Source organism: Megascapheus bottae, chromosome 9, assembly GCF_031878675.1.
Source record: "Megascapheus bottae isolate mThoBot1 chromosome 9, mThoBot2.hap1, whole genome shotgun sequence".
Taxonomy (NCBI): Eukaryota; Metazoa; Chordata; class Mammalia; order Rodentia; family Geomyidae; genus Megascapheus; species Megascapheus bottae.
This window is the reverse complement of record NC_143517.1, coordinates 37,758,926-37,903,104: the sequence shown is the minus strand read 5'-3', so window position 1 is coordinate 37,903,104 and position 144,179 is coordinate 37,758,926. Positions and strand designations below refer to the sequence as shown.

Below are 144,179 nucleotides of genomic sequence, written 5' to 3'. Positions count from 1 at the left end.
GATAACTCACACACAACTGGTATACCTTCTCTTCTTCACTTCTCAGAATCTTCTCACATTTGTTTTGCATGTAGAATAGTAATAGGTTTTTAGCTATTATCAGTAAGATTAAAAAAAAACCCGACCTATACTCTCACATATACTCTTATTATTTCAACAAACACCATGTGGGTAACACAAAATGTTCATAAAGCAGATCTAAGTGCCAATGCATCCTTCCTACCATGTTCTCCTAAAAGTTTATGTCTCTTGTGAATCCTTTCCTGAAGTTTCTAAATCAGAATAAATTACTACCTTCTCCATGTAGCCACAAGCATCTCTCTTACCTTCCTGTAACACTTTATAATTGTCCAGAGCTGTCATTGTTGCTAAGATAAGGACCACATCACATTCATGTTTAGATTTCCAGCATCTATTTTTTGCCAGTCCTAGGCTTGGGCTCAGGGCCTGGGCATCAAGGCTAGAGCTCTCCCACTTGAGCTATAACTCTACTTCTGGCTTTTTTCTGTGTATGTGGTACCAAGGAATCTTCGTGCATGCTAGGCAAGCACTCTACCGCTAGGCCAAACTCTTGGCCCCAATTTCTAACATCTAAATGACTAGTAGTAAATATTTCGTATGATACCTAGCACAGTACAGGGAAAACAACAGATAGTCTTTAATTATCTGTTGACTAAGTAAGTGAAAATAATGGATATTTATTCAGCATGTACCCATATGTTTTAGAACTTAATAAGGATTCACTTAATTGAACTAAGTTGTTTCAGCATCTGTCAGTGAAATCAATCCAAAATGATTTCTTCCCAGGGGAAAGAGAAGCTCACAAAGTATATGCAAAGTGCAATTATTGTGAATTAGCACTTCTAACAGCTAAGAATTAATCAATTAGCAACTATTTGTTTAAAACCGTGTCACCCTAAAACTGTCTACAAAAGAAGTGAAAGCAAAAATCCCTGTCTTCCAAAGACAGGGAAAAACTAAAAGGCATACAATAATTAAAGGGTAAGAAAATCCGAAGTGAAATTGAAGTAGAAGAGAAAAGAAGGAAATCTAAGTAATCTGGACAATTAGTAATACTTCATCAAAGGGATAAGACATCAAGCACGCTTTGAGGAGTTGAGATTTAGTTGGCAGAGAGAAGGGTAGAGACAAAGGGATGTCAGTTTAAAAAATACATAGAATTTAGCAGCCTACATGGGGGGACAGATAGGAAATCATCAAAAAAAGAAGGTAGGGTTAAATATTATTGTTTTTTAAAAGAACATAAGAGTCTTGCATTGGTAGTTCACATCTGTAATCCTAGCTCTTCAGGAGGCTGAGATCTGAGGGTCAAGGTCAAAGTCAGTGCTACAAAGTCAATTTGAGAGACTTATCTCTGACTCACCACCAACAACAAAATAAACCACAACCAGAAGTGGAGGTTTGGCTCAAATAGTAAAGTCCCAGCCTTGTGTAAAAATGCTTAGCAAGAGTTCAAGTTCAAACCCCAGTACTGGCATGAATGAATGACTATATGAGTGAATAGGACGTAGGATTCACAGAATGAGAAATCAACAAATCGCCACCATGTGAACTATTTTGTCTTTTATAAAACACCTTCAGGCATTCATTTTCTTGATTAAGCCACTTAAAATTGTAATAAAATTGAGAGGGTAAGTGATTTGAATACTTGAGATGCTTACCTTTATGCTATTATGTGTACAATTCTCTCTTGGTGTTGAAACGACTGGGGTGGATTTTTGTGGGGTTATTTTTCACCAGTGGGCTAAATCTGATCATATAAGAAAATTCAATACACAGGGAGAAACTAGAGACGCAGAGCTTAAGGTAAGGAAGAAGAAAATCTGGGATATGCTTCAGGGGAACATGATTTTATCCAGAAAGAGGTGTACAGTCAAAGAAAAAGAGCCAAGGTGTTTAAAAATCAGTGTTTAATTCAAGGAAACTGGAAAATTTGAAATGACGCCTAAAGCTCCAGTTCTGTTTTGAACACTGAGTTTCAAGAGCTTTTAGAGTTTCGGAAATGGGACACACTGAAGGCATCAGGCTGGAGAGCAAATGTGCAAAGAGAGTTCTTAAATCAAAACCAAATGAAAACCTTTACTCACCCTTGGGTCTAGGGGCTAATGGCCACATTTGAACTCTCCAGCCTGATCACCCCAATCCAGACGGTTCCAGGCACCTAGTTGGAGATTAGCATAGCTTCTGTTCATCAGCATACTTTTCCTTTGGCAAGCTTCTTTTGGTTTTGCTTTGTTTTTCTCCTTAGAAAAACACGGATTAGGTTCCCCACACTCTGATTCCCACACTGGGTTAGCTGTGTGAGAATCGCACACAATACATGCACTCCTCCCACACTTCACACCCAAACTGCAGCCATGGCATGACCCAATCACAGAGTGATCAGAACCCAATGGCATTGGCATTATAGTTCATATACCATCATATTTCTTTGTCTTTATTTTTAATGTGGTGGCATTTAGGACCTTCTGAGAAGACTGTCTCTTCCAGGATTAATACCGACAGTCAGCAAATAATACCCCTCTCCTGCAAACCTCCCAGCTTTCTTTCACAGACCAAGTTGGCCATACCTCCCATACCTTTTCATAGACCAAGGTAAAATTCTGCCTTTAAAGCATCTCAGGGCCAGGCACCATACCAACAAGAAAAGCCTCTCAGTACTAGACCCCATGAAGAATACTCAGACTCATCTATCCTAAAGCTTCCTGTCTTGACTCTCCATTCCTTCTGGGAAGAAACACAACAAAAGTTTTCTCCATCAATTTCCCTTCATTCTGCCCCCTGACTGGCCCTATATGGTATGTTGTGTCCCTACTCTTAAGTGTAACAAATCATCTTTACATTTACAGTTGTCTCACCATATCTGATCAACAGTGAAATCTACAGTTTAATATATGTGTGCTAAGAAAAATTATTTCTACTAAGAATTCTAAGGTTACTTTTGTCTAGTATGTGCAGAGAGTCTGTCTTCAGAATGAAAACAAGCTGAACACATTGAGTCAAGGGATTAAAAAAATGAATAGGACTGGAGATAGGTCCATATAATCTTATTTTGAACCCTGTTCCAGGCATGTCTAAAGCCTATGCCCCTATGAATTTTCTTATTAGGAACATTATAAATTCACTTATTTAGATGCCTTTCACTTGCAACCCATTTGTAACCCAAATGATCTCCAAACTCATCATGTTCTACAAAAATCTATGTCCAACATTTACTTGACTGATCACTTGGGTTCAAAAGTGTAAAATCACCCATTCATCTCCACAACTTCAGCCACGGTATCTCATCTTTCTGTTCTCCTGACATCTCTTTTCTTCTGTAACCTGCACTCTTCAAGTCTTGATTTCTCTCACAACAGTTTAAATACATGACTCATCTAACTATCACCTTCTCCAGGAAATCATTTATCTCCCTTAGCCAAATCAATACCCTTCCTTTTTTCCTTCTCACTTCCTGTCATCTTTTATCCCCACACTGTTACATCATCTTGGCTCATCTCAGGTAAGATATTTTCTAGAATGCTTTTCCTGGCCTGCCCCTCTCCACACAGGTTATGTTGAATGTCCTTATCTTTGGTGTTCTAGCTCCTTCCTTTTACTTCCTTCACAACCAGAATCTAAATTACTCTGGTTACATTATAAGACTAAAGCTTTCAAGGGAAAGACTATTATAGGGGTCACCTGCCCGGAGTTTTGGCTCTTAAAGTGACCTTCATCTCCTTCATTCTTATCAGCCACACAGATGTGGCACAGAGTAGCAGCCAGACAGACCTCTGCAGGCCACATCCATCCATGCAAATGCTACTTCAGATTCATGTTGGCTCACAATTTTACTGGTTATAGGTTATAGGTGTCGGCAATACTTTCATTAGCATTCATGGATGCCTTTTCCTTTCCTCTACACTGTATTCCCTGCTAGTCAAACTCTGTGCTTGCTCCGCGGGTTCAATACTATCACCAACATTCACACAACCAAGCCAAGTGTCCGCACTGTCAGCTGGAATTGTCTGGCCTCAGCTGCATCCTCTGCATTGCTGGGCAACCCGTATGTTTATCTTCAGTTGACACCTATCAAATTGCCCCAAGCAGCTGCCACAAAAATTGTTTCCACTCTCCTTAAGCCCCAAATTCCACTCCCACTCCCCCCAGGCTTCGTAAAAGCTCTCTTCCTTTCCATAACTGAGGTTAAAATTTCCTGACCATGAGAGGCTTTGTATTTCTTCCATCCTCATCTACAAATTTGGATACCCTTTTACATATACACAGCTACTCGGCCCCTACCCCAGTGACAAAACTGCCTAACATCCTCTCCAAAACTAACTTTTTACCCAGACTGCTCTAATGTGCTGAATATTTCTATCTTTTGCCCCTTCTCTTCACTCTATGGAAATGTTTAGTCCCCTCCCAAATATTAACATTTCATAACTCACTAACTGATGCTGAGCATTTTTTAATTATTTATATTTTATTTATTTATTTTGCCAGTCCTGGGCTTAAGCCCAGGACCTGAGCCCTTTCCTTGGACTTTCTCAAGGCTAGAGCTCTACCACTTGAGCTTCAGTTGCTGAGCATTTTTAAGACTGTCCAAATGGAGTCAGTGCTGTTATATGCAATTTATAGCCATTAAATTTTATTTAATTTTTGAATATTCTTTCACAGATTAGGAAACTGAGGCCAGTGAACTGGGAAATTTTCTCAAAGACAGTGTTTTCTTCAATTATACTACAACTTTTCCAAAGAAAAATAAAAACTTTGTAATTTTCCCTCTTTTATTCTCCTCTGCTGCTGTGTATTTCTATTTTATCTTTCCAAATCCTTCTTTGTTCTTCCAAATTGCAGACACCTGCAATTGAGCATTTGCACCAGCAAGAATAGAATAAGAATGACCATAAAGTCATAACCACTACTGTTTTTTCTATGTTCTAAAAATGAATTCTATTCTTTGACAAAGTACAGAACCAAACATCACTACAGCCGTTCTCTCTTTTTCTCAATATCAGCTAATTTCTTAAAAATTCCATACATATATGCACAAACACAATGACTAAGGAACGGTATACTCAGAGGAGGATTCCAATGACGTCACTTCTCTGAACTCATAACAGTTTAATGAAATGAAGCAGAAAGATAAAGCATATTTTGTCAGGGGAGGGGGCAGTAGGAGGGGGGAAAAGGAATAGAAGAGAGAAAAGTAGGCATATGTATCCATTATATTCAATGTATATTATATAAAAGATAAACTATAAACTTTAGGGAAATGGATGAAATTGGGAAATATGAGAATGGTAGAAGGGTTGACACTGATCAAAATGCATTTTACTCATAATCTCACTTGTTGAACTGAAGCTCTTTTGTATAACTTCTTAAAATAATAGTAATAGAAAATTAAAACTATCTCTTCCCACATGTTAACATACATATTTATATTTATGTACATATATATGTAAAAACAAGCGCAAGTATTTTATAATGGAATAAAAGAAATCAAAGCACTGAGATTTTCTGGGATTTGAAAAGCACACATAGCCTGGATGTTTTTCTTTGGTTACCTAATTCAGTGATCCCAGCTTGGCATTGTCTCCGCAGTTGTCAAGAGAAATTTTGTCTGAACAAGGACAGAATCAAACCAAGAAAGGAAGTGCATACAACAGTATCAGTTGAAACTGCCTCTCTATCAGAAAGGCCAAAGCTGATGCCAGTCCTCTTAAGGAGCAAACATTTCTTCCATTGACAAGTGTTTAATTGGATGTTTTGAGAATTCAATGTCATGTATGCAGTTGCAAATGTTTGAAGAGTTGTTTACATTGTAATTTGTGCCAGACAGGCTCCAATGCCAAGCCAGCACACAGTCTCCCATTATTCTGCTGTACTCGGCTTCTAAAGATGTTTCAGAGCTCTCTCACTTGTAAATGTCCACATCCAAAGACTCATACATGTTTATAAAGCAGACTCTTTCTTCCCCCTTGGTTAAATATCAGACCTTCTGCCCACCATTCAGAAATGGCTTGGGAAAAAAAAACAAGAGGTGACTACTCCACCTCTAGGAAGTTTTGGTAGTTTGTTGGTTTGAGGAACACCAGAGAAAAGGGAATATCAGGACTCTAGCTCCCTACTCAGAAACTAGGTCTTAGAGATAAATTATTCTGAGAACTCCTCTTATACACTGAACTAAGAAAATAAAGCTTAGTGGTTCAGCTACTAGACAAGTCTACGTTAACATGAGAGTTATAGAGAAGCAGAAGAAGTTCTTGATTGGCAGAATGAGTATATTATAAATAAGCATCTGAGGAGTCCATGTAAGAATTGAACCATTAAGAATCTAACTTGCAGGAAAAGGTGCAATTTTCACAAACTGTTATAATGACTTCATTTCGTCCTCCTATTGTGACACGTGCAAGAGAAAATTTTAAATGTTAAAAGTACCAAAGTAGAAATATACATTAAAGATACTGATTGTGTATTCTGTTAAAAATATAACTCAAGAAGACAATAATAAAGAAAAACATGCCTACTGTTTAAAACTGCTAAGGGGAAAACCAAGAAAACACATTTTTTCTGTTTTATTTTCAACTTAACACAAAGCTGGCTAAAAACATGAACTAAACTAGAACTAAGGAACAAAGCCAGTAAGAATAAGGACAAGACTCCAATCCAGTAAAGTCTTCATCTAACTTTTTTTTCTTTTACAACCTTTCATACATTTTCCATAAAGGCAGGGATTCTTTTCTTGCAAAATTATAAAGGTGACGTCAGCAAAACAGCAGAATAGAAGAGTGAGAAAGTTCATGCCCTTCCACAGAAAATTCTACTAGATACTAACCAGACAGAACATGGATTTTATGAAAAACTAAAATACTCCCAACCTTGAAATGAGCATGAGACATCACAGGAACCACAGAATCAAATAAACTCCACATTAAAATACAAAAGGAGAGGCGCCATTTTGACCACATCAACCTTCCCCCAAGTCATCACAGCAACACAGAGGAAGGATCTCTCCTGGCTCACAGTTCTTCTGTAAGAAAAGATAGCTGGAGGTGACCTCCAGCTTCCTTTGCATTCTGAGATGCCTGCCAGGAAGACACTCCTGCTCTCTAATGAGGAACACTGTGGGGCAGAAGCAAGGTTATAACCCCTTGGGGTCTGGTAGAAATAATGAAAGAGTTAATTCACAGAAACCAGCATGGAAATCTTGGTGGTAGCTTTGTGGTCCTGCCAGTGGTAGGATCCAGTCAGAGACATCAACCACGGCTGACTTTGCAACGCTGTGCTAATCCACACCTCCAGGAGCTCTCATAGTTTGTGTTCCTACCAAGCTAGGCTATGCCTAGCCTCAGAGTCCACACCCAAGACCCTGCACAAGCAAGGAGACATCATCGCTATAAACATAATCAGAGCCCGGAAGCTAAACCAGCCCAATCAATCCAGGGGTTCCAATCATTCAGCTGTATCTCTGATCCCACTCAAAGCCCCACTGAGCTTCTACTCAGGAGCATTTCTATGGAACATATGGATTGGAACTGCCTAGAAATCTAAACAACAGTTCATCCCAATTTCACAGCCTACTCCCAGGCCGCAGGAAAGGAGGCAGGTCCTAATTGCACATTTTTATAGCACAGTCTCTGTGTTCATTCATTCTGAGCCGTGTTTTGACCAAACCTCAAGTCCATTATGAAGCCCTGCCCAATTTCGGAACCCAAATAGGGACACTCCACAGCCAGGGAACACACATGGCATCCACACCCAGAGGTGATTTCCATGTTTAACCACTATCTCTAGTGGATTGCAGAGACCAATGTGTGGTTTCACTGGGTAGTGAAACCCAGACAGCAGTCTCTCACTCAATCTCGGAATAGAGACAGAAGAGAGAGCAACAAGCCCTGCCTTCTAGGGCTATTCCTACCTGGTCCAGCCAGAATCCTAAGCTAGGTTAAGTAGGAAAGGCCCATCCCTTCTGAAGAATGCAGTAGAAGTGGTGTCAGTCTCCTGAGACGTACAGATACATGGAAATACACAGGATTGTCGTGAGCCAAAGAATCATGGTAACATCAAAAGAAAATGCCAGGCACGGTGGCTCATGCCTGTAATCCTCGCTACTCAGGAGGCTGAGATATGAGGATCAAGATTCAAAACCAGCCTGGGCACAAAAGACCATGAGACTCTAATCTCCAATTAATCTCTAGAAAACAGGAATTGGGGATATAGCTCCAGGGTTAGGGCGGTAGCCTTGAGCTGAAGAGCTCAGGGACAACACCCAGGCCCTGAGTTCAAACCCCATGACAGACAAAATAAAAAATAAAAATTGTAAAAATGCCCAGGAAGTGTTCTTAAAGAAACAGTGGTGGCAATGTATGGTAGCCCATACCTATAACCCCAGCTATATGAGAGGTCTAGATAGGTAGAATGATTATGATCTGAAGCAAGCCCATGTGTGATTCTATCTGAAAAGCAAACTGAAAACAAGCAAAAAAGAAAGCTGGGTGCTAGTGTTTACTGCTTGCCATACTAGCTACCTGGGAAGCTGATATCAGGAAAATTCTCATTCTAGGCCAACCCATGCAATAAAAGTTCATAATTCCCCATGTAAACAGAAAAGGCTAGGCCTGGTGGTATAGACCTAACATCTCATTTTCAGCATGATTTGTAAATAGGAGGATCAATGATCCTCCTAAGGAAAAAGCATGACTCTGGCTCAAAATAATAATAATAATAATAATAATAATAATAATAATAATACAGGAAAAAAGCTAGAGGTATGGCTCAGGAACTGCAAAGCCCTGAGTTCGAAATTGTAGTCCTGAAAAATAATATAAAAGAGGAGTCATGTTCCCTCAAATGGGAAAGCGCCTGCCTAGTTAATACAAATAAGGACCTGAGATCCCCAGAACCAAAAATTAAATTAAAAAGAATAAAAGTTTTAAGAGCACCAAAAGGCAAGAAGCATCACCAAAAAAAAGTCTCAATATAGTCATCCGTAAGTACATTTCTCAGCAGAAACCCCTGGAGACCAAGAGAAATGCAATGATATATCTCAAGTATGAACAGAGAAACAGAACAAGCAATCACGGATTTTTTATTTGGCAAAACAATCTTTTAGCACTAAGAAATAAATTAAAATTTTCCCAGTAAAACCTGAAGATATCCATGGTCACTACCGAAATTGCTAAAAGGAGTTCTTTAAGTTGAATATTGAAACATTCTATATCCCTTTCACAAATTATAGTCTTTATTAAATTATTCAAATTTCCCATCTGGCTTTGTCTACTTAACTTTTGTAAAACAACAGATCTAATGTATCTTAGGAATTATTTTGCTAGTTATTCATATTTCCATTTGTTTATTTTTTTCTTTTTAAATTTCATTTTATTGTTGGGGTGACGTTTTCATCTATTTTGAAGCATACATTTTTAAATGTTTTACTCATAAAGAATCACAACTACCCCTGACTCACAGCTTGAGTATTTTATCAATAAAAAATAGTGCTGGATCCTGTTTAGTAATAGCCTATGCTTTGAAGTACAGTTGACTGCTTTAATACTGCTCTAGTCTCTGATGATAAAAGAGCTTTTGGTTTCCTTACCCTGACCTACTGTGTGAGTAGATTTACATTTATGACTACTTGTAGTGGGTCCTACAGTCACGTTACTGACTACTGTGGCACTCAAATATAAAAGTTTGTTGTTACTGTTATTCTGTGTGTGTGTGTGTGTGTGTGTGTGTGTGTCCCAGCATGCACACGCGCGCAAGCATGCCAGTCAGAGGGCTTAAACTCAGGGCTTCTCATTCTCCCTTGGGTTTCTTGCTCATGACTGCCATTCTGCCACTTCACCACTCTACCACTAAAGCCAAGTTTCAGTCTGGCATTTTTTGGCTATGGAGATGGCATCTCACAGATTTTTCTGCACAGGCTGGCTTCCATCTTTGATTGTCACACCTCTAAACCATCTCTTGTTGGTCTCTCTCTGACAAAAATGAATATATTTTTTTATGTAGAGTGTTATACTCATATCTGGGGATGTGACTTTTCCCATCTCCAGCACTAGAGTTGCTAGGATTATAAGTGTGCACTATCCCACCAGCCATTCCTGTCTACTCTGTTTTACTTTTTCTCAAAGGCTTATAGTAACGCCTCTCTGTTTGAGTATCTAACCTTTTTTACTTTTATAATTTGTTTCATTTTATTAGCAAGGTAATATACTGAGAGGTTACAATTATATTCACCAGATAGTAGGTACATTACTTCTCACACATTGACACCCCTTCTCATGTTTTTGTCCCCATTTCCCTCCCCCACCCCTTCCAATCATCTTGTTTTTCCCCCGTCCCTTTCCTGTTTCAAATAAACAAATAAACGATATACAACATACCTGGTAACAAAGTCAGATACAGTAACAATATGAGATTTTTTTTTTCACTAAAACTTACACATGGACTAGAGTCACAAGAACTTACCTCAAATATGCCAGCATGGTCATTAGCTGGGTCTAATGTGTTTTGTTTGTTTCCTTCTTTTTAAGTGACATAGCCAGTTTGCTTGTCTTTTTAGGCTTGGAACCTGTTGTAATGTTTTGGAGAAGTCTGCACCATGTGACATCATAGCACAGCTACAGACAAGGATGTAACCTGGGCACTTCTATCTGGATATTCCATTGTCTCTCCCCAATCTCTTCTTTATTTCTTATTTATGACCTTCATTAACGGCATCTCCATTTGACCAGTTAAGCAATTTTAAAGCCTTAGAAGATTTTCAGACCTTCATTTCTCATATCCAGCTTATTCAGTAAATCCTGGCCTGTTTTCTAAAAATATCTCACACTTCCACTTTTCCCGTTTCATGTAAACCAGAGCAACAACATCCTCATTTTCTTCTGGCCTCCCAGCTCTTACCTCTCTTATTCTCCTAAACATTATTACTAGAATTATTTAAAAAATAAAATCCAATCTTGTTGCTGCTTTGCTTAAAAGTCAGTTTTAAAATGCTATGAAATGTTAAGTAGGCTATGAGCAAGTCAAAGTATCATGGTAATTATGGGCCTTAGCTATCTGTGCCGCCACTGTCATACAGTCACTCTGGACCTCCATCCTGTGCTTTGCCTTGCTCTTGTCGCTGTCCCAGACTGCAATACACTTTCCCTCCATCTACGCATGTAAGTCTCAAAATACAGCTCAAAATTCACTGCTCTGTGATGTCTTCCTAAGTGTTTTGTGAATGCGAGTGGTCACTATTTCCACGTCTTATACATCTCCATGTGCTGAATTTAGTTGTGGTATGTCATTCTACAACTCGGCATCAAATCTTTATCTGGGGTATATACCATGCACTCAATAAATGGGTATGAAATTAATGTGTGCTGAATAAAATAAAGAGACCAAGAAACACACCAGGCCTACTACTTTGCTATATCCAAGAAAGAAGGCCAGGAACAAAGAGAAAGGACAAATAATCTGACAATAGGAAACATATGAATGGATTGTTTGCTTTTAAAAGCTAAGTGGTTGAGGGAGGGCAGGAAGAGAAGAAAGTACATTCTAAAGCTCTAGCTTCAGGGTAGGTAATACAAATTGTTGCTTTAATTTTTTTCATAATATTGTAAGTGATGGGAAGTTCTCTTCCATCATACCAGCCTTCAGGGCAGAACGGTTCAGCCTCTTGAGCTAAATCAAACCAGCATTCTCTTTGTTTTTCAGGCAGCTACAACTGTTCTCTGCCTTCTAACCAGCTAAAGTTGGTTGACCCAAAAGAGAGAGAGAGAGAGAGAGAGAGAGAGAGAGAGAGAGAGAGAGAGAGAGAGAGAGAGAGAGAGAGAGAGAGGAAGAGGAAGAAGGAAAGAAAAAAGAAAGAAAGGAAGGAAGGAAGGAAGGAAGGAAGGAAGGAAGGAAGGAAGGAAGGAAAGAAGGAAGGAAAATATTCCACTTACTTTATAAGCTTCTCTTCTACAGTTTTGCTCTCATCAATTAATTATAAGGTCCCTAGAAGGTCATTTTGCATTCTGTCCCTGGATTACAGAGAGGTGGCCATTCTACTCTGTCTGCACAAATTGTCCTTACTTATAAAATGAGGAGGCTGGCAGCCAGTTCTTTGCCCAGGACACAGAGCTAGCTCTAAAAACAACAATGCTTGGTACTCATGGTTCAAAGCCCTTAAGTGCCACTCACTGGCGACAGCTTTCCATGTCATCAATTTTATGTTCCCTCGACTGGTAAACTGAACCCATTTAGGGTAGGATGCTTGAGCACTTAAGCTCAAAGAGTCAGAGGTACTAGAATCACAAGAGAATTCAACAATTTTCCCCCAGAATGAACAACCAACTCACTTGTTATTCAGTCTTAATCATTCTACACTTCTAAATGCATGGATCCTCAGTGCCCCAGATTTTACATATATCTGGAACACAATCTCCCACAATACACAGGCCTTCCTGGCAGGGACTGTGTTTCTGGGGAAAATCCTATGTGCTTATGTTTTGAATCTAGACACCCATTACCCAAGTACTGTTTCCATTCAAAGAGGTCATGCAGAGATTGCTCTTAAGTTTATGATAAAATTTAAATACCTTGGGCAATGTAAGTAAAAAGGTTAAGGATAATAGTGCCTAGTGTGTGGTTAGTTCCCTGTAAATATCAGCTATTACATTTCATGTCTGAATGACACATGACCCCAGCTGGTTTCTTTCGGAAAAGAGCCCGAGAAAAGTTGGTCTTTTTTTCTAACCAAGTAACACATTTGCTCTGATTCTCCCAACAGACTTGAGATAACTCAAGTAGGTAACATTAATCTCATTTTTGGATTTTGTATTTATTAAATGTACCATGCAAAAAATATTTTAATATGTATATTAAATGCCTTTTTAAGTATCTTAAAAAATCTTGCAAGGTATTTTTGGCTGCAAAATGTTGTGATATATAATCTCAAATATAAACAGATTAATAATGGCACCAATCCCTAGATAGACCAAAAATATAAATTATTATCTGACTGGGCTGCACAGGAAACAAGTTCGACTTAGGGAATTGGGCAGTGTAGAAGAAAATCTTGCTCTCCTTTTAGGTCGCAGAGCATCTTAGAATATGGACAGGAAGGCAAATAAATGGTAATAAGATCTCCATGGCACCATTTCACCTCTCAACCCTCTTAAACAGAATGTTCCAAGCTGAATATCGGTGGCTCGTGCCTGTAATCGTAGCTACTCAGGATGCTGAGATCTGAGGATTGAAATTGGAAGCCATCCAGGGCAGAAAAGTTCATGAGATTCTTATCTTCAATTAGCCAGCAAAAAAAAGCCAGAAGTGGATCTGTGGCTCAAGTGGTAGAGCACCAGACTTGAATAAAAAAGCTATCAGATAGTACCTGTGCCCTTAATCTTTAAAGACCCAATATATTCTCTCTCTCTCTCTCCCTCTCGCTCTTTTCATATCTCTCTGTGTCTCCCTCTGTCTCTGTCTCTCTGTGTCTCTGTCTCTCTCTCTCTCTCTCTCTCTCTCTCTCTCTCTCTCTCTCTCTCTCTCTCTCACACACACACACACACACACACACACACAATGCTAGTGTTCTAGAAGATTAATTGAGGAAGAGGGTCTAGCTAAATTCTCTCTTTTAAAATTAAAACCTAAAGGGATCACATGATACAAACCAAAGTCATTCAGCCTTTTGGAACCTAGACCTAAAACTTTACAACTGTTGCAGCAACTTACTACAGGAAAATGTTCTTTATGTGGTAGGTATTCCCAGATAAATGTTTCTCTTTCCTCTCTGGGCCACAATTAGCCTTCTTCCATTCCTTCCCATGCAGATCAACACATCTGCTTCAGAAACACAGACAAGATTCTTCATAATTCTGCATTCAAGAAAAATACCTTCCTCATTATCTAATAAGTCAACCACATAGACCTACCTTGAAATTCACCTTCGCTTGCAGAAGTATATTTTAGTGTCAGCCATTCTTCAAAAGTCCACAAAAGCCAGGTGTCATGGCTCAAGCCTGTAATCCTTGCTACTCAGGTGACTGAGATCTGAGGATCACGGTTCAAAGCCAGCCCAGACACTAAAGTCCCTGAGACTCTCATCTCAAATTAACCACTAGAAAACCGGAAGTGGCGTGGTAGTTCAAGGGGTAGGGCAATAGCCTTGAGCTGAAGAGCTCAAGGACAGCGCCCAGGCCCTGAGTTCAAGCTCCATGACCGCCCCCCACCCTCACCCCCCACCCCCCACCCCCGCCAAAAAAAGTCCAAAGAAGAAGAAAACAGAACACAAGCAAAAAAAAAATTTGTTTTAAGTAAATCCATACACCCAAATATACCTAAGTTAGATATACAGGAGAGGTTTCTGTTGATTATTTGACAACTGCAGAGAACAACGTTTTTCCCTCTGTGTTTCCAAGACTGAGTAGAATATCACTATGTAACGCAGTCTGGTTTCTAACCCACAAGCATCCTACTTTAGACCCAGCAGTTGCTGGAAGTATAGGCATGAACCACCATACCTTGGAGGAGAAATCACTTTAAATATTCACCATCTTATTAACTACATTGTCTAAAAGTACAACACGTTGACTCTTGGGAAAACCATCATAAAGTAAGAGTTGTACACTGTCCTAAAGCACCCCTTCATGTTAATCCACACACATCTTCTTTCATTCAGGTGTTTCAGTCGAGTGAGGAGGAGAAGGAGAGGCCTGCCGGGGTAGAGGCTCAGGTGTAGGCCTCAGGTGAAGGCCTCCTGCCCCTCATCCATCCTCAGGCCTCACACACCTCTCTGGTTTCCAGGGCCTCGGGTAACCAGGATGTGGGAGGCCCAGGGCCTCTCTCAGGGATCATGGCCAGTGGGCCTGGCGCCCATGCACTCACCTCATCCGGAAGAGACTCCAGCGCTGGCTGGCAGCCTGACCGTGGTGAGGACCATGCTCTGGGGAGGCCTTGGTCCCTCTTGTCCTTGTCCATGCTCGCGACTCTGGCTGTGCCCTGGCCTCCCAGGAGGGGGAGGCAGGCCGGAAAGGGGCCCATGGAGCCGAGGTGGGAGTGGGCGTGCCGCAGGGGCTGAACCCCCTCTAGGACTCCGGATTCCTGCCACTGTTAGAAAGTTGTCGCCCCTCCCCGGTCCGGACCCGTAACCCTGGCAATCTGAACCCGGAACCCGCAGCCTAGGCCCCACCCAGGGGGTTCCTGGGAAGCTGCGGGCCTGCCAGGCCTGCTGTGGGGCCCAGCCCTGCAGGTGTCCCTCGCTGGTGGGGAGGACAAGAAGGGGAAGAGGTGCTGGTTGGTCTCTGTCTGAGCCTGGCTAATGGCAAACCTTCCTCCAGGGCAGGTCCCTGAAACTCCATGCTTTGTGAACTGCCAAGCACCTCCCAGGAGGAAGCCATTACTTTTGAAACCGTTATTGCCACCTCCTTCCCCAAACCCCACCTTTTGTAGGATGGATAGAGAGAGAGGCAGGTGATGGTGAGGGCAGGAGACCACCTACACTGAGAGGTCAGAAAGGGTTTACCTCCTTTAGGAAGTGATCGTGGACCCTGCCCAGGGAGAAAGGAGAACTATCTGCCCATCCTCTGGTGTATAGCTCATCTCCACGAGTCCCACTGAATTCGGTTCTCACCAAGTATCTGCTCACATATTTTCAAACTTTCCTTGTTTTGATAAGCCCCAATTCCTTTATTAAACGTTTATCAAATTCAGTGAGTTTTGTAAACACTGAGCATGCCCCTTCTCTTAACCAAAGACATGTCACACGCACAGCATATAATGTCCATTCATAATATTCTGTTAATCACCCTTCTAAAGTCTAAGTGATCCTTCTGTTAACCCTGTTGCTCACCACACAGTGGCAACCATATGAAGTATTCAAGGGTCCTTCGGAGCCTAGTGCACTTTCCAGCATCGTCCCTCCTGCACTACCTCCAGCAGGGTTGAATTACTTTTTCTCAAACTATCTAAAGAAAAAGTCTTATTATTTCCAGACTCGTTCTGTGGTTGTTTTTGAGACATGTAATTCAAAACCTACTAACAAAACTGAAAAAGAAATATACCAAAAAAAGAAAAATGTTGCAACCCTTTGTTTAAACAAACACACGTTTTACAATAAGAAATGACTTTTCTATTTTTAAAAATTTCTAAATGCATACTGTTAATCTCTATGCTTATCAGGGACTCATTTAAAAAAAATTAAGATTACGAATGTAGCCTAGTGGTAAAATGCTTGCCTAGCATACATAAAGCCCTGGGTTCGATTCCTCAGTACCACATAAACAGAAAAGGCTGGAAGTGGTGTTTGGCTCAAGTTGTAGAGTGCTGGCCTTAAGCAAAAGAACAGGTACAGTGCCCAGGCCCTGAGTTCAAGTTCCAGGACTGGCAATATAATAAATAAATAAATACATTTCAAGCCAAGATTCATCAGAAGGCTAAGATCTGCAGGATAGCTGTTCAAACCAAATCAACCAGGGCAGAAAATGTTATAAGACTTCATCTCCAATTTATCAACAAAAAGCCTGTTGGGAGGAATGGCTTAAGTAGGAAAATGCTAGCTGTGAGCAAACAAGCGAAGCAAGAATACAAACCCTTACGCCAGCAATAAATAAATACAAATCCTAAGACAGTGTCATTGACTTTCTGTGTTTAAAGTATCAGATTCTTTTTAACTTCTGTTTTTTGTTTCTTTTAACTTAAAAAAATCTTTTTGTTTATATTTTTATTGAAAAGGTGATGAGCAGGAGGTTTACAATTACACAGTTAAGGGAATGAGTACATTTGTTTTGTTGATCATTGCCCCATCCCTCGTTTTCTCCCACTTACCCCTCCCTATTCCCTTTCCTCAAGTTGTAAGGTTCATATCCAACATAGAGTCAAGTATTTCTTTGCTTTTGTTTCTGTTTTGCCTGATTTTGGTTAATTTGCTTATTATGGTTTAGGTTGGGATTTGGCAATACTGGGGTTTGAATTTAGGACCGGTGCTTTGTGGGTTAGGCATTCTGCCACTGAGCCTCATTTCTAGGCCTTTTTTCCACTGGTTATTTTTAAAATAAGGTCTTGCTTTCTGTAAAGGTGCATACCTGGACTGTGATCTGCCTATTACAGGCTTCTTTTCATAGATGGGATAACAGGCACATACAACCACACCCAGCTTCTTCCATTGAGATGGAAGGTCTACTTGACTCTTCCTTCTGCTCAAACCACAATCCCCCTGTTCTCAGCTTCCTATGGATCTAGAATTACAGGTATCAGCCATCAATAAGTAACTAAATTCTGAGCCTTTTTTCATTTATTTTTTCATTTATTAGTTCAGCATTGATCAAAGTTCTTTTCAAGATTCAACTTCTAATGTAACAATAGTAGCAGTAATTTAAGAGTAATTTGGTGATATTTGCTAAAACTTTACACTGATTAACTTTTGATGGTTAACAGCCCTATAAGCCAGGTGTTACTATTATTGTCATTATTCCCATTTAACAGATGAGGAGATTGAAGCTTAAAGAGGTCAACTAGCAGGGGACAAAACATTCGCCATCGAACTGGCCTGATTCTGGAGTCCATTTAATCAAGAATCACACTGAGCCCTTTGACATAAAGTCTACATATTTTTAAGTTGCAATTATTGACTGCTTCCCTGTACCTCTACTATAACATTTCCCCCATTACATTTCATTCATGAAAACCTATGGAGATCACAGACTATGACATTTGTGTATCCTCACAGCTTTGAATACTTCTCTCTCTAGCCAGAAAATACCCTTTACATCCTGGGCTTGGTCCTTACTACTCACAGGCAGTGGAGTTCATTCAGCCTGTCACTACTGCCTTGTGCCTATTTATGCTAGAATTATTTGTTCACAGCGCCATCTTCTACTAGATGTAACAAGTGTTACATTCAGGGTTATATTACCAAAGATTTGCTTAATTTATTTTGATTTGTTTAATTGAAAAAAGGTGTTTTGATTTGTTTAATTGAACAAACATTCCATAGCACTTAGGATGTGCCAGGTACTGCTCTAAGGGCTTTAGGACCACATAAACAGCACTGTAAGTATTTGTGATAGACAATGGGAATGGTCTTTTTTACACTGAAAGTTAGGTCATGTCATTATTCAGAACTCTCCCATGGCTTTCCATTTTACCAAAAGTGAGAGCCAAAGTATACACCTTGTCCAGCAACATGTGTAGTTGGGTTCTCTCTTACCACCCTTCCCCATGCCTACTCTGCTGATGCCATACTGATCCTTTACTTCTTCCTCCTTTCCCCCTCTTTATCCTCTCATTGCTCTGGCTCTTTCTTTATCTCAGGCCATCTACTTCATTAACCTTCCTTGCTCAATTCATTGTAATTTTTGTTTTTGGCTCACCAACCATATTTGCTGCCTGCCCAGAGTTCCTACTTAACACTGTAAGCAGCCCCTTTGCCTTATCCTAGAAAGTCAAGGGCTTATTCTCTGCACTACTGTTTTTTTTTCCCACTGTCCCCATAATTTTCCTACATAGTATGTGATAATACTTAGATAGAGTGTTGATCACAGTCTGCAAGTTCCCCAAGCATAGAGATTGTTGAGCTCTTACCATTTTATGTACTGCATTCTCAGTGCCTAGGACAGTGTCTGACACATGAAGTAGGCATCAGTGCATAACTGTAGGTCCAAATAATAATTGAGACTGATCACAATATCATAAGAGTTAGCAAAAGAAACAACTGGAAACACAAAAATAACAGAATCAGTGAATGGATTGTACTTCCAGAATCCTAGCATCCACCTGTCCTATAACATGAGCAGCACTAGGGTTAGGGTAGACATTAATTTGAAATTAAGCTTTAGGTGCATTTAAGAAACCCAAGATGGTAATATATGCCATGTAACTCAAAGCCAGTGTATGAGTTGTGCTAAACTCCATTATAGCATTTCCTCTGATTATAGTGAATGGCAGACAAATTATACTATTGAAAACCAAATAAATATAGAATATTCCAGGTGGCAGACCTATTTTTCCAACACCAGAATTTCAAAAGAATTGCTTGATGTTTATTTTGAATACACTATTCTATAATTATTAGATTAATAATTTAGTTTTCCCAGAATTACAGGACCAAATCCAGTCATTTATTTTTCTTGATCTCATCTGTCATAGAGAATTAAAATACCATTAAAAATATAGTGATAATTTGGAGTCCCCTAAAATTTTGGTTAAAGCTCTTAAATCTTTATGGAGTTCAGATATTAATTTCAGATTTACATACCCATATAAGTTAAAAATAAAATGCCAGATGAAGGAGTTAGATGATATATAATAACTATGTGGAAAACACAAGAACGAAATGCACCAAAAATGGTACCAGTATTGTATTTGTGTAAATGAATAAATGTACTTATTTCTACTTTCACCATTATGGAAATTTCAATTTTATACAAACAACTTTCATTAGTTTTACATTCTTAAACAGACCAGTACTGAAACAGATTTGTCCAGCATCACACAGTTCTTTGAACCATAGGCTTCTTAAGACTGACATTGCTGAAGGACTCCAGCTTTCTTCTATCCTCTGCTCACATTTCCTCAAGTAGCCCTTCCTAATAGAATTTTGAGAGAATTAAATTCTAATACTTTAAGAAATATATTTCAGAGCAGGGTTGACTTATCTCCTGTGCATTTAGCGTACTAGAACTATGCATTTCTGTCTTCCTTGGAATAGTGGATGATGATGATAGTTATATCATTTTCTGTCATACTTCATTCTCTTTTGGAAACTCATTGAGAAATGCTGCTAGAGTATAGATTTATGGTTGAAGCTGGACTCCAGCACTCTATGTTGTTTACGTTCCTCTCAAAGCACATGACTTGAAAGCATAGAATTCTACTGTGTGTGGGGGGGGGTGGTTGTGGGTGTATGGATGTGTGTCACATTTTTTGATTCATTCATCTACTGAGGGGAATCTGGGTTGATTCCATATCTTAACTATGGAAAGTAATGCTGTCATGAACCTGGTTGTGCTGGTAGCTTTAGTGTGGCCTTGTTTGTGCTCATTTGGGCAAGTGGCCAGGAATGGAACTGCTGGGTCATAGGGAAGCAAACCTACAAGCTGCTTTCCAGAGTAGTTGAACAAGTTTACATTCCTACCAACAGTATAGTAGCATGTCCTTTTGGCCACATCCCCACCAGCATTTGTTACGATTGTTTTCTTGATAATGGGTATTCTAACTGGAGTGAGGTAGGACTTCAAGGTTGATTCACATTTCCATTACAGCCAGAAATGATGAACATTTTTTCATATGTCTATTGGCCATTCTGGTTTCTTCTTCAGAGAAGTCTCTTTTAGCCCACTTATTAATGGGGTTGTTGTTTCTTTGTTCTTGGGAGTTGTTTTGGTTTTTTGTTTCAGCTCTAATACACTGGGATTCTATGCTTCCATCAGAGAGCATGGCATTGCCCCATTTGTAAGGAAATGGAAAGACTTGGAAAAATTATATTAAGCAAAGTAAACCAGGCACAAAGAAACAGACTCCATGGTTTCCCTCATTCATAATAACTAGAATATTTCTAGGATATCCTTAGCAGAGGATCACAGTGGCTCATTAGCTATGTGGATATGACCATATAAAGTGGTGCTTATTAAATTGAACTACAAGAAATGGAAACAAGAGGCTTTTTTTTAAATTGTACTGTTTGCAGTTATTTTTTTCTTTCTTTTTCTCCCCTTTGTTTCATTTCCTATTGTCACTGTTTTCAATTTCTGTATCATTTGTCTTCTATGTAAATTTATCTGATTTGAGGAAACGAAGGGGAGTTACAGGAAGGGTGAATTGTGTGACTCATGAGATACTATGTTGGAAATGAGCTTTACAACATTGGGAGGAAAGGGAGGGGGGAATGAGAGAAAATGAGGGATGGAGTAACACTGTTCAAAAAGAAATATACGGGCCAGGAGTTTGGCCTAGTGGTTAAAGTGCTTGCCTAGCATGCACGAAGACCCGGGTTCAATTCCTTGGTACCACATACATACAAAAAAGCCAGAAATGGTGTTGAGGCTCAAGTGGTAGAGCTCTAGCCTTGAGAAAGTCCAAGGACAGCGCTCAGGCCCTGAGCTCAAGCCCAGGACTGGCAAAAAAAAAGAAAGAAAGAAAAAAAAAAGAAATATACTCATTATCCTAGGTAACTGTAACCCCTCTATACATCACCTTTATAATAAATATATATTATATATGCATGTATACACACACACACACACACACACACGCACACATGTGTATTATGATCTGGAAGCTGCATGCACTACTTCTGGCCAAAACATACTGTGATAGCCAAATCTAGTTAATGATAAACATAATAGAAAAGTTGTTTCTGGTTTTTCAGCCTACAAGTACAGTAGAAATAAATAAATATAGTTATCAGTGTGTCATTATGACTATTAGTCACTAGACAGTGAGTTTCATGACACCAGGAACTCTGCCACATTCATTTAACACAAATAAGTTTAGCACATTCTGTATCCATCACATAGAAGACACTAAATAATTTTGATTGAATTCAACTTCTATCATATTAAACAAGTCATATGTGGTAAAAACATGACTAACTCAAAAGAGAAGCAGAATTGAGCACATCACAATTAGAAAGTACTAAGGCATCTGAATCTGAAGATCCTGCCCATGCCTAAAGCTCCTTTACAAGTGCCTATTCAAGTTAATTCCTCTTTTCTTTTAGGCTTACTTGAGTTAGAATTTCTGTATTGGTTTCCACAGAGTCTCGATTTACAAAGTGCCTGGGTTGGATTGGTTACCCTAATAACTCCTTCATCTCTCATGGCTGAAACAGCTGAGGCCCCACAAATAGCTCCTGCAACAGTTATGTCCCAGTGGTTCAGAAAATTGCTCCAGGTTTCTTACCATGCTAAACCTTCTTGCTTATTTCCTTATCTTGATTTCTACCCATGTGGCCTGGTATCTGGATCTCTTTTGATCAACACTTAATGGTACACTGAGACTGGCGGCCCCAGTGATGGTTCTGGTCCTTGAATGAGATAAAGAGGATCTAAGGCTGTGGAGAGCATTTATATAGATGGGCCTTTTCAAAGGACAGACAGAATAGAATCTGCCAGACCTCTATATGAAGGTGGCCAGGCCCGGAGTTTGGCCCAGTGGTAGAGTGCTTGCCTAGCATGCACGGAGACCTGGGTTTGATTCCTCAGTACCACATACATAGAAAAAACTGGAAGTGATGCTGTGGCTTAAGTGGTAGAGCTCTGGCCTTGAGAAAGCCTAAAGACAGTGCTCAGGCTGTGAGTTCAAGCCCCAGGATTGGAAAAAAAAAAGATAATGAAGGTGGCCAGCCTGAGGGCAGAGCTGAAAGCCAGAGCTGAATGAGGGGGCTATTCCTTTCCCATAAGGAATATCTCCATGTGGGAAATGGAATCTTGGGCAGAATGAAGGAAACATCCCCACAACAAGAGGCAGCTCAGTACGAGGTCTATAGTTAAGGAAGGTTAGGGAGGCATTCATGTTTGAGGAAAAGAATGGGGTAAAGAGCTGGCATGGAATGCTGGCTGATAAAGATATACATGTAGTATCCACTTCTTGGTGTAACGCTATGGAGGGTTAAGTGGAGTGAACAGGATATCCTCATAGTAGGTGTCCCATGGTAGGTGGGGTATTGGAGCTGTAGAAATGTAAGGAGGGAAGAAGGAAGGTTAATTTATAGGCAGGAGGATTGATTAAAGAAGTGAATATATTATGTCCAATGAGAGCTAGTTAATTTATTTTTCAAGGAGTTACAAAAACGATAAGAGGTAAATTAGAAGAAATCGTGTGATGTTGGATTATACTTGAAGATTTGATGTAAACACATAATTTCCAGGAACAGACAGATGATGATACATAAATAGATGATTGATAGATGATAAATATATTTAAATGTAAGATTATACTCACAGAGGCATATACATCATCCCTAGCTTATGCACTGGGAAAGTCTAGGAGAAGAACACCATAATAGCAATGAGTAAACTGGATGGGTAATTTCTCAACACTAAACTCCACTCCAAAACAGCAAGGGTCTTTAGGTAAATATCCAGTTCCAGAAATGGGTTAGGAAAAACATATCACGAACCAGAAGCTTCTTTTGTACCAGAAAGTAGAATATGCTGAAGGATTTAGAGATATGTCACATCAAAAAGACACAGAAGCTAGCTTGAAAGGACTGCTACTGGACAAATATGGGACAGTAAGCATGAAAATTAATACTGATAGTAACAAATTATGACCTGTTAAATGAAATAGGAATCCGTAAGTTCCTACCAAGAAAGATAAAGAGCAAATCGAAAATATGATAAGAAACAGATTATTGATATTGACTCAAAGTATTCCTTCATGAGGTATGTATTTGCTAATGATAGCAGGCAATATGCTTAGCAAATGCCACCTTACTCAGAGAGAAATGTCAACACCATCAAAAGAGTAAAGTTACAATTCTAAATCTTATGGAACGCAGAGAGATGTGATGACATGTATTACAGCATTGGCATTGAATTTTTGAACTGAGAGACACAGACTGAATCCAGTCAAAACGTATCTAAATTGAAACAATCTATATAAATAACTAGACTTTAATCTCAATGAGTGTCAAGGTCATAAAAATCAAGGACAGTCTGGGGAAGGTTCCAAATTGAAGGAGACTGCAAAGATATGGCAACAACATTCAACACAGCATTCTAGGCTGGACCTGTGTCTTAAAGCAAATGATTGGAACAATCGGAAAAAGTGAGGGTCAGAGGGTAGTGGTACAAGTATCCTAATTTTCTGATTTGTGGTTTATATTCTGGTTATGCAAGAGTACATCATTTCACTAAAAAAATATACTTAAATATCTGGAAATGGGAGGGTGTCAAATTAGAAACTTTCATTCACAAACTTCAGAAAGACAAACAATGGTTTACTCAGCCACTCTCTCACAAATATGGGATTATTTCCAAATTTTAAGAAAGAAAGAAGAAAGAAAGAAAGAAAGAAAGAAAGAAAGAAAGAAAGAAAGAAAGTAAGCCAAGTCAAGGGACGTATCCTTAACACACTTGTATCATATAAAAAAAGGAATAGATTTAAAAAAAAAAAGACTTGTAGGACATAACAAGAAGATGCAAATGTGAGCCTGGGTGAGATCCATGTCTACAGATTTAGACATAATAATTGAAAATACATCTGTGGTTTACTATCAGGTGAAATGAAATGAAAAAGTAGAACTTCTTGGCCAAAATTAAACAAAAATAACAAATACAAATGATATGTTGGAAGGGTAATCTTATTTCTGATGGTCTCATTTTCTTGTCTGTACTAGTAAAAGTATCTTTTTCTCAAAGCAAATTTTAAGTAATGGACTTGAAGAAAAAGGATCTATGTTCCAACCTTCAATAATGCAAGCATTTTTATCCACTGGGATGTGTTGGGGTTCCTGAAGATTTCTGATTAAAGCCTTTGAAGTGTCTGCTTGTCTCTGACATAGCTTACAGACTCATCTGTGTATGTCTAAGAGGTGCCCAAGATTTGTATGGCAGATTCAGTTACCTTAGTATGAAGTACATATGTATCACTGGTAGAATGAGGACTAACTAGTCCTCTCTGCCTTAGAAAACCATTGAGAAGATTAAATAAATTACAATGTTGATAAAGGTCAATAACGGACTGAGTAAATTATTAACAGGTAGTGGTAATGTCATACCCCTTTTATAAATGAGAGATTTATCATCTGTTTTACTTTCTTCCTCAAGAGATGAAGGAAATAATACAACCTCTCAGTTCTGGTTAAAACTTGCTATTCTTCTGATTAAGAGACACCGAGCACATAAAAGGAATGTGAAATTGTAACCCCTTTGTACAACCACTTGAAGTTTAGAAAATAAAACAAGCAAATAAAACTTGCTATTCTTTTTAGTCCATATGTATCCCTATTGTAAGGGCTTCCCAGTTAATTAACATTTAATCATAATAACATTATGGTCCTCCCCATTTTATAGAGGAAGGAAGCAGCAACCGAGAGGTTAATTAATTTATGTAGAGTCACACATCCAGTATGAGCTACATTTCCAACACCAACTTATATAAGCCAAACATGCAAATGCTAATGTATGTACTAGTTGCTTCTAACCCCCACCCCCTCGTTAGTTAATGTTTCACGTTCCAAAAGCATTTTCCCCTAGAAACAGCCTTGCAAATTAGGTGTGGTTCCTTAGGCTAACCTATTTAAACAAATCAGGCATGCCTGGTAGAGAATAACTGTGACTTCAAGATAAGTGTCCCCTCTAGGCCAATGTTAGTGAGTAGATTTCATCTTCCAACCCAGTTCTGATCAATTAATTGAGTTGAGAGAAAATACTGTCTAGAGAATTCTGAGGTTGGCTTTAGTGGGGGCACATGAGAGGATCAAGGAATAATGAAGAGAGATTCCTGAAAACCATGTGTTTGCCATGTCTGCCCAGATGTTTTTAAGGTCAGATACCCAATAGAAATAAGACGAGCTTTTCAAGTATCCATCTTGAGTCCTGAGATGTCTAGGAGTGAGCAAGGAGACAGGGCAGGGATTCCGAAAGCAGAGAGCTCAGGCTGGATGGAACAGATTGCTGGGGCAGCTCTGATAGGGTGACAACAGCTGTTCCAAAGTATGGCTAGTTTAGAAGGCAAGTGTTCCTCTATGTACAGACATTTTATCCAAATGATCCAATCAGCAGCAATGTCTTTGTAGATTTTCTGTGGCTATAACTGAAGAGCACAGACTAGATAATTGAAAAAGAACAGGGGTTTGTGTGGAGGGGAGCAGGGAGTGTTAAGGGGAGCAGGGACTGGCGCCATCCAGAATGCCTAAGAGTTCCCCCACCCCATTGTGGAAGGTCGACAATGGTACAGCCCAGCCACCTTGACCTCCCCAATCCCCCCATGAGGAGGGATATGTGGTACAGCCCAGCCACCTTTGCCCTTCTAGGGAGGGGCAACCTTGACCTTCTCCCCACCCCCATGAGGAGGGATATCTGCTTGAGTGGGAGGGGGCCTGCTTTGTGTGGAGACCTTTCCAATTTGCGTGCCAATTCCGACTAAGGTGATAGGTAAATTTGAACACTGGACTGTGACCCTATTGGCTACCTGCGTGTGGCCGGAGCTGGTAATGGTCCCTTTGTGTATGTGACTATCCCATTGGCCACCTGTGTGGCCAGGTTCGACTGCATGGGTTTTACCCTTAAAAACCCTGCGTGAGAGCTGCTCAGGGTCACAGTGTCAGCTCCCGAGTCTGCACTGTGTTCCTGGCCGGTCAGGTCACCATCTACTTCCCCTGGCTGGTCAGTTCACCATCTGCTTCCCCAATAAATTCACCTTTTTATATGAGACTGTCTCTGTGTGGTGGACTCTGGTGGGACGTGGAATCCCCACATGGAGGGATGAGGAATCCCCACCTCTTGACCCCATAACATTTGTTTAGCTTACATGCTGAACATAGCAGGTTAACAGCCTCTGGCCAGGGCCTTCTGGCTACATTAGAACAGGGCAGAGAGCGTCATCTAGCCAGACAGAGGACATGTGTTAGTTTGAGCCTTTCTTCCTAAAGCCAAAAAACAAGGCCCTGCTCTCAATGACCTCATCTAATCCTAATAACTACCCATGGACTCAACCTTCTAATAATATCAACATATGAAATGGGGATTAAGCTACTAATACATGAAACTTGGAGAGACAGTTTGAAACCATTAGCAGGGGAGCACAAGGAGAGTAAGTTATCAACATCTTCTATTCTGTTGGCATTTCAAGGAGTCAGGCTCAGCATGGCTTAAATGACTCAATTCAAGTCACATAGTGAGGCTCAGAGCACCAGTCATGAGTTATATATAAAAGTAATGTCAGAGCAGAATGAAAATGAGCACACGCAGCCCAGCAAGACTATACCACAAACCACCAGCTTACGTGCTGGACTGTGACACGAAGGTCTGGGGTGGGTGGATCCTCCCTCACACTTGCTGAGGTTTTCAGGGAAGACACTAAAATGACAACTCGACATCCCCTGTAGATTGTTGAGCACTTGTTTCTCAACAAAAACTAGAGGGGAGGGGGAAAGAACAAGTATTTGAAGCTCAAAGGGAGTCCCACACTAGGTCGCATTTCAGAGAGTAGCGTAGTTCAGCAGGCTCCTTAAATGTCATGTCAGCTTTCCAAGGCATTCACAGTTGCTCCAACAGCATGGCTGGAACAAAGCCAAGCAGCTTTAGAAGAAGCTCAGTCCCTTCGACATGGATGACACTGCCAAGCGCAAAATCAAAAAGGGCCATTGCCTAGTTTGGCATCTGGGGCCTGCAGCTGCCAAATCATATCCACTAACTATGCCAAAGTAAATCCATGGAGAAATTCCCAATGAGAGGCCTGGTGGCCCAGAAAGCTAGAAAATTGCTTGTGATGTAGGCAAGAAGTAGGTTCTAGTTCATTGGTGTCTGTGGGGAGTACCCGGCAAATATGAGCAAGTCAGCAGAACTATTTCACTTCTAATTTCTTGTTCATGAAATAGGAACTGAGGGGAGGGAGGTGGGAGAGAAGACACTGGGAGGAGTAGGAAGAAAAGGCTATTTCCTAATGTCTTTTCCTCACATGACTGAGACACCAGGGTTGAACACCTACTCAAAAAAAAAAAAAAAAGTCTTGTCTACTCTGCTAGGGAGGAAAAAGGAACCAAACCACCACCACCACCAAAACCAAAACCAAAGAGAACAAGTACAAACTTATGAAAGTGGCCCAACACAGGTAGGGACTTCTTGTCCCACATGCATCTGCCTTAGGCTTTTCTTCTCAGACTATTGTTGGGAGAAAACAGATGGTTGTAGAAATCTGAATGTTACATTTATGAATGGAAATTTGAACAGATGTTACCAATCAAGATGGCATATAAGAATTTTTTTTCAAACCATGTTTACAGCCCAGGCTCCTTCACATAAATGGGAGAAGTGGGTCATAAAAAGGGTAGTTTTTGATCTCGGGAACAGCCTGTATCTGCCGTGGTGATTATGTGACACAATAATAGAAATATTGAAAGAACAAAGGAAGAAAACACTAATCACCTCTCTTGTACTAAAGCTAAATATTTCTCTGCCAACTGCTGAAATGGATCTGCAAGGAAAGCACAAACCCCTTGGAACATTTTCTGTGTTTTAGGTTGGGTGACATTGAAGCCCAATGTTTTATCAGGTATCTGTGGATACATACTTGCTTGAGTTTTGTTTAGACTTCAAGTAATTTAGATGGTTTTCTTGGGCTTGACTGAAGGTCTGAGACAAGTAAGATCCTACTGGATTCCACTGAGGAATTGAACAGGCAGCTAGTACTGAGAGGTGGCATACCTGGAACGCTAAGAAGACGTAGGGCACTAACTGTGAGACACTGGGGGGAGTGGGAAGTGGCAAAATAAATTAAATCCAATCTATATCTTAAGTCCAAAAATCCCTTCTCTTCCATAGGAGCTGCATTCGAAGACTCACAGGAGGTGTCCGTGTTGAAGCACGTACCCGATCCTCCATACAATATTCTTTTCATTTACAAATATATCGATGGTAAAGTTGAAAGCCCACTAAGGGGGGAAACAACCAATGGTGGTAAAATGGACAATTATAACAATATATTGTAAAGGAATTAAAACTTAGCAGTTGGGGCTGGAGACATGGGGCTGGAGACATGGCCCAGTTAGTAGACTGCCTCCTTTTGAGTCAAAGTATCAGATTGTAAGTTCGTAGCCTGGTGCTCTGAGAGGAGAAAAACTCAGTAGTTATTTTCCATTTCGTATTTTCAGCCCAAGCTTGCCCATGGTAAGTGAAATCATGGGAAGTAAAAATAGAAGGTAAATAGGGAATACTAGACACGTGGGATAAAAGCAAAAAGCAGGTTATGTACTGTCTATCATACAAGGCCAGTGACAGGTACATGGCCAGGACTATAGGAATGAAGAGAAAGAGGATTGATTAAGGGGTAAAATTAGGGTCAATAGTATGGGAGAAGAGAAGATTCTGGAGCTTGTGGCCATTTGGACAAAAAGATTAGCAGGATTTGTTATGAACCCTGTAGACACTAGTTTTAAACACTTTGTTGTTCTATGAGGCACTGCCATGCAAGCGCATGAACCCTTTCTTCCAGGTCCCCAGATTTGGAGACTACCCCTGGCTCTGCAGAATCAGACCTCTTCCATCTACCATCATATCTCTCTCTCCTGGTGGACATCACTAGCAGTACTAGTCTCTGCTTTATTTTTGTCCACACCTACCATCTACCAGTCTGTTCTCAACACAGTCAAAGTAACTCCTGGACATACTGGTTCAGAGTGGCCTTTCTGGTTTCGTAGCTACTTGAGGAATTTGCTCACACGCAGATTCTCAGGTTCCAGCCATCTGCTGTATCAGAACATCTTAAGACAGGGCCCCCAAATCTATGCTTTACCAAGTCCCTCTGTCCCTGGTTAATATTATTCATGCTGAAGGTTGAGAAAGACATACAGCCTAAATCAGAATATGCCACTCCTTCGCTCAAAATCCTGCAGTGGCTTCAGAGCCATTGTCATTCATGACTTCCTGCAGGCGTTCGTTCATGATCTGGCTTGGGGATGCCCTGCTGACCACTTCACTCTCCAGCTCACTTGCTCCTCACTGTATGCAAGGCCTTGGCGCTTATTCCTTCTACTTGTAATGTACCCCAGTGGCCTCTATCCCAGGCTCCTCTCCCATTCCTGTCCATGGCACATTCCCTCATCACCACCCGTCAACTTTTATTCATTTGCCTGTTTGTTTAGCTAGGATTACAAGTATGAACCACTGGTGCCTGGCTGGGGTGCCAACTTCTGGCTGAACTCCATTATGAACTTGCTTATTGCCTGTCTCTTCCCAGGGGTGGCAGAGGGGGGCGGTAGGGGAGGGCATGCCTGACAGATAATTTCAAGTAGAGAAATGAACAAACCATCTTGATTTGAGGCTCTCCCAGGTGTCTAGATGGAGTGCCTACTTAGTCCAATCTTCCACTGACTAATCAAATTCTACAATCAGGTCCTTGCCTTCGTTTGACTTATAAAATAAAGGAGGAACCACCTTAAATAAAAGAGCAACTGACAATACAACAATGGAAGACTGGGAGTGGGGTTATCAGAAGAGCAAGTTTTCCAGGATTCCACAGTACTGGTCTGATATATAACATAGTGATCTACATTTAAAAAAAAACCAATTTTATCTTAACTCCTTTTCCCTGCTATTTACCTAAGTGGAAGGTAACTCCCTTAGGAGCAAAACTCTTGCTTTTAGTGACCATAGGACAATGTTACAAGTAGTGCTTTGTTTGCTGATTTGTTTCCATTGTAAATATAAATAATAGAGATAGCTCCTGACAATACAGTTCTTACTTTCCAATTACTTTGTTCTAGTTCAAAACCAGTTCCTATTTTCTCATGAATGACCAAGAAGTGGAAGCTTAAATGTGTATTAATTTTGCTCAAAAATGTGCTTTCATGAAATATAAAATAACCTGTTTTTTGGCTAAGCGCCTGCCAAAATGACAAACCAGGGCTAGCCAATGAATCTGGTAACTTCACTATCTAAAAAGATGCCACATTTTCCTACAAGGAAGGGCAGGTATCATCAAGCTTCTCTATCTACCTCTCCAAATAATCTCATCTAGTCCCACAGCTATTACTACTATCTATGGACTGTTCACTACTGTTCTATCTGTTGGGGGTCCAGGAAGGCAAACAGAATCCATGCCATCCAGTAAAGAATGGATGCTATGCTATTCCTAAATTAATCTCTATTTTGAGTGCTTCCCAGTTCCTTCTAACTTCACATGGCCACCCAGCCAACAACTACCTTTAAGATTTCTCCTGTGGTCCAGGAAAAGCCGAAGGGGGATTTTATTCTTCATTGCAGTTGTTTACTTTTTGGTCTTGTTTGTTCATTTATATGACTTTGGGAGGGTAAGGGGAGGCACAGAAATGGAAGAACAAAGACTGAATAAAAGCAGCAATGGCACTCACTAGACATTATGTTGAAAATGAACTATATAATTTGTGGATGTGGACAGAAGGGAAAACCTGGCAGAAAGTGACAGAAGGGGTAAGACTATCCCCCCAAATGTATTTTTCTTATCAGTTATGGGGCTTGAACTCAGGGCCTGGGTACTGTCCCTGAACCTCTTTTTGCTCAAGGTTAGCACTCTACCACTTGAGCTACATACATCACCACTTGCAGTTTTTGAGTGGTTAGTGGGAAATAAGAGTCTCACAAGGACTTTTTGGCCTGGGCTGGCTTTGAACTGTGATCTTCAGCTTTCTGAGTAGTTAGGATTACAGGTGTAAGCCACTGGTACCCAGCTTAGAAATATATTCTTTACCTGACTTATGTAACTGTAACCTCCCCCCGGCCTCAGTACATCAACTGCATAATAACAAAAATATTTTTTAAAAAGAGGGTTATTCCCCTTGGGTGAAAATAGCTCACTGCTATAAACGTAGATGTGACTACGTTCCTCCTGGAAGGGATGAAAATGACCTCCTAACCTGCCAAACACTCCCAGAGGGAGTTCTTGTTGAACTTGAGGGCAAGGATAAGTAAGAGGGCATTCTGAGTCTGCAGGACCCCTTACAGGCACTAATTCAATATTAATTTAGATCTTCCTTTTAATGAGGTTAATCTAGCTTGCTTATAGAAAATAAAATAGGAGGGAACAAAAATTCTACTATTCAGCAGTCTTCTCTTATCTCTTTTCTCAGAGCCTCCCACCCCATGTTTTACAGCTACTTCTCTTTTGCTGTTTCTCCAATATGCCAAACTTGTTCCCTCCCTATAATCTTTCCAGGATCTATGTGGAAAGCTTGTCTTGATTTGATCACATCTGGCTCTGCATGGCAGAGGCTGCACCTTCCCTGAAATCTTTTCTAATCAGGCCAGATGGTCAGGGTGGCTGTTTGTATCTGTCTCTCCTTTGGGGAACAAAGTTGAATTGTACTTCTCTGTGCCCTCAACCTTACAGGTGGCATGGCATGACTTGCTTCTGGCCAATAAAACTATGGTGGAAATGATATTTTATATATATATATATATATATATATATATATTGACCTTATGGCTCTGAGTAACTGACAATGTTTCAGATAATGGCTAGTGAGGGCTTGAGCCCTGGAGTGGGAATTACAAGCTTTCACAGCAAAACTCTCTGAGCCCACAGGTACTTAGTTTAAGAAAGAAAACAGTTTTTTTGTGTGTGTGGCTTGAAGTCAGGGCCTTGTGCTGTTCTTGGTTTTTTTTTTTCCTTCACTCAAGGCTAGGTTTAGTTTTTGTTTTCACTCAACCATTTGAGCCACAGCACCACTTCCAACTTTTGCTGGTTAATTCGAAATTAAGAGTGTCATAGACTGTTTTGCCCAAGCTGGCTTTGAGACTTGACCAACAGATATTAGCTTCCTGAATAGTTCAAAGCCACCAGTACTTGGCTAGTCCTGGCCTTTTTTTCTTTCCTAGTCCTGGGGTTTGAACTCTGGATCTGGGTGCTGTTCCTAACCTTCTCTTTAGTCAAAGCTAGTGCTCTACCACTTGAGCCACAGCTCCATTTCTAGCTGTTTTTGGCAACTTAGTCATGGATTTTCCTGCCTGAGTTGGTTCTGAACCATGATCCTTAAATTTCAGCCTCCTGAGTAACTAGGATTTCAGGTGTGAGCTATTAGTGCCTGGGGTCCTGGTCGTTTTTTTAAAACAAAAATCGTTTTTTGGTCTTCTTTTCCAGCATTGAACTCTTGAGCCTCAAAAATGTATGCTAGTCTTGGCAAGAACTCTACCACCAATCTACATTCCAACCCAAACCTACTATGTTCCCGTTGCCTTGGTCTCTGAGTAGGTGGAAATATAGGGATGTTCAAATTTGTTTTAAAATATATGTTCTACTATCCCATATAATAAAGCTATCAAAAAGATAAATCTAGTATATCAAAATAACTGAGATAAAATTTTTATTTTTGTTCCTCACTTAAATTTTTTTATTGAATTTTCATGTTGTTCAAGATACTGAAAAAATACGCTCCTAAGACATAGGAAATTATTTTTAGAAGACATATTAGTTTCCTTAGGTAAATATATTCTTAGGTAATTTCTTCTCCTAGACCCTAAATAGATTATCTCCTTAACAAACAAGGGCATGGCATCTCATTTATAAAAATAGCACATTACCAAACATCCACCAAACATCTGATATGATCAGCTTTGTGTGTGTGTGTGTGTGTGTGTGCCAGTCCTGGGGTTTGAACTCAGGGCCTAGGCACTGTCTTTTGGCTTTCTCAAGGCTAGCACTCTACCACTTGAGCCACATGGTCACTTCTTTTTTCCCCCCGCTGTGTATGTGGTACTGAGGAATCGAACCCAGGACTTCATGCATGCTAGGTAGGCACGCTACCACTATGCCATGCCCCTGGCCTGAAATGATCAACTTTTAACATTCACTGATGGCAATTTCTATAATCTTGTTCTATATGAATTCAGTCCTATTAGCCAAGCCCTAACCCTCAAGTTCAGGTACTATGCACCTATAGCTAAAAATGAGTCAAAAAAGAAAGAAAAGCATGGCTAGCCCTTTTCCCTTCCCCATGTGTTCACAGTGAAACCATGTGAATACTGCAAGTTTCTCCAACACAAAGTCATATTCACACAGGAGAAACCATTAACACATGGTTAAGGAAACAGGAAAATTTCCCACTGGATCGAATGTTTACATTTGACCAAAACTTTCCTGAACTCAGTCATGACTACTATCACGTTCTCCAAAAATTAGAATTAAACTGTGTCTTAAAAATTAAAAAAAAACACCACGACAGAAAACATACAGTTGAAGAAAACTGGATGTCAGTCTATACAATGATTTACTTTCGGCATAACAGACTTTATTTTGGCACTTTCACAAATATTTTGCTTTACAGCAGTGACAAAATATTTGCCAGAAAAATTTTTTCCTGGCACGGATATATGCGTGTGTGTATGTGTGTGTGTGTGAGTGTGTGTGTATTCCAAGCAAGTTATTCTATGAAGAGAATTTCACTTTGCCCTATACAATTACAGGTATCCCCACTACATCCTTAAGTCTCTGGAACTGAGAGACATTGTACAGTTTTATAAAGTCCTTAAAATGGGTGGTGTGGCAATTCCAGGGAAAAATTCTCTAAATAAAGTATTGGAAACTGTACGAAAAGCAAATGTTATGTTGGAAGAGTTGCTGTTTATACTGCCTGCTGCACGCCCACAGCTCACAGTTTAAAGCAAAATTAATGGCAAAATAGAAAAAGGGACTGTTCAGTACCATAAGTTCCTGGACAGGGTATTGCCATGCCTTTGGCTTCTCTTTTCTGGACACTTCTAGAAAGGTCTCACTCTTTCTAGAAACTTCAGCCCTAAGCAGCAAAGCTGTCCTCTAATACTTAGAACTTCCCAGGTCTTTCTTTCCTTTTTTTATGAAGTGGCCTGGGCTGTTCTACACATGAGGTCTATACCGTTTTCATTTTCAGGAAAGCTTTAGAGCATATTCAAAGATAAATCTACCTATTTCCAGAAAGGCCCCTTCAGATCTTTGGAATTTTATAACCTTTGTTTGCAAAAGCAAGCAAGCATTTCTTTCACTATCGCCATCAGCTATTCTACGAGTTTCAAACTTTGAAATCCTCTGGCCACCTTGTAATACTGATACCCAGGCACACATAGGAGCTTACATTCATTGCCTCTGGCCAATCCTGAAGTGAATCTGGTAATAAACAGCTTCATTGATGGGCTCTTTGGTCTTGATTTACATACACTGTGGAACACTCAGAAATCAAACCATGTCATCCTTGACAGCAGACAATCTTGTTAGCAAAGGGAGGATGTACATTTGATCGGAAAATGTACAAAATTTATAACAGTGACATTTTCAGTATTAGGCCATATGATTTATTCAGTAGTTTTTATGTTCCCAAATTACAATTTGTCTATTTGTATATCTACAAAAGTTACCATTAGAATTGTCTGTGCTTATAAAATACCACGTTTTGTTTTTAAACCGTTATATATACTCATGAACACCAGTCTGCAACAAGTTACATAGAATCATAGGCACTTCAAAGGCTTAAAAAGATGTTTACAACTTAAATGCATTTTTTAAGAACAAAAACTCATTCTTTCAACTCCTCCCCATACCTTCAAATTGCAAGAAATTAACAAATACAGTGGCCAAAGGAATCTGCAGCAACTGCTCAAATACTGTTTGCATCTTTGGGTTTGCTAAAGCTAATTAGTAACTCACAAATCAGGTCTTCCCAAAAGAAGACCTGATCATATAGAACTAAATAGTCTTGGACTTGTAATCCGATTTTACACATTATTTTGTGATTTCAAATCTGCCCGAAGCTACAGGTAATGAAACATAAAAGCAAGTGTAAAATGGATAGTCTTGACATTTAAAAATTTACATAAAGCAGAGGTTAAAGTTTACATATTTGAAAAATCACATATACACTAAATTGCCATTGTCTGAGTCATCCAAAGACAAATTACATCATGACAACTACAAAAGGGCTTGGTTTTGTTTTCTGAAGAGGATAAGAAGAGAGGGCAGAGAATAAAGGAGGAGAGATAAATTAACAAAGTCAGACTAACTCAGCATGGTCAATCAGAGACATGCTGACAAATGAAACAGCTTTTGTCTTCCAACCTAAGGACAAAAACCAAAATGAAACAAAAATAACCTAGGAAACAACTATTTTATGTTTGCGCATTGAAAGTTTCTAAGATTTTCAGAATATAATATTAGAATATTTTGCCACTGCTACTCACAAAAACACTGCAGATGTTTTTCAATTTTACTTCGGTTCTCAAGAAATACATGAAAAGTTTTAAATACAATGGGATTTTAGCATTAAAGTGCCAGAATGGCTCTTCAATGAAAACAAAACAAAAAACTCAAAAAACAACAAAAACAAAACAAAGATCTTCATTATTCTATGCAAAAGCTTTATTTTGAAAAGTTCAGCGATCTCATAAATAGAGACCCTAAGAGAGAGTTTCAGGCATAAAACTCCTTAGTAGGTGCCTTCTGATAAGCAGCACTGGATGGTTTGCGCTCCCCCAGGTCGTAGCTTCCTTCGTCCTTCTTTCTCATACGGTAGACCAGCAGCAGAATGAGGAAGATGGCAAACAGGAAGCCGATCACTCCACCCGCGATGACAGCTGAAACCCACCAAAAGGAAGATTATGTTCGCCTTTTCGATTATGTTTGATCTTTTCCTGTGTGTGTGCCACTGCTGAAGCTTGAATTCTCAGATTAGGTGCTAACCCTTTTGCTTTTTCCCTCAAGACTAGCACACCATTGAGCCATAGTTCTACTTTTGGCTTTTTGATGGGTAGTTGGATATTAGAAATCTCATAGACTTTTCTGCCTGGGGTTGGCTTTGAACTCCTCCAATATTAGCATCCTGAGCAGTTTAGATTACAAGTGTAAGTCACCAATGCTTTGCAGTTTGAGGGTTGCAGAAATTAGCTTTGTTAAACACTATCTAGTTTGTACTTTCATAAAATGTTTAATCTGAAAATGTACATTAAAAAACAAAACCGGATTAAATAAAGGCAATTATGAAAATCTGACTTCTCCTTTTAAAAGTATAATAATACCTCCTTTGATTCATATGAATAGCACTCAAAGCCTCAACAGGAAAAATCCAGTTCTGATTTGAACTAATTCCATACTTTGAAGTGCTTTAGCACTTCATGTTTCATAGTTTAACCTTCTTCTAATTGCTTTTTTGATGCAAATACAAAACATGGTATAATTGACTTTAAAAAGTTAAGAGTAAATATGAAAGGAAGTATAAAAATTTCTTTCTAGTCTTGAATGTGAGACTATCTCTTCAAGAATCAGATGTTCCTGAATCTTACATACTGTTCTCTTTAAGAACTGTTAGAATAGTTTGAGTGGATCTTATCCAAAATTCCTGAAAACAGTAGTGTTTTGGAATTTTCCAGACTAGAATATTTGTATGGACTAATGAGACATGTTGGGAAAGGATCTGAGTCTAAACATGAAATTCACTGATTTTTCACAGATACCTTATGTACATAGCCTGGAGAAAATTTTATACAATGTTTGAATAATTCTGTGTAGTGTGCCTAGGCTTTGCTGCTGCCTATGTTATGAGGCCAGGTATGGAATTTTCCACTATGGTATCAAGTGGCCTGTCAAAATGTTTTGGGAGATTTCAGACTTTGAATTCTCAGGATAGGGATGCACAATTTGCATTTCTCTCAGATAATTTATCATGAGAGAGAACATTGTTTACATTGAGGGAAAGATTTGCCTGCCCTACCAAATCTATTCCTTCTCCTAAGTTTATTTGGAAATCAGAGATGACTTGAAGCAAGGCTTGACTGACGCTCACACCTTGCCATCTGTCCTGGCACAGTTCTTCTGGATCATTTCAGATCATTCATTTACTATTCTAAGCTCCATGTCACACTGCTTCGCCTCTAAACCTGGTTAACCCCTAGGCTGAGAAACACAGCTGAAAATGGGGAGCATATCTGCTTCACCTCTCACTTTGCAGCAAGGGCTCCTAAGACCACTTCAGGAGGAAGGTGACATTTTGCAAGCTTTGCTGAACTTCAGAACGTCACTTAGAGACAATGAGGCCTCATTAAGCATTCTCCCACCTGATCTGTAGCTGGCTACTTACCTGCTAGGACTTCTGTCCGTTTAAACAGATTGTCTGAATGTTTCTCAGTATACACGTTTGTATCTTCGTCAGCTGGGTCCATTTTCCTTTCTGAGTCAGACATGTGAACTTCCTCCTTATCAATTTCTTCAGGAGACTGTTATAGAAAAAATGAAAATAGTATATTTTTTAAAGGAATGTGGTAGTGGTATACTTTATATATTTTTGTTTGTTTATTTGAATTTGGGAAGGGCAAAGGGTCAACCAGTGATATTCACAAGACACTACATTGGAAATGAGCTTTACAACATGAAAGGGGGTGGGGGAAGGGAAAAACATGGGGGAAGGTGTAAAAATGTTCAAGAAGTAATGTACTCACTGCCCTAAAAATGAAACTATAACCCCTCTATACAGTGCCCTGACAATAAAATAAAATCTGATAAAAAGAAATGTGGTGGGAAGAAGAAATAGTAGATGGATATATTCTGAAGTTCCTTTCTTTGTTAAACAATCAGTTTAGGAAATAATCAGAATGATCATTTTGCATGATGTCTATACCGATGGATGAGGCCCATAGTGGACCTATGTAGTTCATTGTTTTGCATGCCATCCATCATATAGGCAAGAATAGTTAAGATGGGTACTAAGTTCAGTATCATTCAGATGATATGCTTAGTTGATTTTTTGCTGACATTTCCTAAGTTCACTGGTTTTTCACTACTCTTCTGACTTGTGGCCACCATCTCGCTCCAGCTAACCCAAATTCTTCATTCCTATTACCCAGTGTGCTGGGGCAACAATCCCTTCCATGAATCTCCCTGTCTCTGATGGAGAGCTCCCTGCTCCCAGATTCTACACTGGATACCAAGGCGAATCCTCTTTATCCCATTATTATGACCAATCACACATTTCTACCTTAGGTTCCTTGAGTCTCTAAAGTTAATTAATTTAAAAAGGTTGACTTGTTAATCCCCGAGGCTTGGCTTCTGATCTAGTAGTGAATGAAAGAAACAAATATATTCCAGGGATCTGAGCAGGAGGGACAGGTCTCAATAGAACTGGAGTAATGGGCGAGTGCTCCTAAGAGGAATGATCTGTCAGCAGACAAGCCTTAAGGAATTCTACATGGGGCAGTACTTTATTTTTCAAACTGAAATGGGAAAGCTCTATTGTATACAAACAGTTTTGACTAAGGTCACTTAATTCTTATATATAGTATACACATACACATACATACAGACAAAATAAAATTACAAAACGCTATGGATAATTAAGTGTAGCCAATTAAAGACCTACCACATGAATGTTTGGCTGTGTGGATGCCACAGACAAGGAATGGAGTTGAAGATTATGAATGAAACTCTTATAAACAACTGCACTTTATTTTTTCTTTTCTTTTCTTTTTTCTTTCTTTTTTTTTTTTTTTTGCCAGTCCTGGGCTTGAGCTCAGGGTCTGAGCACTGTCCTTGGACTTTCTCAAGGCTAGAGCTCTACCACTTAAGCCTCAGCGCCACTTCCGGCTTTTTTCTATGTATGTGGTGCCGAGGAGTTGAACCCGGGTCTTAGTGCATGCTAGGCAAGCACTCTACCACTAGGCCAAACTCCTGGCCTTTTCTTTTTTCTTTTGTGCCAGTACTGGGGCTTGAACTCAGAGTCTAGGAGCTGTCCTTTAGTATTTTATCTTAAGGCTAGTGTTCTACCACTGGAGCCAAAGCTCTACTTTTGGCTTTTTGGTGGTTAACTGGAGATAAAACAAGCTCATGGACGTTCCTGCCTGGGTTAACTTTGAGCTGCCACCCTCAGATCTTAGCCTTCTATGTACCTAGGATAATACACCTGAGCCAGTGGTGTCTGGCTGCCCTTTACTTTTTCATCACATAATTTATAACAAACAAAACAGATTATAACAGGGACACTAATGCCACTGTCAGAACATTTTAAAAGCAGAATCTCCACTAATGGTGTCCTACAGACAATATTTAATTCACCTGTGCCATGTAATTACAAAACGGAAAATTAAATCAGTTATTGCTATTCATAATCAATATTATATTACCAGTACGTAGATCAGAATTTGACATATAATGAAAACTCTCCTATGAATCAATGAATTTTGGTATTATACTAAGTATTAATAACAAGAATATACATATATTACAATGGTTTTGGAGCTTCAATTTCTAAACTCATCTGACAAATGTCTATAGTTGATCTAATCCAATTACTTCCTTAAGTCAATTTTTATAATCTTAAATCAATTTTCAACCCATTGTTGTCAACGAACCAGAAATCTAAGTCACATTAAAGCACTTAGAACTCTTTTATTTGGGTCTAGGGGTAAAGAAGCAGTACTCAGGTTTGAACTGTGGGCTTCATGATTGTTAGGCAGGCACTCTATCACTTGAGCCATGTTCCAGTCCTTCTGCCTCCCTTGGTCTGGGACTTCAAACATTTCTGTCGTCTAAGAAGCTGTGATTACAGACATGCACCACCAAGGTCAACAAGACACATTTCTTTATCACGCAAAGCCAAAATTGGCTCAGAAGAGGTTCTTCCCTTGAGCTAAGGAGTCTCAATGGTCACTGATTTCAAGAGATGCAGTCCTAAGAAAAGAACAAGTAAAAATATGGCAAAGGCTGGATGCATCTCTCCATAACCATGCTGAGTAACTGTGCCCATACACTTTGGGGTTTTCCACCATCCTACCATCCTTGATTGTATCTTTTCTCTTCTTCGCCATTTCCAATTTCATCCTACCCAGGTACTGATGGTACAGATTCCATTCATGAGCCTGAACACAGTAGCCATGTCTGCTATCATCCCTGGGGGACTCTTGCCTGGCTTATGAGCTCCGTCTTCCCAGTAATAGTAACTGACCCTCACTAAGGCTACAGAGAACACACTAGTCTGCATATGCTTCATCTGCAGAGAGCCATTCCTCTGTGCTGATTCCCATCCTGCACTAGGGGAGTTAAGAAGAGAAGGAAGAAAGAACCCTGCTAAGGGAGGGGAAAAACACACTTGTATTTGTGCCTTATGGAGGAATGCGGCTCATTTCAGGAAAGACATGTCAGTCTCTCTAAGAGTGTGGCAGCGTCTCATTTCTAAATGACACATGGGTAAATGTCCAAAGGGAACATTTGTGTTTCTAAGTCTCCCTAAGCATGCTACCTCTGAAGCATCTTCAAAGCCTACCACTGCAGTTATTACACATGCTCATTTGGTGAATTGGCTTAATCTCTTCTGTTCCACCAGATTCAATTACCGTTTATAAAACACTTCCTAGGTCTAGATGCTATATGGTATGGACTCACACTTAATCTTCTTAAAGAAGTTCTACTGGACCCAGGATTCCAAACAGAGGGCTTTGTCATGCACTTCCCAACTTCAATAGCTTACCTCTTAGAAGATGGCCAGCTAATTGCAATATAATGCTGACAAAGTCATAATCATGATCTCATAGTTCTCATTAGCTAGTAGTTTTACTCTGTTCTAAAGCCAACCAACTCATTTTCCTGAAGTCAGACCTAAAATGAATAAATACAGATGTGTCCAGCTTCATCATTGTCACTGAATGTGGTCCAAGTTTACATGGGTGGTGGGCCCGAGAAGACTGAGAGATGATTCACTGACATGTTCCCATCTGAAGACAGGACTCTGCATCTCATTACACAGCCTGACCTAGTTTATGGAGAGTTCTTGGTTTAAACCCTAGACCATTTATTCTCCATAATGTAAATGGGGATGGGAATGCATGGAAGGAGACACTTGGCTTAAGTCAAGTTAATAAGTTTTTACTTTTTTTTTTTCCAGTCCTGGGCTTGAGCTCAGGGCCTGAGCACTGTCTTTGGGCTTTCTCAAGGCTAGAGCTCTACCACTTTAGCCACAGCACCACATTCAGCTTTTTTCTATGTATGTGATACCAAGGAGTTGAACCCAGGTCTTCGTGCATGCTAGACAAGCACTCTACCAGTAGGCCAAACTCTTGGCCAAGTTTTTACTTCTTGACAGGGCTTAAGAAGGTCCTCAAAAATAGACTGTCATGGGCCAGAAGAACAGGGTTCGATTCCTTGGTACTAGGTACCACATACATGGAAATAAGTCAGAAGTGGTACTGTGGCTCAAGGACAGTGCTCAGGCCCTGATTTCAAGTCCCGGGATTGGCATAAAAAAAATTGTCATGTAAAACAAAAAATGTATGGAAGCTAAACCTGCATATAGAAATCACCAGGTTGGTATATACCAAAATGATCCTAAAGAATAAGGAAGAACCATTTATAACAACATAACGATAAGACAAGACAACCTGCTGAGTAGGGTTCTTTGAAGACAGGAGAGACAGAGAGACAGAGAGACAGAGAGACAGAGACAGAGAGAGAGAGAGAGAGAGAGAGAGAGAGAGAGAGAGAGAGAGAGAGAGAGAGAGAGAGAGAGAGAGGAGCATTTACTACTTGGTCAAGCAATGAGAAGGAAAAGTCACCTTTGTCTGAGCAGGCATCTTGCTCTGTGTTTTCAGCGTTGTGGTCTCCACTTTTGGAACAGCACTAGTGAATGAGATCTTTGGAACTGGCCTCGAGGTTGTCAGTTCTGGACTCTCTATGTCCTCGGCTCCTACAGAATAAGCACAGACAGGCGGAGCGTAAGAATGATAGACAAGTACATTATCAAGCAGGACTGACTAACACAACATTGTTGACACAGCCACACCCCAAGTATTTGACACTGACTTTTCAGTAGTATTCATTCCCTTCAGATGAAGGAGTCTCGGCGGGAATATGTGGGTAGCTGTCAGGATTTTTTTTGTTTCTTTGTTTTTTCCCTCTATTATTATCCTGAACACTCTTCAAGTAACTTTCTTTCCATGCTTGGTCAGTTTTTCCTGCTCAGCAAGATTTTTTTTTTTTGCCAGTCCTGGGCACTATCCTTGGACTTTCTCAAGGCTAGAGCTCTATCACTTGAGCCTTAGCACCTTTTCCGGCTTTTTTCTATGTATGTGGTACCGAGGAATCGAACCCAAGTCTTCGCGCATGCTAGGCAAGCACTCTACCACTAGGCCAAACTCCCGGCCCAGCAAGATTTTTTATTGACTATATTGGAACATGCTCTTTTTCCTTTATTAAACACACACACGCACACACACACATTCACACACAACACAACAAAATAAAAGTGAACACTCTCTGAGAGCTGACTCACCTCAAGTGTGAGCTTTTAGCCTCTCTCATTTACAACCAACTTTCCCACTGGTGACATGGGCCCCCACTGGTTCCTATTCTTAGTATTTCTGTTGCTGTGTACCCTTTTACAGTTCCCCTCATCATAGTCATACTGACACTTTTTACTTGGCCTGACTCTCTAAAGCAAGCCCTTTGTGCTGCCATATCTAATGACATTTTTTCTACTTTAATTAACTTCCTTGTGACATTTGGGTAAGTTTCCTCCACGTATTAAAGGCTGGTTCCTCAGCTCCTGGTGCTATTAGGAGACAGGAAGTGTTTTCGAGGAGGGCCTAGAGGAAATCTAGTTGTTGGGGGTGTACTCTGGAAGGAGATATTGGCATCTTGGTCTCTTCTTGTCTCTCTTTTTGGCTTATAAGCCTCTATAAAACAAGTAGCTTCCTCTATGATGTGTTCCTACCACAATCTTTTATCTCACTACAAGCCCAAAAGCAATGGACAACCAGCTAGGCCCTGAGATGACAAACCATATGCCAAAATAAATCTTACTTCTTTGTAGGGTGATAATCTCAGATATGTTTTTTTATAATAGTGGAAAACTAACAGATTCCTACCACCACTGAACATTGTCAACTGCCATCTCTTTGGTATACCCTATTTCTTTGGGCTTCTACACCTTTCTGCCTTTCTCCTATTCTTCTGGTTAGTCTAAGCCTCCTCTGAACATTTGTTTTCTTCTACCAAAATGCCACATATCAAGAATGCCTTGCAATTCAACCCTAGGCCCCATCTTATTCTCCATCACTCATGGCCATGGTTTCAGTTAACATCTAAATATAGATGATAACTAAATTTACAATGTCATTTTTTATTATCTCTCTCAAATTCAGACCAATATATCTACAGCCTGCTTAACATGTTCACTTGAATGATTCATAGATATCATACATCTCTCACATGTCCAAAACAGAACTCTCACCTCGCACAAACACAGTTTTTCTCTTATTTGAGTGAGGAACTCTGTCTTCATAGCACAACTCTTGACTTACTGTTCCTCACCTCTCTGCATGAAATCTATCAATTTTACCCTTCTTAGTTTCTCCTTACTCTTTTTTTTTAATACTTCCAGGACCACCACCCTAATCTAAGGAACTTACAGTAAACATGACATGTGTGAGGCTGCTATTGCTGGAATGACAGACTATTTTATATGTAGGAATAAGTATAATCCAAAATAATGGTAAAATATAATGACTACTCATTATCACTATCTAGTTTTATTGGCTATACAATTATATGTACATCTTTTTCTTGTACCAGTCCTGGGGCTTGAACTTAGGGTCTGGGTGCTATCGCTGTTTTGCCTGGGATTGCTTCGAAATGTGGCCCTCAAACTTGGGCTTCCTGAGTAGCTAAGATTACAGTTAGGAACTACTTGGCTTGGCTATGGGTTGTATTCTATGACTGGCAGGGCAGTGGATTTTATTTATACTAGTGTCACCATTAACATGAGTAAGAGGTTGTATTATAGCATTATGATGGCTACAATGTCACTAGGTAATAGTAAGTTTTAGCTCCTTCTAATCATATAGGATCACTATATTCAGTCTATTGTTAACTAAAGCATTATGGGATAATATACTGGGCCCAGAAACAATACGTGTTTGGAAACATTCCATAGATATGAAAATGTTATATAATAATATGCTGTTCCAGGTACAGTGATGAGTGCATGTAATCTTAGAAATGTAGGAGGTAAAAGACCCAAGGATTATAGTTGAAGGTCAATGTGGATAAACAGCACCAGATCTTATCTGAATAATTTAAACAAAAAGGGCTGGAAACATGGTAAAGTATATGCCTAGCAATTGCAAAGCCCTGAGTTCAAACCTCAGTATCACTAAAAAATACAATGCTCTTTTATATCAACCTATCTGATTATCCATCAAAATTTCATGTAAGCTTGGTTTGTTTCTATAATGAGTCATTTTTTTTTTACAAATTATAAAATCTCAATAAGAAAGTATTTCAATTAAGGGCTTGAAATATTCCCCTTGTTTCAAAAAGGGGTCCAAATATGACTCACCAAATGAAGAAAGGAGTGATATGGGAGAAGAGACTAGAAAATTCTTTCCAGCTAGTATTGGACACTCATATATAATCTGTCTTAGCCACAGTTATATTATCTTTCATGAAAACAACAAACTCTCACCCAAAGAAGAATCTAAAGGGCCCCTTTGATGACCTCTCTCTCTCCTCTCACTACTCCCTTGGTCTGAGATATCCCATCCCAGAGCTTATTTCTTCCTAGGAATCTCTTACACTAGCACGTCTAGCTTATAGTCTGTCCTCTCTGAAGATCTTCTGGGACTTTTCCACTATGAAGCTGTTTTTATCTCTGTGTTCCCACTGCTCAGTTGTATCTCTTCTGCTGCTTCTTTGTATATTATAACATTTTATTTTCCTATTAATATTATGGCTCCCATAATATTAATATTTACTCCCTACCATATTTCTGTGTTGAAACTCGATCCCATGTGTGGTAGTATTGAGGGGTGGGCCTTTAGAAGGTGACTAAGTGTTCTATCTGCTGTCATGAATGGGATTAGCACCTAATATCAGAAGCCTGAGGGATTGTACTGGGTGGTTCTCGAAAAAAAAAAAAAAAAAGCACAGGCGAAAGTCTTGGCAGTATGGAGGTATGAAACAGAGAGCAAGGTCTCACCAACACCACATCCAATGAGGTCTTCACCTTGAACTTCTAATCATATGTTGATTAGAATTGTACAAAATAACTAGTGTACAAAACAGCATATGTTTTGTTTTTCTTTTTTTTTTTTTTTTTGCCAGTCCTGGGCTTGAGCTCAGGGCCTGAGCACTGTCCTTGGGTTTTCTCAAGGCTAGAGCTCTACCATTTGAGCCTTAGCGCCACTTCCAGCTTTTTTTTTTCTTCTATGTATGTGGTACTGAGAAATCGAACTCGGGTCTTCATGCATGCTAGGCAAGCACTTTAACCACTAGGCCAAACTCCCGGCCCTATGTTTTGTTTTTCTAGGAAAAAAAATCTTGAGCATGATACAGCATATGTTTTTAAAAGAATGTATTTCTCGGGGCCGGGAGTTTGGCCTAGTGGTTAAAGTGCTTGCCTAGCATGCATGAAGACCCGGGTTCGATTCCTCGGTACCACATACATAGAAAAAAGCCAGAAGTGGTGCTGAGGCTCAAGTGGTAGAGCTCTAGCCTTGAGAAAGTCCAAGGACAGTGCTCAGGCCCTGAGCTCAAGCCCAGGACTGGCAAAAAAAAAAAGAATGTATTTCTCCACTGATCAAAGTTATAAACTGAGAAGTGAATAAAGGGAATTATCCTACCTCTAGAGAAAGTATTTTATTTGCCAAAGTATTCCTAAGATGATGCTAGCTTCCCTGTAGTGGGTAGTCAATCAGTGACGGTTTAGTAAACAAACTGATACCCTCTACATCTTCTCACCTTAGGAGGTTTTCGGTTTTGGCCTGCTCAGCATTCCTATTGTATAGTATCCTGTTCTTGTTTTACCATGAGAGAATTATCTCCCTGTGAATATAATGAATTTTTTCCCCTTGTAATATCCTTATTTTGGAACTGGAGGAGGAAATCTCAACCTTTCATACTACAAGTTTTGTTTTGAATTGCTTTTTAATAAATATCTGGGAAGCCTTATTCCTTTCCATGTTTAAACACAGAAAAATCTGACTGAGAGCTCTGGACCTATCAAACATGGCTGTCCCCAGTTAAGATGGCACTATGAAGTTGTCTTTGAGTTGTTTCTTTTTACTTGGCCTGACCTCTAAAGTATAGCTCCTTCCCCAGTGGAATGAAGGATGACAGCTAGTGTTCTAGAAACCTCCTGGGGAAAAAAACACTTGGGGATATCTCAGCATTAGAGAATTGTATGTGTATGTGTGAACAATGTGTGTACAACTGGGAATTAAACATGGAGTTTCCAAATGTACCATTTTGTATCATGTTCACAGACCTTCTGTTTTTGAGACAGGACTTCAGTAACTTGGCCAGCCCTAGTCTTGAACTTCGAGGTTTTCCTACTCACACCTTCTAAGCAGCTAAGGTATATGGCACCACAGCTGACTAGCCTTAAAATACTTTTACTTTAAAGGTACTTTTAACTTGTGGCTATGAATACATTTATTTTTGAAATGAGGTCTTTCTATGTTACCTAGAAGGCCTCAAGTAATCTTTCCCTGCTGAGGCAAGTTTTTCCAGTAGCTGGGATTACAGGTATATGGCATCAAGGCTCATTACTCCTGTTTTTAAACTATTATTTAATCCAGAGATCTTCCTTATTTATTTATGTGCTGGTCCTGGGGCTTGAACCCAGGGCCTGGGCACTGTCCCTTAGCTTTTATGCTCAAGGCTTAGTGCTTTGCCACTTGAGCCACAACTCTACTTCTGGCTTTGTTGTGTCTTTAAGCATAGATAAGAAACTCATGGACTTTTCTGCAAGGGCTGGCTTTGAACCTCAATCCTCAGATGTCACACTCCAGAGTAGCTAAGATTACAGGTATGAGCCACCAGCACCAGACAAAGACCCAATGTTTTATTCCAGATAGTAAGCCATCCATCTTCCCCTGAGGTAGGAAGGCTTGAGTGTCCATGTGGTAAAATGGCGGGAAACAGACAATTTTATCCCTGGGGTTCATTTTGATAAATATTATTTTATATGATAAGAAACACATAGGCATTGTGCTTTTGTGTTCCTCCCCTAAGAGTATTCTCCTTTGGTGAATATACAATATCCATCCACTGTGTATATGCCTAGAGGGGAAACAGATGTTTTTTCCCGTCATCGTGGGTTTAGCAGTACTTTCCTTTTCTATTTGTGCCATTAGTTCCTGGAGACCCAGAGAACTCTGTTGGGTTGATTAGTTTGTGTCGTGGCTCTGCCTGCTGCTGGCCAACTTGGTCTTCTGTGTGCCATGACTATTGCAATAAGTGCATCTGTTTCTCAGTTTCAGAACTCTGGGATGCTTGCTTCTCCTATTCTCTGGTTAGTCCTTGTGAATGTATGCCAAATTCCTTTATGATCAATGTAATAGGTCCTAAAAGGTATATGTGCTTAATCACCATCTTTAATCAAATGTCTATTATTTAACTCAAATTTTTCTTTGACAGTATTTTGTGTGATATCACCCATTCCAGGTGTTACGATTATTATTTCTCTCAGCAAGCTTTGGGTCTCTTGAGAATAGCAGGCAAGTGTTTTGTCACATGAATTCCAAGAACATGGCATTGTGTATGGTACGTAGTAAATGCCCGTAGAGGCTCTTACGTTTGCCAACACACATTCATGCCCACTGTAACAAGGAACCATTTCCTTATGGGGATGAGTACATTGGGCTTTTAGACATTTTCCTCCAGGACTTTGCTTTCCTACTGAATAGTTTGATAGGAACTAAGCCAGATGATAACACTGGAAAGAATGTTGGGGCGACTGGCCTTCTAGCTGGGGTGGGGCAATGAGATACGGTCTCTTCATTCTAGAAAAGAGTTTTATACACAGGAAGCAACACAGTAAAGGACTAAAATTTAGAACCCAGTCTCACACCTCACACCCTAGTCGTCTTAGGTATACGACTTTCTGATATTGTGCTACGACGTACATAGAGTTCGTACCTTACGTTTATTCATGAGAACAATGGCAATGGCAACAGAACCTATCCTTGCAGGGATATTACAAGGATGAGGCCGTGCCTAATCTACAGTAAATACTTCAAAAATTGTGAAGCAATTACAACTAGGACTTGTAAGCTGAAAAAAAAGATCCACAGCAGTGTGAAAGATGGTGTCTAAGTCAAGAATACTGACCTTCAACTTGTTCTCAACAAGCTGGAGCTGGAGCTGAAGAATTTGGGCCATATTTATCTTGATCTTGATCTATCTGAAAAGTGGATTCAGGATTTCAAATGACTACCTCAACTACCTTCTACCTGCATTAGGCAAGAGGGCAAGTAAGCAAGAGGTACTATACCCTGCTTCCCTTAAATTAAAGGTAGGAAAATCTTGACAAGACAATGACAAGGACAATCTCATAGATCTGTAACAATCTTTAGATCCTAAGAATCTGTGAAATGGGGGTTTTAAAAAGTGTCTATATTTATTACTTCCTGGAACATTTTGGAAATGACAGTTACAAAGCACTTTTAAGGTGTTTAAAAAAAAAAAGAGGTGCCATGAGGGAAAAAATATTAATAGAGTTGTGGGCTACAGAGAACAGCTCTTTCACACTCATTCTGTGTGTGTGATATATATCACTCTCCCAAGAATAACTAGGGGTATTTTCACATTAGGATTGCATTGTAAGCTCATTGTTACTAGGTCAGATAACCATCTCTCTCATCTTTTTCAAACTTGTCATTTCCCAACTTAAAATACACATGCATCTAATTCTTTACCAAGATACAACTGATTTTAAACTGCTCGGGGTCAATTCCAAAGGCCAGATGGACCTGATATCTACACTCAGCATACTTTTACCATCTGTTGAATCTGAAATAAAACCTTCAACAAAAAAGTTAGAAAGAAAGGAAGAAAGAGAGAAAGAAAGAAAAAGACATTCTTTGCATGCTGCTGACCATACATTTCTGACTTGACTAGTAATTAAATGTTTGCTCAAGTTCTTCCTTATTGTTTTGATTCTTTGGGACCATCTGTATACCGGTGAAATAATACCAGGTAAGGTAAATTGGAAAAATGGTCAGGATTCTTTATTCCTCCCTGAGCCCACATGTTCTGCAGTGTGACTATGGCTCTTTCCAGTAAGCAGTGGAGTCTGGGGCTGGGGACATAACTTAGTTGGGGAATGCTTACCCAGCATGTCGAGGCTCTTTGTATTTAGCTTTCAATATGAAATGATTCTCACAGGCTCGTTTGTTAATACTTGGTTGTCAGCTGGTGGTGCTGGTCTGGGCCTAGCTGGAGGAGGTCCATCACTAAAGGACACCTTTGAAGATTGTCTCTGGTCTCTAGTTTCTTCCTTATTCTCTGTTTCCTGTCCATCATGAAGCTGAGAAACTCCTCCATCACTTAACCTCCATCACTATGACCTTCTGCAGGATGCATGTGATCAAGTAAGTGTGGACTAAATGGTCTGAAATCATGAGCCAAAAGAAAATTCTTCCTTCCTTAAGTTGTTTCTGTTAGGTATTTGGTCACAGTGATGACAGAAAACTGACTAGCACACTAGATTTGATCTCTAGCACTGGTAAATACAAAAACAAAAATAGTTTTATATCTGCCTATACACTGTGGTGGCATCCCTGCTTCTCTCAGGGAACAAATATACAGTTGTAAGTGAGAAGATGAGAGACTGTGTGAACCACAGCCAGGTCTGGCTCAGCTGACCTAGAGATATGACAGCCCAGCCAAGATCATCAGCCAAGATAAAGACTCCACTTGCAATTGCAGACTCATGAAGGGCCAACCTTCAGAACAATGAATTCATTTGACAGCCTAGGGCTCTAAGCTTCTGCTTGTTGGAGTGGTTTGTTATGCAGCATTAGAGAGAAGTAAGAGATAACCACTACACCAAGAAGTCAAAAGTATCACTCTACCATTGTTTTAACTGGCTGCTCCACTGTTCTCCTATTTTCTTTCCAGCAATACACTAGGGATTACAAGAACGTAACTTCTTGGAATTAACAAAGGATAGGTAAGGCAAGCATTTAATGAAACTGGCATTTAGGTATTTCTTTTCCTCTGTGCTAGTCCTGGGGCCTGTGCTCAGAGTCAAGGAGCTGGCCCCACGCAAGACTAGCACTCTGTGACTTGAGTCACAGCTCCACTTCCAGCTTCTTGGTAGTTAACTGGACATAAGAGGCTCATAGGATTTCCTGCCTGGGATGGTTTTGATCTTAGATCTGCGATCTTTAGATCTTGGTTGGACTCCTGAGTTGCTAGGATTACAGGCATGAGCCACTGGTGCCTGGCTGAAGGATTTTTTTAAGAATGATTTCTATGACATAACTCTGAGTTCTTTAAATAAGAAAATGTAAAACGATTGTGTCAACTTCGTTATTCTCTGCCAGAGTTTCTATTTGGTAAAGGTGATTTTTACATTCTATTTTATAAATGAGGAAAATGAAGTTCAGCAAATTTAAATAACTATCCAAGGTCTCAGAGCTTGAATCCATACCCAGATATCCTGGGTTCAAAGATCTTTTGGGTCTATGCTCTTTTTTTTTCATATATTTTTATTGTAATTAATAGAAGGGTTACATTATATTCGCCATATAGAAGATGCATTAATTCACATACATTGATACCCTTTCTCATGTCTTGGTCCCCATTTCTCTCCCCCCCACCCCCACCCATCATCTTGTTTTCCCCCCTTCCCTATCCAATTTCAAATAACTAAATACAAATATATCCAATATATCAGATAACAAAGTGAGATACTGTAACAATATGAGATAACCAAGGGACAGCAAAACAGATGAGAGATAACATAGTATATTAAGGACAACAATCACTCATTATATGGCTTTTGTTTCTTTATCCTATAGGTCCTTTCATTTAGCGTCATACTATATGGCCTTATGTATCTAGGTTTTGCTCTATTGCAAATCTCTGCTATGAGAGCCCAAGGTTTCTACTGATTATGACAAATGAGGGAAACCATTGAGCCTAAGTTCCTTTGAGTCTGGCTTACTTCACTTAATATGTTTTTTTCTAAGTCTTTCCATTTCCTAACAAATGGGGCGATGTCATTCTTTCTGACAGCAGCATAGAATTCCATTGTGTACAAATACCACAACTTGTTGATCCACTCAGCAACTGAGGGACATCTAGGTTGGTTCCATATCTTTGCTATGGTGAATAGTGCTGCAATGAACATTGTTGTGCTAGTGGGTTTAGTATGCCCTTGTTTCTGGATGGTTGGGTAAATGCCAAGTAGTGGAATTGCTGGGTCATAGGGGAGTTCTATGTTTAGCCTTTTGAGGAACTGCCATACTGCTTTCCATAGTGGTTGAATGAGTTTGCACTCCCATCAACACTGTAGTAGTGATCCCTCCTGGCCACATCCCCTCCAGCATCTGTTGTTATTAGTTTTCTTGATCCTGGCCATTCTAATTGGAGTGAGGTGGAATCTTAGAGTTGTTTTGATTTGCATTTCTTGTATGACCAGAGATGTTGAGTATTTCTTCATGTGTCTACAGGCCATTTTTGTTTCTTCTTCAGAGAAGACTCTCTTTAAGTCTTTGGCCCATCTTTTAATGGGATGGTTGTTTCTTTGGAGATTAGTTTGGGAGTGATTCAATTTTTTGAGTTGTTGATATATTTTAGATATGAGGCCTCTGTCCGTTGTATGGTTGGTGAAGATCCTCTCCCACTCTGTAGGCTTCCTAATTAATTTACTAGCTATGTCCTTTGCCACACAAAAGCTCTGCAGTTTAATGCAGTCCCACTTATCCAGGCTTTCTCTGATTTGTTGTGATTCTTGGTCCTTATTAAGAAAGTTTTGACCTGTGCCAAGGAGGCCTAGTGTATCTCCTATTCCTTCTTGTAAAGTTTTCAGTGTGTTGGCTTCTAACTACAAATGGGTCTATGCTCTTAACTGCTGTGCATAATGCCTGTCTAGGAAATCAAGTCTAAGTGAGCTAAGAATGCCCAGCAGTCAGTCTTACCTGAGCCAGATGCTGAAGCATAGTCGTCATCGTCAATGGGATACACTCCAGAAGCTTCTTCAATGGAGCTGTTGTCAAGGTACATGTCTTTATCCGAAGTCAGCTCTGCTCTCTGAGAAAGGAAAGACTGGATTCAGGATGGTGAGAAATGAAGATCATACTGACTTTGCTTACTGTTCACCTGGATGCCCCAAGTCACTAACCCTGTACCCTATTCCTGGCCATCCTTTCCCTATGTCTGGCTATCTCCTTCTTGAAGACACCCTGGCATCTTATATGAAAACAAGGGTGACCCTAGACTGGGTCCCCATTACAGTGAGGATGGTGCAACTTAGGCATCTACCACAGGTTTTGTTTCACTGTACTAAACCCACTGGGGTTTAGGTTGTCCCAAGGCTAATCAGAAGCTATTCCAGACATTCCCTTTGGTCACGAATGAGGTTCCTTTATTGCAAAAGCTACTAAATACCCAAATCACTAAACACTTTTGTGGGGATGTATAGAGGCACTTAAGCTAAATAATCACCAAGGGAGCCCTCAAAGTGCGCCAAATGCTCACAGGTCCGGCCATGCTTAGCTTCTTCAGGACAGATGAGGGGCTCCCTAGTAGAGCAGGCTGTCCAGAGCTTCCCGCTTCATTCAGATCTACACTGACACCAGGCAGGACACCCCACTTTGAGGAGGGGCTGTGAGGCTCATCTGCTAAGAGCGAGGGCCCCCAGCTCACTCACTTCTAGGGCTCACTGGCTTAGCAGAGTCCTAATGACAAACACAGATATATCCATGAGGGCACTTTAAAAAAATATTACTGGCGCTTGGTAGTAGCAAATCACAGGCTTACTCTGAAGAAGGATCAGTCACTAAGTATACTAGTTCCACAGCTTCTTATCTCTTTAATAAGGGGTTAGTATTAAAATTCACTCTAATCCTGCCAAAGGAGAAACGTGCATGAGTTGGAGACAGAGAAGAGGCAGAATTTTTTTTTTTTAAAAAAAGGTTTTAGTAAATTGATATTTTATCCCCAGTATCTCAGACTGGCAGCTTCGAAGCAAAGTTGGAAACAAGTGGTGCTCATTATTATCCTATTTTAAAAAATAAAATTGGATGTTTGTTCCTCACAGGAATTATATTTAAAAGAAAAAAAAACTGTTCCCTCTACTATGCTGGCTTTCATTGGATTTCTACTAAAATAAGAGTTGGTTTCAACAGTCAAGGAGGGACAGGCCTCCCTCTGAAACAGACATGCTTTATTCTCTCAAGTTTCAGTGGCTGACTAGAGAGGCTGGAGGGTTTTAAATCTGAGCCCACAGTCTCCACATGCCTCAGTGCCAATGACAGAAAAGTATGGGAATCATTCTGTTGGGGCGATCACATCGGCAGAGTCTGAGGTCTGAGCCCTTAGGGATCAGATTTGCAGGCACTGAGTGACCACCCTCAGCCAAGAGTGACTTGTCTGCATGGTCAGAGCTTAACTCTGCAATCTGAGGCCAGGATGCACGGCCCCAGCCTCTAAGACAATCATCATGACAGCATGTAATTCCCCAAGCTTGCAAATTGAATTGGGAGCCGTGTGTCCCACAGATCTCCACACCACTTAATGGTGACACTGGACCTTCTGCTTCAGTTGACGGGGAGGACAGGACAGCCAGCCCTCCATATCTCTGGGCTCCACAAACACAGAGTCAACTATAATAATACAATTAATAAATAAGTCAAGGCCGGCTAAGTACGGTCATTCCTCCATTAAGGAGGATGAGTCAGGAAGATTACAACCATTTCCATAGCATTTATATTATATTAGACATTCTAAGTCATTTAGTACCCTGGAGGCTATATACAGTTTTTATGAGCATACTACTCTTGTGTGTGTGTGTGTGTGTGTGTGTGTGTGTGTGTGTGGTGGTCCTATGGCCTGAACTCAGGGCCTGGGCACTAACATTGAACTTTTTTTTTTTTAATTTAAGGCAAGTGCTCTATTACTTAAGGCACAGCTCCACTTCTGGCTTGATAAGAGTCTCATGGAAATCCGGGTGCTGGTGGCTCATGCTTGCAATCCTAGTTACACAGGGGGCTGAGATCTGAGGATCTCATTTAAAAGCCAGCCTGATCACAAAAGTCCAATTAACAGCCAGAAAATCAGAAGTGGCACTGTTGCTCAAAGAGCTAGCCTTGAGCTGACGAGCTCAGGGACAGTGCCCAAGCCCAGAGTTCAAGTTCCATGACTGAAGGGGGGGCAGGGAAGAAGTTCATGGAGTTTCTTGTTTATGCTGGCTTCAAGCATCAACCCTCAGATCTCAGGCTCCTGAGTAGCTAGGATTATAGATGTGAGCTACAGATGCCCGGTCATACAACTTTATTTTAAGTAGAAAGAAACAAAAACAACTTGCACACTTGTGAATTTTAGTAGTTAATTTATGGGTACTGAGTACAAAGTATCTTTAACCTCTCTTTCCACTCTCACCAAATCCAGCAGCTACCTAGTAAACACTGGTAGGATTGGACAAGTCTGAGCTCCCAGTTTAAAAGCCATGTTCAATTCTAACTTTTAACTCCTATTGGCTTTGCCTAGAAGACTCTTTGTCATCCTCAGTCAAATCTGTCTACTTTTCAAAATAACCTCTGACACCTTCAGTCATTTTCCTTATATGCCCCCTAGTTACAAATTGTGCTCTCTCAGATTCTGTAGCCTATACACAGTTTAGGCCATATAGTCTACTGTCTTTTTGAACAAATCACTTTATTTGTTTTGCCCCTAGTTACTGATCTGTCTTAAATAACCTATGAGTTTGCTCTCTGTGCCTCTCAAAGCACATGGGTGTTCAACAAATATTTGTCAGTTGAGATTTCCAAACCCAAATGGCTCAAATAACCTTTGACTTGGGCCTTTGGATTAACACGTGTCCAAGATCTGTAGGATTTCAATAGTTTAAAGTCTCTTGATTTTAAGCCTGGGAGATCATTTGCTCCAAACTTCCCATCCTTGTCCTGTGTCTACTTAAGTAATCCAGAGTGACAGACAGACAGACAGACAGACAGATTCTACACTTCAGGAACCAGTTACTCTCCTTAATACTGAATACTTTCATTTTCCTCTTGGCCCTCTGCCTAAAGAATCTGATGCGGCAAAGGTGAACACAAATATTTAATCCTTACATGTAAACTGAATTTCCAGCCATCAGAAGATGCAGGTTGTGCAGACAACACATCTGTCATCCCATAAGGTGGGTGGGCCAAAAATGTCTCCCCAGATATTCTAGCCACCTCATGTTTCAACCACACTGGGCAGCCTGACAAGCCAACAGACCTCTGAAGAGGTACCTGTGAAGCCTGTATTACTACACGGCTTGGGGTGAGGGTCAGGGAGCACTTATAGGTATTGCCTCCATGAAGTGGGGTGGTCTATGGCTGACTGGATGTTTAATTCATCTGAGGGCAGCCAAAAGTACTTGTTCTCCATCAGTTAGTAGGGTGCAAAAAAGTTTGATATCAAATTTTAAAAAGCTCTCTTCCATTCTGACTTGAGGAATACAAAGAACACAGGGCAACTGTAGATGTTCTTCTATAGAGAATAAGAAGTAGGATTCTTTTTTATTGTATAGCTGATAATGCTTAAAAAAAATAAAAGAGCTGGCAAGGTGGCTCACGCCTGTAATCCTAGCTACTCAGGTGGCTGAGATCTGAGGACTGAGGTTCAAAGCTAGCCCAGCACTGAAGACTGGGAGACTCTTATCTTCAATTAATCACTCGAAAAACGGAAGTGGTACTGTGGTTCTGTGGGTAGGACAATAGCCTTGAGCTTAAGAGCTTGGGGACAGCACCCAGGCCCAGAGTCCGAGTCCCAGGATCAACAAAAAAAATAATTTAAAAAATAATAAATGCAAATAAATAAATAAATAAATAAATAAATGAATGACAAATCAACAAAAAAAAACACCATTTCTTTCCTCTTAAAAAAATTCTAAATAGGACAAATTCCATTTTCAAATTCCATACACTGTGTGGGTGAGGACTTTTTCAGTTAACACACTTAATAGAAGCAATAAGGGGCCAGGAGTTTAGCTTAATGGTAGAGTGCTTGCCTAGCATGCATGAAGACCCAGGTTTGATTCCTTGGTACCACATACATAGAAAAAAGCTGGAAGTGGTACTGAGGCTCAAGTGGTAGAGCTCTAGCCTTGAGAAAGCCCAAGGATAATGCTCAGACCCTGAGCTCAAGCCCACAACTGACAAAAAAAAAAGAGGCAATAAATTATATACCAATATTCCTTTTGAGACAAGGTGGTAACAATCTCCCCTACAATCTTGACCACTTCCCCTCAATTTCACCTTCTTTGGTAGCACTGGGCTGTGAACTTGGGGTTTCACACTTACTTGCTAGGTAGGTCTCTAGCTCTTGATTCATATCCATAGCTCATTTTGTTTTGGTTATTTTCCAAATAGAGTCTTGCATTGTCTGGGGCTATCCTGGGACTGTGATCCTCCTCCTACCTTCTGTGTAGTTAGGATTACAAAAGTATATCAATAGGCCTGAAAACTCTTGAAGACCATAAAAAATGTGACTCAAAATTACTGATTTGACACCTGGCTGGATGTGGTGGGCCTCACTACACAGAAAACCCTGGGACATTATACACTCTGTGCATGTCCATGTGGTCAATGAGGACAAAAACCAGATGAGAATAACTGCAAAGAGATGTGCACAGACAAAAAGCTATTGACTTCCTGCAGGATTTCATAATGAAAGTGTTTGGGTTGGGGGCTGGCCATGTCTGTGAGGCCATGCCAATACTGTTGGCTAACTGATTCAGGGTAAAAGCTGGAAGAAAAACAAAGTGGATCTTTCAGACCTTTTCCCCTTTGCTGATGCAAGATGTAAAGAAAGGAAAGCCAAGGGAAGCTGTAGAAAGCCACCAGGTACTGCGAAAAGAAAAATTGATTGTAGACCCAGACAGGGCTCCTGCTTCATGCCATGTTCAGCCAGGGAAAATGACGCACATTGCCTCTCTTGACCAAATTCCGGGAAGAATGCACATCCCATGAAGTTTCTCTATCCACAATAGCTAGAAAAAAGGCAAAATGCAGGTTTGTCTATCAATTCCATCCTTCCTTCTCTGAAACTTCGGTATGCACATCTTGCTGGGTCTGGGCTACTAATAAAGCCTTTAGACATAGCTGCTGCCCAAGTCTTTGCTTTTAAAGTTATTCTCTGTAGGGAAATCTCAAAATTAGCACAGTGGCTGGGCGCTGGTGGTTCATGCCCGTAAGTCTAACTACTCAGGAGACTGAGATCTAATCAAGTTGCTTTTTTTTTTTCCTCCAGTCCTGGGCTTGAGCTTAGGATCTTAACACTGTCCTTGGACTTTCTCAAGGCCAGAGCTCTACCACTTAAGCCTCAGCACCACTTCTGGCTTTTTTCTATGTATGTGGCACTGAGGAATCGAACCTGGGTCTTTGTGTATGCTAGGCAAGCACTCTACCACTAGGCCAAACTCCTGGCTGAGATTTAAGGTTTGAAGTCAGCCTGGGCAATGAACCACCAAAAGGCTGGAAGTGGAGCTCAAATGTTGACCACTATTTTACTTAAGTAAAAATACTATGGGGTAATGCTCAGGCTTTCAGTTCAAGCCTCAAGACCATAACCAAAAAAAAAAAAATACATACATATCTAATCTATGTCTAATCTATATCTGTATCTAATCACAATGCTCCCTTGTTAAACACCCTTTTTTGGTTATTAGTCATCTCTAGTATTACTTAAAATCATCTTAGCCTAAAAGGAAATTCTCCTGTCTATGGGCTCACCTTCATCTCCAGAATCAGCTGTCTTTCACCTAAATCAACTTCTCCAAACAAAAAACCACATAAAAACCTAATGACATCAATTTTCTTGATATAAACCCCTAAGAGGAATAATCTCCTTTGAGGATAGAAAATGGAGAAAAACATTAGTAAACTAGAGACTCTATACATGATAAAAACTGGGACACAATTGAACTCACAATGCTGTTTGTAATCAAAATGGAAAGAGGAGCTATGGCCTCAATGCATACAAGACTGAGAATATCAGTCTTAGTTTTACTGAGAAGCATCACAAACCTGTCCATTTTCCAAGTAAAGACAATTGCCTGGGTAGCAACTAAACAAATCTATTTGCTGAAATTTTTCTTTTGTAGGTAAAGCCTACACTGAGCATGTTTCAAGCCTACACTGAACATGTTTCAAGTTGTCAGTGTAGAAATTTAGTGTAGTAATTTTGCCACCTATGACTTTGCTAAAAAGACATACTGCTACCTTAACCTAAAATGTAACCGTTCTCCAAATGTTTTCAGCTAGTGCAAGCCAAATTAACAGGCAAGATAATTAAGACTCAAAACAGTAGATGTTAAATTTACCAAGGTTAGTTAACAAAATCAGAAGAAGAAAACCTAACTGTTCACAGATAATACTATAGACCTAACAATAACAAAAAAACAGGTATAGATTATACAAAAATACCCAAAACTTTATACACCCTAGTAATAAATCTCTGTATCACACCAAGATGATAACTCTGAATTCAGGATAAAGAAATATCCAGCTCTGACTTAGGCTCAAAATGAAGACAAGTTTTTAGTAGAGATTACAAAGCACCACACATGAATCAGTAAACCACTTGAATATATCTTGTAAAGGAAAAAATAAATAAATAAAAAAAAGCCTTGCATACAGTTACTCAAAGATGACAGATGTGTCATGAGACTGAACTTTGCCACTCTGGCTTCAGAATAGCCCAAAAGAATATGCCACTTTAGACTTTGAATAGACATCTGTTCCATTCATCAGCTGACTTCAAGAAGGAAGAAAAGAACACCACTGTGATGAGGTGGTGAAAATATCATCTCCTGACACTTTAATTCCACTGTATTCTTAGGTCTCACAAAATGACTGTCAGCAGACCATTCAACATCAGGTTAAAATGGATTAGAGGCAGCTAAGTGAACTGTTTAAGTTCCAGGTATTTTGTGGTCACGTGTTTTATAAACGTTGGGTCATCTAATCATCTCCACAACCCCATTGCAGACAGAGAGCCCAGGTTACCTGGAACCACCCATGTCAGGAGTGAGGGGAGTCAAGCTCAAACTACATTATGTCACTGATAGTGCTAACACACACACACACACACACACACACACACACACACACACACACACACACGCACCCTGTGTCTCCGTATCTCTCCCTTTCCTTGTGATTCACACATCCACTACAAAAAAAGACCCAGAGATGTTCAATAACAACCCACATTCAACTTTCGCTTAATGCAACATTTCCCAACTTGGGAAATTTTCCCGTACTTAACATCTTTCCAAACTAAAATTCTTGGCATTACAGATGGGAAAAAATTATGGTAAAAGTTTATCAAGTTCTGGTTCAACAATTTCTTTTCTGCCAACATCCTATAAATACCAAGATATGGGTACCTGAGCCAGGGGCATTAACTAGCATTTGTTCATTTTTATAACATCACATCTTTAAACAAATAGATACTCCCTACAATGGAAAAAGGTGATGGAAGGAAAGAACCCTCTCTGATTATTTTTGAGAAAAGATACAGTCCTCCTTGAAGATAGAAAGTTTATAATGATACACTTATTAGTGCATGATTTAAGGATTTGTTCAGAGAACTGTCCAGTCCATAGAATGTTACAGGCTTACTTTACTCCCCTGCATATATCACATTCAAGTCATTCATGGAAAAAAGGCAAAGATATGAAGTCACACATGAAAGAACATTCTTAAATACCTTAAGGAAGTCTGAAGAAAGTTCTTTAGTTCAGAAATACTTCAAATATCCATAGTAGTCCTTAATTACAAAAAAATAAAAAAAAATAGACAATCTTTTTTTTTTTTTTTTTTGTCAGTTGTGGGGCTTGAACTTTGGGCCTGGGCATTCTCTCTGAAATCTTCAGCCCAAGGCTAGTGCTCTACCCTACCACTTGGGCTACAGGAACACTTCTGGTTTTCTGGTAGTTAATTGGAGATAAGTGTCTCACAAATTTCTGTGCCTGGGCTGGCTTTGAATGGTGATCTTCAAATCTCAGCCTGCTGGGTAACTAGAATTACAAGCATGAGCCACTGATACCCAGCTAGACAATCATATTCCTAGCTGAATGTGGGGTTTGAGGCACAAGGTTGAATGGGATGATCATAATATGTTAAATTAAAAGTAATTTTGGAGAATTCTTACTAGTTCCATAAAGCGGGTTTGCTTATTTGTTTTGTAGTACTGGTTTTTTTTTTTTTTTTACTGCATTTTATTTTCTGGGTTACAGTTACATTCATCAGGTAGTGGGAGTCAGGGTATCCCACTGGCTAGGTCAGTACTCTAGCCATTTTTGCTTCCATTGTTTTTGGAATAGGGTCTCCCATTTTTGTCCCAATGTCACTAAGGCCTGGCTTTTTTGAAGCATTTGAAATAAACCAAAGGTATGGGAGATAACCAAATTCATGGTATGTTTATGTATAATACATGAAGTTTAGACTACTCATTTAGAAATAATCACTGACTTTGGATCTTCCTATTGGATACCTCATATAAGACTGGAAGTCTACTCTCACCACTTACAGACAATGTACCTTGAAGATGCAGGACTACCTCTGATATTTTCTGAACCTTACCCTTGCCTACTAATGTGTTTTAGGAACCAGCAGGTGGGAAAAGCTCAATAAAGAAAAGAACAACAAGGTTTTCTGATGGCTAAATTCAGGCCTTACTTTAGGCCTTTTAATGGAAGGGAATTTAAAGAATACCTGGACAATGAAATTTGTTTCTGTGTAACTAAAGCTAAAATAAAATAAAAAAGAATAGCTGGCTGTTACACCTCTGGGAAAGGTGCATTAATGCTGTTGCCATTTCAAAAGGGCAAGCTGGAATTCAGCCCTATAACGTGAGGAGATTGCCAGGAAAGATCCTTTAACTGTAGGAGAAACCCTCAACCCATTAAAGAAGGCCTCTAACACGCCAGACGTTGCACTAATCTAGGAAAAAATGCAAATGGATGAAAAAAAAAAGAGTAGTGAGTTATGTGCAAAAACTGTGACATCTTCAGCAAAAGAAGTGTATGGGGACAGGAGCATGGCCCAGTGGGAGAGTGCTTGCCCAGCATGCATGAAGCCTTGGGTTCGATTCCTTGGTACCACATACATAGAAAAAGCCAGAAGTGGTGCTGTGGATCAAATGGTAGAGCTCTAGCCTTGAGAAAGCCCAAGGACAGTGACTAGGCCCTGAGTTCAAGCTCCAGGACTGACACTGCTTTGGTTTAAAGCAGTCAGATTTCCTAAGCCTACAAATGCTCTAATAAAATCTGAAGTACAATGTGATAATTCTACACTTTCCTTCTTTGCCTCCCTCCCCCGACCAAAAAAAACCTTGCTAGAAGATTATTTAGCTCCTCTGAACTAGCATCTATGATTCAATATGATTAATATTCTTCTCAGAAACTATGTCTCACTGTGTTATGTTGGTGTATCCAGTGCTACAAAACTAGTTTTCTTCCTCCAGTGTTTGTTTATTGATTCTACAGAATGCTACCTGGATCAATAAGGGGATTGTTGGATAAATTTAAAACAGCATCTTAGCTATGTGACTCAGAAAGATATTATGTGTATTTAGCTGAATATGTTTTTTACCCATACCCAGATATTAGTGCACACAAAAAGAACGTGTATCCCCCAGTCTTATTTCTCTTTAATCCAGAACTTTGTAACCATCAGCAAGTTCTGATCATAGATGCTCCCTGCCAACCATCCTATCTATACTGCATTAGTCTACAACCTTCTGACCCAAATCCCTCAGTCACAATAAGCCTCCCTCTCATGAAGAGAAATAAACAGAATAAACTGAGTACATAGATATCCAAAGCAAATTTTTGACCTAGCTTATGCTTTATAATGTAGCATAATTACAGAGACAATTAATTAAAAGCCAAATATCCCACCAGATCAATATTTTCCTTTTGTAATTTCTTTATTTTGGAAACATGGCACTAAAATTTTTAATTAATATTTATGTCCTTTAGAAATACCCTTCTAGATAGAAGTGGCAAGATGGATCAGAATATCTTATAAATGTATGGAAATGTATAATTATGAAATCCTGGTGTAATGTAAGCTAATAAAAAAATGAAAGAGCCAGACACTGGTGGCATATGTCTATAATCCTAGCTACTTAGGAGGCTGAGATCTGAGAATCACAATTCAAAGCCAATTAACTACAACTTGGCGGAAGAAGGGAAACAAGAAGTAGAGTCATAGCTTAAGTGTTAGAGCTCTAGCCTTGAGCAAAAAGGCTCAGGAACAGTGCCCAGGTTCAAGCCTCAGTAGGAACAGAAGGAAGTGGAGGAGGAGGAGGAGAAGAAGGAGGAGGAAGAATAGCAGCAGCAGCAAAGAAGAAGAAGAGAAGCAGGCAAGAAAATAAATATCTTTGCAGAAGTGATGATAGAGCTCAGTGACAAAGCACTCTTCTACCATAAGCAAGAAGCCTGGACTGGACTCCAAGTAGCACAGGTTAAGTCAAGGAAAACCAAAAACACCCTTTTCTGAAATTCTGAATTAACTTATTGTTCACACTAAACACTAAACATTGGTAACAAATTAAAAACAACAACAAAACACAAAACCAGTGGTCACTGGGAGAAGCCAAAGACCTAAGAAGAACATAGCGACAGCTCACACTTCTAGTTGCAGTTGTGGGTTCTGATTCCTTTTCTTTTTTTGCACTTCCTGCATTTTAATTAGACAGAAGGTGCCTGACTTGTGGGCTGTGATTCTTGATCCAGAGACAGAGGGGAGCAACCTTTGTGCTGAACCAAGTTTGCTGGCAACAAAAACAGGGATGTCAGAAGCAATGTGCATAAAAGCAGCACCAGAGCTTGTGAGTGGGATTATGGTGAATACGAGTGACACACAAAAGGAAAATGTTCATTGCTTACAGATGTGCTCCGTTGTGCTTTCTTCCTTTTTTGGAATATCAAACAGAGGGAAGCCAGAGCTATGTTATAATAAGCATTGCTGCTGCTCCTCCACCCAAGCTAGAATATTTCGGTTATTTATTTTGATATCCATATGACCACAGTTTAGACTAGAATAAAAATAGAAGCTGTGTGAATCGAACCTGAAAGTTCCAAGTACGAGGGAGGGTCAATATTAATAAATTGAAACTTAAGTAATGAGATGCTGTTTCTTGGAAGTGTTTGGCAAGAGGAAAAGATATTTGCAATTTATTTCTTATTCAGAAGTATTTTATTAAATAAAACAACAACAACAACAAAACTACAAATGTGGAATGGACTCTAAGTCAAGCACAGTAGGCCAACCAGCTCTGGTTTGGATTTAACAATTCACTCTCAGGTATTTTCAGTGGCCAAAGTTCTAGGCCTCCACATCTTCCCCACCCAATAAAGGCGGGGCGGGGGGGGGCGGCGTGCTTACAGAATGCCACAGGAAGCCTATGGGATAGGAAATCGAGAATAACCTTGGCTTTTAAGGACGGACAGACTACACCTACCCAGGCTACAACTAATGCTGCAGAAAGATCCAGGGTTTGGAGGCCTTCAGAGGTGATGGATAAACTTGCCAATTGAGCTATGTTTCACAGTTACGTTGTGGCTGCACTATACCACTGGACTGCTACCCTGGAAAGCAAAGCCTTGATTATTCATACAACACCAACAAACACAGCAGGGCCCTGACCCTTTAGAAATCTCCTCCTGGCAGTGTGTTCTAAGAAACTATGAAAACGTTCACACCATTGTGACTGCTATTTCTTCTCTGAAGAATTATCCTAAGAAAGTTTTCTGAAAGTAACTTCAGAGTGCTTACTATTATGGTACAACCAAATCATCTAGGCAAGCGAAATACCAAGTACCAGGGATGGCTGAATGTATGATTTGCGATTAGATGTGACACATTAATTTCTACAACACTGTCATTAAAATCACAACCAGGGATAATGTTTATGACATTCCATTTTAAAAGCAAAGTGTGACTCTGATCATACAAAATAGTATTTATCAAAATGAACTCTGAGAAAGGAAAACAAGAGGGATTTTTTTCCCTTTGTTTCCTTTACTTTTTGTCTTGTTTGTTCATTTTTTATCTTTGGAAGGGTTAGGAAGGCACAGAAGTGGAAGGACGAAGAGTGAACACATACAGCACTGGGACATATTAACAGTATGCTGAAAATGAACTATAAACTTCTGGGTGGGGACTAGAGAGAGAAATTGTGAGAAAGCTAGGGAAGAGGAGACATTCTCCAAAAGAAAATGCACTCATTACCCGACTTACATAATTGTAACTTCTCTGTAACAATCACCTTTATTGTAACAATAAAACAAAGGTTACAAAAAAATCTTTTTTTAATCCTGACATTAAAATTCATATTCTTTTGGTGAAATAGTATAAGGGTGAATGGAAAGATGGGTTTGTGATGATCATTTTCCGAAGTGTTTACAAAGTGTGTATTTTGTGTGCATACATATAGATACACAAACCCCTCAAGACCAACAAGTTATGAGTGTGTCACATAGCTCCCCTTCTCAGTCTCCTGTGACCACAGACCTCGTCTGCACACAACAGAGCCAAACCTGCTGAATGATCTCAAGAAAGCTCAGCTGACTCGGTGCCTTCCTAATTTCAAGGTCTCTTTCAATGAAGAGACTTACAAGCTGGTTTTTCATAGTATAAGATTAAAAATAGGTTAATACTTTCAAAAATAAACTCTAAATAGCCAAGGATGAGACTGAATGCCTCTAATCCCAATGCTCAGAAAGTAAAGACAAGGAATCATGAGTTCCAGGCTGTACTGAGGCTACCTGAAAGATGTTATCTCAAAAAAACAAAAAACAAAACAAAAAACAAAACCAATCCGCCCTCCAAAAGACAGAACAATAACCAAAAATCTAAATAAATACATTAAATAACCTAAACAATGGCTACAAATCTCAAACAGACACTAAATCCACAGGTGATGAAATCACTGAGTTTAAGGGCAATTTTAAACAGATTACTTTACTGAATGGTGGGCTTTAAAACACCCAGTGCCCAGTCACCATGCACCTGCACAGTACCCAAAGGATTATTCACATTGTTGAGAACCCACTGAAAAAACACCCTGGATTTCTGCTTAGGACGCATAACCCCAGGGACTGCATTTATTTTTGTTCTGGAATTGTTCTTCACCAAACTTCTTAAGCAAGCAAAATAAATAAGGACAGTCCAGCAACTTTTAAAATGGTTTCCTTAACAAAATAACAAAGATGAGTTTCAAAGTTTAATTAGAGACAACTGTGAAATGCATTATGACCCAGCATGAAATTCTCCAGGAACCAGAGTCTGTTCAAGCAGCATGGTGAAACAGGAATTGCCAGTCAAAAACCATGTATCACATATAGCACGTCTAAGGCCACATGACCTAGCCATCTCCAAGTAAATGGCCTTTAGAAAGAGACTGTGCATGTGCTGAAACCTTGCATGGGAACACTTTATCAGATTCAACATTTAGGGTCTTGTAAATGTCCAAGAAAACTGGACAGTCATATTCATTTTTATCCATAACAAAGCCTTCATCAACTAGCCTATATAAATTGGCCCAAACCTGCAAACATCCAAAACAAATAACCTCATTTGTTACAGGTTTACTTGCATCTTTCTGATTTACTTGTAACATAATCTATACATGAAGACATCTTACATCATGTTGACAGAATTGTAACCTCTCACCCTATGATAGGAGGGTTATAGATGCAGAAGGGGGAAAAAAAAAACAGGCCCAAGATGGTAGTTATCTGCTCAAGAAAAAAAATGATATTAACATAGGCTCAATGGTTTCCCTCATTTGTTATAATCAGTAGAAACCTTGGGCTCTCCCAGCAGAGATTTACAATAGAACAAAACCTAGATACATAAGGCCATATAGAATGGCTAAATGAAAGAACCTCCAGGATACAGAAACAAAAGCCATATAATGAGCAATTGTTGTCCTTAATGTACTATTTTATCTCTCATCTCTTTTGCTATCCCTTGGTTATCTCATATTGGTACAGTATTTTACCTGGTTATCTGATATATTGTATATATGCATATTTGGTTATTTGAAGTCGGACAGGGAAGGGAGGAAAACAAGATGAGGGGTGGGGGTGAGGGAAGGGAAATAGGGACCAAGACATGAGAAAGGGTATGAATGTATGTGAAGTAATGTACCTTCTATCTGGTAAATATAATGTAACCCTTCTATTAATTACAATAAAAAATATATGAAAAAAAAGAAATAGGAAAGGGAAAGGGGGAAAACAAGACCAGGGGAGGGGCAATGGGGACAAAAACATGAGAAGGGGTATCAATATATGTGAAGTAATGCACCTTCTATCTGGCAAATATAACTGTAACCCTTTTATTAATTATAATAAAAATTTTTTAAAGAAAAAATGATATTAAGGAAGCTCCTCTCAAAAAAGCATTTTTTAAAATAAAAGGAACATTTCATTAATTTTTGTGTATTTCTATGGAAGGCTGATGCATGGTAATTACTGGTGTTAACTAATAGTCTTGGATGGAAGACACATTCATAAATGCCATTTCCTAACAGGTGTAATAGCTGTTTCTCTACAAACATGGGAGATTTTAGAAAGCAAGTCGTGTGTGTGTTCGTGTGTGTGTGTGTGTGTGTGTGTATGTGTGGTGTGCATGTCGTGTGTGCATGCAGTATTAGAACTTGATCTCACAGCCTGGGTACTGTCCCTTAGCTTTATTGCTCAAGGCTGGTACTATCACTTGCACCACAGCTTCACTTCTGGCTTTTTAGTGGTTAACTGGAGTTAAGAGTCTCACGAACTTTCTTGCCTGTGCTGGACTGAACTATGATCCTCAGATCTCAGGCTTCTAAGTAGCTGAGATTATAGGCATAAGCCACCAGTACACAGCAAATCTAACGAGCCAAATATATTCTAGATAATGTCAAAGAATATTTTTCTTCTTTAGTAAGTCTTAGAACACAGTTTACGAGTTGGTGACACCAATTTTCGTAGTGATCTACACCAAAGGCTTTGATAGTAACCCAGCACCTGAAAGTGCTCATTAAAACTTGTGCAACACTTACCCATCTCTAGAAGCCCCCACTCTCCTAGATCTTTAGCTCTTAAAAAGCAATGGACTACTCATTCCTGCTAAGGCCTTCCATAAAACAATAGTTACCTCTGTATAAAAACACCCTCTTCCACCTTAATTTTACAATGACAATCACTTAGTCTACTTCTTATCTTAATTTCCCAAAAGGATTCAGAGTGAGAATTAAACTCTAGAAGCCCATTGTACAATCATGGCCTCTGTCATGTCCCCTGTACAGACAGGCTGGGTATCTCGTGGATGTCATAACGTACCTCCAGACAGTGCCTCTGCTCCGTAGCCTCAGACTAATGTAATCATGTGTGCACTGACCAATGAAGACAGGTCCACTGGCCTCCAGGCCACAGCTGAGAACCCCGAGGCTGGGGTGCAATCCCTTACTCTACCCCCATTTGGGCTGGACATACCTGACTCTGGCTGTACTTTGGAACAAAGACATCCTCTGACTCCCCCCTTCCTGGGGCTTAACCTTTGCTATTGCATGGAGAAAAATGACTTGCCCCTCACCCCTACTTCTTTTGGAGACTGAGGAATGTGGCTGAAAGACTGCAGCTGCCAGGACAACCTCTCTGGCATGCATGCCAGCACCTCCTCACCTAAGTGCATTTCCCCCTGCCCAGCTGCCCTGGCCCACCGAGGCTGACCACAATCCCTTCCCGTGGTCACATTGCAGGGCAGCCCCCATGGAAACCCATTTGGAACTGCTCAAGCTCATACCAAAGAATGATGTTTTTCATACAGATTGTTCTTTTTAAATCCTTTACAAAAGCAGCTGTAATCAATCGTGCTGGGGGGTTGGGGGGGGGGGGCTTGGTAAAAAGCTGCCATTCGGAAAGCCTTCATATTGATTCTTTTCCCTTCCACAGATTTTAAGAAAACAATCTCATGCTAAGAAACCATAATCAATTTTTCTAGACTTTGTGAACATGAAACAGTACTTAAATCAAAACATACATTTTTGAGAATGACATAAAACCATAGCAGACACTAAAAATAAAACAAAACAAAAAACCTCTCAATCTGTCACCCCGCCTTTCATTCAACAAAGACAAAATATTTTAAATCAGCTGAACAAATTCAATAATTATTAAACCTCAGGAAGTCTTGTAAGAGTGGGTTTTCAGGTGACTTAGGCTCAAAGATGCAAGAAATCTGTTCTTCCTTGAGATCCGGCATCTCTAATTCTTAATTTGCAAGATAATATGCTGTTCCTCTGTGCCCATTCTTAGAGAACACTAGCAATTGTAAGCCTGTGTTTATAGACAGTTATTACTCTACGTGGTTACTCTCAAATACCAAAATACACCAAGCCTTTTCATAGGAATTATGGTAGGTGTATTATTCTTTTCACATTAGGACTCTCAAAAACTAAGCATTTCGAAAGGTGAGTCAATATTGAAAACTACAATGTGCAGACAGAGCAATTTGGTATTTTCATTAAAACCCTTACCAATGTCAACAGTCAATTTCCAGATTAGACATGAAGGAAAAGCACAATTTAATGTAATGTTTCTTATCAGTACTTCCATTTAGAAAGGGGGGGATGAAGGCTTTATTAAAATACCACATATAAAACGAGCACAGGTAGTCTGACAGCTCATAATAGTTTGTGTTAGCATGATATCTATGCTATAAATCACATTAGATTTGATCTAATCCAAAGAACTAAGGGGGGAAAGCAAGAAAACAAATAACAACAATAACCCCTTCACTTATCTTTTTGTCCTCAAATAATGGAGATTTCAATTTGGAGGGAGTTATAATTTCGGAGGCAAATATTAGCTATTTGTTCAAGTTCACATTCCTGGCATGCAGGATCTCCAGGGTTTGCTCAAATGATGGGTAGAAACTTTGCACATTTTTTTTAGTTGAGAAATTCATCTCCCTTCCCAAATCTCCCCTCCCCTCAAATTAGAGCAAGCTTCTGCCTTTTGATTTAATGTTTTTAGCTAAGCCGAATTAGCAATAGCTAAGCGTTCTATAAAACTCCTGAACCTTAGCTGATCAGGGTCTCAACCGTTGTACAGCTATATACCTCCTGCAGCTGTCACTCAGGGGGCATTTCATGGTTTCACTGGCTCCAGCAGCTCTTTTTTTTTTTTTTTTTATCCCCAGCAAGTCATTTTAAGCAACTTTTTTCTCCAGCAAGCAAATCTCCAGGCTTCATCTCTTCTATTGTAAAATTGTTGTGGCATAAAAGAACTAAAGCATTAAAGAGAAACTAGAATCAGCCTGCTAAACTCATTTCAATCCCATCCTCCTATTGGAATGCTTTTATTTGAACCAGGGCTGTTGCAATCAACTTTCTGCCATGGAGGAAAATGATCTGCATCTACATTGTCCAAAATGGCCACCACTAGCCACCGATGGCTGTGGCGTGGCTGAAATGTAGCTTGTGCAATCGAAGTACCATACTTGGATTTACTTACATTCAGTCGATGTATGTTCAAACAGCTACAAGTAGCTAGTTGCTACAGTTAACTGAAAAATGCATTGCTAGAGTTTTGTCAGGGTGTGTGGTGGGGGGGGTGGCTACTGAATGCCTACAGCAAAGCCATCTACATTTTCTGGGCTAAGTCTCTCCCGGTTAGTCACTCTAACAATAATGTCTGTAAAAGTCAGTGATTAACACTAGAATCACCTTTTTCACCATAACTCTCCTTTGGCACTAAAATTTTAAGGGGTCCACCAAACAAGCTCATTTACTGACTACTTTGTTCAACAATTACCATGTGTTCAAATGTTCTACTTGCTTAAAGATGAAACAGCAAACTTTGTAAATAAACTGTGGTGCTGTCAGTGAATATTATTCAGTGATTATAAGCAACAAGCTATCAAGCCAACAAACAACACGCAGGAAGCATGTTGTACATCTTATCTTCCTAAGTGAAAGATGCACAGTCAATCTGTAAAGGTTGCATTCCAGTTGATTCCTAATTCAGGAATTTGAAGAGGTGTATGAATAGACGAAGCATGTTGAGATTTCAGGACACCGAAACTATTTGGCCTGATATTGTAGTAGCAGATCCATGACATTAGGAATCTATCAAAACCCACGGAATGGTACAAGTGTGAACTTGGACATAACCCAGGGAATATAGCTACTAATTGTACATTGATATGGTCTCACTAATCACATCAAATACAGTATACTAATAGACAAAGTGTTAGTAGACACTGCTAAGGGAAATGGGGGAGAGAGTGAGCCATTTTGTACTATCTGCTTATTCTGTAAAATTAAACTGTACTAAAAATTGAGCCTATTAGTTATCACAAAGTATATTACTTATCATAAAGCCAAGCCAATGCTTAATCTGAAGATGGGGTAGCAATCAGTATTAACTTTCTTGGGTAACTGTCCTTACTTACACCTAGAGGATGGGTGCTGAAGTCTTCAGAGTGAAGAAGTCTTATAACCAACCTTTTATAAAAACAATCAGCAAACACACACACACACACACACACACACACACACACACACACATCGAAACAAATCTCAGTACAGGATATTCTTCCAAGTTTTCTATATATTTGAGAATTCACCATTTAAAAAGTGGGGATGGGGCGCCTCCATTTGAAAATTTTCCAAGCTGACAGTAAGGCAAATACTTCACTATTGGTTCCAGAAAGCACTTTTTTCATACTAGGCCAAAGAGCTCAGAACCTCACTAAAAATAATGTCAGCCTATGGTTAGCTTGAATAAATTGGATCCACAAAGGCTACATGGTGTGTGGGAGTTAGGGGTGATCAGATAATTGTCTAGAAGAGAAGGTAGCTAGGAACCTGACAGATAAACTAGAGCCCTTAACAGAAAGGGTTTCTTTGAGGATAGTAAGGGAGATGCCATGGGTTTGATGTGATTTGTCCCAAAGAGTCATATGCTGGAAGCTCAGTGCTCAGTATGGAGATATGAGAGAGAGGTGATCCAGAGGGGATTCTGAGGCACTAGAGGCACTGCTCTCAGATGGGCCGTTAGGCTCTCTTGGAAACACTGAGCTTGTGAAAGGTAAGTTGTAAGGGTGAGACTGGCAGCCTTCCTCTTCAGGGATATGATCTCTTGCTTCCCCACACATGCTAGCATGCCATCCACCATGAATTCCTTACCACAGCTCAGCTGCTGCTACCACCATATCTCTGTACTCCCCCAACTTCCAGTTACCTCTTCTCTTTCTAAAATTAGACTGCCGCAGGAATTTCAGACAGTAGCAGAAAACAGACTAATACCTTGTGGAATGATAAGAGAGAGGCATCTTCATAGGAGAAAATAAATCCAACCAAGTAAGCACTGTCCTTATCAGAAGAACACTTGGGGCCATCCCTTAGACCCACAAGGATCTGACACACAGATTCTTAACTGTTTTTTACATGTGTGTGGCTATAATGGAATCATGCAAGTGTTAAGAGGCTCAAGAAACAGAATGATTGAGGAGACAGGGGGGAGGGAAATGGGGACCAAAACATGAGAAGGGGTTATCAATGTGTGAGAAGCAATGCACTTACTACCTGACAAATGTAACTGTAATCCCTCTACACACTATCCCAATAATAAAATAAAATCATATATAAGAAAGAAACAGAAATGAAGGTAAAAGATAACTTTGCCACCTTGAAAAGGCACCTATGGGGAAATTGTGTCAGGAGAATTCAGGTTGCATGCACAGCTCAGTGATAAACCCTGTGGCTCAGCAGGATCCATTGGCAATACCAGAAAGAACAGAAAAAAAAAAAAAAAAGGAGAGGGCACAGGAGTCAAAACTTGTATCTTCATCCTTCCTAATCCCTTCTGTGAATTAAACAAGAAGCTGGTGATAGCATCGATGCCTGAATTATTTACATGTTATATATTAATTTATTAATAAGCCAACCTGAAAATTCAAGCTGTACACATAGTATCAGTGTGCTTTTCTGACTGCATTACAACTCAGTAAAAAATGGACTGAAACAAAGCAATGTAAAAGTGCAATCTCAGTCTTAGAAAACTGTGCCTCTTCCCAGTCACCCCATCCTTTCACACAGGTTTCCTAAACACAGTTACCATATACCTACCTGGAACATCTTTGTGGCTCAAGTACCTGATGCATGTTGGCCCTAAGTCAGAGATAACAACACTAATGAAAAGGCTTTCCATGTGAGGGGAGCCAAGCCTCAAACCCCACAATCCTCATAAAGAAGGAAGACTTGGATTTCTGTTGCTTCGGATGTATACATAATAGAATACGTGTAAGAATTAGATTCTTTTCTGTCCAAGCTCGAAATAAGCACTGTCATTTAAAGGATAGCTACCATCTTCCAAGAAGTTATTTTAGTTAAGCCATATCCTGTTGTAAGTTTTTTTTGTTGTTTTTTTGTTTTTTGTTTTTTTGAGAGAGACTGTAAGCATAGCTCCAGTGGTAGACACTAGCTGAGCAAGAATTGTTTTAACGACAAGTTTTGGCCAAGTGTCTTGATTTTGGTTTGATTGCTTGGATAAACTTTTAGCCCCTTTCACACAAGCCAATCAACCACTCCATGACGGTCAACCTAAGTTCTGACCAACTGGAACCAAAGGCAGTACTGGGACTCAATTGTCTGCCTGGTGTTATTGCTTACTTGGCTTTCTTTCGTTCTTTTTTTTTTTTTTTTTGCCAGTCCTGAGCTTGAACTCAGGGCCTGAGCAATGTCCTTGGACTTTCTCAAGGCTAGAGCTCTACCACTTGTGCCTCAGCACCACTTCCGGATTTTTTCTATGTATGTGGTACCAAGGAATCGAACCCGGGTCTTCATGCATGCTAGGCAAGCACTTTAACCACTAGGCCAAACTCCTGGCCCGCTTGCTTGGCTTTCTATCTGCAACATAATCTTCTATAGAACTAAGTTTTGCCTTGCCCATTTCTCAAGTTGACTGACTTAATTACTTATTCCTAAGTGACACCCCAATATCCCAAGACATTTCCAAAATATATTTTCCACAGTTCTTGAGTTTCCCAAGAAGCAAGTCACAATGTAAGGTGTGAGATCATGAGAAGCAGACTGGACTAGAACCCTCAGTAGAAAAATGCAGCCATTGAGAAAGTGGTTAATTGGTCAATTCATTTATTCACTGAGCATCTATGCGAAAAGTAGAAGAATAAGGAAGCAAGACCTGCTAGGAGTTACTAACATGAACTGGAAGTGACATGAACTGGAAATGGTGCTTGATAAAAGACCATTTTCTCTACTTAAGTTGAATAGCTGGATTTTTTTTGGGGGGGGTGGGGGCAGTTCTGGGGCTTGAACGCAACAGGCCTGGGCACTATCCCTGGGCTTTCTCAAGGCTAGAGCTCTACCATGTGAGCCACAACACCACTTCTGGCTTTTTCTATATATATGGTACTGAGGAATCAAACCCAGGGTTTCATGCCTGCTAGGCAAGGACTCTACCACTAGGCCACCCTCTCAGCCCAATAGCTGGATTCTTTTGACAGCTTGCCAGAGGTTAGGCAAAGTTGACAGTTCAGCAGTGTGGAGAAGAGAATCCTACCCTGGGTCCACATGCCTGGACTAAAATTCTGACACTGAATACTATTACCTATGAAAGGAGAAAATGGTAATGCCAACCTCCCAGATTTCATTCAAAATGCAACAGAGGTGAAATGTGTAAGACAGTTACTATAAACTGCAAAAAAAGAAAAAACCGTCCTAATACAGATAATTATTTATAGTGTTATGGCTGTACTTTCATTCTTAAATAAGTCTGGTTCAAAGAGACTGCTTCTAACTAAGCCAAGTGATGCCACTGCTCTGGTGAATCCAGGCATGAACAAACTAATCAACAGAAGTAGAACAAATGAAGCTAATTAAGACTTAAAGGGAATGAAGAAAGGTTCTATCACTAAGCCTAAACCTAACCCCACCTTCAAAAAAACACGCTGAAATAAGAAGTCCCTAAAGTAAGAACAAGACTTGTGAACAACCATATATGGCTTAGGTGAGCTGGCCATTTGGCAATGGCAGATACCAAGACAGATTCTCCAGAAAATGGACCCCTATGTGCCAAGTTGAGAATTTTCTAGGAATTGTACAATAGTCTCTGAGCACCGATTTCTGGATTGTGGCTCAGATATCAATAATTACATAAATGAGAACAAAAGAAACCTTTGTTGTTTGTGTTTTTGTTTTTAAAGGAAATACCCATAAATAGCAGCAAGGCCTTGAGGAAACACAGTCATCACAATCCAGCACAAGGTACCAGACAACTTGGACCAGGAGTGTGACCTGGTGTTAGAGTGCTTACCTAGCATGCACGAAGCCCTGGGTTCAATTCCTTGGTACCACATATACAAAAAAAAGCCAGAATTGGTACTGTGGTTCAAGTGGTAGAGTGTTAGTCTTGAGAAAGCTCAAGGACAGTGTCCAGGCCCTGAGTTAAAGCCCCAAGACTGGTGAAAAAAGAAAGAAAGAAAAAAAAAGTACCAGACAAGAACTCAACCCAGTCCAGCAAACCTACAGCTCCCGCTTCCCAGAACCTCACATGCCTCCCAAACCATGGGATTGTGGGGTTCAGAACACCTCTGCAAAAGACCAGAGCACGGGGCGGATAGAGTTTCTCCACTGGCTAGATTCGGTGTCCCAGCATGTGGCCAGAGATGTTTCACAGCCCCAAAATTGTCTTCATGAAATGAAAGACATTAAGGTATTAGCCATCTTCCCCTTAAGAGCCAGCATTTTCTACCAGGGGTTTTTGGAGTTTTAAAAACAAATTAAGAAAAAGATTACTTTTGGCAGCACCTCTCATGGGGTCACCTCTCATTGTCAGGAAAAGCAATAACACACGAGGCTGCCACGATGGCTTCAAATAGAACTAGGTAGCAGCTGCTGCCAGGAAACTGTGTGAGCCAGCAAAGATGGCCTTTAATATTGGGATAAATAAACCCCAGTTTATCTTTCTAACAATCCTCCCCTACCGAGAAAGCCAACCCTTCAATTTACTTGTCCTGAGCCAAGACCTTTCCAGAAGGAAAAGTCCACCTGTGCAATAATAGCAAGCACCCCAGTGACTTAACAGAGCCAAGATCTAAAGGTGCTAATGATACTATTATCTCTCCCTTTGGGTTCCAAAGCCACCAAAGTGACAAAGACAAAGCTTTAGGAAAATTGGAAGCATTCAAGGTATTGCCTTCGAGATTTACTCTTAGATGGTTTTAGCATGAGCTGGTGAAGGTTTCCAGCATTTCCACACAGATCTGTGAACAGGCATTGTGCTTTGCAAGCCAGCGGGAGGGTGCCATCCTCTCAGCTGCCCACTCATGAACAAATAATTAGGACACAAAGAGAATGTGTTCTTTGCTCGCAGACCAGGCTAATCCTCAGGGAAACAACCCACTAGATTTCCAAACTAAAAAAATGCAGCATTGAAGTAAAAAAATCTTGTGAAATTGCTACTTTTACATTATATACAGGTTTTTAAGGTCAGCAGTTTTGGATGGTATAGGGTCTATAGAAATTTGCATTTCAATTGCTTTGTTTCCATTCTCAAGTTTAATGAAGAAGAATCATAAACAAACCTGAACATGGGCTTCCAGCCACATTTCATTTCCTTTACTCTCAATGTCAAAATTTGGTTCCACTGAGGATTTTTTTCCCAAACTGAAGCCGAAGGCAAAGCTTTACCTCAGGTGTCTTAGGTGGTCAGTTTCTTCTGGTGGCACAGGACACAAATACAAGCCCCTCAAAAGGGATCTACTCAGATGGGCTCCAGGGGCTCATGCCTGTAATCTTGGATACTTTGGAGGCTGAGATCTGAGAGCTGAAGTTCAAAGATAGCTCTGGCAGACAAATCTTGGGCTGTATATCCAATTAATCAGCAAAAAGTGGTAGCTAAAGGCATGGTTCAAGTGGTAGAGCACCAGTGTTGAGTTAAGGTCACATGAGAGTACCCAAAGGCACCCTGAGCTTAAGTCCCAGTACTGGAATGCACACACACACATACACACATGCGCGCGCACATACACAGATACTTTGGGGGAGGGAAAGTCCTGTTCCCTTGGCCTTCTTCCCTTCATTATTTCTGCCTGCAAAATACACCAGAAATGCAAATTTTCCACACATCATCTTAAATTTTCTAGTAGTCATGTGCTTTTGAAATAGTGTTTCGGGAGGGGGCCTTTTTACATTTGTGGTAAAATATACATAATAAAATTTATTATTCCAGCCACTCTGTGGCTGCCTTCCAGTTCCAAGGTAGAAACAGGAAATTTTGTATGCCATTCTGTGGTGCTAAGTAGATTCATATTACTGTGTACTATCACCACCATGATCTCCTCAGTCTTCATCTCCCCTTAGACCAAGTGTGTGAAACCATGAGGCAGTGGCTCCCGCCCTGCCAACCTATATTGTACTGTCTCTGTGTAGCCAGTCATCATAGCTACTTCAAGTCAGGACAACAATACAGTGTTTGTCCTTTCTGGTCTTGATTATCCTCTAGTTTAAGAGATTTAGTATACATTAGCAACATTATTCACAGTCAGCAGTGTTTGGATTGCAGGTATATATTTGAAATATTTAAATATGCATAATGAGATAATTTTAGGGACGCAACCCAAATCCAAAGAGAAAATTCATTTATGTCTTGAGCACATCTTATACACTTAGGCTGGGAGTAATTTGTGTGTGTGTGTGTGTGTGTGTGTGTGTGTGTGTGTGTGTGTGCTTTAATTGTATTTGGCTGGGAGTAATTTTTACACAATATTTATAATAATTTTGCAAGTGGAACAAAAGTTTCACGGTGTGGAATTTTCCACTTACAGTGTAATAGCCTAAAATGACTTTCCTATTTTGGAACATTTCAGTTTTAGATTAGGAACACTCAATGTAGAAGGCACAACACTCTAATCCAATGTATCCAATTTCATTTTATGCTATTGCTGTTGCAAAAATTGAGATGTTTTATATAATTTTTCTAATACTAAATCTTTGAATTCAGTATGGATTTTGCATCTAGAACATACTGCAATGTGGCCTGGCCACAGCCAAGGGCTCCACAGACATGTGGCTGTCATGGAAGACAGCACAGCTTTGTTCCACAGCTGACTCTTTATGTTCTTCATTGGTTCCTTTCACTCTTTTTGTGCTGATGCAAGGCTTAAACTCAGGGCCTTCCATTTGACTGGCTTTTTCACTCGGGCCAGCACTCTACCACTTGAGCCATGCTTTCACTTCAGGCTTTTTGATGGTTAATTAGAATCCTAAGCGTCTCCCAGACTTTTCTGCTCAGGCTGGCTTTGAAATGTAATCCTCAGATCTCAGTCCTCTAAAGAGCTAGGATTATAGGTATGAGTTACCAGTGCCTAATATTTCATTTGTTTATTTCTTAATAACGGAAATTATTTTTTTTCTTTGTAAGTTTATCTGCTTTTCTATCGCCTTAGTAAAATATAAGTTCCCAAGAGCAAGGCCTGGCTCTTTTGTTCCTGTTCTAGTCAAGCAGATATGAAACACAACCATAGAAATGCTTCTAGACAAATATTTTACAGCAAATGCTTTTGTCAGTGGAGGATTCTATTCACCCTAAACACCAGTGCGTCCCTGTCCTATCTAGACAGGGACATCCCTGGGGAAATTGGCAATCACTGCAGTTTGGGACAGCAGTTAAAAGCTGGCTGTGGGACCTCCTGGAACGTCAGATTCTTCATCTAGGAAGTGGAGGTGAAAGCAGGAGTGCCCTCCTGGAGCTGCCCAAAGCATCAAATGAATGGATACTTGTGGAGCATTCTGGACAGTGTCTGGTGTTTCGTGAATACGGTTGCTGGGTTAATTAACCACACTACTCTGCAATCCTTGCCCTTGCAAGGTGACTTTATACTGTTCCAGGTAGACCCTCCTCCTCACAGTGCAATCTCCCTGCACAACAATATTAGGGTTCCTTCCCCAGAAGTCACTTATGTACACAAACACACTTATTTATACAACTCCCTGCCCCATGGTCGGTCTCCAGAAGCCAAAGAAATTCCCATCCTCCCAGTGATCTGGAGGCAAAAAGCAAAGTGAGGGACTTTTGAGCAGACAACTCTACAGTAACGGTACAGAACAGTAACTACACATGCCTACTATGCAGATTCACTGGAAAGTTAAGTAAGTTAATACCTGCCAGACACTTTTTGTGGTCTTTAACACAAAGTACCAGTCAACAAATTTCCCCTACTTTTACTACACTGGCCTTAACAACTGGACTCCAACTTTTTCAGCTTCATTTGATTCAGTTAGCAGCTCTGTAAGTGCCAGCCATGTCGAAGGCATTAGGCACATCTGGTTCTTGCTCTTATAAGAGCTTACAATCAGTCCAATTGTAATCCAGAGGAAGTTGATCTGCTGTATGCAAGGTGCCCTTGACAAAGAGAACCTGACCCAGTTAGGTGGGATTGAATGAGGCATTTCATGGAGGAGAGTTCAACAAAGGAAGAGGGAAAAGCATGAAAGAACATTCTACCATTCTTACCCAACCACCAATACATAAATCTCCTCACCTTCCTTATGCCTCATGATCTGTTGATTCCTCACTACCTCTTCTTTGCATGATACTCTGTCTTAGGTTTCCTACCCCAAACAGATGAAGAGGTCTCCATTTACCTGATTCTCTACCATGAAATAGTAAATGCCCTGATTTTACTTTCTCATGACTAAAGACACACATTTCCAAAACGGTGGCCTGAGTATGAGGTCCCAGAGGTGCCCATCCTAACAAACCACTTAACTACTTTCTGGCTTCACACACACTCCATTTACTCCATTTAGTGAGTTCATATTCTTGCACAAACTTGCAGACACACGAAAGGATGGCACAGCCTCTGTCTCTACGGCATCTATTTCTGCTTGCAAATCAAGCACTCTGGGCCAGCTCCACCTCCAGATTTTTCCTCAAGCAGACAACTATGCTTCCTGAACTTCCAATACCCTCCCCAACTGCTTTGCTTGTCTAGCAAGTACAGACAGGGCTTTGGGGTTCTACCACCAAGAGATAACTCTACCATCTTAGCAACTAGACAGTTGTTCAGTATGTCTAACAAGTTATGTCTTAAAGATTATGAAAAACAAACTCATTCAAGCTTTCCCCCCTTTTGTTTAAACTAATGCTTAGGGTTAGCCAACAATTTTATTATTATAGTATACATTTCATATTCCACCCCCACAAGACATATTCTTTCACCACCAAATAGATGTGCCAAGGGTAATTAAGAACTGAGTAAGAGAGCAAGATCTACAAGCCTTGCAGCAGACACAGGGCTTACCTGCGTCAGATCTTATATAACATTTTAACACAATTTAACCAAGATTGAGACAATTCTTTAAGTTTATTGATGCAAAAACACAATAGGCTCTCTTATCATTGACCACTCACCAAGTAATTAAGCCTTTAAATAGAAGCCACAGGGAAATAGATGAACCTTCTCATGTACAACAGACCTCAGTTCAAATAACACCCATACTGTGGAAGAGTTTTCTCTTCTAAAAAGTGAGGATAAGCTGGGTGTTGGTGGCTCATGCCTAGTTACTCAGGAGGCTGAGATCTGAGGACCAGGGTTCAAAGCCCGCTGGAGCACAAAAGTCCTTTAAGACTCTTATCTCCAATTAACTGCCAGAAAACTGGAAGTGGTGCTGTGACTCAAAGTGGTAGAGTACTAGCACTGAGCTGAAAGATTCAGGGACAGCGCCCAGGCCTAGATTTCAAGCCCCACAACCAACAAGAACAACAACAAGAGTAACAACAACAAAAGAGAAGATGGTAGCACTGCCTTTTTTGATCATTTACAAACCACATACACGTAAGCCATCAAACAAGACCTGGCAGGTAGCAGGGATCCATAGATAACATTTGCAATCCATTTCTCAGAAAATGGGTAAGGAGGCTTTAAAATTTTAACTTAGTGGATGAGGAAAAAACATCCATTTGTGAAAAATTACTTATCTTCTAACTTCTATTAGTTAAAGGTTAAAGGGAAATACTAACACATATTTTATAATATATTTATGTTTTATATCTCTCTTTTCACACTGCAAAGAGCATTTTTCCTTACCTTTTTGCTGGTTTGGTCATAGTTAAAGAGAAACCGCTAGAACTATGGGAATGTGAATCAGTGCAATATCTATGAAAATTCTTCAAAAAAAGAAAAAAATGGAGGTGCCACATAATTTTGTTATACTATTTCTGGGCATATATCTGTAAGAATGGAAGTCAAAATATAATAGAGATACCTTTATACCCATGTTTACAAGAATTATTCACAGTCATTAAGCCAGGGACTCAGTCTAGACACCCAAAAATCAGTGAATGGACATAGAAAATGTAAAACACACACACACACACACACACACACACACACACACACACAGTGGGGCACTATTCAACCACAAAGAAGTATGAAATTAAGTCATTTTCAGGAAAGTGAATGAAACAGGAGATTCAGAAAGCCAAATGTCACGCTTTTCTCATATGCAGAATTTAGACCTAAAAATCAAATGACATGAACGTAAAGGGGAGACCCAATAAGAGGGAGGAGGACAAAAGGGGAGGATGGTGATGGGATTAATATCACTGAAGTACTTTCTATACATGTAAGAAAATAGGATAATGAAACTCAATAAACTTTATTTTAAAAAGGGAGGGGGAGACCCAAGATAAGGAATAATAATAGAGGGGTGAGTGATCCAAGCACAGTATATGCATGTATGAACACACCACAGTGAACCTTGTTGTACAACTGATAATTTAACAATAAAAAAATTAGAAAGAAAATGAAACTGTGAGAGGGCCTGTGTGTCTCAAACCACAAAAGTAGAATGACTGAGATTTCAAAGATGACCAATCTCAACAAAAATGGCTTTTGTTATGCTTATGTGTTTGCTGGTTATACAAACTTCTATAGGTATGTAAAATCTGGCCAATTAAAACCTTTTATGGCTCTCATTGCATTATTGGAATGTTAATAGGGTACTATGAAACCCTTGCAAAATACTCCTTATCTAAACATAGTATTTGCTTCCAAAGCCAAAAGTCATTAATGGCTTTATAACTGCATAGTATTAGGATAAAGAAATAATCAAACCCCTCTATGCGTTACCCTGACAATAAAATTCAATTCAGAACAAACGAACAAAAGCGAAATAATCAAGAAATTATTCAAAGGCCAAGAGGGAGTTTACATTTATCAAGTTATCAGTCTTACATGATATTAACTTTCAAGTCACAAATTTCCCATTTTCTTAAAGGGAAGCATCTAAGAAGCCCAGGATAAAGTCAAGTGACAAGTATTCATAATGAAGAGAGACTTCCAGATTTGCTGCTTTATCTGGATGCTTTCTCACCATCCCAGGTAGTATTTTCTGTGCCCAGATGAGGTAGATCAGGCAGTAGTCACTTTTATCATTATACAAATGGGGGGAAATGGTCTGCTATCAATTGTGGACCCTACCCAAGTTCATACAGCTAATAGGTAGCACATTAAGGCAAGATTCAACACTGAGCCTTTCTTCTGGATGACATGCCCACTGCATTTCTCACTAGTAATATGAATCTCCTGTGGACAGCAATACAGCTGATTGTAGAATTCTAACTCATAACTTCCTGGTCACTGACCAATCCTCTGCTCACCTTTGGGTCTTCCCATCTCAGGGGAAAACCCTACTATGTGCACATCATATTCCATTTCTCCATGGCAGTTATCTCCACAGCCTTTCTTTCTTTCTTTTTTGTTTTGTTTTGTTTTGGTCATGGGGCTTGAACTCTATCTGGACGGTATCCCTGAGCTCTTCAGCTCAAGGCTACCCCCTTACCCCTGAGCCTGGGCATTGCCCCTGAGCTCTTCAGCTCAAGGCTACCACCCTACCCTTGAGCCATGCCACACTTTCCATTTTTCTAGAGGTTAACTGGAGATAAGAGTCTCAGGTTCTTTTGTGCCTGGGCTGGCTTTGAACATTGATCCTCAGTCTCAGCCTCCTGCGTAGCTAGGATTTTCTAGAATGGGCAGAGGGAATACAGTAGTCCTCAATGTATAAGACACACAGACAGGGGCTAGGGACAGCAAAGATGCAGCCCTAAGACAGGAACGCTTGGCATCAGCATTAGGGTCCTAGGCTTTCAATTCAGTTCCCTCCATGATACTGCCTCTAATGTGACATCATATATCTGTATATTAGAACATATAAATGGAAAGCACTATTTATCCAAACTCTTAACAAGCTAAAGCCTGACCTGAATTCATTGCCACAGCACAGAGGAACCATGACAATTCTCTCCATGCAATGATCTGCTATGATCCAAGATGGATTCTGGTGATCCGCATGACCTTCTCAGACTTCTCGATACTCAAATAAAACTTTCACCTCTAGAACCCCCAAATCAGACATTTGATCTGGGTGCTAGGGTAGCTCACACCTGAAATCCTATTGACTCAGGAGGCTGAGATCTCAGGATCACCAAAGTCAGTTGAGGCAGGAAAGTCCATGAAATTCTTATCTCCAATTAAGCACCAGAAAAGCAGGAAGTAGAGAGCTGTGGCTCAATTGATAGAGCACTAGCCTTCCATAAAGTAGCTGAGGAACAGTACCTAGGACTTGGGTTCAAGCCCCAGGACTGGCATCAAAAACAAAAAAAATCTAACATTTTAATCTTTAAGTTGACTAACCAACAAACAGCAATATAGCCTCATTTATCAGACTTAAATCTACCTGAACAGACATGCTGAACTTGTATATGCTACAGAAGTAAGAGCCTGGTATGTTCATGCTTAGTAACCAAACTGAAGTAACCAAACTGAAATACTTCATACATTTAACATTTAATATATTATAATTTTTCTTTAAATTACTTTTCTCAAAGTAGAATTCTTAAAGAAAACTATTCCTAGCAGAAAAGAATACTCCACTGCTAACTTATCAGTGATTATGAAGCAGAGTGAAGGACATACAGACTAAAATATAACAGTAGATAATCTCATTTTCTACATGATCCCCAAGTCTACCTCCCTAAACAGAAGGTACAATGACTTACCAAGGCACCAGTAGGACAGACTTCATCACTTTCCCACGGGGGCTAACATAACCTCTAGGGAAAAAAAAAATCCCAAAGACTTTTCTTGGAAACCTTTATTTTAACATCAAGTAATCTGGAGGAGTGCATGTGAGTCAATCATCCATTCAAAAACGACAGAGCCCTCTTCACACTTTCACACAAGAAGCCTCACTAAATAGAGGGCCTGTACTTCTTCACATAAGGCTGCACGTGCCACCAACATGCAGCTCCAGTCTAGACCAGCAGAATGCAAAACGTCTGTTAGGCACATCTGTAATCCCACATAATCAGGAGGCAGAGTTAGGAGAGTCAAAGCATTAGTAGGAACCAAAATGTGGGACATAGCTCAAGTGGTAAAGCACTTGTCTAGAAAATATGAGGTGCTGAATTCAATCCTTAGTATATCCAAAAATGGGAGGGAGGGAGGGAGGGAGGGAGGGAGGGAGGGAGGGATAGAAGAAGGGAAAGAAAAGCTGTTAGGTCCTAAATACCTTCTTTAAATAAAAACTGAAAAATTAAAAAACCAAAGCTCTATTCAGATTGCATTCATCTTAGGACATCCTCTTACCAAGTAAAATGGTCAAAAACAGCCTCCAGGGCTTTCTGTACAATCAGGTAGCTTATGTACCTACAGCCACAACATTTATCCTAAGTCCCCTTGCCTCACCCAGTGCTAATGATGCAGGTGTCTCATATGTCCATTTTACTTGACACAGGGAAATGATCTCTACCATTCAATGATAAGATTAAAGTGTAAAATCTTTCCAGAATACAGCTGGAAACATCCATGTATTTCGAAGCCTGTGATTGTCAAGCCACCAATCTACAAGTGTATGCCTATGCCGGGGCACAGAAGGAACAACCAGGAAACTGGCAGAGCATGGCAAAATTGCTTCAGAATACAGGCCTATAGCTCGGTAATTGGCAGTTAAACACACTGCTGGGCCCATTGGTCTCTAATGACAGAGAGAAGCCATCAAATGGCTCCTAGCTAAATACAGCAAGTGTCTTCACCCGATACATCCAGATACACAGAGGCATAACCTTCAATTCAACAGTGTTTTCATGGGCCAAAAGCCCGTCCACTGACACAGGGCAGAAATCGACATGCACCTAAGTTCACAACACAATTTTAGCATGACTGCACATAAAATCTAATGAACATAATTGAATAAACAAAGGCCTGTGTTTAGTCAGAGTTCTACTACTATAACAAAAAAGTGAAATGCATCAACTTATTTTTTTAAGAGGAGATGTTTTGGAGATTTATTTCCATGGTCAGTGGGCCCCATTGTTTGGGGATTGTGATGAGCAGGCGGCTCACCTCATGGCATTGGGAAGCCAGAAAGAGGAAGAGCTGTGGTCCCAACATCTCATTCAAGGCCACGCACTCTATGATGTAACTTCTTACCACCAGACCTCATCCTTTAAAGGTTTCACTCTTTCCCAACTGTGCCAAGCTGGAGATCATCTCTTTATCACACAGGCCTTTGGGAGATATTCTAGATCCAAGCTGCAACAACTTCTTTGATGAGTCATCTTCTGTATTTTTTTCACCAAGATATATGAGAGACAGCCCACAGTGTTCCCACAGCACCCAGGAATCTTGCTTAGAGAAGTGGTCCTCCTGAGTCAGAAGCATTAGCACCATCAAACTCTTGTGAGGGATATTTACTCGCAGATCTACTGAACTAAAGTCTGTGGGGCTTGAGAATGAGGATCTCTGTCCTAGCAAGCCCTCCAATAATCGGATACAGGCTCAGATTTGAAAACAACTGGTTTAGAAGTCTTAGAATAAAGAAAGAAAGGGGGAAATAAGTAAACATGGGGAAAGAACTCAACGAAAGCAGCAAAGAGCTTGAAAGGATGTACAAGAAATAAAGATAAGAGCTGGGTAAATATAGGGACATTCTGTATACCTGGTATTGGACCAGGAGGCCCAATTTTGATCTAACTGGACAGTGCTTGTTCTTGGAAATGTATGAGGAGATGAATACCTAAGAAGAGTGAGTAAAGAAGAGACAGAAAAGCTAGGTAGAAGGCTCTCAGGAACAACATAATAAAATACCAGGAAGAGACTTATAAGTTTTAGAACTGGAACCTTCAACAAGATTTCCCCATGGAGATCACACAGGCATTGTTTACAGAAGTCATCAGAGGAGATGGTAAATTCAGAGACAGACTGAGGAGAGTTTTCTGTTGTTGTCTGAGTAAAATCAGGTGTCAAGGAACAATGTTATCAAGTGATTGGGACATGAATGTTACAGATGATAAAAGAAGGCAGAGAATGAAGGTGCTGTATTTGAAAGTTATAATCTGGAGCCAAGAAAAAAAAATTAAGTGATAATATCAGGGTGAAAACCACAAAGAAAGCACAGAACTACATTACAAACATGGTTCCTATTGCATAGCCACTAACTTTTCACTAACCTAAGTATGGCCTTCCCCAAGAGAGGCATCCACATTCCCAAGTGGGGAATAAGGAATTGAAGCTACTGTAGATTCAGGAGGAGAAGGGTGATGACATGCACAAAACCTCTGCTGGAAAACCTTAGGTTTCTCTCAGGTGTCACTGGAATGAAAACCTGAAAACAAGAATTACCCATTGTTTCCGTGGAATTATTCATTCTAATACTAGGGACAAACATTTGCTCTAATCATCCAATTAGTGAGCACGTGTACATGAGGAATGAGGAGACACTAGGACAAGGACTGAGTGATTCTATGAATGCAGAGCCTCTCACTTGTGCTCTACCACTTCCATAGACTGAAACACAACTCACAAGGTGCCCTCCATGCCAGCTCTTTGCCATCCTGACTCCTAAGTTGACCAAGGCATTCTGTTTGCTGAGGGCAAACAGAGGAAGCAACCTCAAAGAAAGGTACCTATGTCTTCCCATCTCTGAGCCACTAAAGGTTGTGCCACAAAAGCATAGTCGAAAGTGGTCTTTGACAAAGAAGGCAAAGGCAAAAAATGAGGGGGGGGGGAATGGGCGGGAGGGGGGATAACAATCTTTTGAAGGAACAAGACCAGGACAGTCAGACATACAAATAGGCATACGCATACACACACACACACACACACACACACACACACACACACACACACACACACGCATGCACACACACAGAGCAAGAAACAAATCCCCTTCTTTCCTAAGAACCAAGGCAAATCCAGCTCTTTCAACTCAGCTCATCCTCACCCACCAGAAAAGATGTGCATCTGACTGAACCCTAGCAAACCTTCCTAAATGACACATGGCTCTTCTCCACACTTATAATCTTGTCAACCACTAGGAACAGAATGAATCCATCTCAAGCTGGTTCATGCAATTAGAACTACTCTAACTAGTCACATATACCAATTATAGGCTTCTTTACAAGGACACTGCATGGAAACATGGCTTGACACACCCTAACATCTGTCCCTAGGATCAGCTCCAAAAACACGAGCTCCTTTGAATATTCTTTGGGTTGGCATTCTAGGCCTTTCCTATTACACAGTAGGTGCTGGTATAATTTTGGTATAGGAAAAACCATGGAAGAGAAAAAATACTATTCAGGAAGAAATCTTTCTTACATAAAGATACTAACTGCCCAGACAAATGGAAAAAGACTTCATTGATAAAAATTCTACTGCTGTTTACAAACAGGTAAGTGGTTAAGGGAACCAAAAAAGCTCAAAAGAAGGAACAATTTCCATATGTAATTTTTTTTTCTTTTTAGGAGATGGGCTGACTCTGCAGTCCAGGCTTATCTAGAACTCAAGGTCCTCCTGCCTCAGCCTCCAGAGTGGTGAGGTTACAGATGGATACCACCATGCTAAGCTCTTTTCCTTTTTAACAGAATAAAATCCTTCCTAAAGCTACTATGTAGATAATTTAAATTGTCATCCCTAAAGGAGAACATAAATGTTGGGAATGTTCAAAACCAATAGAAGCCACAATACTTTGAAAAGTAACTTTCAACTGTATTCTAGTATGGCATTTAAAGTAGAAAGGTGTAGTGTTCAATTAACCAAGCAATTTTATTGCTTAGGATAGAGAGAATCTATTACTCACAGTTAGGAAAAGAATTTGCATTACCTCAAATCTTCCCTGCATTATGCCAAGTTTTTGTTTTGCTTTGTTTTTCTAATAGGTGGACTTATTTGTGAGCCTCAACTTGTAAGATCCATAAAGGAAGTTTGAAAATGAGTAATGGAAAGACAAAGAAACAAAATGCTAGAAGATTTGAAGTGTAAATTGTAAATTCATGTAAAGCAAATGAGAACTTGTCTCATTTTCTGAAAACTTTCAGAAGTATGAAGTATTACACACCAATGAAGAAGCTCTAAATAGAGCCTAGTTCATTTTTCTCCTGATGACATACTGTTTGCATTTACCTGATCCAGGAATATCTTACTCTGGCATTTATTATCTGCATGCTTCCACTTGGTGGCTTCCTGCAGCTCTTGGAATCATTGTCAGTGCTCGATAAGTATGATCAAATGCCAAGATAGAGAAATAATGAAAACATCAACTCTCCACACTTCGACTCATACCCCAAAAATACTGGTTAACTGACTGGAGTCAACTAAATAGTACAAAAGATTCCAAATATAGCCAGCTACTCGTAATGGGCACTCATTGACTGTCACAGCCTCCCCACCACTTTAATTGTCCGAAAGTCCATGTAATTGATGTGTCTTTGGATTACCCATGCATCCATCCCTGCATCTAATCCTATGGGTGTCTCATACGTGCCAGGAACCATGCTAGGGGCTGAGAATACAGAGAGTGGAAAAACTAGACAAGGATTCTGTCAAGCCAGGTATTGATTTAATGAAAAAGACAATGCAGTGACACAAAAATAAACTGTAGGAAAAAGTGCTTTCAGGAAGAGGGAAGTGGAATGATGAGGTGAGAGAAAGGACAGTTCAGAGACTTGAAGCAAGGGAAGAAGGGAAGAAAGAATAAGAAGAAAATATCTGTGGAAACAGCAGTTTGTGTAACAGTCCTTGCAAGTATAGGGAGCTTGGCAATGGAAGAAACTCTGAGGCAGCCCCTGCTACTGGTAGCAGAAGCTCAGAGAGCTGGAGGAGAGGGCAAAAAAAAAAAAAAATGAGGAGCAACAAGACCTGAAGCTCTTGCTAAGAATTTTTCTCTCTTAACATAAAATGATATTAGAAAAACAAAGCTCCACCAGATGTGGTGGCTCACACCTATAATCCTAGCTACTCAGTAGGTTGAGATCTGAGGATAGTGGTTCAAAGCCAGCCCAGGCACTAACGTCCCTGAGACTCTTATCTCCAATTAACCACTAGAAAACCACAAGTGGCACTGTGGCTCAAGGGGTAGGGGAATAGCCGTGAGCTGAAGAGCTCAGGGACAAGCCCAGTTCCAGGGATAGGGCAAGTAGCCTTAAACTGAAGAGCTCAGGGACAGCGCCTAGGCCCAGAGTTCAAGTCCCATGACCAACAGAAAGAAAGAAGGGGAGGGGAGGGGAGGGGAGGGGAGGGGAGGGGAGGGAGGGGAGGGGAGGGGAGGGGAGGAAGGGAAGGGAAGGGAAGGGAAGGGAAGGGAAGGGAAGGGAAGGGAAGGGAAGAAGAGAAAGACAAACCCCCACAAAGCTTTGGGGTCACAGAAAGTCAGCTGGATCCCAGATGCCAGTTCAGCCACCCAAAGTGGCCAGGCATCAGTGGGTCCAATCTCTGCTTCATCCGTATGTCAATATAAGATAATAACTCCTATCTCAGCATACAGATGTGAGAAATGGTCTAGATAAAGGTTGTGAAACTGCTTTGTAAAGACAAATAATCCCCAAGTGCATGGCACTGTAAGATTATAGAGATTATTTAACTAAATTCTGGAATGGAAAATATGATAGGCTTTAAATTTACATTTGCCTTTTAGACTCAAAGACAATTTAACAAACATTAGATAGAATCCCTTTAAAAGTATATATCAGTACTTGAGCAAATGAAATTCTTAATAATAAGACAACTAAAATTTAGAAGTCAGACTGCACTGTAACTTTAATAAGTATGTATATGCTTACATGTTTCAATGTACCAGAATCTTTATTTCAAGTAATTATCATGTAAACTTCTACAGAAAAAGAAATCTCAATCAAAAATCCAGAGTTGCATGTCATTCACCAATTAACTTATTATCAGGAAAGCTTAGCGCCAAGCTTTACAAGAAGATTAAGAGTCTCTCTATGAAATTAAATAGAAGTAAGTAGAAGTATATATAGATGGCTGTTCAGGTCAGAGATACTATTCTGAACTTGTGTGGGAAAGCATAAAGCAAAGAGTAATACTTGTGGATTTTAGAAATAGATAAATGCCTACATTGTAATCTGTGATAATGGGGTACATGTTCTTTTGTTGTTGTTATTGTAAAGGGGAACAGTTATATAAGTCAGGTAATGAGAACATTTCTTTTTGAACAATATCATCCTTTCCCTACTCTCAGTTTTCCCCACAAGTTCTTGCTGCCAATAAGTAGCAGGAAAGGAAAAGAAAAAGCAAGGTACTCAAGAACTGATCAGTGTAAATGTAGCCCATCTCTACAGCTTTCTGTACTACCACTATCTCTCCCTAAGAGGAAGATTCTAATCCAAACTTACTTAACAAACTCATTCAACACATTTCAACTTTTAATACAGAAATTAACACAGACCTATTACTGCGGATTTTTCAAAAATTCCTTTATGAATTAAAACCCTACAAAAATATATTCCTTATCAATGTTCAAGAAGTAATGTACCCACTACCTAATTAATGTAACTGTAACCTCTATATACATTACCCCAATAATAAAATACAATAAAATGTATATATATATTCCTATGCACAGAAGATAGTTTTAGATCCACTTTTAAAGCTGAATATCCATACTTTTAAATTCCTCAACTTAGTAACAGCAGATAGGACTCACAGCTATTTTAAAACTTGTCTCACAAACACTTTTCTCTTTCAAGTATATAATGAATTACCTATGTAACTGTAACCACTCTATACATCACCCTGACAATAAATAAAATTCAAATAACCTTCATCTTATGTCTCTCCTCCCTGACTCCCCCAAATGGAAAATCAGGGAGTCCCATTTCTGCATTACATATAACTCCATGCCTAGAATGGGCTTTCTTTTCTGATTATAAAACAGCTATTCAGGAATTCCTGAAAAACCCATAATTCTTTTTTATTCAATACCAGAAAACTCTTAAGGAGCCTAATAAATTGAGGAAACATTATTCTCTGAACAAGACACTTCAAGACACCAAAGGAATGTTCTTGCTCAGAATGTCCTAACTTGGGAAGTGGGGGAAGGGATGTCATTTTGTGTGGAAAGTTAACTAAATACACTGTGGACATGCACACATTTCTTCTGAAAAACAACATATCCAGGAAACATCTTCAAAACAGTGTACAACTATATTAATTTTCTACTATAAATCAGCAACCAACTCCTTTGTCCCCTTTCCTTTTGAAGGCAGGGTTCTAATGGGCTATCAACATTTGTTGCTGAAGTAAAATAGAATGCTTCCTCATGATACTCAATTGAATAAATTTCTACCGACAGCACACATCTAAAGCATTGAACTGATCAATTTTTTTAAGGCAAAGTGTGAACTGACTTTATGTTAAAAGACAGCAGCCTTCGGGGGCCGGGAGTTTGGCCTAGTGGTTAAAGTGCTTGCCTAGCATGCATGAAGACCCGGGTTCGATTCCTCGGTACCACATATATAGAAAAAAGCCGGAAGTGGTGCTGAGGCTCAAGTGGTAGAGCTCTAGCCTTGAGAAAGTCCAAGGACAGTGCTCAGGCCCTGAGCTCAAGCCCAGGACTGGCAAAAAAAAAAAAAAAAAGACAGCAGCCTGTTAGAATTCCTTTCTCAGAGGACGGATGGAAGTCAGGCCTTACTGCGCAGCAATGACCAGGCAGTATCATTTACTTTCATCTCAGTCTAAGAAGTCTTATTTGCCAAGATCAATAGCATGAGGTTTAATTCACAAATAAGGGAGAGAAAAAGGTCCTCGGGGCCTTCCAGATGGAATGCCATCCCAAGATGGAGCTCAAAATAAACACAACTGCTGGTTTTATATTGGCTACTACGATCTTTACTTCATTCCTCATTTCACCTAGAGGCTGACAATGATTGAAACAAGATTTGAATAAAGCTGGGGTTCTGGGACCGGGAGTTTGGCCTAGTGGTTAAAGTGCTTGCCTAGCATGCATGAAGACCCGGGTTCGATTCCATGGTACCACATACATAGAAAAAAGCCGTAAGTGGTGCTGAGGCTCAAGTGGTAGAGCTCTAGCCTTGAGAAAGTCCAAGGACAGTGCGCAGGCCCTGAGCTCAAGCCCAGGACTGGCAAAAAAAAAAAAAAAAGCTGGGGTTCTGTCCAAGCCGAGTAAGAAAAGATGGCGAGTCAAATATATATCCTTATGTATGGCCTTGCTTCCACTGCAGAACTAAAAGCCATTTTGCTCTGCCCAAGGGCCCAGACATTCAGGCCTACACAGGAGCAGCATGAATTGATACCCACCCCTGTCAATCAAGTCTGTGATTCTCAGGGACATATCACCTGGGAGGTGGGGGGGAGGGAAGGGGGCGGACAAACAAAACAAACAAAACAAACAAAAAACAACAAGCTGGTCTCATTTAAGAAAAAGGAAGAAGGAAGAGAAGACTGGAAGATAAGGATACCTGAGAAAATCTCTTCCAAGAAAAAGGCAATAGGCACAAGAGAACTCAACACCCAAGTTCAGAAGGGACATAAAGCATGGAAGAATACTGAGGTCTACCCAAGGCAGCCTCTGCAACTCTGCTTGGATTTCCCTTACTGAGTTGAGAAGCAACCTGCCTGCTTTCCGAAGGATGGAGCTCAATCACCTGAAAAGCCCAACAGAATCCTCACTAACCACCCCTAAAACGTGCCTTGCAACAGGGGAGTAGAGGTATGATTGGTTAAGAGCAGGGCCTTGCAACCAGATGAATTATCTCTGGTTCCACCAGCCCTATGACCTGGGCAAGTTATTGAATTGCTACATGTCTCCAATTTCAGCCCTAGCTAATGATAGTATACGTTTCTCATGAGATGACCATGAGGATCCAGTGACTTAATGTCCCCAGAATGATAACAGGAGGTGGTTTGCACAAAGTAAACACCCCGTACCCAATGTTGTCATTGCTTCTGCAGGTGGAAGTGAGTCTGTTTTATGATATCCTATTGAAGAAAACAGATTTTGAGCTGAAAAATCATAATGATGGCAAACTGTCTCTGAATTCAATTTAGTGGAGCTTGTAGGGAAAACGTGATATAACTCCTGGCAAGACTGTGACAGGAATCTCTGCATCTAAGATATCTGATTAGAAGACAAGGTGGGCCACAGAAATCCTCCCAGAGCCCCAGTACTAAAAGCAGCCAGAGCTCCAAGGGAAAGCCACAGACTATTCTCCAAGGCCTGTTCACTGCCAGCACCTGCAAGCAATTTGTGAGAATATACTTATCACTGGCAGATCAAAAAATGAGTTCCAAGTCCTCCTTCTCAACCGTCTCTGGTGATCAGGTCGTGTACACCTGCCGACCTGGCCAAACAGAGGATCACAGACACCGACCGCAGCAAAGGCCCAAGAGAACCTGGAATCTGTATAAACAAGTGATCAATCAATCATCTGAAACCTAGGAAAAAGATCAGGATACCCATCAGCAGGAAGCAACTTGACTCCTGGCACCTCAGGTGTGAGAACCTCACAGGAGGCTGCTGGGGAGAAGAAACAATGAAAGTAGGACATGGACTCTCTGTAAGCTGTATGTTTCTAAGAATCACTGTAGAATGCTTCAGATAGGACCTTAGGATTGTTTTGTTTTGTTTTTGCCAGTCCTGGGCCTTGAACTTGGGACCTGAGCACTGTCCTTGGGCTTTCTCAAGGCTAGAGAGTCCTACCACTTGAGCCACAGAACCATTTCTGGCTTTTTTTTTTCTCTATATATGGTACTGAGGAATTAAACCCCGTCTTTGTGCATGCTACGCAAGCACTCTTACCACTAGGCCAAATTCTCAGCCCCACATTGGACCTTTATATCCCCTAATACAATGTGCTAAAACTTAAGAGACTAGGTATTGTCGGGGGGGGGGGGGGGGGGAGCTGTCTTGCTATATTTCCCTGGGGTTCTGAATAAACAGAAGGTCCCAGGCCAAGAGAACAGACATATGACATTCTTGTTGGACAGTATCAAAATCTCTGTTTCACAAACAGCTTTGACAAAGGTTGACTTAACAGCAATAAAAAAAAAAAAATCAGCCATTCAACTTCCTAGTACCACCTATCTACCTCTGAGAATCACTGTATTTTTTTTTCCCAGCCCTGGGCTTGAACTCAGGGCCTGAGCACTGTCCTTGGACTTCCTCAAGGCTAGAATTTTACCACTTGAGCCTCAGCACCACTTCTGGCTTTTTTCTGTATGTGGTACCAAGGAATCGAACCCAGGTCTTCCTGCATGCTAGGCAAGCACTCTACCACTAGGCCAAACTCCTGGCCCCTGTGAGCATTCTTTACCAAATACACCCTTCCACAAACTTTATTCTTTCCAGAATCCTAATGAGAGACTGGAACTAATATTTACACTTCATTAAGTTTTTATTTTTTACATTAATCTTATAAAGAGGAGGCCTTTTGAAAAACTTGTTAAAGTTTCCAGTTCTGATAAGTCAAGACATTCTCAGATTATCTCCACTGCCTATGTGTATTTAAATGTATAATACACTACCGGGCAGGTCCTACAAGTTCAAGTTTAGAAGTTCAAGCCTAAGAAGAGAAAGAATAGTCACCAAGCAGAGCTGGATTTCAGTATTCTAAATCTGTTATGTAAAAGAGAAATTCTCTAAAGAGAATTGCCAATACCTTATAACAATTCTAAGCTCTAGAGAAAATGAAGGAAACTGTTGTTTGTAGTATTATTATTATTATTATTATTATTATTATTATTATTGGCAATGCTAGGAATCAAACTCAAAGCCTTGAGGAGGCAAAGCAAGGGCTTTAAAAGTTCATTCATTTAAAAGTCCTGGGACAAAGGCATTGGGGGAGGGAGTCTGTGCAAAGCAAGAAGTTATTACTCCTTCCCCTTCAGGAGAGAAACCGATATCATGGCCTTTAAAACCAGATTTTCCTTCATAAGAGGGACCACACAAACAAGTCTGGTGAAATTACTCCAAACAAAGAAAAACAAAGAGCCAATTAACAAACATCCCCTAACTTTCTGACTCTAATTCACCTATTAGATGAAAGACAGGTAGGACTATTTGCCAGCTGTATTTGTGCTTAATGGTGTCATTTCTGTTAGGAACTAATTTTGTCTTTCATCAATAGCTCAGAGGCCATGTATTTTTTAAACAACTGTTCTGTTCACAGCAATCCCTGTACGCTTCTCAAAGATAGACTCCAGCCCTGTTTTCAGGGTTATCTGTTGATGAGTTTATTTTTATTATTCACCCTTAACCTATCCCAAACTTTGAATGGAAGCTCAGAAGCCACCAGGTTTGCTTGAGAGTTGGGTCTAAGCAACTTGAGAATAAGAAACATGGGAGGCAAAGGAAATATTTATTTTGTTTTTCTTCTCTAAGCCAGCATTTGTGGTTGGGGAGAAAAATGTGAAAGAAGAAAATCAGGGCGAAAGTTTAACACATTCTGGTATGTTTTACTAAGAAATGTGGTGTCTCAGTTATAGCACAAAGGATCTGTTGAGCACTTAATATTTAGAATCCTATACTCAGACTACTCAAGAAATGTTCCTGACAAATATAATTTGCCATACAGGTGGATAAAAAGTTCTTGGGATACATGAGTTCCATTTTCTGAATACACTGGTAAGAAGGAATTACCACACGTACACACACACGCCACCACCACCACCATCACCACCCCAAGATTATGGTACACTGCACACCCACTAACCACAGCAGGTTTACACTGTTCGGTCAACACGCTCTGAGTGTGTATCATAAGCAGAATTGATATCTAAGTGTTTTTGTTGTTGTTATTGCTGTTGCTTTTTATTGCTGGAATCAGTTCTAACTTAAGCAAAGCTGACATCAAGTCAGTAAAGTACACCACCCTCAACTCTGTAAATCTCTTCTTGTCACATGTTCACTGAAAAGCAGAGTGTCAGTGTTAAAAGATGTGATACTCATTGGAATGCTCAAGCCAGAAATCTCAATGGTTATAGCTACTTCTACTACCTTATCATCTTTCACTAAGCTTTGTGCCATCTCAAGAAAAATAAATGAGGCATTACAGTGATGATATCCAAGCCAAGTTTACAAGTAGCATCAGCCAAACACTGCCCAGTTAGGATCACACCTGTAATCCTCCCTACTCGAAAGGCTGAGATCTAAGGACTGTAGTTTGAAGTCAGCCCACACAGAAATGTCTATGATACTCTCATCTCCATTTAACCAACAAAGAGCCAAAAGTGGAGGTGTGGCTCCAATGACAGAATACCAGCTTTGAGTGAAAAAAATCTAAGCAAGAATGTGACCTGAGTTCAAGCCCTAGTACCAGCACGTACACAAAAAAGTAGCTTCGGAGCTTCCTCTACCTTCTGTCCTCCTCTTTTTCCTCTTCCATATAAACTGGGAAAAGTAGATTTGTTAATAATTTTTTTTTTGCCAGTCTTGGGCTTGGGCTCAGGGCCTGAGCACTGTCCTTGGACTTCCTCAAGGCTAGAGCTCTACCACTTGAGCCTCAGCACCATTTCTGGCTTTTTTTTTCCCTCTATGTATGTGGTACCGAGGAATCGAACCCGGGTATTCGTGCATGCTAGGCAAGCACTCTACCACTAGGCCAAACTCCCGGCCCTTGTTAATAATTTTTTAAAGTAGCATATATGGTGATATCTCCCTTTAACCACAGCACTCTGGAGGCTGAGACAGAAGGATCCAGGGGTTGAGGCCAGCCCGGGCTACACAAGAGATCCTGTTTCAAAAGGAAAAAAAATGAGGAAAATTTAACACCTGCTCACATTCCAGTCTGAAGATGGAAAGAACTTCTATGTCAAAATGAAATCACATTGTGTATCTGCAGCAAAAAGAAAAAAAAAACAAAAACTTTATGCTTCTTAAAAGTTACTTTCTTCTTGACATTTCACATTTGGACACCTTGTAAATAGTAGCTATTTCCTCCTCCTCCTTCTCTTCTCCTTTTCCTCCTCCTCCTCTTCCTCCCCTTCTTCTTCTTCTTCTTCTTCTTCTTCTTCTTCTTCTTCTTCTTCTTCTTCTTCTTCTCATTATTATTATTATTATTATTAATATTATTAAAAGTGCTAAATAATTACAAAAGCTGCCTCAAATGACTTGTTTAAAAATCAAACAAAATCAGCCCCCAGGCATCATTTACATATAGATCCTACATTTTTATAAAAGAGCCATCTAACATCATTATCAACAAGCCAAAACATAAACAAACAACAACAATAAAAAATATAAGGTCCTCAGTCCCCAAGTCAAAGCAGACAAGTATAATATTCCACATAACTTCTAAGAAGAATTGTGGGGAGGCCCTGTCAGCCTAGCTCATAGAACCACCTAACAATTCCAGTAATTCCTCTGTAACCAGCCTGGTGGAGAGCGTTGGTGGAGAGGTGGTCCCCAAGTTTATAGATAATCTTGAGTCATAATTAGGCCTTCTATATCCATAGTCATGGACTGTGACTCACACTTTAAGAGAAGCTGTAGGAGTCTTTTATAGTGTGAGCTAATGAAGCAGATTTTTACATGTTTTACTAAGGCATGAGATGCAAGTAGACCATTCAATAGGAGGCAAGCATCGCCACTGATACATTGTCAACTTAAACCTTTAAGACACAATAATAAATTGAAAATAGCCTACATCTTTTATCCCAACTAAGATATGAGACTATTCAATCTGACACAAAAAGCTTTTGCAAATCAATAGGCCATTTAGAAATGGTCTGTTTTCATTCCAGCACCGTGGCTTTTTCAAAATTGTCACACCCAATATAGCAGACTACAGGCTGCGTGGAAAGTGCTAGCTCAGAAAAGCTTTGCTCATTGTGATAGTTACCTTCAGTGGACAAATTCACAGCAGGATGCTCTGCTGGGCCCATTAATCAATATATGGAAATCAAACAAAAGGCTTGTTTAACTCCTCTTCCTTAGAAGCATTTTTAATTCCACAAAGGAATCAGAAGCAGAGACTGTGTAGTGTGGCTAGAAGGCTAACCATTCTGACAAATCTTTAATGAAACACTTGAGAAATCCATTCACACATGGCTCTGTTTCACATGCCAGCTTATTTTCCTTAGCTACAAACTTGACAGTAATTCAACTCCGTGTGGTTACAACCACCTCTCCGTATTTTCGAGGAGACCGGGAGGCACAGAAATATGAATCCACACATTCTACATCACACCACCATTTCCTCTTCTTCCAGTACAGCAGGATGGTGGCCCACCCACATAGAAACAAATGGAGGGCCTTCTCTACAAAGAGAATGTTTCCTCCATGACTCCATCTTTGGGACTGGTTCTTTGATGTTCTTTGATTACTTTAAAAATAAATTTTTAATAAGAGGAAGAAAGTAAGCCAGCCATCAGCCAACTACTATATTATTTACCCCAAATCCCAGTCAGATTATTTTTGAGGATGTGGTCAAATGAGCAATCACCCCATAAAATACATGCCCACAAAAAATTCTACAGCTTCCGGGAGTTAGTTCACTAGCTGTTACATCCATCCATCCACTGTTCGTGGACTCTAAGCAGAATCCCTCAACTAGACCAATCTCTGATCTATTTTGGGTATCAATAAGGGACCACTGTCAGGCCTCTGAAGAAGTAAAAAAGCTTACCTTTCTAAAACATTTAAATAGAATAAAAATAGAAAATTCTTGGTAAATTCTAAGTCACTTACAGATAGCTTCCATACCCTCTCATGAGGAAAAGTTCTGCTACTAATTCTTGATTGACATGCCTCTATTGGTCTGATCACAGCTCAGGCTTTTCAGCAGCCTGAAATCGATCTCCCAACTGAAATTTGAAGATCTCACTCAAACCTATAAGCATGACAAAAAAAAAGTAATCCCAGCTACTGATTACATCTGCCTACTCCCATCTAGTGAATAAAACTGGGCTCTACCACTGCAGTTTCACTTGGATGTCTGTTAGAAATGCAGGTGCTGAAGAGTTGTGGGGCCTACTGCTGGTGTATGGCTGCAATCCTAGATACTAAGAAGGCAGAGGTTGGAAGATCCTGGCTGGAGGCCAGCCCAGTCAAAAGAAAGACACCGTACCTGAAAATAACTAAAACAAATGACAGTTAGGAATTTGGCTCAAAGGATAGAACACATGCCTAGCAAGCACTCAAGGTTTGAAGTTTGAATCCCACTACCACCAAAAAAAAAAAAAAAAGGAAGGGAGGGCAGAAAGAGTGAAATATGGCAATATGGATGGTGTTAGGTCCGACTGGAAGAAATGACTTCTTCCCTTGGCTCTCTCCCCCTGTACCCTGGAAATCCCGCCCAGCACCTGTAACCCTGGCAACTGGCATGCCTGGGGGCAGTGGGAGGTCCCCACTGAGGTATTTCCCCATCCTCTGAGATCACATCCACTTCCGCTGTGTCTATATCCCTCTCGCTATATAATCTCTCACCTCCCGCCCTAAGCTCTCTTGTTCGCCCGATCCATCTTGGGCTGCAGGAGTCTGCTCTTTCCTCACACAATAAACCCTCTTCTCTTGAACTGCGTGGAGTTTCCTTTTGGCAGACCTTATAGATGGGTAACGAGATCAATGGCCATTTCTCTCCAGAAATGGATGGCAGGCTTGAGCCACAAGTGCCTGGCTAGGTCACTGGACATTTCTAATCTCTTGCAATTCAATACTACTCTAAGCTCATCAATCTTCCAATGAATTCTGGTTATGGCTCCATTGTCTGTTCTCCCTCCTAATTTTATAATACACCCATGCCTATCTTGGCCTTTGTTCTATTTCCTACGTGTACATTTCTATAAGAAAAGTCTTCTTTCTGTTTGCCTATATTTTATAGGTCTTGTCCAATCCAAGATTCCAAGATTGAGAGACCATGGAGTGAAATGGAAATATGTCAACACTTAATTAAACAAAGTTAGTATAAAATAGAGAACACTCTCCAAAAATCTGTCTTGTCTATTAAATTTCTACTGTCTAAAAATCCAAAGGTACTTCTAGTGCCCCATTCTAGACAGAGAAGAGCTAAAAGCCTTAAAATCCATTCTCTTGATTAATGAAATGCAACAATCACAGGAGCTAAGGTAGCCAGGTGAAGACACCTATGCCCTGGCTTACATCACTGGCAGGCCCTGGCAGGATATACTGGGGACACTAACAATGTCAGTTCACTATGCTTCTATCTAAATGTCTTCAAAGTACCTATAAGATGTCACTAAACAGTAGGCCCACTAGAAAGTAGGGCAACCTTAAAACAGGACATGATTACCTACTGCAATATATATATATATATATACAATTATGTTTCTTAATTATGCACAAACCAGGTGATCATTACACTAACAGGAGGTTCCCTGTAATCGCCACGTGCCTTAAAAATCTATAATTGCCTCATCTCTTATGAGTGGGCATAACCATTTTGAAAGCTACTCATTTAGGAAGGGACAAAAAAGAACCACAGACTTCCTAGTTTTGTGCTGAGGGCTTGTAGACACACCAACATGAATGAGGAATGTTCCCTCACTACATACAGTCCTGGGGGGGGGGGGATATAATAAAGACAAATAGCCATGGTGTGAAGCAGTATGTGAGAAGGGTCATAAGAGAAATCTGAGTATCTCCAGGAAATCAGAAGAGAAAAGAGCAATTCCTAGATGGATAGCAACAAGTCCCAGAGCTGCCAGTATTCCAGTTGCTCTGGAGGGATGAGCTTTTTCAAACAGAGGTGAGAATAGACCGACAATCATCAAGAAGGAAGGGAGAGAGCTAAAGATGGCCCACAGAACTCCTCACGTTGCAAAGTAATGGGTGAAGGCAGGTGAGGTAGAATTGGCTGGAGGAATTCAGGATTCGCGTCTATCAATGCAAACACATCTAAATTCTTTCTTTTCTAACAAAAGATAAAGTGGCTCATCCTCAAACTAATTCTAAGTGGAAAAGAAACTAGAAACGAAAATATTCTGCCTAAAATAGATTGAGCAAGATGTTTAAGAGGCAATCCCATGCCTACAGCAATGGGGTTAAGTCAGAAGATAGGGATTTCGGTTGAAGTTCACCTGGCCAGCAGTCATCTTGAGGATGTGACTCATACTTCCCTGTGGAAAACACCACCCTGCCTCCCTGGGAGAGTTTGCAGATGCCATAGATAACCCTTTATAGGAAAGTGCTTTAAAACCATAAAAGCAATATTGCTGGATTACTTTGGAAAACGTTTTTTTTATTAATTAACTTCCAAGTATATATCCCCACACACACACATATGTAATACATTCTCACACACACAGACATGTACACTGACATGATAAGGTAGTTAGTGAAATTATTTTTTCTTTTTTCTCCTCCCCTCCCTCCCATGGTTTATCACCTGTTGTCACTGTATCTGATTTTGGAACCTGGTATATTGTCTATATGTTTATTGGGATTAAGAAAAGAAAAGGAAATAACAAAATGGAGAGACAAAAGGCAAAAAGACTAATACAACAGTGATACTCACAAGACATTATGTTGGAAATGAACTTTACAACTTGGGATGAGGGAGAGGTAGGAGAAGGGAGTGTAGGAGAAAAACAAGGGAGGGAGTAACAATGTTTGACAAGAAATGTACTCAGTACCTTACATACATAACTGTAACCCCTCTGCACATCACCCTTACAATAAAATTCAAAAAGAGAAAAAATACCTCAGATGACATATGGAAGGAAGCAGACGCCTGTGCTGTCAGAGCAGAGAAAGGGACAAGACAAGGCCTCTGGGGGACACTAGGGTGCTAGGTGGGGCCAACCCTGAAAGGACCAGACAAGTAGCCTTTCCATATATACCTTTCAAACAAAAGGAAATAAAAAGCTCAAATATGTTCACCAAAATATCTAATTTTAGGCTCAAAGTTTGGTCTAGTGGTAGAGTACTTGCCTAGCATGCATGAAGACCTGGGTTCAATTCCTAGGTTCCACATACATAGGAAAAGATGGAAGCGGTGATACGGCTCAAATGGTACAACTCTAGCCTTGAGAAAGCCCAAGGACAGTGCTCAGGCCTGAGTTCAGTATCCAGGACTGGCAAAACAAAAAGACCTAATTTTGCCAAGCACTGGTGGCTCACACCTGTAATCCTAGATACTCAGGGAGACTGAGATGTGAAGATTGTGGTTCAAAGCCAGCCTAGGCAGAAAAGCTCCTGAGACTCGACTCTTATCTCCAATTAATCACCAGGAAATCAGAAGTGGAGCTGTGGGTAAAAGTGGTAGAGCCCTATCCTTGAGTCAAAAAGCACAGAGATGGTATCCATGTCCTGGGTTCAAACTGCCCCCTTTCCCCCCGACACTCCCTGCACCAAAAAAAAAATTTCTGGTTTTTGTACTACTTCTTTTGTTCACATTACATGTGTCCCCTCCACAGATGAAACTATTATTCTCCTTCATTTCCAGCTTTGCTTTTTCAATACTGAAATTTAATCAGTGTTGAATATCTCAGTGAAACACATGCAGCTATAAAGCAAAGTTTTTCACAGCTAAAGAAATGAATGCAAGATACGTATCTATTCCTGTACCTCCCAGTGCACTCTTAACTTTGGCCACAGAAATGTTTGAAGCTGTAAGCCAACATCTTAACATGTTAACCTGTACTAAAAGATCCTGTACAGCTAATTAAAACAGGTCTTCCTTTGATCCCGTGTAATCCAAACTCTTAACTTATTAGACTACATTATTTATAATTAAAAGCTAAGTATTTTTCTATCCAATGATTACTTCACCTACCGAAGTATAGAGGTAGTCCTCCAATTCCTCACCTTTTAAGTCTGCTACCATCCTCAGTTTCCTTCTATCTCCACATCCTCCTCCCCATCAGTCATATTCTCTCCACGGATCTTCCCGAGTAACTGAGATAGCAATAAAATTCATCTTCAAACCAAGGGAACTTTTTAGAGTGGAAGCGAGAGCTAGTAATAATTAAACCAGGCATAGTCATTAACAACTGGAATGTATGGTCCCCCTCTCTCACTGTTCATCTAAGGCAGAAAAATAAGTACTCACCAAACAAGAAAAGAAATTTCATACTGACTAAGCCACCTTTCTTATTCCAGCCTGAAATCCCACAAGGAGCCATGCACGGGAGAAAACCCTGCATCCTCTGGTGGAGGCTGCCCTATGGATCTTGTTTTCCTCTGGGATGCTAAGTCAGGTTGATGTGTATGAGAGTGAGTGACATCATTTTCTTTTTCTTCTTCTTTCTTTTTTTTTTTTAAGCCTGTCCTGGGACTTGAACTCAGGGCCTGTGCTTGAGCTTCTCTGGCTCAAGGCTAGTGCTCCACCACTTGAGACACAGCATCAACTCTGGCTTTTTCTGAGTAGTTTATTGGAGATAAGAGTCTCATGGACTTTTCTGCCTAGACTGGCTTCCAACCATGATCCTTAAATCTGAGCCTCGAAGTAGCTAGGATTCAGGCATGAGCCCCGGACACCCAGCTTGGAGTAACATCTTAACTGAGAATGAAAGCTGTTCTCTGCTATCCTTCACTACTACAGAGGCATTAATAACCTTCCATTAAACAGGCATTAGCTATGTCGGCTTCCAACTTCAGAGCACTGTCCTTATATAAAACATTCATTAAGTATGGTTTACTGTGATGGCTGCAACAGGGGTCAGAGAGCAAAACCCAAGTCCTCTTTGAATTTACAGTCCAGAAAGAAAGGTGATGCAGGCTGTAAAATGAGAGAAACCCATACATCAAATTCAAGATGTAAAACAGCCAGTCAAGGAGGAAAAGCAGACTAGATACGGAGAAGAAACAGCCCAGCGAAAGAAGGTTTAGACGTGAAGCTGAGTCACTGGTGCTGGGGGCTACAAGTAGGCGGCTGTGAGGGAAAAGCGCATGGAAGGAAGCAGTGCCAAGACAACCAGTGCTTTTAGGTCCATTGGCATTGTGGTCCTTCACCAGGACCTGGCTTTGTGTTCCTCATTCTCACCACATCACACTGGAAGCCCCCGTGGATAAAAGTCTGGGGCTGTTTATGCCAAATACTAAGCACAATGATGTCAACAAAAACACATGCTCAATAATCATCTTGAGAACTGAAATAAAATGCATGCAACATAAAAATTATCACAAAAACCATTTGTAACTCTATAGCTGAACAGCATTACATACACCCACATGTTGTGCAACCATCGCCACATCCTGAATTCTTTTCATCTTGCCAAACTGAAACTCTACACCACTGAACTCCAACTCCAATCCCCCCTTATATAAATGGAATTGTGTCTGTCCTTTTATGTCTGGCTTCTTTCACTGGGCATAATGTCCTTAAGCTCTATCTGTGTAGTAGCAGGAAACAGAAGTTCCCTTTTTAGATTTTTTTCTTTTTTATTGTTCTTTTTTTTAAACTGTTGGGATAATGTATAGAGGGGGTTACAGTTACATTCATCAGGTAATAAGTGCATTACTTCTCACACACTGATACCCTTTCTCATGTTTTTGTCCCCTTCTCCCCTCCCAGTCATCTTGTTTCCCCCCTTCCCTTTCCTATTTCAAATAAACAAATAAACATATATCTAATATACCAGTTAAAGTCAGATACAGTAACAATATGAGATTAACCATAAGGGCAAAAAAAAGAGAAGAGAAATAAATTAAGAACAACAATCACATAAGATAAAGCTCTTGTTTCTATATCCTAGAGATCCTTTCATTTAGTCTCATCCTATATGACCATAGGTACCCAGGTTTTGAGCTGTTGTAATCCTTTAGAGTTTTGATGACTGGTTAATCTTGAGCTCACAATTCTCCGGCCTCACTCTTCCAAGCACAGGGATTATAGACATGTGCTACCACATCAGCTGCTTATTTTTCCTGAAGACTCAATAATATTCTATTCTGTGTCTATATCACATCTTCTTTACATACAACAAATACTTTTTGGATCAGTGAAGTAACTATTCTTACAGGGAAAGCAGTCTTCTTCAATTGAAGAGAATTTTAAGTACCTCCTTTTTCTTTTCTATCAGGCTTGGAATTTGAACTCTGGGTCTGGGTGCTATCCCTGAGCTCCTCCTTTTGCTCAAAGCTAACGCTCTACCACTTGAATCATAGCTCCACTTCTGGCCTTTTCTGTAATTAATTGGAGATAGTCTTTCCAGCCTAAACTGCCTTCTAACTGGTGATCCTCCGATCTTAGCCTCCTGAGTAGCTAGGATAACAGGTGTAAACCACGAGCATCCAGTGTTAAGTCTCTTTCTCAGACTGTACAGGGTTCCTTTTTCCTTTCTTCTCCCCTCTTGAGTTTCCAAATGGAGATCAGACAGGCATACCACAAACAATTTTCATAATGAATGCACACATTTTCTTCCTACTCCTTGGAACTTCATGGAGATTTCATCTAGTTATTTTGATACACTTAAGTATAATGACCTGTTTATAACATATTTCTTCTATCTTCTAGGCTGCCACTTTCCATCCAGGTAAACTGGTCAAATTCGCTTCTGTTTGTTTCTGTTGCTTGATGTGCTATGGGTAAAACAGGTTAAATTATACCTTCTTTCAGAAATGATACTTTTGAAAACTGCAAAACCTGAGCAAAGGAATGACCAATGAAAACTAAAATTACCAGAAATATTACCAAACAAACAAGAAAAATGAACATAAATAAGAAAAGGCAATATTTACAGTGAATACCAAGTGTGTGTGTGTGTGTGTGTGTGTGTGTGTGTGTGTGTGTGTGTGTGTGTTGGAACTAGGGACTGAACTGGGGATTGAATCTTTGGCTTTCTCTCTCAGGGACAGTGCTCTACCACTTAATCCACACTTCCACTTCTGGCAATTTAGTGGGAAACAGGAGGTAAAAGTCTCACAGATTTTTCTGCCCTGGCTGGAATCAAGCCATGATCAGTCTCAGCATCTATACAATTATAGATGTGAGCCACCAGTGCTGCTTGGCTTTCTATTGCTATTAAATCAGTAGTAAGTGATGAGAAATGAGTCAGTTCAGCTAAAAGGGAGTCGGGATGATTTATTCCATTTCCCCATAGTACAATGCTAGGAAACCATGGACTGTGATACATGTTGATTTACTTGAATATTAGCAGTGTAATAAGATTGACATTGCTCTTGCTTCGTAGCATAATTTATAAAGTACAAATTCAAGCAGACTGAAACAAAGAAAGGCTGTAAAAGAAACCCCACAAGTACTTAAATACTTTACCATATACACAAGCCTTCAGAGCACAAAACCTAGTAAACAGAGATCAGCAAAAAAAATTAAGCACTCTAAGAAAACTTTAATATCATCTCATCCATATTTAGATGCGTTTTATCTTCAAAAACATGGTGTTCTTGTCATTTCTGTAAGCTCACCAATGGTTCCTATGACACAGACACATAAAATTCTATGCCCAGTTCTGGTTATTGCAAGATAATATAATGTCCTACTCCATCCCTTTATGTTTAAAGGAGAAAAAAAAACAAAAAATTCTTATAATATAAAATTTCTACACACAAACAAGTCATTTCCAAGCATATAGATGAAAGGAACACATCCTAATGACATTCAGGTATCGAACTCAACAAAAGACAGCTCATGCTATGACTGCTCCTTTAGGGTCTTCAACAGGGATGACAAAAAGAGAAAGTAGTAGGGCAAGATCAATATTCATAGGAAATGACCCAGGCAGTGGACTGCTGGACTTGACCTAGTTAGGAACAGAACAGACCCAGCGAGCACTTTGCTCTAACTGTACTTAGGGCAAATTTTTGGTAGCAAATTGCTCTTCGAATTCCAAAAATGTGATTGAATTCTTAATATTATATTCACAACTCAGCAATGAAGATCCTTCTGAAAAGTAAGAGTATGGGTGGCTGGAGAAGTTGCCATGGAAACTGCCCCGCCTTTAACTTTTAGCAATTAAGAAAAGTCATTTCATACAACACGGAGTTCAAGGCAGATAATCTTTTTCTTCTTTTTTTAACAGAATCTGAAGATCATTCAAACAATGGAAGAAATACTTTTATTTGCTTTAGGGAGACTTAATATGAGAGTCCTAAAAGTTTCAGTCAATGCAGCTTAAGCAGGAAAAAAAAAATCGAAATACTAGCCTGTACACAACAAAACCTTTTCTATCTTTAGTGATTTGGGTTCAAGAATATTTAACTAAGCATTTTTAAAACTGGATTTGTACAACTGAAACATTTTAATATGCATTCTGTTGTTGGATTATAAAATGGGCTTCTGGGGAGGAAAGCTCAATATAACCATAAGCATTCTATTTGACACAAGGCCTACCGTGCCTCTAGACTAAAGGTTCGGGAACCAATTAGGTATGAGGTGAGGGGTCCCTTGTAAGTAGAAAGGTTTTTAAAGACCTAAAAAACAGACATTTCTAAGTTCATTAACCTCTAAGGAGTAGAAAAACTTATCTTTTCCTCTACATTATCCTTAAATCAATGGCATCACTACAAAATATAGTGTTCATTAAAGTAACATTTGAAACCAGTAAAATAATAACCAAAATATCCCAAAGCAAAAGTATCTTCCAGAGAAAAAGATATTAAATTTTCAAACTTCTCTTAACACCTAAAGCTACTGATTTAAATGCAGTCTTTCTGACATAACATCTTACTATTGCTGCGTTTGCCATTTTCCTCAATAGCAAACTCTGCTACCCCCAACAAAATATTCCCACTCTATCTTAATTCCAGAATTTTCTTAGCACTTGTGGCAGCTTTCAGACACCAGGACACTGACTCTTGTAAACTTCATGTTATGAATCCAAAGCATCTCCAGGACACAGCAGAGGCGAGAATTCAGATCCTAAAGAGCTTTAGAACTGGGATGATTTCCCCTATCATCTTTTCTTGTTTTTCTTTTATCTGCCTGCCTTCCTTCCTTCCTTTCTTCCTTTTCTTCCTACCTTCCTTCTTCACGCCTTCGCTCCCTTCATTACTCTCTTTCTTTCTTTCCTTCCTGTTTTCTTTTTTGTTGTTGTTATTAAATAAAAATTCTTTCAAAACCCTTAGCTGCCAGGCACCAGAGGCTCACACCTATAATCTATCTACTCAGGAGGCTGAGCTCTGAGGATCAAAGCCAGCTGGTAGGAAAGTCTATGCGACTCTTACCTCTAATTTTAAAAAAACTACTCAGAAAAAGCCAGAAGTGGCTTTGTGGCTCAAATGGTAGAGTGCTAGCTTTCAGTACAGAGACTCAGAGACAGAGCCACAGTACTTGTAAAAAAAAAAAAACAAACACAAACAAAAAACAACTCTTACCCTTTTTTCTTTTTCTGAAGGGGGAAAAAAAACTTATTGAGACAGAACCATCTTCTTTGTCCCCTACCTTGATTAAGCTGTCAAGTTTTACTATTTTCATAACAGCCAATATAAAGAGATACTCTATCTAAACTGAGGTGCTTGGAGCCCTGTATTACTTCACACAACAAATAGATTAAGACTGAGTAGCTATTTTCCTAAGACTGGCCATTATCATCATGGACTAGATACTAAAGATTCTGATTAAAAATTAATCAGAGGCACCTTAGATCTAATAGATTTTTCCAGCAATGCAGGCAATGACTAGTCTCATCAGCAGTAAGACCATATCACTAATCACTACAGAGAGAAATCCATGGATCATCAACCCTATGGATGTTACTAGAGACCAGAACTCCCTACCTTTATAGTTCTCCAAGTACCTAAATAGTAGAGCCAGAACTATGCCTGCTGCTTGCATTATTCTGTTCTGATGACATGAAAAATTGCGAGATGTGCATGTGCATGCACAGGCACACGCATGCACATACACACTTAAATAGGATGATGACCACACTTAGAAAATTCTCAAGAATTACTACGGAGCCATCCATGCAGCCTGTACCCACAGCTGCAGCAGAGCTAGTTCTTTTAAATGTGGAAATGGCAGGTGGGACTGAGGAGAACTGCAAAAGAAACCAAAGGAAGAAAAGAAAAAACTGGGATAAACCAGTTTATTTTCAAGTGTCTCACCCATAAATTAAATCCTCCTCAGGACAAGTCCGTATTATCCTATTACTATGGTACTCCCCACAGCCACTTCTATAAATGTTAGTGGGTTGGGAAACATAAATCATTCCTCTTTGGTTTTTTTTCCCTTTAGCATCATGCCTCTGAGCTGTATGGAAGGGCTCTCTCCACAATTCATAAAACCGACTAATGTCATGAATATCTCTTATGTTGTATCTGAAGTCTCAAGCCTGAAGACTGGTTCAGTATACATTCCAAGGCAGGCTTTCTATCTGAGTCAAGTAAAGCCTGATTGGGAAAGTGGCAAATTATGTAAGGAAGACAAGTTTGGTTTTTTTTTTTTCCTCTAAGTTTTGAATCCAAGTGGAATGGCCCTTATATCAGTTTCTGGGGTTGCCATTTCTTACCCAACTCAATGAATCTCTCCTGCCCTGAATCACAGGAATCTGTCTCAGTAGTCAGCATCTCCTATAAACCTGCAGGCACTTTCTTTTTAACTTAGGGGAAATAGGGCCTTAGGAAATAGTTGGGAATCTCTGTTATCCTTGTTAACCTTAAGGCACAAATATGCTGCTGTGGGAGTGAAAGTCTTAATAATGCAACAGGCACAGATATTGGTAAGATTTTCAGATTTAAAAATATGAGATAAAAAGGTAAATCTGAATGATCAAAGAATAACAAACAATTTTTAGTTTAAGCAATACACAGTGCATGGTATATACTTACATGTATATACTTACATGTATGTATGTGTGTGTGTGTGTGTGTATAATTTTTTAATTGGTTAATGTAGATGTAACTCACGTAAAATGCTAACCTGATAGGACAAAGTTCTAAGTTCAAATTCTAGTACTACCAAAAACAGACAAATGACTAGGTGTCCATCTGGAAATTCCTCTGGAGCTGGGAATCAGGGGCAGGAAAGACTTCCATGGTAAAACAGAAGTCCAAACAACCTTAGATGGTGGCTAAAATGTTCGTGGGGAAAGGAGGGCAGAAGTGGAGGAGCTTGGAAATTACTATAATGACTAAGGAACTGCAGAGAGTGGCACATGAGAGACAAGTGAAAAACAGAATCTTTATCACTTAGCTAAGTGGGCCCCGGGGAGATCTAACATTATACACATGGGACTAAGAAGAGCAAAGAAACAAAAAGAAGTATTCAGCAATTTCAGGGAAAAGAGATAGAAGAAAGCTTTAGGAAGAGGAGTACTAAGATAAACTTCTCTAGCAAGGTTAAACCAGCCTTGACGACAACACAGAGCAAAAAGCCATGGGATGAAATGCTCCATGATACGACTTTGCATTTGTTGTTTTTGTTAGATCCTTAGCTCTGATAGTCACAATGGTCATTTTTGTTTTAAACTTTATACATCCTTACACTTTATACATGCAATATTTTATACATGCAATTTTGAAGATAATAATAGTCAATCACAAACCAGTAACTTGATAGCATTTTCATATCTCCTCTTCCATTTATTTATTTATTCATTCATTCATTCACTTATCAGTATTGGGTCTTGCTTGAATCAGGGCCTGAGTGCTGTCCCTGAGCTCTTCTGCTCAAGGCTAGCATTACTTTAAGCTACAGCAACACTTTCAGTTTTCCAGTGGTTAATTGGAGATAAGAGTCTCATGGAGGCCGGGAGTTTGGCCTAGTGGTTAAAGTGCTTGCCTAACATGCATGAAGACCCGGGTCCGATTCCTTGGTACCACATCCATAGAAAAAAGCCGGAAGTGGTGCTGAGGCTCAAGTGGTAGAGCTCTAGCCTTGAGAAAGTCCAAGGACAGTGTTCAGGCCCTGAGCTCAAGCCCAGGACTGGCAAAAAAAAAAAAAAAAGAGTCTTATGGACTTTCCTGCTGGGGCTGGCTTAAAACCACGATCTTCAGATCTCACCCTCCTGAGAATTATAACCATGGGCCAATGGCACCTGGCCTATTTAGCTTTTAACATACTACTGATTGCTACTGACTGGGAAGAATGTAGAGTTCATTGTATTTGAAAGTACCTCCTGTCTTCCTGGTTTTCATTTCTCAAATTTAAGAGTAAAAGGACTGAATGCATAGGTTTTGTGCACAGACTGTGACTTACGCTAGTATTTGAGGGAATATGCATAAGCTGTATACAACTTCAGCTCATTTATTTAAATGAGCATCCTTGGATTTTATCATCTGCAAGGATTCTGGAAGCAAGTCACATACTGAGGGGATGACTGAAAAGATTGTCTCCAAAATCTCAAAGTGTGGATTATCTCTGAAAATGCCTAAATTTAAATAAAGTAAGTAAAGAATAATATAGACAGGATAAACCTGATCAAAACACATTCCATGTATAGATGTAAATATCACATCAAAAGCTTTTTGCATAATTAATACTAATAAAAATTAAATAGCCATTTGGGTTCAATCTTTAGAACCACCCCAAACAAATAAAATAAACCCAGAGTCATTAACAATCAATATATATTCACAGAAATCTACCTTCCATAGGCATAGATAATAGACAGCCACTCTGGAGGAGCCCAGAAAACCAAAATATCAAGCAAAAAATGATCAAGCAAACCAGAAAACATAACTACCACTGCCTCCAAGTGATGTCTTAAAGCCATTCTACCTGTGTTACTTGGGGCTTACAGACCAGATGCTCTGTTTTGTTGTTGTTGTCAGTCCTGGGACTTGAATTTAGGGCCTGGGCACTGTCTCTGCACTCTTCTGCTCTACTACTTTTTTACTAAATTTTGTTATCAGAGTGATGTATAGAGGGGTTATAGTTACATTCATAAGGCAGTATTCTACTGAGCCATAGAGCCACTTTACAGTTTTTGGTGGTTAATTGGAGGTAAGAGTCTCACAGACTTTCCTGCCCCAGCTGACTTAGAACCACAATCCTCAGATCTCAGCCTCCTGAGTAGCTAAGATTACAGGCATAATCCTTACATTATAGATTTCCTTCCCTTCAATCTGTCTGGGGACAAGCTTTCTTCATTCATTCAATGACACTAACCCACAGAGCTACAGTAAGGACCAGTCTTGACAGATGCTTCCTTCCTGACACTCTCCCCCTCAAGTCCTGAGTTAGTGGTCTTATTCTGGTTTTACGTGCAGAGAATCTTAGGTCAAAGAGATGCTTTCTTTCTTCGTGAGTCAGGAAGGGTCCCACAAAGCATAAGAAACCTTCTGAAACCAGTGGAGCCAGAAATCTAGTTTGTCCATAAGGTATGGTCTTAGATGAGTCTGGTAAGCCTTCCCAATCATGGGTTTTCTTTATCTGCCCAAGTGCAGTTACCCTGTCTGAAACTTGAAGAAGTTGGAAGGAGTTTTGACTACCAGAAAGCTTTGCAGAAGAACAGAAGCCTGAGGAATAGGCCTGACTTCCAGCTCCTGGGCAAGAACCTTCTCTCAGTTCTCTAAGTAGCTCTCAAATAATGGCAGCCCAGCAAGAATTGAAGAGGACAAGATTAGGCACAGATTCACACCAAGGGGAACTGGGCTCAAAAAGAGGTGTTCTGGGATGCAGCCTATGCACTCAGTCCTAGAGAAACAGATGGAAGATTGGTTACTGGAGCGGCCGGGTTCTGAAGGCAGAGGGCAGACACCTGTTAAGGGTGTTAGAGTGCCACCTAAGTACATCATACACTGACTGGAAGCCCCGACAATCTCTCCAGGATTGTGAAAGGTAAGTCATGAGAAGGGATTACAGGGCAGCATGAACATCTGGGATACTTAGGCAGAGGCTATAATCATGACTGATTGGCATGCAGAAAGGAGGGGTCATCTGGAATCTGATCTTTTTTTATATTCTTCTTTACTGTAATTAATAGAAGAGTTACATTATATTCACCAAAGAGAAGGTACATTATTTCACAAACATTGATACCCCTTCTCATGTTTCTGCCCCATTTCCCTTCCCCCGCCCCCTCCCCTCTTTAAAATGACCTGAAGTTGCTTTTTCTGATGTTCTCAAAGCTTCTGTGGAACTCCATGTTACCTGCTAAAGTGAGGACCCAAGTCTTGTTTCACTCCAATACTAGTCCCATTAAAGACTATAACTGGAAAAAGGCTTTAAACTTCCCATCTAAGACTGAGGAAACCTCACACACAAGGAAGAAGCACCACTGAAGTGCACAAATGACAGGACATCAAGCCCCATTAAACAGTCTGATGGAGCTGGGCGAAGTGGCTCATGCCTGTAATCCTAATCCTAGCTACTCTGGAGGATGAGATCTGATTATCGCAGTCCAAAGCCAGCCTGGGCACTAAAGTTCGTAAGACTCTTATCTCCAATTAACCACCAGAAAACAGAAGTGGTGCTATCCCTCAAGGGGTAGAACAGTAGCCTTGAGCTGAACTGCTCAGGGACAAAGCCTGGGCCCAGAATTCAAGTTCCACAACTGACAAAAACTAAAAACAAAACAAAAAAAAAAAAACAGTACGATAGAGCCTGCAGTGTTTGTACCATGTAACCAGCTGTGTGTTGACTCCTACTGGAAAGGCAAAAGAGGGAGGAGGTCTAGTTTTAAACATACTCCAGATTGGTGATAACACATTTTGCAGAGCTTGTTCATTATTTCCAGTCACCCTGCAATCATTAACCCCAGGCAGGAGTGGAAGAAGGAGCTCAAGACAAAGCGGCCAGTGCCCTGGGCCATGGAGACAGCCTTCAACTAGGACTTTTAAGGAAGTCGTAATTCCCACATCTGAAACCAGAAATACTGTGATCCTGAACTGGAATATCTAACTGAAATTGATTCTGACTGGTTTTCATTAAATGTTTTTAACCAATTGCTAGTGTGATTCAGATGAAGGGGGGAAAGGGAGGGGAAATATATGATCTCACGTGCTCAACAGATGTGGATGGGAATCAAAGCCACACCAAGCATAGACTCACAGACAGCATGCCACACTCCCCCACACCCTGACAAAAGGTCAGCCCTTTATAATGACATCTCCAGAGTGATATATGTGCACATTAGAAAGTTAAATCTCATGTCCAATAAAGCCATCAATTTTATTTTGGGTTCATCTGGTTGCAATTTCTTTCTGTAGTCACTGCACTGCAGGAAATCTTCACAGCACACAGGCACCTGAATTCACTTCAGGGTCTCTGGTCCATGAAGGAGGACATTCCACGCATAGTTTCCCAGTGAAAGGACCAAAATGCCTGCTCTTCACTTCTTAGCTCACTGTCTGTTCAACATTCTCTGCTCTTTGATGTGAAAGAAAAATACTCCACTTTACAATGTCACCAGGGGACTGGATTTCTTCTCCCTCCCTCCCCTCCAAAAGAAATCAAAACAACACCATCCCTGTGGCCACCCTGAATGTGGACGGGACTTTACAAGAGAGTATCGTCAAGTTACACGCACTCACAAGAGTGATTTTATCTCTCCTGAAATCCTGCTTCAGTATTCTCATGGAAAAGAAACCATTAGCAGAAGTTCCCACAGTTATCCTTGGGGGAGGAAAAAATAAAAGCCTCTCCCTTCTTCCCTCCCTCCCTTTCTCTCTCTCTCTTCCCCTTCTTTCATTTTTTTCTCAGATGGATACTTGTAGCAAATAGTTAAGAATTTCTCTGTTCTTAAAGTGCCAGGGTAATTTGTTATTAAGTGCATGCTGAAGCTAATGTTTTATAATGTTGCTGCTGTTTTCAATGGCTTTCTCCTCCCCTTCTTACCAGGCACTCAGGGCTATAATAGCAATCCTGCAGTCACCTCCCACTGAATAATTATAATAGTGGGCCAATTAAACTAATCACCTTTCTACATGTTTTTATCCAGCTTACTGTCAATCTGCTCCAGAATGCCTAGAATGAAAGGCTCCTCTCCAAACGCACAACACAGTCCAGTGGGGTAAACTTGGATCCCAGTAAGATTAATAGAGAACACGTTCCTTGTGAACAGAGTAGCTCAGACAAAAAGTGAGTGTGACTCCATCTCCACTGATAAGCTGGACTGCCATCCCAGATAATCGTTAAAGCAAAAATGTCTGGAGTTATGGATCAAGTGATAGAGGGTCTGCTTAGCAGGTATGACTTCAGATCTCAGTATCACCAAAGAAAATGAAATTGAATACATAAATAAATGACATACATGTGTAGAAACATAGATGTACAGATATTCGTGTATAAACAAATTCACCTTCTCTTTTTCAAAGAAGGCTTCTTCTTTCCTCCCATCATTTCTGAACTACATCTACACTTAAAAAAATCTCAATTTTCTGTTGACATAATGTTTAGCTTAAAACAGCAAAGCACCACAAGACCTTTAAAAAAGCACACTTGGTGCTGCTGGCTCCTGATGGCATCCTAGCTACTCAGCAGGCTGAGATTGAAGTTCAAAGTCAGCCTGGGTAGGGAAGTACATGAAATTCCATCTCCAATTACTTACTAAAAAGCCAAAGTGCTACTGTGGATCAAGTGGCAGAGTGCTAGCCTTGAGCACTGAGAACACACACACACACACACACACACACACACACACACACACACACACACACAGAGTATGGAATTTTCAGCTGCAGGATTTTCAGTTGCCTAGACCTAATAATGTGTCATGTGTATTTCAGAAAGGAAAGTGAAAAAAAAAAGATTTTTTCAAGAAGATTTCACATTTTGGTTTTATAACCATTGTGTGAACTACTTTACAACGTAGCAAATGAATCAGTAACTCCTTAAGAGAAATTTTACTTCATGAAATCACACCATGCAATGGGCTGGCTCAGAAAGGGTGGACATGTTTCCAACCGAATACCAAGTGGAAAGTAGTGAAAAGGGATAATGCCAATCCCAGGAAAGAACAGCACTGACAGAAAGCACGTTCCACAAGCGGAACGCTACAGTAGAAAGAGACATGGGCCTTCCTAGGTAAAACTACCACGTGAGCAACAGACTCCCTGGCCAAAGCAATAATCTGGAGGCAGTGCTACAAGATAGAGCTGACAACTTCACATCCTAAACCTGTTCACTGGGCATCACAGCTCTCTAAGCTATTTCTCTTACCCTGATTTTCCCCAAAGTTGTACAGTCCATGGTATGAACTAGAAATAATTGCCTACAGAAACCACTTTTGCTACTGCCTCTCTATCCAGGAGAGTATAATAATAGCATTAAGAAATGACTTTTCCATAGGGCCAAGAGACACTACTACCACTAAAAGGGAACAAAGAAAGAAAGGATTAAAGACCTTTTGATATGTCCTCTTTCTAAAGAATCGAAAGCTGTATCTCTGGTGAACAGACAACAAAAAGAATACAAAGCTTTCCCTTCTGCCCTAACTTTTCTCCAGCCAGAAAGAAAAAGAAAAACAAGAATCAGGTAAATCATTTGAAAAATTCCCTCTCAGACAACAGGTGCTTCAAAAGCTCAACTGATCTATCAACAGACACAGGTATATTCTGATGTATCTCCTAAACAAAAATACTCTGATGAAAGTCATAGCTCTCACAGTAGACATTCCTGATTTCAGATCCCAAACCTTAGGGGGAAAAAGCATAATGGCAAAAAAAAAGAAAGCAATAGAGATTCCCTCCTTGAACACTTGTTTGTTAAAATATGATGTAAAAATCAACATTAATAAATTCTTTAAAAAAAGAAAAAAGAAAGAAAGCGATCTCTCTACCTCTACAGAGCATTCTAAATTAAACCCTCTTTTTGTGAGTTCTGAAGAAAGGATATGGCAAGACCACGGGGGAGGGGGGGTGGGGGGGGCGAAGAGGGGGAATTACACACTTGGCTCACCCTCAATCTTGAAAAATGACCAATTTCAAAAATTCCATGGATTAAAATATACAAAAATAGATTCTAAAAACCACTCTTGGAAATTGAAGTGCAAAAGACCATCTAATTTTTTTTTCTCTCTAAATGAACCATGTTTAATAATTCCCATTACATCAAACAAAACCCTAATGGCACCTTCCTTTAATTAAAGGGCAAAAAAGAGAAATGCACACATTTTAGTGATAGTCTGGGATTTAATGTGTTGTTTCCTACAAGAAATTAACTCCCCAACTTTTAAAAGAAAGAACTCGGAGGATCTTGTTACAACCACAAATCAGAGTGGATTCTCAATACTCAACACAGATGTTAGGCAAATAGCAATGTATTTACCCTCTGAGAACTCAGGATAGCTTGCTTCTTCGACAAAGCCTTTTGTTACCTGGAGAGCCTTAGGCCCAAAGACCTCACACATATTCTTCAACCCAGATAATGTAAGCCCACCTACCATTTATACACAGGAGGCCATAAATTGTCCAGGGGGCTGCCTACTCTTCATGCTGCCACAGTGGAACAAAAGAGCTCGTTCCATTGTACATCTTCTCATTCTCAGACAAGTGGGCCTGGATTCAGACTTCCCTCCCAGCACCCTCTTCAGATCCGTACTTAAAGTTTACTGGAATGATCCATTTAGTGGTTACTTATTAAATACACATTGATTTTTTTTAAGTGTGTATAAATCTTTTGAAAGAAAGAAAATCTAATATGCCTCCACAATCTCTGTAAGAAGTAACACAATTCCACAGTGATTTGCTTTCCTCCTTAATGTTTCTTCTCTCTCAGCTCCATTTCCAAAACTACACAAGCCATTATTTGTCATGAGGTGGATACGGTCCTCTGGGTGGTACTATAGGAATGTGGTAGAAGATCAGTTCTAACTGAGGAAACCTGGCTATCAGCGCTTCCAGCAAGTCACTCACTCCTCTGAGCCTCTCTGCTCCCCTCCAGAGTGTGCTAAAATTCCAGATTCTGAAAAGGATTTGCAATCCTGAAACTGGGTATCAGCTTCCTTCCAAGATAGTTCTGTCCAATCCAGTCTCGGGGAGCTTAACCTCCATATTGTTTTGGCTTCTGCCCTTGGGTGTCCTGGGGAAGAGTCTTTTGTTTAAAAGACAGCTCTGGAGTTCCCTGGGGGGGCTTGAGGGTTAATGCAGGTCTCTGAGAGCAGGATGTGCCTAATCAAACTCAGACAGCAGCTGCTGAGTTGGAGCTAATCCTTGGAGAACTGCTCGGTCCTCCTTTCTCTGGAAGTGAAATTGCCTGGCACCAGGCCTGTTCCGGCTGTTGGGACCTTATGTTTTCAGCACATTGCAAACGACATCTTCTGTGGATTCAACTCTCGAAATGCCAATGGATTTTTCTGTTTTGCTTTATTATTTTTTTTTAAGCTGTCTCTCCAGATGCAAGTACCTCACATAGAAGCACGCTGAAATGTCCACACACTGAACACTATATATAAAGGGTGTAGGCTGGGGAAAAGCGCTTTAAGGGAAAAGGATCTAAGACTCTCGGTTAAGGGATTGTTACTGCTCCCATGTTTGCTTTGACAGACAGTTATTCATGACACAGTAAAAGAGAGTAAAACAGCCCAAATCATCCATTTCGAGATTACTAAATTTATAGTGCTCACACTCATTTCAAGCTTGATCTGCTGTTCTGTTCTTGGGTAGTTACAAGCCCCCTCTACTATTGTAATTCCAAGGCCCTTGTAAGTGAAAAATGATTAAGTTTTCTTTTCTTGGAAATACTGTATGATGTGACTCACAGCTTAGCTTTAGTGAAATGACTTCCATTTATAGATTCAAGAGAGTGTTTTACAGTGTGTACTTTTCAAAGAAAAAGGTTGTCATTACAAAGTTTCCTTGCCTGGATTCTTTTTATCAACTATAACTAGCAAAAAAAGTAAGTCTTGTGGCAGGAAATCCAATGAGAAATGTGAAAATATGTTAGGATCATTGCTCAGTTCTAGGTTACATGTATTTACTAAATGAGTCAAATCAATGGCTGGCAGAAATATGAGAGAGTATTATCTACCTATTCATATAGTTAATTTTAAAGTTACTTCTAAAAAATACTGCAAAGACCACTGGGTTTTTAAAATAGTTCTCCTCATGCCTAAACACACATAATTTGGGAAGAAAAAATGCTAAAGTCAAAAAAGAAATTTTAATGATGACATATATTAGTAATAATTTTATATAATTATATAATCTCATCACCCCAACTGAAGCATTTCCAAGTTTCCTGGAATACAGTCTTTATCTTAGTCACTTTTCAATAACACTCAATATTGATTATTTTGAAACATGTTGAGAAAATAGATTGTGGAAAAGAGGTAAATATTAGTAACTTGTACTACTAGCCTTTTGGAATTAGAGCTTGGTTTTTGTTTTTTTTTTTTTAAGGGTGAGGGAGATAAATCATTGTAAATCTGCTTATGGCTTTCAAAACTACTGCCTAGGAAATCAAAAGGCCAATTTTTCTCCCAAGAAAGGAGTACCACTTTGGTTGCCTCTCACCCACATCTGTCTTAGACTAAACCCAGCCTCTTTCCAAACAGTCTCCTCCCACTGTGACAGGGCTGCATCTTCCCATAGAAGCTGAAAACAAGCTTAAGATATTTGTTGTTCAGGCTCCCAGCTCTGCAAGGATGGATCCAGTTGATGGATTCTGTTTAAGTAAAAAACAAAAAGGAAGAAAACAAAATCAAACCATTAACATAACTGCAACAAATTAGCCAGAAACTAATGAACTAGCTCATACCTGGAATCCCAGCTAAACTGGAGGCAGAGATTGGGAGAATTATAGTTTAGGTCAGCTGAGGCAAAATGTTTACAGGGTTCCATTTCAACCAGTAGCTGGATAAGGTAGCATACACATCTGTAATCTCAGCTACAAGGGAGACTGAGATTGGGAAAAATCAGGGTTCTAGGATAGCCCTAGCAAAAACATTTGTAAAATCCCATGTTGGTGGGAAGCACCCAGAGTTAGGCATGGTAGTACATATATGTCATCCCAACTACAGCAGGAAGAACAATAGGAGAATCCTGTCCCAACTAAAAGCAAGATCCTATCTCAAAAAGGAGAGTGGCTCAAGTGATTGAATGCCTCCCTAGTAAATGCAAAGGACCTCAATTCAAATCCCATCACCACACAGATACACACACACACACACACACACACACACACACACACACACACACACACACACGGCAAGACAGATGCCATATATTTCATGACTGAAAACCAGATGGGCCTCTACAAAATAACTCCACTTGGAGACTGCCAGATTTCAGAATAAAAACATTTAGTGTATTAAAACTAACAGTTTAAGAGGTAAACCATCTTATTCCTAATTATTATTACTGGTCTATTCATGCACCAGCTGCGAACAATTAAAAGCCTATACTGTATTTCTAAATTCCCACAGACCCAGGAATAAAATTAATGCACTTGCACAAACCCTTTCAGCTGTTTTCCCAGAGTGAAGGACTCTCAGAGCAGAGCAGGCAGTCTCTTCAGCCATGACTGCAAAGAGGAAGCACACAGTGCCACCGCAAAGTCTGGACTTGTTTTTTTCCAGTGTTGGGCTTCCTATCATTAAAATCCAAGAAACTGGAGCTGGGAGAATGGCCTAGTAGTAGAGTGTTCAGTTAAAATCCAAGAAACTGTATGATTATCACACCAAGCTTTTTGAGACTATGAGTCTAGGTAACTTGGTGAATCATCCACTTCTAGATGGAGACATTCAGGACTTACCACCGAGACAAGTCCTTACTCAGGGAAAAATCTATACAGTCTCTACTCCCTGAGTCACAGTCACCATCATAGCAGGGGGAAGGGAAAAGAAGGAATACTAACACTAAACAACCACCCTGACACTTATTCTTTGTTTCCTGACAAGGAAGATCAACAAACAGAAGCAGGAGATACCTTTTGGTTGTAGTGTCCTGGCTGTAGTCTATATTCTAACCTGTCCCATTTCCTTAGCTGCCTAAATTAAAGCCAAAGAGAAGAAAAGCAATCACAAAGGAATTTGCTTTTACACATACACACGAACATATATATATAATATATAATAGTGTATATGCAATTCAGACTGATAAAATAGAATTGGAGGATGAGAAATAAATCACCACATTCACAGTAAAATGATTTTTTCAAGATGGCTGCCAAGACAATGCAACGGTAGAAAACAATCCTTTCAACAAGAGAGATGCTAGCATGACTGCACACCATCTGCAAAATGAAAACAGAAAACAGAAAGTTGCACCTTTATTCTACAATACATGCAAAACCTAATTCAAAATGGACTACAAACCATAAAACTCTTTGGAGGAAACAGGAAGAAATTGCTGCAACTATCAGGCAGTATTTCTTGCATTGGACACCAAAAGCACAAACAATAACAGAAAAAAAGGAATAAAAAGTAGACTTTATAAAAAATGTTAAATTGTGTGTTTCAAGAGAATAAGCCTGGTATGGTGGTTCACACCTGTAATCTCAACACTAGAGACACTGAGGCTGAAGGATTATTAGTTGAAAGGCAACCTGTGATAACACAGTGCAAGACTGCCTTAAAAATAAAAACTAAAAAAAAAAAAATTTAGTGGGAATAGAATATTGTAAAATTGCAGGGCTGTCACAATACGACGTTAAATATTATGTTCATGCATATAATGTACATATACATCTGAGACCATAAACTATTATAGGACAGCCCTATCTACAAATGGTTCAATAAAGTATTTTTTAAACAAGTAATCTATAGATAAATGCGAGATATGTTCTGATCCTTAGCTCAGGGTAGAAAACTTCATACCTGGAACTGAAAACACTGACATGAGCTGAGGTCCTGAGGTTTACAGGAAGTTGTTTCAGCCTTTGTAGTTTTTTAGCCTCAGGTAAGTAATTCTCTAACTCCACAAGTTTGAGACACATTCTAATGCAGCATATCAGCTTGGGATCAAGAAGGTACAATTTACTCCCCATGGAGGAGAAAAGAAAACCTCCCTAGGGCCATACTGGGTTCTCAAGCAGTCCTGAACTAATGAGCCATATAGGTCAGTATGTGTCACCACCATTGTTGAACAGTGTTTTCCACCTCTGATAATTCATGCCACCAGTCTCATGGGCATTTTGGACATTTTCAAAATGTAAAGATCTTGGATAAATCATTCTGTGTGAAATGTCAGACTTTATCATATCCTTCAGGCCCCCAGAAAGCAAACTAGAAGCCATGTGATCTTTTCTGTAGGGCACTCACCTACTTTTGAAAGAACTGTGAAAGATCCAGGAAAACAAGACTATATATCCATTGAGTAATATCCAAGCTTAAAACACAGAAAGGTTTAGCTGGGAATTTTCATGGATGGAACATGAACAGCTGGCCTTCACACCCCAGTTATTTCCTGTCTCTAACAGATGGACAACGCCCACCACCCTCCCACTGAAAACTTTTTCTCCTACTCAATCTCCTATTTCCTATAGCAAAAGTCACCTCCATCCTTTTATCTATTTGGGAGGAGAAAATACAAATTAGGCAGCTAGATGAGGTGGCATGTCTATGAGAAGAAATGGGTTATCCTGAAAGATTACTGCACACCAAATGAAAACTGCAACTAATCTATTTACATGGCAAAGAAGGGAGACTAACTCACACAATGTTAAGACTCAAGACTGAAATTTTAAGAACTTTACTCCAAGGTAGTGAGACAGAAAGTAGAGGTAGAGAATTGGCTATGATTTCCTTAAGAAAAGATAGTCAAGCACTGCCCATTCACACCTGTAACCATAGCTCCTCAGGAAGCTGAGATCTGACAACTAAGGTTCAAAGCCAGCCTAGGTAGAAAAGTTTGTGAAACTCTTGTTTCCAATTAATGAGCTAACTGTTGGTAGTAGAGGCATGGCTCAAATGGTAGAGGATAACATTTCAGCACAAAAGGCAAGTGAGAGCTCAAGGCTCTGAGTTCAAGCCCAGTATAGACAGATAGATAGACAGACAGACAGACAGACAGACAGACAGACACATAAATAGATAGAACAATCAAGCAGCTATTATAAAACAACAATGACAATGTTTGGCTCCAAGAACAGCAGGTTTCACTAGTAGGGAAACAGGTAAAAGAGGCTAAACTATTTTCTACTGGTCACAGCTGCTGACTGGCAGAGACAGGCATAACTATATAAGTGCAAATGTTCCTAGTTACCTGCTCAGCATCACCATACTCATCTCGTCTTTGTTTTACCAACAATTAAAAAATAAATGAATAAATAAAAACATGGGGCCAAGCAGTGGTGGTTCTTTCCTGTAATCCCAGCTACTCAGGAGGCTGAGATCTGAGAATCACCCAGCTCAAAGCCAGCCCATGCAGAAACGTCCCCATGAGACTTTTAGCTCTAATTAACCATTCAAAAACTGGAAGTGGTGCTGTGGCTCAAGTGGTAAGCACTAGCCTTCAGCAAAAAGAGGCTCAAGAACAGCACCCTGTGTTCAAACCCCACATCTGACAAAAAGAAAGAAAAGAACATGGAAGCCAATGCTCATGGAATAAAAGAGAATAGAAGAATGGCTTATCATCTAGAGTTGTCCTGCTCTTCATTTTCCTCTGTAATGTTTGTCATGTAAGGATCATGTGGAAAGCTTCACATGATGACCCACCAAGGCATAGCACCACCATCTAAGAAGAAATACCTGCTCCACACAGCTTGAAGGAGCACTGTGGACACTAAGAACACGTCTCAAAGCCCTGACAAGTAGCTTTACACCTTCTGTACCCTTGGGGCCCTCTTCCTCCCCATCAAAACACAAGTACCCATGTGTGGACCCTATCTATTGTCCAATGGGCTTGTTCCATTTGCCTGACTTTTAGAGAGCTTATCCAATCAAAATCAATCTATTCAAAGTCTCCACCCCTTTTACTTTAGACTGTCCCAAAGAGACCAGCATTAAAAGGGTCAGATACAAGTCATTACATTATATCCTTCTATTGTAGGCTTTGTCACATGGTAATACTTCCAGAAGATGGTTTTATTGTCTTCTTTAATTGCCATTAAAATTTAAAAAGCCCCTTGAATACACAGAATGTGGAAAGAAAATAGCTCTGTATTCAATAAACTAAAAGACTTTTATTGAAAGAATGCTAGACAACATCTGTAAATAGTTTACGGTTAAGAAATTAAGACTCCATTGGGGTTTTCTCTATACATACCTTGAGGCTCAAACAACAAGAGCAACCTGGTAAGAAGTCACAAAAGCAGTTAATGCTCAGAGGAGAGAAACGGTGAATGCCAGGAGGCATATCACAAATGCTCTCTTAATATTTATTAAGCCAACAGTAGTTTTGAGGGTAAATCTTATTAACAAAATACACAGAGTTCTGGCAAGAAAAATTTTAGTTCATTTATATCGGCTGTGTCTACAATCTCCATTTTTATTAGGACAATAAGCATGTAGTTGAAAGGCTTGGAAATGGCATGTTATTTGAATGTTATGTATTATTTTTCTATCATTTAAGATGTCAAAACTTTTCAGGAAGCATTACAAAATGTGCTTTTAATGTACTAAGTATAATGCATCTAAGTATAATTCAACTATTTACATCATTTCTTGTGAGAAAGGCCTTCAGTCTTGGAAATCACTTCATTTCTTTTATATAAGATCTAAATAGAACATATAAGAGGAAATCAAACTTGGAGGCAGAGATAGTAAACCTCAGTTCAAATAATCATTTTTGTAACACATGGGACAATAGTGTTACAAAACTGTAGCAATTAAGGAGTCAAAACATTTTAATTCAGAACATTTTTTAAGGTTTTACCATAAACAAATTTATCTTTCCTTTCATACAAATCTACCAGTCATTAAACAGAATCTCAAAAGGACATGACCACATTCTATGTTCACTTAACTCAATATCTTTGTTCCTAAATACCTTTTATACCCTAATCATCTTTCAGCATTCCATTTAACTTGACAGACAGTAAGCACTCACACATTAAATGTAGCCTCTTCCAAGTTCTCTACATCCCTTTCTTGCCCAAGAGTAAAGTGAATCTCAATCTGAGCCATGCCTGGTTTTAGATGTCACCAAACAAGGGTAATGGCTGAACCCATATTCAATATAGCTCTTCAGGGATGTGACTGAGACAAAAGGCTTTATCCATCAAATATTTTATCCTGGAAGATTAGATAAGGTTAAGATCAGTCTTGAAAGGGAAAGAGAAATCGCAGTAAGGCAACCAGAGCACAGATGATAGAAGAGATGGAAGGAGGTAGCCTCTCTGTTCTATGGACTATTAAGTCCTTCCATGTGTCTTTGGGGACCCATTTCCTTCCCATTAGAGTCCACACGGAACCTTCTCCACATGCACTTCCAGCAATGATGCATGTGATGCAGGCTAGGACAACCACAAGAAGACAGAACGGAATTCCTATTCAAATGGCGAGGAAAGAGAAGCTTTCAACAGCTTTCAGAGCACAGGCTGTTCGCCTGAAGATTCCACACTGCATCTTGCCTTATATAGTAACATCACCTCCCAAGATTTTGGCTGAGTAGATGGCCACTATGTAAAGACTACGTTACCCAACATGCTTTGTACCTTGGGAAGCTATGAGACATTCTGACCAGTGGAATGTCAGTAAAGAGACACTTCCTACCTTTAGGTATTGACCCCTAAGAGAAAGGGTATGTTCTCCCTTGATTCTTTTTGGGCTGGGAAGCAGTAAAGGTGAAATTGCAACCTTGGATGCACAGGTAAGAAGTGTGAGTGTGGTAGTACTATCCTGCCATCCCTGTGTTAGTGTTGTTATATCAAAAGTGAAATATATTCTACATTTTAAGCCATTATATTTACAGATCTTTTCTTAACCGTCTAGCTGTTATCTGTAAAGACAAGCAGTTAACTCTGACAAAGGAAAACCAATAGATAGAACCTAAGGCTGGATGAGAACACAAAAGCATCTTGGGGCTGGAAGTTTGGCCTAGTGGTAGAGTGCTTGCCTAGCATGCAGGACAGCCCAGGTTCGATTCCATGGTACCACATACATAGAAAAAAGCCGGAAGTGGTGCTGAGGCTCAAGCGGTAGAGCTCTAGCCTTGAGAAAGTCCAAGGACAGTGCTCAGGCCCTGAGCTCAAGCCCAGAACTGGCAAAAAAAAAAAAAAAGAAAGAAAAGAAAAAGCATCTTGATGCAGCCACAACTTCACAACTTAAACTAGGGTACTTTTGGACTTTCCCAACATTTGAGCCAAAAATGTTCCGGTTATTGTTGAACCCGGACTGAATTGGAATTTGCATTACTTGCACCTGGAAGGATCTCAACTCTCACTTGCTGAAGGCTGGCTTGTAGGTCTATTGTTCCTAATGGTCCCAGCTGTTGATGCCTTCCCTTTACCTCTGGTGGCTGCATCCCTGACTCACTGCCAGGCAGAAGACAAAGCAGCTGTTCTGCCTCTTCACAACACTTGTAAATGAAAGGCATTCTAGGGACTGACTCTTCCCAAAGAAACTCACTATTTCTATAATGGAGTGTTTCACTAACTCTAATGTGCTGATGAGTCACTAGGAATCTTGTTAAAATACAAACCAACAATTCAGTAAGTCCCAGTGGGATTCGGATTCTGGGTTTTCTAATAAGTTCCCAGATGGTGCTGGTCTGAGCCATGTGTTGCCCAGCAAGATCTGAAAGTCTCACTGCCCAGAGGATCACTGAGGCAGCATCAGAGTGAAGATGGATATCTGAGCACCACAATCAAGGATGCTCCTTCGATTCTGTTTGCGCCAGAAAAATCATGGCTTACTTTTTCTCAAGAGAATCCCCTAGAGGGCTGTGTAAAGCTCAGAATGAAGTCAAGCATGGTAGTACATGACTATGGTCCTAGGTGTTTATAGAGACTGGGGTGGGGGAGAGAGTGGGGAACCACAGTTCAAATGCAGCCTAGGCAAAATGTTAGTGAGACCCTACCACACACACACACTCACAATTCTAATCAGCTATTCTGAGGATGGAGGTAGGAGGAGGATCAAAGTCCAAAACTACCCTAAGCAAAAACACAAGACCCTCCCTGAAAAATAACTAAAGCAAAACTGGACTGGGGCCATGCTCAAGTGGCAGAGTACCTACCTAGAAGGTATGAGTCTCAGTTCAAACCCCAGTACCACAAAAACAAAAAGCCCATGGGAAATCCCTAGGCTCACCACCCTCCCCCATTCTGATTGAGCAGGTCTGGTATGAGGATAAGATGGCATTTTGCACTAATTCTTGGGGAAGGAAGATGATGAGTTGAGAACTTGTGCGCTTTGAGAAGCACTGTCCTGATACTAGACTTACAGATTCCCTGGCATGGGTCTTGGTGTCTATTCAGAAAAACCATACTGAATACTAGTTGTATTATATCAAAACTCCAGGACATTTATTTCTGAGAGATATATTTGTGCCTGGGAAGAGAAAGAAGAGCATTCCCAGTTCCACTTTCTTAATTTCAAAGATTCATATGTCTATATGTTTCATGTTTTGTGAAGACACATCTAACCCTATGGCCACCAAAATACTAAATATTTCACTCTAGACATTACAATGGACCAAGTGGACTCATACAGCTCTCAAAATACTCCCTGCCTCAACCCCATCATAGGACAGATGATATGTTGAGAAGCAGATTTCATTTAAAAGGTCAGTATTTTAATGTTATCCCACAGAGCAATTTTTAAAAGCACTGAGAAATCCAGAATTCTTATGCAAGGGGTTCTTCAGCAAAGGATTTTTCCCCCTCCCAGTCAATTAAAGATATCCTGTCTTTTATTCAACAAATGGAAAACTGCTTTTTAGAGTTGAGGGAGGGCAAACATACTCCCAAATTAGATAGTGAACAAAGTAAACTATGAATAGATTAGATCACAGGCTGCTGCCTTTATTCTTAAGCAAGAACTAAAGACAACTCAGATGTCCTTGTTCCCAAGACAAGACAGCCTAAAGCTGTCTCTCCTACCTCAACTGCAAACAATGGCAACACACAATCAACACACTTGGAGCCAGGTCCAGATTGGAGGAATGGGAGTGCAGTTACCACATGTGACCCATCACCAAGGACACAAATGGAAGACTTACACACATTTCCAATCAGGCAAACACACAAAATCCTGTGTGCAGAGCCTGAACTCAGGCAAATCTAATAAGCTGACCAAACACATTTCTGCAGCCAACCCAAAGAACAAGCATGCTTTGTTGCTAGCAAAGCTTCCCTTTGGGAGGATAAATATTTCCAATTTTTTAACATCTTCATATGAGCTTCATTTCTAGATATATCATCTTTTGCCTGAAGAGCTTTCACACGTATCACAATGCACCAAAATAATTCGGAGCTGGCAGATAAAAGACATTGGCAAGAAGGTAGTAAAAGGTAGAAGGGAGCAAGGATTTCCAATGCTGCGACCTGTGAGACCTGCAGTCATCATTCTCCAGGGACTGTTACCTGTGCTGCAGTGCATACACAGACAATGCAAAGGTTCTTTAAGCTGGAGGAGTTCAGGAAGCCAGCCCATGCTGTGATTCTCAAAACTTCTAGAAGTCAGACTCACTTGGAGATCATTTGCAAAACAAGGTGCTGGACTCTCCACTACCTAGCCTCTGATTTAGTAAGTCGTGAGCTTTTACAAGCTCCCCAGAAAAAATCTGTGTGCAGAGCAAGCTGACAAAACTGGTCTACAACAGCCCCTGCAGGACCCACATGAGAAGTCAAGACAGGATGAGCCGCCTCCTGTTTTCCACCTTAAAAGGAGAAAACTGTCACCCTTTTATCCTCTAATTTTCCTAATGGCATGTGGCACCATCGTTCTTCTCTTTCTAAGGCTCAAAATCGTACAAGACAATCTTATTCACAAGACAATTTTATTCACACATACTGAGACATTATAGTCTGCATACCAGACACTCTTCCGAGCACCTGACTCACTACCATGAATTCATGAACTCTCTTAGCATCTCCGATAATGGCGATTGTAACCAATCTCCTTTTCACACTGTGAACACTGAAGCATTGACAGGTAATTTTAGCTGTCCAAACCACAACCAGAAATGAGCAGAAACATTCTTGTCAGGGCTAGGCATAGGGCTCAGTGGTTAAGTATTTGCCTTTTGTGTACAAAGCCCTCGACCAAAAAATAAGTAAGGCAATATATGCCTTAGTTCTCCCATTATCAAACTCAAGGTTGTACACAAAGCCATTATAGCAAAATGTTACTACGTGTTACTTGTTACTTGTAACTAAATAAGTCTGAATACTAGTGAACCATCAATGCAAGTGATCTGACAGTTCCTTAATTCCAGGGTACACTATTTTGTCAAAAAGTGGTGGTGAGGTATTTAAACACTCTGGCTTCCCTGAAAACTAGAAAAACTGAAGATCTTACAGCTGTTGGGCCTTGACAAGTTATACTGCCTGGAAGTTATGAAACAACTGTTGATAATAAATGCCAAATACCTATCATATTTCTAATTACTAAAAAGCAGAGCAAAATTCTTTCCTTAAATATATCATCCTACATTCTTATTTTCTGAAAACCATTAGCACAAATGTATTTGCTATACTAAGATTTATATCAAGCAGTATCTCAAGAGGAAATTATTGAAAGAAGGGATGAATCTGCTTCCAATACTGGGGGGGAAATGGGTAAAAAAAAGATGCTTATACCTAAGTCATGAGTCCCAGATGCCCCCCCCTCCCAGCAGTGATATTTTCAGTATAAAAAATCCTGGGAATGCTCCTTATCCTTCGACCTACAATTGAAGCTTTTTTCCCCAGGTCGGGGGAGGGGAGCAGTATTAATTTGTGAAAATTTTGCTTCTAGCCCTGATTGTTATTTTCAAGAAGCTTATCTCTAAACATTACCTAAAATTACTCATTTTGTACAAAATGTATTAACTCCATAGATTCTGGGGATATTACATATAATGTGCGCTCTCCTCAGCAATCCAGTTCTTCACCACACAGGAAATAAAAACAAATGTATTAGCAGCTAATCATTGATATGGAGACTAAGGGAAGGGAGCCAGAAAAGGAACAGTGACTAATAAGAAACAATAAGTCAGATGCTCTAGGCTCAACATAGAACCCTGCCACTAGTTAGTTATGTCATCTTGAGACTAACTACATCCTGTCTGGATCGCTTCTTTCTAAAAGTCAACTCCAGTTCCAATATCTGTTGTTACAACGACTGAAAAGGCAGAATCCAAAAGAGGATTGTATGAATTATCCCTACTCTGCCAAGACCTTTTATCTTAACAGAACACACAAGGTCCAGCTCTCACCTTGAGGAACCCAAAGTTGAGACAATGTAGAATTCTCAATGTGCAGCGCCAAGCTGACAAAAGTGGTCTACAACAGCCTCTGCAGGACCCACATGAGAATAATATGAAGTTTCTTTCTTTCTCCTCTGAAAAGACTTGGAGTCCTAAACAGTATCTTGGTGTTCATGTCTTCTGAGATTGTTTTACTATTCAGAAGTCTTTCCTTAGAGAGCAGATAAGGGAAACTGAGAAAAATACAAAAATCAAACGTTTAACAGTCATCAACAAAATTCTGATGTTTCTCCATCACCTTGTTCCACTTTTTGCTTTTTGGGAAAACCTTGGCTTCTCTTCTACAAAGGACTCTTGTTATCCTGGTAGGTTTCTGAATGAAAGCTGTGCTGACTACCAGATGTCCAATTAGATTCAGACAAAAAAAATGATTTATATTTAACATATCATACATGGTCTACATAGACTAACTCATCAACTACCACAAATAATTAATAGGTAGGTCATGGCTTCTTGAAAATAACCACCATCTCATACCTTTTCAGGTGCAACACTAGCCACAACCTTTGCTTTTGGTAGATGGACGGTAACATGTATCAAATGATAACTGGCCTGCCATTCTCAATAGCTTATCAGGATAATTACAAAATCTAATGATATCTAATATAATCAAATCAAAACATCACACTTACCTACATGACTTCAGGAGACATAGTTAAGGCCTTCACATATGAGTAAATTAAAAATTAATCAGTGTTTATAGTTCAAGGTTCCAACCTGGACTGTCTATAAGCACTTTTTTCTGTTATAATCTTAAGACCTACCTCAGGTTGGTAACCAAATTTCCAATTTGTACAAAGTCCACTGTGTGCTTTAGCTAAGTATAATTTGGAAAAGAAGGTTCATAGGGGAAAGAAATCATGTAACTCACTATTACACTCTATCCGGTGAAAAAAAACTGGTCCTAAATTTGATAGTGAGAAAGTCAAGGGACAGAATATAAGTGAGAAACACACATCTATGCATACTCACACACAGTATTTTCCAGAACTACAACACTTAAAGCCAGAAGGAAAGAAAAATAAAAATGTAAGGATGTGTGCATGTGTATATTTTTGGCAGTTTCAATTCATTGCCTCATACTTGCTAGGCAGATCAAACTAATACATTAAAAACCTGAGTCAGGTTTTGTGTTAGAAATGACCAGTCATTAAAGCAGCTAATCTTCAAAATAACCAAAAAGCAAATGATTTCAAGCCTCAGTTTTACACCAAAGAAGCTCAGAGAGGTGGTAAGACATTTCCCTGAGTCACATAGCTTTTATGTGGGAATATCAGAAACAGAAATGTAAATTCAGATTCCAGAATCTTAGACATTATCTCTTACATTCAACTTGATTCAGAAAAGTATACCTCTGAACCCTGTAACTCTACTTGAGTTACAATCTGTGTGTGTTAGAGCTCAGCCTTTATTGGGCTATCACACAGACTGTTGCCTAACAACTCCATAAACAGTGGCCTTTTGGTTCCTAAACATGTCAAGCAAATCAAGTCAGGATCCTGCACCTGTGCTAACCCTGATAGATCAAATCTTCAGTTACGTGAGCTTGTAGGCACTTTTTTTATTGTAATTAATAAAAAGGTTACATGATATTTGCCAGATAGAAGGTGCATTAATTCACATACATTGATACCCTTTCACATGTCTTGGTACCCATTACCCTCCCTCTCACCCCCCCCCTTGTAGGCACTTTTATATGATCATTTTTTATTTTATTTTTTCTCAGATGTTTTGCTTTTTCTACATTTATTGAGATCATCTTATTGCTGCCTCCCTTAAACTTTAATAACCCTGTTGCTTTTTCTGATGGCAAAGCATTCATGATTCTTCTTTTAGTAAGTAGCTGCACTCATTAAAGAAATACTATGCCCATACAATGAAAAGGAGCAGCCTTCTATTTCTCTCTAGCTCAACAACATCAATGATATGTTCTTTGAACAATCAGCACAACTTACTTAGTAAAAACACATTTTTAACTTAATTTTTTGAGGAAGTAACTGTAGCTTCACACCCAGATCTCTGGCACACTTAGTTAGGTTCTCCCAGGGGAATGTCTTATAAAACTATAGGTAAATATCACAAAGGTATCAACATCAATGCAATTAAGACATCACATATCTCACCCAGGCTTCTCCACGTTTACTTGTGTTCATGAGTGTATGGGTATGTTGGGGACGGGGGTGCATTTGGTTCTACACAACTCTGCCCCATGTACAGGGTTATGGGAGGTAATGTATAGAGATATATGTCTATCCCATAGGCATAGAAGATGACACCTGCCTATAATCCCAGATACTCAGGAGATGGGAGATACACTGGTTTGCAGCTCAAGATCACAATATACCATTCAGTTTTCAGTCTCACATTTTAATCTGTTATAAATGCTGAAAGATGCAGACATGCCAATTAACACAGATTGGAATCCTTCATTTGACCATTATTATATTACTGTATACTCAAATTATGTCCATTTTGGTACTATTATAATTAAAGTTTCAACATGCACATATTTGGAAATAGTTTCTCTAGCTAAGATCACTTCCTTTGGACAGATATGAAGAGGTGAAAGTACTGCCACTTCCAAACTCACCCAGTCCCTGAAAGAACCTTCCGTCAGTCTGAGACAATAAATAATGTCTTTTCTCACATCACCCACTTTTACAGAACTGACTATAAACATCTGCTCAATATCTGAGCATAAAACTAGTCTGCGCCAGTGTAGGAAAAGGCTCTGGCTATGCAAACACAGGCTCTGTTATGTGTATTTGCAAGGTGGTGTTCATCAGATGAGCCAAGTAAGGTATATGCCAAGTCCTTTTTCCTTAGAGAAACAGATATCAGGTATATAAATCAAATATGACATGGTGAATGGATATGACACTTGATAAATAACTGCAACCTACTTTAGCTCACATAGGCCTATGAACTTATTTTACGATAGTCCATTTTGTCACTGAGAAAACTGAGCCATAGGCTGTTTAGAAACATTAGAATTGTATAGTAGGTGTTTTCTAACCTGGGCTGGTCTAGCTCCAGAGCCCAGGTTCTGCTCCATACTACCGGAGCCAGCTCATACATTCCCATGTGCTCTTGCCCCATCACTCCCAGAAGGCCCAGTGATGAAGAAGGAGGCAATTGGAGACACCTGCTCCAGGCCCCACTGTGGAAGCAGAAGTGCAAGCCAGAAAACTAGGGAGGAACCTGCCATACTTTCTAAGACTCATGTCTAAAAAATGTCTCCCAAGTAACATCAGGAAATGATGTCTACTTTTGTCTAGAATGAAGGTAATCAACAACTAGTCACAATACACTGGCTTGTATTAGAAAACGCACACATTAGGTCATGAACACCAAAAGCAATATAACCCAGGCTGGTCGGCAACTCATAGTGCAAGTGAGGAGACAGCCAGCTGTCAAGAATGGACTCACCTTTCCATAATGTGAATAAATTCCTGGCTTCGATAAGCAAAGCAGAAGCATTTCTCTTCAAAATAGAGGATTTATATTAAATACCCCATTGTTTATTATTCAACAAAACCAGTAAAGGTAGATCATAAAAGGGAAAAGCAAGAAATGTTTGGGTGGGATTTAATCATTATTTACTAGCTAGGTTAATTCTCCAACCACACTCTGAAGAAATACATAAATATTAAAGGCAAAAGTTCTCTAGTTCAACTCCATTTTAGAGATGGTTCCACAGTGGTTAATTCCTATGTACAAAGTTTCATCTGACCCTGCATTAAAATGTTAAAGCTTTAGTTTACCTTGCTTTACAGTTAATAACAAATTGTAGAAAAATGTTTAACTTTTCCCCACTTTAAGACCTTGAAAAGTATTTCTCTTTAATAAGTGTATTCATGGGGCCAGGAGTTTGGCCTAGTGGTTAAAGTGCTTGCCTAGCATGCATGAAGACCAGGGTTCGATTCCTCGGTACCACATACATAGAAAAAAAGCTGGGAGTGGTGCTGAGGCTCAAGTGGTAGAGCTCTAACCTTGAGAAAACCCAAGGACAGTGCTCTCAGGCCCTGAGCTCAAGCCCAGGACTGGCCAAAAAAAAAAAAAAAAAAATAAGTGTATTCATATCCATACACATACATGTATCTTATTCTATATTGTGAGATTGAATATTAATTGTAGATGCTGAATCAGTGCTATTTGTAGTTTATACACTTGTGCAATCCTAAGAAAAATACATATCAAAATGTTTTATAAAGGAAATAGTTACTGCACTTTCACAACAATTTCACAAACAGATTCAACCACAGAAGAAAGAACAGTTGGGAACACGTCTGTGCTTTACTAACGTTTTTCCATAGTTCAGAGTGCCCATCACAAACAGACCACCCATCATGCATCACACCTCCCTCTGCTGGTAAACATTCACAGGAGGAGCCATCAAAGCCTTCAAGGTTACTCCCTTATGCCAACCCTACCAAATTCAGAGACACCTGAGAAAAAGAGAAAGACCTACAACCCAATTTCCACAGTCTCTTTCTTATTCACAAACTAGCCCCTCTAGCCTTGTTGCTAAAATGAATGCTGCTCTGAAACAGACCTGTCAATATGTGATTAAGATTTTTAAAGAGTATGAGCTGAAGCTCCAAATAGCTAAAAGGAAAAATTCCATGCATTCCCCCTTCCCCCCACCCCCATTTAGTTTACTCCCATTATGTGTCCTCTGCCCCTTCCCCTAGATGTCCAAGAGCAAGCACACTGGCATGTATGTAACACAAATCCTTCTGGACTCTCAAGCCAGCTAAGAAAGAGGGAGGAAGTAAAAAATGCACACTGCTGGTGTACTGGGATTTCTCATGTGGCTCTTGTTTATACTTTACTCCATCCCTGCCTAGAGGATGAGGCTGGGGTCAGGAAGTCAAAACTGGAAAGGTGGCCCAGGGCCACCAAGGCCTTTCCAGAACACTGCCATCACTAGCCACAGTAAAACTGATGGACTAGGAACACCCATACACCCCACACTCCACACACGCCACCCAGACCTTGAGCACCTGCTTTTGATATCTCACCAACAGCAGGGTTTACCTAGCCTCTGCCCTGGGTCCAGCACTGTGTGGAGTTCAAGGGTAAGCAAATATCACCCCTCCAATTAGACAGAATCGGTGTTAATGAGAGAGATGTTAGAGAGGTAAGACCTTAAATAGCATCTTAATATCAGTCCCCACTTCATAGCCAAGAAAACAGAGGCCAAGGAGCTTGGCCTGTGGCACATCTGTAAACCTGGAATGCAGAGATGTGGGCCGAGTCCAACTAGGCTTGAGTTTCAGGACTAAAACTCAGGCTTGTCCACTTTCCAAGACCCAAACCCTTTGTGCTCTAAGCCAGGCCACTCCCATGAGCTCTAGAAGTAATACAGAATAACATAATTAGGGGTTAACCTGTGTCATCTAGAGCAGTGATTTCCAAGTGTGATTTGACTCATTAAAATCATCAGAGGTGCTTTATTAAAAAAAATACAAATTACCTATCCTCACCCCCACTCAAAGCTCCTGATGGCCCAGGTCAGAGTTGAGGTCCTGAGTCCTGTAGCTATGCATACCTGCAGTGGCTCTCATCATCATTCTGCCTTCCTATGTATAGAAGCATGGAAATAAACATTTGGGTTTTGAAGCTGTCATACAAAGACAGTTGAAGTTTCAACTTAATTGATAGAATTTCAAAGGAGAAATTCTAAAGAGGTGGCTATGTACAAACTCATGACAGTGACACCAGCTAGCAAAGCATGAGACACGGTAAAGAACCAGCAAGCCAGTAACTAGCAAAGAACACTGATAATGAACAGCTTCTGAGTCTCACTAAGGCATGGTAACAAGGACATACAGATACTTGTAGACCAAGGGTGGCAGGATGGGTGTAGTAGAGGACCTACTAAAGAGCAGACTGGCATCTGGACTAGGAATGGCAACTACTCAGTTACAGACAGATGCATAAGCTGGAAGAGCTACCAAATACGTAAGCAAACGAACGGGAAGGGAAACTAAATGGCTCTCTAGAATACAAGCTCCAAGCAGGCAAGAAGGGTTTGCTGGTTTGCCAACACTTGAACTCAGCATAAAAAAGAAACACTCCAATTCAGACCAGATAGTCATGGATGTGAACCAAGTCGAATGAGTTAAGGATTTCTTCTAGACGCTCATCAAAAGGACGACAATGAAAACAACAGTCCTCAGACACTTGACCAAATGTGAAGTTAAAAACAGCTTCTTTTCAGCAAAGTTCTTCTTGCTTTTCTTTGAGACTGCAGGAGCTTCCAGCCAACAAAAGACGTAGATGATTTTGTGTTACTGAAATGTGCTGTTGACAGAATAACAACTTTTCTTCCTGCTTTGGGAAGAAGAAACTGATGGGAATTTTTTTTGGGGGGGGGTTGTTTGGTTAGTTGGAGTTTTGGGTAATGGAAGAAGAAAACCTCATGCGAACCTAATCTCAGAGGCATTCCTCCTAAGATCTGTTGGGTCACAGCTAGCAGGCAGGCCAACAGCACAGACTTGATGGGACTCTCCATAAACTTTAATGACAGCAGAGCTGGTTGTGCTACCTTCAAGCTACCTTTGATGAACAATCAGGCTTCCAGGGCTTCTGGTAATTTGAAAAGTAGCTCAGAGACAACCTTACCTGTGTTTTATCAATTCTTTCCAATCTCATAATTGTCCAAGATGCCACCTAAGTGACAGTGTCACCGGGGTCTTCCCTCGCAGACTGTCCCTTAAAGGCTAGACACCATTACATGAGATACACCAGCACGATATGAACAAAGTACCATAGGGGAACCAAGTTCTGGTAGTTCATGACTGTAATCCTGTCTACTCAGGAAGGTGAGAAATGAAGATTACAGTTCAAAGTCAGTCAGGGCAGAAAAGTCCATGAGAACTTTATCTCCAATTAACCAGCATAGAGCCAGAAATGGAGCTGTGGCTGAAGTCATAAAGCAACAACCTTGAGTAAAAATGCCAAACAAGAGAATGAGTTCAAGTCCCAGTCTGCACACACATAAAAACTAATTATATACAAAACATATAGTATAATATTTATTATATACTATGCTACATACTATGAATTATATTTATATACTGCATGTTATATACATCATATATAGCATACAGAAGATATGTAATCACAAGGTATTTATAAATAGGTACAATATTATTGTTAATAAGTTAAAAAAAAAAGATATACTGGTTCCAGGACCATGAGATGAATTGAAGGATAAGGGCAGATTTTCTCTTAGTCCCCTTCTTCTGCAAATCTGAGTTGAGGTAACGTTCCTTCTTAAATGCCATCTATCTGATGCTAATATCCAATGAAGATAATAAGGAGTTCTGGTTCCTATCAAACTAATTTGTGTCACTAGAACAGTGCAAGTAGATGTTTTTCAAAAGAGCTGCAAGGACTTAAGATTTCAATGTCTTTTTTCTCCTTGTAATGCAAACTTTCCAAAGCCTGCCTTTCATAACGTCCTCGGAAGTAATGCATGGCTCCAAATGACTTGACAGTTTCTTTTCATTTATAGACATCTAAGCATGTTTATACAATTCTACTACTTCAAAATGCTTCCTTTCCTTAAACATATTTCCAGTTTCGAATTATGTGTTTATAGCAGTCTGCAATACATTATTTCTAAAGATAAACAAGTCATGAAACAAATGGACAGAAAAAATAGCAGCATATCTCTCTACTGCCACACTCAGACATCTTTCTCTTTGCAGGCTGGTTCCCACAATGAAAAAGTCCTAACCTGCCTGTAGAAGGCATGAATGGCGATTGAGAATTGGCTTTCCCTGCTCTCTGCATCCAAAAGAGAAGGACCACTAACTAGTGCCTTTTCAGAGACAGCTTTGAGCCTCAGTGCCTAAGAGTCACCCGCCCCCCACCACCAGCCCTGCTAACAACAAAACTGCAGATTTTTTTCCTTTTAAAGCGTCTTTGGCTCAGGCAGTGATAACTTCTAAATCCTAGGACACAGTTGAAGTTCTTGTCAAATTAAAAGGCAAAGTACTGAAAATAATGTGTCATAGCAGCTAAACTTCTACAAATTAAGTCTTTCAAGTCTGTTTCTATTAATGCCCTGATAATATGAACCATTCAAGAGGCTAGGGGAGGGAGGGGAGGGTGACTTAAAGGGACCATTAGCAATTCTGGGCCTGTAAAACAGTTTCTACTAAGAAAGATTGACTCACTGCTGAACAAAGACTGTATAGGAGAGTATCTACGTTGACATTTTGAAAATATCTAACCAAGACAGCACCAGCGCTGGTGGCTCATGCCTGTAATCCTAGCTACTCAGGCTAAGATCTGAGGTTTGAAGCCAGAAGCACCTGGGACTCTTATCTACAATTAAACACCAAAAAGCCTGGAAGTGGAGGTGTGGCTCAGAGGCCAGCCACACACATTCTAACCACCCTTGTGGGTATATCCAGTGCTTCAAAAATGTCTGCCCACAGACTGTTAGCTAGAGAAACGCTGGATTCTGATTCAAATTGACAACTAGTAGAACACTACAGATCTGGATTTCAGGGGAAAGCTCTCACTGGAAGGCCATCTACAGTTGAGCAACACTCTTTCTTAGGGAGAACTGTCAAATGTATGCAAAAACCCCAAGAGCTTTTTTCTCCACAGTCCTGAATGCAGACTCCCCAAATGGTAGTATTTCCTAGCAAATCTCTGCACAAGCATGGGGAGGAGATGGGGGTGGATTCCCCTTTCCCTTTTTGGCCCCAAGCTTCTCTAAACTACATGAAGTTGTCCCTTAGTCCTGTATTGCAACAAAGATAAGCAAGGATGTTTGTTTATTTGTTTCTGAAATAAGCAGAGAATCATTCCCCTTGTGTGTACAGGTGCCAAAGTTCAGAACTAGTTGGAGATTGCTAATTGCAACAGATTCAACCATCATTTGCCACTGAGAAATACTGATAAAGCTCACAGTTGTATTTTACAATGGGAGTGTCCAACTCCTTATCTACTTATAGTAGTTTCCTGTTCTCACCTCAACTAACTTATGGGGGGGGGATGCTAAAAGGCATTGGCTACCACTCCATGCCAATGAGGTTTCCCAATTCCAAGGGGTTAGGAGAACTGGGGGAAGCGCTCACCAAAAGATGACACACAGAAAGATGACTCACAATGATCTGCTTTGGAAGCAACAGTTCAATTAATTAGAAATAGGCACATTACTAGGCGGCAGAGGAGGAAGTCGTTGGTAACTACAGAAGGTAGATAGGGTCACAGGACCTGACCAGAGGGCGGCACTGGGGCGGAGGGCGAGGGGGGGGGGGTGGAGAACTGCAGACAGAACCCATCCATGGAAGGAATTCAGGCTCCCACCCGGAGATCCAGAACTCCAGGCACCCAGCACCCAGGCCTGGGAAGCCAAAGAAGCCTGGAGGCCCGGGAGACAGTTCCCATTAGAGGGCGCTCATTGGGCAATGCAAAGAAAACCGGCTCCAAAGGGGGAAAAAAATCCAGTTTCCACAGCCAGGCAGGGGGAAGGATGCTGGAGGTTGCAGTCGGCCCAGCCTGCCTGCCTGCCTGCCTGCCTGGCCCTTGAGCCTGAGTGGTGGGAAGCAAGCAAGGAGAAAGGAAAGCCTCGACTCCCGAGGGCCCACGCCACCCGAGGCCGAGCTCCGGGGCACACGCACCGTGCCTCGCCCAGCTTGCAGCCCTCCGGTGCAGGGCGGGTTAAAATGTCCTCTTCCCCCGGCCCCATCTCCCCAGGACTTCGCGACGCCCCCCCCCACCCGAAGAGGAGGGTGTCGCCAAGGACTAAGATTCCAGCAACCTGCACCCTAATATTTTTGGGGGTGTGGGGGGCGCGTTCCAGGTAACCCGGGGTCCCCTGCGGAACCGCGGACGGCGTTCCCACGTAGGAGTGCGGGTACCTCGCCCCAGCCCCGGGGAGCATCAAACAAAAGAACTTTTGACAAACTTTCCTCTCCGGACCTTCGCGGGGTTCTGAAATGGGGGGGGGGCAGAATCCCCAAACCTGCACTCCGGAGAGGTGGAAAAGAGGAGGGAGGGAAGGATGCCCACCCCCCCCCTTACCCCACACACACACCCAAACACACACTCCCACCAAAGTTCCCGGTCAGTCCGAGCGCGCGCCGAGCGCACCGGATCCCCCGCGGAGCCCAGCGTCGCTCGGGTCGCCTAACAGCGGTTCCCCTGGGTCCAGCAACAGACCCCTCACCCCCCGAAAACGAACAAGTTGGGGGTGACTTTGGCGGGCTCTGCGGTTAGACATAACTGCAAGTCTCGCACCCCCATCCCTAGAGACCGTGGAGCCACCCCCCCCCCAGCAATCAGCGCTTTCCTGCGGGGAGAGAAGACACTAGGGACCGCGGGGACCGGGGGTGACGAGGGATCGCGCTGATCCCGGAAGATTCCCCCGACGCGGCGTGGGGAGGCGATCGCAGGGCTCGCCCGGATGGAGCTCCCCGACCTCCCCCACCCGCTCCGCTCGTGGCCCCGGGAATCCCCCCGATCTGCGCGCGTGTCCAGCCCGGGGGCTCCACTCACCGACTCGGCCGACACGAAGGCCACCAAGCCCAAGGTGAGGAGGATCCACGCGCGCTGCATATTCCCGGGGACCAGCTGCTCGCCGCCTCTGCGGGCGAAGAGGGCGAAGGGGAGAAGACTCAGTCCTGCGCCTGGCGCGGTCCGCCTCGGGGGAACGGAGAGCCGAGTCGCCGCAGCAACCGCGGCTCTGGCGCTCGGGGCTCCGGGCTCCGGCTTCGGGGGGCGGGGGTTTTAGGGGCGCTCGCTTTCTCCTCCTGCGCCTGCTCCCAACGCCCGCGCTGCGCCCCGGGGACCGCGGCGCCTTCTCTCTCCTTTCACTTGTTGGTGTTCGGCGCTTCCCGGACGCGGAGTTGGAGCTCGGGAGAAGCTGCTCTGCGGGGCGAGCTCGGCGACCGGCGGGATCTCGACCCCTGCGCGGACTCCCTCCCCGGGCTGGGGATCCAATGGACGGATTTTTTTTTTTTAAGGAAAAAAAAAAAAAAACAAATTCGGTGGCTGGGAAGGGAGCTGCGGCTTGAAGTTTGCGGGCGGCGCGGCGGCGGGGGCGCGCGGCGTGCGGGGCCGGAGCTCCCGGAGTATCTGGAGAGCGGCGCCTCCGAGCTCGGCTAGTGGCTCGCCGGCAGCGGCGCTCCTCCTCCTCCGCGCCGCCCCCTCCGGGGCCCGCCTCCTTGCTTCCCCTCCTCCCCTCCTCCGGCCCGCCCCCTCCCCCTCCCCCCCGCCCCAGCCTGCCGAGGCAGCGGGGCGACTCCCAGATCAAGCCCGGAGACATTCCTACAGGATTACCCCGGGATTGGCAGCTCCCAGGGCCAGTGGGCGCCCGCGGCTCCGCGCTCCGGCGCAGCGGCCCGGCCAGGGCGCCGCAAATAAATAAATAAATAAATAAATAAATAAATAAATAAATAAATAAATAAATAAATATAATTTTTTCTCTCCCTTCCTTTTGCTCCCCCCCCCCGATGTTTTTTTTTTCTTTCTTATTTCTCCGGCTTTCCCTTCTTCTTGCCTTTCCCCCTGCTCTACCAGGGTCAGATCGAGCCGCGGCGAGCAATCCACAGCTTGCGGTTGGCTTTGGGAGATTAGACCAGTAAGTAGCGAGAAACTTTATAATGTTCAGACAAGGTGAAATGCTCAGAAGTCACCGGCTTGCGGAAACTGCCGTTTAAAGGATAAAAATGGAACCGGTGTGTATTAGGATCGGCTCGCGTGCACGCGTGTGCACACACACACACACACACACACGCGCGCGCGCGCGCACACTTCCACCCCCTCTCCCTCCTCTGAACCAAGGAAGGGCAGGATGGATCCTATCAACCCAGTATGAACAGCTCCAAAGCGCATAATTTCATTAGAGGCTTGAATAGCATTTCTGCCTCACTCACAGTGCGTGCCCCAAGGCAATTATTAGGCTGCATTTCCGCATACTGGTGTTAACATTTGGAAGCTACAAATAGGGCAATTTGATGAGAAATAGGCTAGAGACCCTGAATAATAACAGCCTGAATGGAATTTCAGAGAAAGGAGGAATAAACCCTTTTCCGGCTTGGAGGAAATAATGAGCTTGTATTTCTTGCCGTGGAAGAAATACTTTGTTATGAAGTGATGTGTTGCCTACGGTATGTTTTGGAATGTAGCAAATGTATATCCCCTGCTGGCTTCCACCTCCAATTTTTTTTTCTGACTTCAGGAATAAATGAATTGTGGATCTGTTTGCTTCTACAGTGCCCATTCCAAGAGACCAAGGGAACTTTCAGTCTTAGTCACCGCTGTATTCTCGTTTCTGTTACATAAAACAACACACAAATACTTAAAGAGCTGCTAGCCTTTAAGATACATGAATGTATACAAAGAAATAGGAGGCCGGGATCGTTTTTTTAACTCAGTCTTAGAATAAAAGTTATTCCCTAGGGGTTAGTTGCAGTGTCTTAGTAACCTATCACTGTCAGAAACTACACAGAAGGAAATTTAAAAAGACAATTACGGGTGCCTATGGGCTAATCTAAGATGTGGACAACTCCCCCTTCCCCCCCCCCCAAAAAAGGGTAAATGGAGGAAAGTAGCTGAAGACTGGAAGTGATATGGCATTAGTGCTTCTTAGAGGCTGAGCTGACACCCCTGAGCTGAGCCAATGAGGGTCCCACTTGGTTTTCAGAAGATGAACTGTTCCCATATTTGTGAAGATGGGTTCTTTGTGGGTTGAAGAGTGTTGTGACACGGGGAATTTTTGAAAGGAGGATCCAGAGGAAAATGGAAGAAGTTCCAACTGTGAATGATCACCTCTGTCCCCAGGACGGACCTAGGACACTTTCCCACCTTCAGGCAAGGCCACATGTCCACATCTAAGTGTTCCCAGAGGTTAAGAATCCATCAAATAGTAGAATCCCCCCCCCAAAAAAAGGTGATGCCTTCATTTTTTCAGTTATTGCTGTCGATGGAGCATCCTTGAACAGGGAGCAGAGTGGCTCTGATTCTGCTTGGGCAGATAAATGATGGAGCCAGGTGTCCATGGCCCCTGCCTGTAATCCTAGCTACTCAGGAGACTGAGATCTGAGTATCAGAGTTTGAAGCCAGCCCAAGCTGGAAAAGTCTGTGAGACTTTTATCTCCAATTAACCACAAAAATCCAGAGTAGAGCTTTGGCTCAAGCGATAGAACACTAGCCTTGAGCAAAAAAAAGGAGGAGGCAAAGGAAGGGGAAGAGGAGGACAAGGATGAGGAGGAGGAGGACAAGGATGAGGAGGAAGACAAGGAGGAGGAGGAGGAGAAGAAGAAGCAGCAGCCTCAACAGCAACCGTAGCAGCAGCTCAGGGACAATGCCTAGGCCTTGAGTTCAAGCCTCAGTCTTGGCACCAAAGAGGGAAAAAGGAACAGATTTATCACTGGAAGGATGCATTTATCAGCAACCAAGAAGATACTCTCCAAAGTTTGACATTTTTGAGACCCTAAAACAGTCTTTAGAGTTAATATTGCAGCATTGGTACTACATGCAACACTGGAATTGGTACCATAGTGAGAGTGACACTCTGTAAGGTGTGTGTAAGCATGCATTTAAGGTCTCATGTTCAAATGCATCAACAGGTATGTCAAGAGTGACCCTATGATAGCATACAAATCACGTGAAATTGGCTATAAATAATAAACATATAAGGATAGGGGTAAAGTGCATTCTAGTTATAATCAGGTATGTACCTACATTTGCTTTCTAAAAGAAAAACACTCACCTTAAGAATCTCAGAAGGGCATAGCATAGTAGTGAATGCCCGTAATACCAGCTGTCCAGATGCTAAGGCAGGAGGAGGCTCATGAATTTGAGGTCATCCTAGGCTACATGGCAAGATCTTGTCTCCACATACAAAACAAACACAGAGGACTCTCTGAAGAAAGTATGTGAAATTCCCAGACCATGGAGACTTAGAGGCAGAAGTACTTTTAAAAACACAAATGGAAGGGGCCGGGAATTTGGCCTAGCATGCACAAAGACCCAGCTTCGATTCCTCGGTACCACATACATAGAAAAAGCCAGAAATGGTGCTGAGGCTCAAGTGGGAGAGCTCTAGCCTTGAGAAAGCCCAAGGACAGTGCTCACATCCTGAGTTCAAG

At 40.5% G+C, this 144,179-nt stretch overlaps 2 protein-coding genes across 2 annotated transcripts in view; both read right to left on the bottom strand.

Annotated features, from left to right (window-relative positions):
* The window catches only part of Cpq (carboxypeptidase Q), a 387,604-nt gene extending 372,486 nt beyond the window's left edge, over positions 1-15,118 (bottom strand). The window contains exon 1 of the mRNA XM_090339115.1: positions 14,866-15,118. Within this exon, the coding sequence (XP_090195241.1) occupies positions 14,866-15,021 (156 nt within the window). The 5' untranslated portion in view covers positions 15,022-15,118. The remainder of the gene's footprint in view (positions 1-14,865) is intronic.
* A 19,796-nt stretch (positions 15,119-34,914) lies between these two features.
* Positions 34,915-141,174, bottom strand: Sdc2 (syndecan 2). The gene is made up of 5 exons (XM_090339100.1): positions 140,584-141,174; positions 52,545-52,656; positions 42,171-42,301; positions 37,712-37,847; positions 34,915-36,212 (listed from the first exon to the last, which is right to left on the bottom strand). Exons 1-5 carry the CDS (start codon positions 140,641-140,643, stop codon positions 36,049-36,051), a joined length of 603 nt encoding a protein of 200 aa, XP_090195226.1. The 5' UTR covers positions 140,644-141,174; the 3' UTR covers positions 34,915-36,048.
* Positions 141,175-144,179: the final 3,005 nt, after the last annotated feature.

What these genes read in the sequence shown, in the direction of transcription:
- Sdc2 (XM_090339100.1), bottom strand. Translation starts at nt 140,643, where the DNA reads ATGCAGCGCGCGTGGATCCTCCTCACCTTGGGCTTGGTGGCCTTCGTG. An exon ending in AGATGCCTGCTCAGACAAAG is followed by an intron (nt 37,848 to 42,170) that starts GTGACTTTTCCT and finishes TTTCTATAACAG; the next exon opens with TCTCCTGAAGAAATTGATAA. An exon ending in ACGGACAGAAGTCCTAGCAG is followed by an intron (nt 36,213 to 37,711) that starts GTAAGTAGCCAG and finishes GGTGGGTTTCAG; the next exon opens with CTGTCATCGCGGGTGGAGTG.